General features: G+C 39.9%; 8 protein-coding genes and 1 long non-coding RNA gene across 14 annotated transcripts; 4 read left to right on the plus strand and 5 right to left on the minus strand.

Moving 5' to 3' along the window:
• Positions 1-14,507: 14,507 nt before the first annotated feature.
• Positions 14,508-15,112, plus strand: LOC111947421. Its single transcript, XR_002873257.1, has 3 exons — positions 14,508-14,549; positions 14,679-14,773; positions 14,931-15,112. It is a non-coding gene; the product is annotated as an uncharacterized LOC111947421 (long non-coding RNA).
• Positions 15,113-17,517: 2,405 nt separating this feature from the next.
• Positions 17,518-20,159, plus strand: ppcs (phosphopantothenoylcysteine synthetase). The gene is made up of 4 exons (XM_004068632.3): positions 17,518-17,650; positions 18,406-18,942; positions 19,024-19,127; positions 19,733-20,159. Exons 2-4 carry the CDS (start codon positions 18,408-18,410, stop codon positions 20,057-20,059), a joined length of 966 nt encoding a protein of 321 aa, XP_004068680.1. The 5' UTR covers positions 17,518-17,650; positions 18,406-18,407; the 3' UTR covers positions 20,060-20,159.
• Positions 20,160-20,231: 72 nt separating this feature from the next.
• Positions 20,232-28,656, minus strand: utp3 (UTP3, small subunit processome component). The gene is made up of 16 exons (XM_023954862.1): positions 28,500-28,656; positions 28,222-28,309; positions 27,697-27,753; positions 26,814-26,870; positions 26,641-26,740; positions 26,483-26,551; positions 26,267-26,388; positions 25,867-26,019; positions 25,702-25,773; positions 23,998-24,038; positions 23,825-23,921; positions 22,728-22,859; positions 22,232-22,368; positions 22,086-22,152; positions 20,544-20,651; positions 20,232-20,440 (listed from the first exon to the last, which is right to left on the minus strand). Exons 1-16 carry the CDS (start codon positions 28,514-28,516, stop codon positions 20,351-20,353), a joined length of 1,407 nt encoding a protein of 468 aa, XP_023810630.1. The 5' UTR covers positions 28,517-28,656; the 3' UTR covers positions 20,232-20,350.
• A 2,530-nt stretch (positions 28,657-31,186) lies between these two features.
• LOC101171904 (protein FAM83G) lies at positions 31,187-41,774 on the minus strand. Its single transcript, XM_004068633.4, has 8 exons — positions 40,171-41,774; positions 38,261-38,407; positions 36,151-36,275; positions 35,651-36,076; positions 35,317-35,367; positions 35,049-35,229; positions 34,798-34,968; positions 31,187-32,640 (listed from the first exon to the last, which is right to left on the minus strand). Exons 1-8 carry the CDS (start codon positions 40,675-40,677, stop codon positions 32,497-32,499), a joined length of 1,752 nt encoding a protein of 583 aa, XP_004068681.2. The 5' UTR covers positions 40,678-41,774; the 3' UTR covers positions 31,187-32,496.
• Positions 41,775-44,591: 2,817 nt separating this feature from the next.
• LOC101172154 (epithelial membrane protein 3) lies at positions 44,592-48,035 on the minus strand. Its single transcript, XM_004068634.4, has 5 exons — positions 47,825-48,035; positions 45,892-46,007; positions 45,598-45,700; positions 45,383-45,523; positions 44,592-44,806 (listed from the first exon to the last, which is right to left on the minus strand). The coding sequence occupies exons 2-5, from the start codon at positions 45,967-45,969 to the stop codon at positions 44,631-44,633; spliced, it is 498 nt and encodes a 165-aa protein (XP_004068682.1). The 5' UTR covers positions 45,970-46,007; positions 47,825-48,035; the 3' UTR covers positions 44,592-44,630.
• Positions 48,036-48,638: 603 nt separating this feature from the next.
• On the plus strand, positions 48,639-74,090 carry LOC101158599 (coiled-coil domain-containing protein 30-like). 4 transcript variants are annotated; one of them, XR_002873275.1, is made up of 19 exons: positions 48,642-48,933; positions 51,275-51,448; positions 56,417-56,537; positions 56,758-56,957; positions 57,180-57,272; positions 57,677-57,842; positions 60,614-60,685; positions 62,602-62,717; positions 62,812-62,886; positions 63,506-63,598; positions 64,292-64,365; positions 64,450-64,576; positions 65,222-65,304; positions 66,634-66,775; positions 71,796-71,929; positions 72,043-72,151; positions 72,221-72,351; positions 72,435-72,490; positions 72,574-72,628. XR_002873275.1 is itself a non-coding variant. In XM_023954864.1 (18 exons), exons 1-18 carry the CDS (start codon positions 48,919-48,921, stop codon positions 72,593-72,595), a joined length of 1,872 nt encoding a protein of 623 aa, XP_023810632.1. In that variant the 5' UTR covers positions 48,645-48,918; the 3' UTR covers positions 72,596-74,090. The 4 variants fall into 4 exon arrangements, 3 of the variants coding, with proteins under 3 accessions (XP_020558796.2, XP_023810633.1, XP_023810632.1); XM_023954864.1 differs by lacking the exon at positions 72,221-72,351 and having other exon boundaries at positions 48,645-48,933; positions 72,574-74,090; XM_023954865.1 differs by lacking the exons at positions 72,435-72,490; positions 72,574-72,628 and having other exon boundaries at positions 72,221-72,355.
• Positions 74,091-75,781: 1,691 nt separating this feature from the next.
• On the minus strand, positions 75,782-83,112 carry LOC101158846 (alpha-1,3-galactosyltransferase 2). 2 transcript variants are annotated; one of them, XM_004068751.4, is made up of 5 exons: positions 82,264-83,112; positions 78,906-78,995; positions 78,541-78,636; positions 77,848-77,985; positions 75,782-77,767 (listed from the first exon to the last, which is right to left on the minus strand). In XM_004068751.4, the coding sequence occupies exons 1-5, from the start codon at positions 82,278-82,280 to the stop codon at positions 77,083-77,085; spliced, it is 1,026 nt and encodes a 341-aa protein (XP_004068799.2). In that variant the 5' UTR covers positions 82,281-83,112; the 3' UTR covers positions 75,782-77,082. The 2 variants fall into 2 exon arrangements, with proteins under 2 accessions (XP_004068799.2, XP_020558799.1); XM_020703140.2 differs by lacking the exon at positions 82,264-83,112 and having other exon boundaries at positions 78,906-79,995.
• A 211-nt stretch (positions 83,113-83,323) lies between these two features.
• Positions 83,324-95,191, minus strand: LOC101172403 (zinc finger protein 362-like). 2 transcript variants are annotated; one of them, XM_011474818.3, is made up of 9 exons: positions 94,623-95,191; positions 91,780-91,843; positions 89,923-90,163; positions 89,688-89,813; positions 88,240-88,567; positions 87,811-88,035; positions 87,605-87,683; positions 84,632-84,790; positions 83,324-84,544 (listed from the first exon to the last, which is right to left on the minus strand). In XM_011474818.3, the coding sequence occupies exons 2-9, from the start codon at positions 91,840-91,842 to the stop codon at positions 84,425-84,427; spliced, it is 1,341 nt and encodes a 446-aa protein (XP_011473120.2). In that variant the 5' UTR covers position 91,843; positions 94,623-95,191; the 3' UTR covers positions 83,324-84,424. The 2 variants fall into 2 exon arrangements, with proteins under 2 accessions (XP_011473120.2, XP_023810634.1); XM_023954866.1 differs by having other exon boundaries at positions 89,923-90,130; positions 94,623-95,190.
• A 4,759-nt stretch (positions 95,192-99,950) lies between these two features.
• Positions 99,951-108,235, plus strand: LOC101159093. The gene is made up of 3 exons (XM_004068752.4): positions 99,951-100,022; positions 100,615-100,764; positions 106,202-108,235. Exons 1-3 carry the CDS (start codon positions 99,968-99,970, stop codon positions 107,266-107,268), a joined length of 1,272 nt encoding a protein of 423 aa, XP_004068800.2. The 5' UTR covers positions 99,951-99,967; the 3' UTR covers positions 107,269-108,235.
• The last annotated feature ends 2,993 nt before the right edge of the window (positions 108,236-111,228 follow it).

The raw sequence follows: 111,228 nt of genomic DNA on the forward strand, positions 1-111,228 counted from the left end.
TTCATTTAGCAGAAATCACACTGACCATGGTGCCTATTTGTTGCCTCACAGAATAGGAGGCCATTAAAGTTGATCTGTTGTTCTTTTTTGACTTGTCTTTGAAAGCTATTCGAAGTTGCACAAAGTATTTAAATAAGAACATTTTTGTTTTAAGCTTTCTTTAATTTCTTGAAGAGCATTTTAAAGAAACTGAGGAGTTTATTGGGAGTTTTTTTTAGTTTATTGCACTTTTTTTTATATTGACATAATTGTGTGTCAATTTTTTTGTCTATTTTTCTGTTAAACTTGAAAGTTCAAACATTTGAATTTATGTGTGGTCTTTTAAAACTGTGTGCAATAAAGATTACTTTGAAAAATATAGTTATTTGATATCGTTTTTAATATCGTTATCGCACAATATGAAAAAAACAATATCGTGATATGAAAAATCCAATATCGCCCAGCCCTAGTATAACCTATAAGGTTTCTCAACATTTCCTTAGGGATTACAGAGCGAATTGAACAACATAGCAACATATTGCTGTGCCAAAAATTAGTATTTGTAAATTAACAGTAATGCCCTTGAACATGTTACATACAGTAAAAATAGTGAGTCATGAGATGCACGTTCCTGTAATTTTCTTTTATGTATGTTATGTTCTTGGAGCAAAGAAAGTGACACCTTTCCTAGTTGGAGATCAAGTTCATCCCTATTTATAAAAAACAAAAACAAAAAAGGTACCAGAACCGTGTCCCAAAACCATTTTTCCCAACCTTAGAGATTGCAGGTTCACAGGAAGTCAATTGTCACAATATGCAGCTACTGTTCCCTCTGTGGCTTTTTCTCTCTCTGACTCAGACCTGTCCCTACTGTTCAACCCTTGTGGATCATCTGAAAACCATGGCCAAGACGTTTACACTTCTGTACTGATCTATGCATGTCATCACAGCAGGATGTAACAAAAACTAACGATATGAACAGATCTAATCTGCCTTACAAAATACCCCCCCCCCCTTAAGAAAGTAAATGGCTAATAATCACGACTTGTATTTAGTTGAACTTCACTTTTTAATGTTTGACCCATTAAATATGTTTTGTACAAATGACTGGTTGAGGGTTTTGCAAAGATCTTTGAAACACAGTCAAGTGCATTAGATTCTGTGAAATTCTGCACCACAATTCAGAGAAATTTAAAACTCCTCAAAAGATTTTAGGTGGCTGATGCAAAGTCACTGTTTTTGTGCAGGCACTGACAACTGGGAAGCAGATAGTGTGCCTGGGCATGTTGTCAATGCAATTGTGGTCAAAATAGACAACTATTTTAAATGCTTCTCTTTCAGTTAACAGGAGATGTCTGTGAGCCTGCCCAGAAAGCCTTTGCATCACACCCGGGACATCACGGTCTTTGGGGCCTGCATCTTGAAAGAAACAAAAAACATCAAAGTGAATTAACCAAAAAAAGGGAGAGAATAAATTAAGATTAAAATTGTTTCAATGACCTTCAAGAAGTTGTAGACATCAACACCTTGTCGCAGTCGGCTCAGTATTTCTGCCTTTATTGTTGTTACAGAAAACAACAGACATATAGGATTAGTCCATTTTAAAACCACAACCTAATTTAAAAATAATTAATATTTCTATGGATGCTTATTTGTGGAATAATTTTAAGGGGAATAAAATCATATAAAGCATGGTTTTGCTTGTCTGCTACAATTTTCTCTGCTCTGATTCACTCGTACCAGAATTCTGCCAGTCTGAATAGTGCAGGAGCATATTTTGTAAATTTGGCACAGCAATATGTTGCTATGTTGTTCAATTCCCTCTGTAACCCCAGGAAATGTTGAGAAACCTTATAGGTTATATATTAATGTACTTCCTGAAAAAAATATTAGATTAATCCAAGTGACAATTCACAGGCAATTATTCCCAGGCTTGACATGACACAGTCATAAAAAAACAAAACAAAAATCGACTTAGTTTAATCTATAAAAGTCATCAAATGAGGTGGAAACACCGCTAGCATTGAGCTGGCTAGCATGGCTAGCACAGGAGAACATTGTTTACAATGAATGGCGATAGTTGTTCTTGCAACATCTTACTTTCTAACATCTTTTTTCACTAGCAGCTACTAGCGGAGCTCATCTGACTATGCTGGCGTCCTCCGGTTACTTATAGTACATGTTTGACCGTTTAATATGGTAAAAGATTTGAAAAACATGTGAAAGACTCACCTTCTGAAACTGGTTTGTTGACGTGAGACTCAGAGTTATTCAGTAGCCAATGAGCTTCTGGATGTCAGGGATGTCCCGGCTCCCATCCGCTAAAATTAACGTGTCGCTGATTTTGCGTGTGCAGGTTTTAGAATCAAAACCGCAAGAAAATAAAAGCATGACGCAAAAAATAAAAGCGCGACTCAAAAAGACAATTTCAGAATCAAAGCGTAACTCAAAACGACGATTTTAGAATGGTGAAAAAACAAATCGGCAGCTGAGAAACATGATAGTGCTTTGGGTTATATATTTTGGTTGCAAATTGTGGGTTTTGGTTCTCAATTTATGCATATTGATTCGCGGATTTGGGGTTTTAATTAGCGGTTTTACGGTTTTGATGCGCAATACATTAGGCGCTGAATTGACACCATAAAACAGAGACATGAGAAGACGAACCCTAACCATGAGCTTTTATTTTGACACACTTAACATTGTACATTGCACAGGTCTCATCATCCTCTCCCCTTCCCACATTCAATGTAGCTCTCTTTTTTTGGAAGTCGAAGGCTCATCTTCTGTCTCCTGGCTGGACTTTTTCCCCTTGGCAAAGAACTTTCCAAAGACGTTTGTTTTTTTACACATTTTGCTAGCTCCTGGGTTTTATTTTAGCGGTAATCTATCACGTGACTGAGAAGAGCGCCTTGGCCTGCGTCAAGAGAGACAGACAGATGTAACAGAGAATCTACACTAATTTTTCAAAGTAAAACATCTTTCAGTTTCTGAAATAAATAAAACGGAAGTAGTGTAAGTTATTTATTCTTTCTCTGCGGCCCGGTACCTAATGACCCACGGACCGGTACCAGTCCACGGCCCGGGAGTTGGGGACCACTGTATTAATTGATCCCCCAACACTCAATTTCCAAATTGGGGGATCAATTAAAGTTCTATTCTCAATTATTAGGGGTTTCATGATACACCAAAATCTCAATTCGATTCAGAATTTCATAGGGCTCCATTTGGTACACATCGGTTCGGTACTGCTGTTTAACAAATCTGCCTGATATGAACTGCTATGTTATGAACTTTTATTGTTATTTATTGTGTGTGTTTTGCTGCCGGACACCTGTATTTCTCCCTTGGGAGATTAATAAAGTTTTTATCTATCTATCTATCTTTAGTATTTCTCGGTACAAAAAAGGCAGAAAAAAATTACTAGCAAAATGCATTTATTGGATTTACATAATAAATAAAATTGACCTATGTAGGTGATCTGCTTAATAAAATAAGAAAAACTATTAGCTGCCAGGAACCAAAAACATTTTATGCTTAACACTGGCCTGGAAAAAAAATTTTTTAACTTGCACAATTTTTTTCTTGTGGACCCGATTGTGACTGTCGGGTGATGCCGTTTTAAGTTCGTTGACAGATTGGATGTGTTACCTGTGGCATAGGCTGAGGGCGTGTGGATTATGGGGCAAGGACAGACAACGCAGCTAGTTAACTAGCAGCTCGGCTCTTGTTTCCCCACTACAGGTGACAAAGCAGCTGGGTCGTTACAATGCATATGCGGGGAAAAAAGAAAAAACGTACTGAAACGGTACAGAAGTGAACCGAACCGAAACTGCCGTACCAAAATGGTTCGGTTCAACTACGTGTATCGTTACACCCCTGTTAATTATATCTCAATTAGTAGTGTTGCCTTGTTTATTGCAGGGATGCGCAGTGAAAAATAAAAATAAAAAATAGAAAAACTAAATTTAAAAAAGATCATGCCAAATTGCACTGAAAATAATCTGCAAAACAGTGAGATCAAGTGAACACTAATACGTAGAAAATTAGTAACTGGTAAATTTTACACTCATCAGCCACTTTATTGGGCACATCTGTCCAACTGCTTATTAACAAACATTTTTAATCAGCCAATCACATGGTAGTAACTCAATGCATTTAGGCATGTAGACATGGTCAAGACGATCTGCTGCAGTTCAACCGAGCATCAGAATGAGGAAGAAAGGAGATTGAAGTGACTTTAAATGTGGCGTCGTTGTTGGTGCCAGACGGGCTGGTTTGAGTATTACAGAAACTGCTGATCTACTGGTATTTCACACACAACCATCTCTATAGTTTACAGTGAATGGTCCAAAAAAGGGGAAAATATCCATTGAGCGGCAGTTCTGGAGGCGGAAATGCCTTGGTAATACCAGAGGTCAGAGGAGAATGACCAGACTGATACAAAGGCAACAGTAACTCAAATAACCACTGGTTACAACCGAGGTCCACAAAAGAGCATCTCTGAATGCACAACATATCCAATCTTGAGGAAGATAGACTACAGCACCAGAGGACCACACCAGGTGCCACTACTGACAACAAAGAACAGATATACCCATCTTCTGATGGTTACTTCCAGCAGGATAAGGCGCCATGTCATAAAGCTGGAATCATCTCAGACTGGTTTCTTGAGCATGACAATGACTCCACTGGACTCAAATGGTGTCCACAGACACCAGATCTCAACCCAACAGAGCACCTTTGGGATGGAGTGGAACAGGATATTTGCATTGGGGATTTGCAGCCGACAAATCTGTAGCAACTGTATGATGCTTTCCTTTCCATATGAACCAAACTCTCTGAGGAATGTTTCCAGTATCTTGATGAGTCTATGCCACCAAGAATTAAGACAGTTCTAAAAGCAAAAGGGGGGGGGGGGGGGGAATAAAGTGGCCGGCGAGTCTAAATTCTAAAACTAACCAAAATAATGATGCTCAATTTGAATTTTTCCTTTTTGACTATCATCAGAACTCAATCCAACTCAGAGCAGACAAAGTACCACAGCTGGGACACTTAAGTGCAGTGTTATTTATTCTGAAAGGTAATTTACAATCAATATCAGCCCCTGGCTGTGAAAAAGGGACTCTCTCTTATTACTTAAAAATTAAATGTGATACTTGTTACAGCAGCTATTCAGATTATTCCAAGTTTAGCAACATTACTAGGCAAAACACTTTACAGTTAATAAGCAGCAATTTCCAAAAACATGTTAGAGCTCCCTTGCAAAAAAAGTGTTATGGGAATTTAACTTTGTGGAAAACAAAGACTACGTCAGGTACAAATCAGGGAAAATGCTGAAGAAAATATTAATACCTATTTAATTCGATTAATTATATATGGCATTGTGCTTTGTTATAAAGTCAAATCAATTTGATTTTTAATAAAGTAATTCCACAAGAGTTGTTGAGCTTGTAGAACATACCTTACCTTTTTGTCATCAATTACACAGAAATGTGCACAATCATGGCAAAGACTCATATTACACAGCAAGCGTCCCTTTTGCGCATGCTTTTTTACTGTAAAATTCAAATATATATATTTTTAAATTACTCAGCTCTTTCACCAGCTCACTTTTTTCTCAAAAGCATTAAATCATGGTGTGGGTAATAATAGCAGTCCATACAAAAAAGGGGGTTGTAATAACGGGACCTTGAAAAAATTTAAATGCTTTTTACATAAAAAAAACACATGTATAATGTTGTGTTTTACCAATGTTAAGGTATCTCAAGCTTCTGTAATTTCTTTTTAATAATGACCCTAAAACAAGCATAAAACATGTCGAGTTTCCTGAAAGGTCTGCTCAGCAGATATAGGAAAGGTTAAATGAGGAGAACTCGACAGTGTATTGATAGAGGAATAATAAACGACAGTCTAGTGCTTCAGGAAGGTCTTCCTTTTTTTTGTGTGATTAAGGTGGTAACTCTGCTACGTGTTGATAAACTTGGAGTTCAGACTCATCTGAAAATTGCACCAGTGCTGCTGCATTCCCTCATCTACCCCGCTTCCAACTAGGGGCTCTTTAAAAATTCATTAATTTACAACAAAAATAGATTAAAGCACCCAGCAGAGCAAAACTCAAAATTTGGCTCCTGAATAAAATTAATGATAGAATATCTCTCAAGCCCAAGGGTTTTGTCTGAAAGAAATGCCTCTTTTTTTTTTTTTTTTTGGCTTCTGCCACCTTACTGCTGCACCTTGGGCATAATGTATTTTCAGTCATTACTGAAACAAAGCAATTCTAGCTTTCATAATTTCTATTTCATTTAAAAACTTTATACCAAATTAAAAAGGCTGAGCAAAATATGCAAAAACTAATTAGAATCCATCTAAGGATATGCCATTCCAATGATGCCATGCCAATGCAATTGTATTCATCATTTGATATCTCAGCTAGAAAGAGTCAATGACAGCTGCTACAGGCTCCAAAAATCGTCTAGAACTGCAGTTACAGTAATTGGTCTGGCCAGCGCTAAATGAGGTTCACTTAAGCGCAATTATCCTTCTCTGATCTCTAACACAAAGAGACTTCTTTAACATGGGGAAGTGGTCTCTAACAATGTGACTCCAAACAAGATTTAAATTGGAATCAGGGAGGCATTTCCATCAGATGAATTGGTTTCATAGCTCATCGGCATTCTAGTGATGCACAGCAGTGCAAATGAAGACTGAGCCAGTCCTTTCTTCCCATTTCCATGAGAGCACAATTTCATACTGGACATATAAGTGCACTGAGAAGGAAAAAAATGTCAGTTTATTTTAAGCTGCCATATAGCCTATATATACACGTATACAGTAGGTTGCGTCTTTGTTAAACCCAAAAGAAGGAAACAGGACAACAGTTCATGAGGGTGACAAAGTAACTCACAAAAATGTCACATTTCAGAGGAAACAAAGAGATCTAAATAACTTTTGAATTTCAATTATAAATCATTACAAAAGTATTAAAAAAAAAAAAAACTGTCCTACCTCAACATTTCGTCCGCAATAAGAGAATGAATTAACCTTAATGTTTAGCTAAAGGCTATATTACTACTGAGTTACAAGTCTGACAACTACCAATCATGGATTTTTATTTGATCACCTAAAGAAGAGGTGGAAGTAAAAAAAATTCTCAGTGAGATTGGCCAAACATGATGCCCCCCATGCTGAATTACATGATGCCCCCCATGCTGAATTCTAAATAAAGAATGTGGATTTAGGCAGTAAAACAACCACAATAATTACATTTCTCTGTTTTTAGACGATTGTCATATATTTTAGTTATAATTTTGCAGACATGTGAATCTTCTCTTTCCAAATAAGTAATTGGAAACATTATTTTATCAGAAATCACTTTTCAAATAGTTAAATATTCACACAATCCATTGCAGTCATTTACGTAAGGATACTGACTTCAATTCATTGTGGACTTTATAGCCCGATCTCTGAACTAATATCAAATATTCATAAAACTTTATTTTGAAACCAAAACCTCTTAAAAATGTCATGTTTTTTGTAAATCTTGTAAAAATAGCTTATGCCTTCAGTTTTGCACATATTCACATCTCTATTCTACTCACTTAGATTTAGTTAAAATACATAAGAACAATACGCATTTATTTAGTATGAAGTGACTTCCAGTAACAAAAGCATTTGTCCAGGAGTTATAACATGTATGCTTGTCTAATTTCTTTTTTTAAATTGTGTTAATAAGGCCAGCACTAAACTTTGAAAACTATTTTTTTCCAGTTTTGTATGAAAATATCAGAATTTGAAAAAATATCTATATATATACTGCTACTAATACAAATGAATTACAAGATTTGCATAAAAATATTTGGGTGTGAAGAAATCGACAGTGTCTGTTTTGTTGTTGTTGTCGTTTTCTTTTGCAACCAAAAACCACAAGATTCTAAAACATGACAACTATTTGAAGAAAACATACAAATCCATTTTTGGAATTTGTGGGATGAAGCTAATTTTGCTGACCTTACCTCAAAGGATATGTATCAAAACTAAAACCCAATGTGTCCTCTATAGTTACATGCACAAATAGCCTCAATGCAGACAGCTCTGCAGGCCTGCTATTTAAAGGATGGGTGATTAAGAAGCAAACCAGTTCTGACCTTTGATTATGGGTGCTGACTAACATTGTGGGTATTTCGTTAGCTCAAATAAAGTTCATCAAAGTAGAAATGCCAGAGTTAAGTTGATATTAGTCATAAAATTCGCCCTTTGGTTGCTTGGTTTATTGCAAATTAAAAATCAAGCTTGATAGAGTCTGACGACTAACTAATAATCTAGTAGCTGATAATCCTTCTAATTAAAAACGAGCAGCAGAATATTGATCAGTAAATGACAGGAAATTACTGGTCTGAACAAAAAAAAAACAAAACACAAAAAAGAGTAAAAAATAAAAGGTTTTATAAAGGCGTTCTGGAGGAAAGTAATGAAAGCTGAGGTAGAAAAATCTAACACCTGTCCAGCTTAATGTGGCAACAAGTATAGGACATGAGCTCTATAATATAAGGGCTGAAAAGTGCTAATAAATCATGAATGCAAACAAAGCTACTACCTTGAACCGCGGATCAGACATAACACCAACCATGCCTCCTTAAGACATTCAACGAAGCTGCACCGCAGACATTCTCCAAATCAGAATCCATTGAATTGTTGTGCACTTGTTGACTGTTCAGCCAATGAACCCGCGACCAAAGGCGCAAAATTCCTCGTTTTTACAGAGAAGGGTGGGACATTTTCTGGAGGAATTCATTAGCCACAAGAGAAACAGACGACTGACAGACGAGAGAACAAACCGCAACAGCTGTGAGTCCGAGCACGAAAGAACGCTAAATGACACTGACTGGGCTCTCAAACACACTCCCCCCCACCTAATGCTGGACACAACGCCTGACATACCAAACAGCTAGCTAACGATAGCAGTGAGAGGTTCGGGATAGGTCGTTAAAATGCACCTCATGCTAGGAACGCACGCGCTACATTATAACTTAAGAAAGCGCCAAAACCGCACAGCTGAAGTCAACAGGCTACCCGGGCTGGCTAGCTAGCTGTCAAAGTTGCCCTGTCAGTTGTCACCGGTTGCACAGCGGTGCTAGCAGGCTAATGCCAGAGCTGTCAACTTGGGAGAGTTACAGCAGCGCGTCCAGAGTGTACAAACGCTGACCACGGTAAACGCTGGCTGGGTGGGAGGAAAAATGTCCCTGTACGCCCTGCAACACTGAACGGAAAACTGTCACCGTGGGCCTGTTCACTAGGCTCAAGCCCCAGAACTTCAGTGCAGTTCACTTCCCCGTAAAAGTCGTCCATTTCGTGGGCCTGAGTTCAACTTCCACGGCATGCCCGTGTAGTAGCTCACTTACTGGATGGAAGCTGTTGACGGTGTCTCTCCTTATTCCTCACTGTAGTTTCAGAGTAAGTGTCTCCAGCTCCTTTACTTTCCTCTTCTTGTGAAGCGTGTCCTCCAAGGAGTGTCCTGCTCTCTTGTCGTTGTTTTCCTATGCAAAGCGATTTGCCGTAGCCTCGCCGGTGTGCCTGCGGTGCGGTGGCGTACCTCCTCAGTTTTACTCCGCCTTCTCCCGTTCGCCTTTCTCTCGGCGGCTGAGCCAACATCCGGGAATCTCCCCAGTTTGGGTAAAGTGCCCGGAACTACTTTCAGATTTGAAGGTTCCCCTTCTCCCCACCCATGTCTTTCACCACGCCTGCCGCCACAGAAACTAGAGCGGTGAGATGCCTCGCCCGCAGGAGAAGCAGCGTCTTTACATCACAATGCTTTATTAAGAAAACTATCAATAATACTCGCTTTTTAAGATACGATTTTCCTTTGTAAGATAGTGTGATTAAAAAAATAAGAAGAACCAAAATTTTCGTTCTTGAAGAAAAATAGAAGTTAGGTTTTGACCAATAAAGCGTCACCTGTTGTAAATGCTTGGTTACTTCAAATATATTAATAACATAAATTCAAAAGCCAATAAGTAATTCAGTAAGGCTTTGCGCATGCTGATGTGACACAATTTGTTTTTCTTTGCATATTGTTTTGATGAATTTTATTTACATTTGTCAAACAGTAACCTTTGTGACAGCCAATAGTTTTTTTTTAAATATAAGTATAAGTAATCGTAAAATGAAATGAAGGTTTAAAAAAGCAAATTAAAAAAGATTTTCTTTAAGCATTATTTTTAACTCAATAAAATACATAGGTCTATCCATACTGTGAAATGTAGATTTTATATAAATTCTAAAAAATATATTATCACAAGAATTGGCCCAATGTATAGCCTAATCAAACATAAATAAATTAATAATAAAATACAACATCAAACAACTACATAATTGGTTAATATTTAGAATATCTTAATTGAGTCCCACAATTTATAGGCAAAGTCTTTACTGTCTACTTTAAGGTGATTTTTATCTATTTAAAAGGGCATTGCTTTAAGGACAATTTTTATACAACGATTTTTTTTATTTTTTTTTTGCTCGGTGATTGTCCATCATTAACATTACATCACATCCAGGATCTCCATGTCGTCCACAGAGTAGTGCAACAGCGCCTCTTGTGGTTTCATTCTTGCTACTGCCAGTCAGAAACCTAAAAATTGATAAGTGGATTTTTTGCTCCAAATTTACGGAAGATGTTTTGTTTTTACAGAATTTGTCAATTAGCACTGAAAAGCGTAAACAGAAATTTCTACATGGTAAATTGCCGACTTTTATGAATCCCCTTTTTGTATAATCAGAGTTGCAGTTATGTTGGTAACTGTTTAATCTCGTTTGCCTAACTAATATTTTTGTGGTCTTTTTTAGGCTTCTTTGAAAAATTTTAATAACATCCGCCTCCTTAAAATGCTTTGATGAAATTTGATCAAATTATAACAAAGTTATCGCAATTGTTAAGCCTTTACAAAATGAAAAGTCTTTTCACATTTCCCATTGTTGTCATTCTTTTTCTAATTTTTTCATTGAAGGTTTTTTTTAATTAAATTGGTACGCAGAAACCGTTGGAACAATATGAGAGAAGAATTAGTCTCAGAAACAGGTTTGGTGCTTCAAGTAGATCTATTCACAATAGACACCAGCTTTTAAAAACCTTCACAAACATTTCAGACATGTCAGAATTTCCATGAACACATTTACAGAAGGCACAACATGACATTTAAACAATTTAAAACCACTTTTCATTCTGTGACACAAACACATTGACATTGACACATTAACCTGACAAACAGTACAAAGCCTTAACTTAAAGCCTTTAAGAAACATGCACAGCTTTGCAATTTGTGTTAAATGCATTCTGGGTAGTCTTGGGATTTGTGTAGCTTTGGAAGTTGCATTGAATGAATATTGTGAGGCGGTGTTGTGGTACTTTCACGACAGGAATAAAAACAATCAAATAAAAATGAATCCACATTAATCTGTTCATGGAGTGTACACTTCATTTTCCTGAGTGTTCTCTGTGAATATTATTTTCATCTTTTCTTACATTGACTGCAGATTGGAAGGGTTGGCCATTTTCAAAGCTAGTTTTTCAAAGATATGTTGTCTAAATGGTAGTGTTTTACCCGTGTGATCTTAACACAATTGAATTGTTTTAATTCCTCGTTTTAAATTCAAATAATATGAGAGATGGGTAATAACAAGCATCCATGTGCAGCCAGCCCATCTAAAAGCCTTATCAATAGGGATATGAAGCATTACCAAACAGAAAGACTGAGACCATCTGTGCATAAATATGCTACTTAAAGACAGCAAGCAGCTGCCCAGTGTTGTGCCAAGTTTATAAGACAAATACAGGATTCTTAGAGGTGTTGTCGGTGCACTTTGTCTTCTCTGCACAGGGAAATGCAGTCAAGCAGGATGAACACCCAGCTCTGCAAGAAGCATCCAAGTTCCCAAGAGGACATTTTCTAGAATAAAGAAATAGAATACTGCATAGAGCTGCACGATATGAGGAAAACTCGCGATTAGTGATCAATATTGAAATAACTTGCGATAAATGAACAAATGGCAAAAACAACAAAAACATTTCCATTTCACTGCAAAAGTTTAATTTAAAGAAGAGTCAAAATACCTTAAATTATTCTCCAAATGACCTCGTCTAATTACCAGGGCAACATCTACCATAAAAGCTCCATCCGCTTGGTCAACAACGTGAGGGGCTCCATCTGATTGGTCAACTGGATAATGGGATTTATTCAATTAATTAAATAGTTCAAGTTGCCATAAGATTCTTTTAGCACATTTAAGATTCACCATTTATTGCGATTTTCGCTGACTTTTGCGATAAGGATATTGCACAGCCTGAAATCGCGATAACGATAAATTTGCGATTAATTTTGCAGGCCTAATACTGCAAAATGCATGTTTGCAGCAAAAATGCATTTAGCTTTTATAATTTATTTTCTATATTTTTGTCATGTCTGTGACTGACCCTGCAGAACGTTGGTGGCCTCTGTGCTCCTCAGCATCCTCCTCTACCAGCCACAATCTCTTTCACTTTATTATGAGACGATTGAAAGTTCATTGAAGAAAAAATAAATTAGAGCACACATCCACTTCAAACCAGTATGAAGCAATATTGAGAGCTGCAATTGCCAACAATCACTGTCACAGTAGCATGTAAACTCAGATTTCACTGCATGAAAACTAAATCAGAGAGGTTAGAAGGTCCAGTCCTTTATTTACAAAGAACACTGACCTCCAGCAGACAGACAGTGACCAGCTGTTTGCACCACATTCAACAACAACTTATATTAAACTCAGATACACATTTACCACTCAGTCAAACCAAAGTAGGTGGGATCTAATAAACTTCTAAAAAAAATAACCAACCAGACGGATCCAAACTTTGTTAGTGCTTGCATCTTCAAGCTTCCCGCTTAAGTTCAGTTTCTAAGAAGGTCCTTTCTGTTCTGTATTGTTCTTTGTGCAGGCACATGGTCTTCTACAATGCAAGGTTGCATTCTGCTTTGAAGGCTCATTTACTTCAAAGCTGTGGTTTCCAGAATGTTGGATCTCAGCTTTTGACCACAGTTTTCTTTGTGTTTACAGTCTTGAGCAGCATTTTCACCTGAAAGAACTGAAACGAGTCCGGCCCTGTGATGTCACAGAATATTGACTAGAGTTCATAATAGTAAATGCTCTCCAGAGTCAGGCAAAGGACTAATGCAGGATCCAGAGTGGCTCTCTAAATTGTGTGCCTGGAGCTAAGATGATGCCATGTGACAGCACTACCACCTTAAGACTGGATGGAAAAACTCGTTCTGAATTAATACCAGCTGATATGTAGCTCACCTGATAGGTAGTCTTGCCATAACATCACTGAGTCATGGACAGTGTGATGAAAAGAGAGGAAAGTCCAACTGCAGAATTGACTTTATCGGACTGCAACTGCTTTGCTACTGTTCCACAGCCAGAACCAGAACCACACTTCTGCTCCAACTGGTTTTAAAGGTTCAACCCCATGTTCTGGTCTCGTCTATAGGGGTGTGAACCATTGGCTATGATGGAGACTGCTTCTACGTCAGCTGTGGAAGAGGTGGCAGCTCTCAGGAGCTCAGTGAATAGACCTTTTTCGCAAAAACCGGAAGTACGTCATCAACGTGTAAACCTAGTTCCGGTTTGTGCTTCGCTGGCGGAGGAATGGCAGAGCCTAGAGTGTTTTCGAAGAGCCTGAGTTGTGTTCCGAAGTTCACCAGCACCGATGTGATGAAGAGTGTGAAGATGCAATCGTCCACTAAAGGAAACAAATTGGACATGGGATATAAATTCGTCCACGAAGAGTTTATCCACCATTACCAAGGTAAGCTTCAGCTAGCTTTAGCCATAGCCGCATCACCGGTAACTCTGTGTGTTTACGTCAACTGTAAATCCTGGTGTTATTAATTTGTAATATAAGGCATCGCAGTGAATATGTTGTGTGTATGTTTAAGTGAAAAGGCATGAGATTAACATAACACCCAAAAATTTGGTGAAGCTGTAAATAAGAAATGTTAAGTTGCCCGTATGCGTGTTCATTTTGCTGCGGTTGCGGCACTTTCTTCACTTACTAGTATTATTTTTCTGAAAGTATGGTGAGCAGAAGTCCTCTTTTCCTGGACATGTCCTCTCTTTTGATACTTATATAATAAAATAACATTGAACATAGATGAAATGTAATTATATTTGCTTCATGTATGCAGCTCTGAACACCAATTACTCTCGATGAAATATCTCACAAACTCACTTCACTCCTCTTTTTTACAAACTCAAATCTGGTCACCCTATTGACAGTTATAGTTTCATGTCATTCTGAACATTGATGTAGCAACATAAGTATGTCCTAATTTTAACCTATATAATTTATTGTGTCTAGATATCACTGGACGCAGAAAGTGCCAACCTGAAAGCTTTCGTCTGCAGTTGTGTGGCTGCTAAAGGATTTTGCAATCACATAGTTGCCATCCTGTTCCAGACCGCACATTATTCACAGCTGGGTCTGCAGGCTGCTCCACCCCCCTGGCCTGCACGAGTGGCTTGCAAAGATGGCACAGGTGGGTTTGTGATCATATTGTCATTATTTTTTAAGAACGTATGTGTATCCATAACAACTCTAAATTATTATAAAAACACCCCAAGTAGTTACTACAGACTTTAATTGCTTTCTGCCTTTTACTTATAAGGGAATCCATCCTGAACCGGTTAGTGAGCTGGTGGTGCAAAAACCCAAAACAGTTGGCAGGGACGGTCAGAGGTCCACACTGTAAAAGGCATACAGGTGATTAACTTTTTGTTGCTTTGTGAGCAAGTTAAGTTTTTTTTTTTTTTAATCTTATGACTAACCAAATTATGGTTACAGCAGATATAATGAATTAAATTGAAATGTAGTTATGCACTTATGTCTAACTTTTGTGTGTTGTGTTTCTCTTGTGTAGGACCACAGCCAGATCCATATGATGGCATCTGGAAGCAGATTATGCCAGGTGCAGCCCCACCCTCTCATGGTTGTGTTGGATGGGTTTCTGAGATGGAATGAAAGAGAACTTGGATATATATTGTGGCAAATGCATGAATGCATACCTTAAATTACACTTATCTTGTCTTTAACAATCAGTTCAGCCTTCTGTCTTACTGTTGATCTGTAATGTTATTTTTTATTGTAAATGTTTGATGTTATTTGCATACCAAAAAATTAAACGAGGCACAATTTTGACCAAAATTGTTTTATTTGTTCATCTAATTTTTTTGTGTAGTCAGTCACATTTCAACAGAAAAACATTACGAATATAACAATTATATTTAATTAGATTTTAAGAATATGTGGAAACACTAAATTTTTCCATACTATTTGCACATTATACATTATTTACATACCAAACATTAATTCACTCTTCAAAACAAAAAAGTCCATGATAATTTGCCAAAACACGGCGGTTAAGCCAGATCTGATTCACACTGCCCATCAGTGTGAGCGGCACAGAGAGTTCCTGATGTGAAAGGACTTTATCCTACTGATCACTCTTTCCACCATAATTCTGAGGCGGGCCATGGCTGCGGTTTGTTCTGTTTCCTCCTTGCTGAATTGAGTTGAAAGCTTAAAAGGTGGAATGATGATCTTAGATCCAATGTCAGTTAGGAGGTCTTGAACGAGGAACTTTTGTCCGCCATGACATCGTCTCCTGGCTCCAGCAAAGGAACTTGGCTTCTAAGTCATGGATGTAATCCAAAGCCTCATCCAGAGCACCTGTGAAGATAAAGAAATTAAAAATCAGTCTTAATATATTTATTCTACCTTTTAACACAACACAGTAATCATGTTTTGAAAAGTATGTTAAGTATTTAATTACAAATACATTTCATTTATTTTTGTTAAGGAAATTACAAAATGACAAAATGCTCAAAAGTGATTAAATACATGTAATTAAAATAGGTGAGAGCATGAACATCTTTTATTATAAATATTAATTTGTTCAGGTAGAAATGCATGTATCCAATAACGGTACACATAGTTGACTAACGTTAACCAAACACATTATGAACAACCTTACCTGCAGGTGGGTGTGTCACGTAGTCGTGATCCATCTTTACTGTCTTAGCTTAGCCACCATGTCGCTAGTATCTTCACAGCTTAGCTGCATAGCCTGACGTTTGAGGTTCTGTCATATTCTGACTCCCTTCTCAAAGGATCAGTAAAGTTGTTCCAAGGGAAAATACTCGGGGCAACACCACTCTTCAGGCGACGAACGACGCAGCCGCACCACAATCCCGGAGCGAAGTTAGTAAGTGCCGGCAGCAGAGGGTGCTACCTGTGTTTACATTAAAACTATGCCCTTCATCTCTTCGGATCGCCTATATCCATTTGGGTTTCAGGTTTGGATCCACAGGAAAATAATGAAATGAAAGGTAAGGCTGTTTTTGGTTGGAAGACGAACAGCCTGGAACGCAACAGAGACTGCAACTCTTCGACTCTGCCATTCTTCATATCTGCTGCTACGCTAACAGGAAGTTGTTTTACACGTCATTGACGTATTTCCGGTCGAAAAATGCGGAAGTGTGAAAAAGGTCTATTCCAGTGAATTCCAGTGAGAGGACGAACCTGTGGAACAAGTCCAGAATTATATAAGTTCAAAATGATGATGAAATAACAACAACAACAACAATAATAATAATAATAAAACAACGACTTTAACTCAGCTGGATGGTTTCAAAAATGAACCTGCTTTTAGATAATAACGGGTTAAAATAATAGACAAATAAAAATACTTTGATAAATTTACCCCAAGCAGGGACTGATCAGAAAACGGAGTGGGAGAGAGGGTTGCTTACATGAAGATAATTTATAGTTAAAAAATAACTGAGCATATTTTTGATTTCGTGTTGACTATTGTATTTTAGTAGTAAACATTTTAAATTATATTTCATGTGATTAAAAGTGTTTTTCCCCAGCTTTGTAGCGCCCCCTGGAGGCCACAGCGTCCTTTTGCACTTTCTCATGAAAGTAATCCATGGAGCAGCCGGCTCTGTTTGTCTATCCCGAGTTAATCCGGTGAAATTTATGATGGGTTTCAAAACTTTGATATGCCCTCCCTCCCCCTCTTTTTTTAAAAAAGAAAAAGAAAGTAACTGGGCATTGATAAGATGATAAGAAATACGTGTAAAAAATATTTTTAAAATGGTTCTAAACACAGAAATAACTAAGATTTTGGAGAAGAAAAGAAAATATTTCAAAGTGTAAAATGTATTTTATAATATTATCCCCCTATCTAATTAAGGCTGAACAATGTGGGTATATTTATTTATTTAGAATATTTTTATTATTATTATAAGTATTATTATTATTACTATTATTATTATTATGTCTGCTTATTTACCAGTTTATGACATTCTTAGAGCCACCTACTCTCTAATCACTGCTAAGATTTCTTTTACTTTTAAATTTTTTTACATTTTTCTTGTATTTGAATTGTTAATGGTGATGCTGGTTCAGAGCTAATTTAAAGCTAATGCAGTTCCTGTAGTACCACATACCACCACAGACGGCGCTGTCGCGTTGTGTCGTTTCAATAGAGACCGCAGAGTTCGGGCGCTCTTTACTTTCAGGAAGTTGCTGTCAGAGGGACTGCGTTATTAGGGAAAGCGCTCTGCAGCTTTGTCTGTAAGTATGATGACGGACCATATTTCAGTCTCTTTGTCTGGAATGGTATTACGGTGCCTCGTTTCTTGTCAAATACCAGACAATGTAACGTTTTTGCCTTTTGTTCACAGAGAAATAAATATTGCTACCTTCCTCAATCTAACCCGCCTCTCCTGCCAACTCAACCTTTAGCATAAAGAAATTTCGCATTTTCTGCAAAATATTAAGCTCGACAAAACTGCTCATTTGTATTTTTGCGACGTTTGAAGATAAACCAATTCCTGGTTAGCAGCTTCTGTTAGAAACATTTGCTGTTCTGGTGGATTTCAGCAGATAAACACTCATTTATGAGTATGGGATTTTCAAAATAAAAGGAACATCAACATTAAACCATATGTGAATTGTTCCACAAGCTTTTGATTTTTGTTTAGTTATTATTATTGATCTGTCTACTTATGTAGACTTGAAGCATGTAAATCTTTGGGGAACCATAAAGCCTGGTCAAAGCTAAATTCCAATCCTTTTAAGATTTTCTTAGAACTGGAAAAAGCTTTTCAAGCGCAGAAATGATCCTAATATCTAATCCATAATATTTATTATAAGGACACTAATTTTTGTTTTACAAAGATGAGAAAATAATAAAATTTTCCATAACATTTTAACCTTTTCCCCTACATAGTAGTTAATAAAATAAGTTTAGAGCTACCACATGCTGCATTACGTCTGTAAACACATGTACCTCGTACTCTTTTCTTGATCGTGTCCTCTCTCCTCAGAAATGGCTGAACCCAGAGGATCTTCCATAGATGGGAAGCTGGCGGAAGAATTTGCTGCTCCCTCCCATGTTGATGAGGTGAAGGAGAAGATGTCTGCCTTCGCCAGGCGTCACGCAGACGCAGGTCGGCGGGTGGTTCTCATCACATCAGGAGGCACCAAGGTTCCCCTCGAGTCGCGTACGGTGCGATTCCTGGATAACTTCAGCAGCGGCAGACGAGGAGCCTCATCGGCAGAGTACTTCATAGACTCCGGCTACGCTGTCATTTTCCTGCACAGGCATCGCTCTCTCTACCCCTACACACGAATGTTTCTACCCGTCAACCTGTTAGAGGCTCTGCAGTTCAGAGGTGGAGAAGGAGCCTCTGGAAACACCGGTGAAGTGGTGGTTAACCAGCAGCTGCTCCCAAACGTCGGCAAAGTACTGAAGAGGTATAATGAAGTGAAAGAAGGAGGACTCCTGCTGCCCATCGAGTTCAACACTCTGTCAGAGTACCTGCATTTGCTCAAAGCTGCAGCACAGGAGCTCAGCTCAATAGGTGCAGAACAGCAGCTGCCGGCTGAGCGTAGGTTGGTGTTTGATCCACAACGTCATCTGAAACTTTTCCCCTTCGTTTTAGGATCTTTGGCCATGTTCTACTTGGCTGCTGCTGTGTCTGATTTCTACATCCCTGCATCAGAGATGCCTGAGCACAAAATCCAGTCTTCCAACGGTCCTCTTCAGGTAAGTGAAATATGACGACTACCCAGAATGCCACAGTGAGGAATTGGGATTCTGAAGCCACAACAAAAAGTATCTTCATCACTGACTAAATATGAGAACTGGACAGAGCGAGTGCGACGTCACCCAGAGAAAATGGTTAACTTTAGGCTCCCACCAAATAAACTCTATTCAGTTGCCTTTTTTTTTTTTACTGTCAGTAAGCAGTGATTGGTCCAAAATCTGTCAAATGTTTTGAACATGCAACATGGAGGCCAACCGGCAGCGCCTACATTTATTGAGTCATTTGACCGGCCAGAAAAAATATCACGAAAAAAAAATTAGGATTAGCAAAAACTAAAAAAGGCACCAGAGCAAGAATGGTTAGTCTGAGCAATAGAATGACTGAATAATGGCTGTAGAAGTCAATAGGATTTTGGCTTCTTGGAACCAGCAGGTACTTCCTGTTTGGAACGCGATGGAGGAAGGGTCACTCGGTCCAGTCCTGCTAAAATAAACAAATAACCTAACGCACCAACACCTCATGACCCAATTCTCCTGCTGCTTGTCGGCAGATAAATGCTCTCATCTTTTTAAGTTAAAAACCAAATGTTTTCTGTCTCTTGCAGCTCAGCATGAAAATGGTCCCAAAGATTCTGTCCCCTCTGGTCAAGGACTGGGCCCCTAAAGCGTTTGTCATCTCCTTCAAGCTAGAGACTGATGCATCCATCCTGCTTGACAAGGCTCGACGGGCTCTGGACGCTTACAGGCACCAAGCAGTTGTGGCCAACATACTGGACTCCAGACGGGGTCACGTGGTGGTCGTGACCCCCGACACTCAGACCGAGCTGACCCTCAATGAAGAGGACGCCAAGAATGAGGTGGAAATCGAGGAGAAGATCGTCAGCAACCTGATATTTGCTCATACAAAGTTCATAAACCAACCAATCGGCTGACGGACGGGTTTAGTCTGTGCTGCTGATCGATCCTGCTTCAGTTTGTCCTTTATTTCTCTGATTCCAGAAGCTTTGCAATTAAACAAAATGCCTTCGTTTATCTGCTTTTCATTTATGTCTAGATTGTTTGAGAAATGATGTCATCTTTGCAAATAGACATCGTTTAAAATAATGGATTTGAAAACCTTTTATTCAAACTGGAAAAAGGTCAACAATTTACAAATGTGAAAATCAAAAGTCCTTTTTAATGTCATGGTAAGGAACGGTGGCAGACGAGCACGCAGCTCCTGGTTACTTGAGCTTGGTGCTCTTCTTGACACCGGCACGAATACCTGACATCTCGCCGCTGTAGCGCTGCTCCTCTCGTCGGACATCTCGGACCTGGCAAACACGAACAGCATCATGTCTCATTACACCAGGGACTTCTAAATACTTCTATAGAGTTTATGATGCATAAACACGGGTTTATTAATGGAGCCCGAACCTGGCCCTTTCTGCGGATCTTGGCCCGTCTGAACTTCTCTCTGTGCTTGACTCTGGGATTTCGGTCAATCTTCTTCCTCTTCGGCGTCAGCCCTTTGTTCTTTGCCATCTGAAAGTTTCAGTCCACATTCATGCTTTCAGTTACATGGAAACAGTTGAAGGATACACACTGAGATCTCTGTTAGATTTAAGTCTACGACCCTTGAGAAAACTTTGTAAATGTGCCGCATTCAATTTATGCCCAGCTAAGAACTACTTTGATGCACTGTGACTCTTGTTTTTGTTACACTCAAAAGGAAAGAGATTTGAAAAAAAGAATATTTAAGTCCTTAAATAAAAAGATACAGCCAGAGATTTTTCAATGACTGTTTAACAACTGAGAAACCGTAAAAAAATCTGTCACTTCTGCGAATCGAATCCTTGTACAACCACAGCAGATTTATAAGCTATCTGCGTTTACATTCTTTTATACCATGGTCCGGGTGAATGCTTGATTCTGATTGGCTGTTGGGTGTGGATTAAAAAATGATGATGCACACCTAAAAAAGAAGATCCGGTCACATAGCTTATATGTTCTATATCACTGCGCTGGCTTCTTTAAAACAAAACAAGCGGTAAGAGGTGAACTTTCCCTCTGAACTGATGCTTTATTTAACTTATCGTGACGATCAGCATATACATCGCTGATCGCTACTAAAAACTGTTTGAATGTTTATTTTCTTTTGTAAGTGGCGTGGTATAAGCGGGATGACGGCCGACTTTGAAGGCCATTATCCCACTAGTACCATAGTCACATACAAAATATATAAATATTCGACCAGTTTTTAGTACTTTATTCGTATTATTTTTTCGGTTTGGAACGCTTTTTTCACAAAAAGCGGACTATTTGTTACGTGGTGTGTGCGACTTTGCCGGCGCAGACCTCGAGGAAAGCGATATCTATGCTGATCGTTGTGAAAAATAAAGCATCAGTTCAGAGAGAAAGTTCACCTCTTACCGCTTGTTTATGTTCAGTTGATGAAGCTAAAGTTTGTTTTAAAGAAGCCGGTGCAGTGATACAAAACATTTAAGCTACGTGACCAGAACTTCTTTTTTAGGCGTGCGATTTTCACTGTGGTGTATCACGTTTTAATACACACACAGCAGCCAATCAGAATCGAGTATTCACCCGGACCATGGTATAATTTCTGACAATGCACACCATCATCCCGTACTTAACCACCGTAGCTCTTTAACCACTGAGGAAATTAACGTTATTCCAGTGGATTGTGAAGTGGGGGGGGAAGCGGCTTTGCGCTGATTTTCTCCATGTCAGAATCAGCCGCATCACAGTGAGCCCATAAACGGTCCAAGATTTACAGTCTGATTTATTGCTGGTGTCCTCTCTGGTGTTAAATGTACTGTTTTTGCTCCTACGAATACCTATTTTGTACCAATAAAAGTAATCTACGAGGCCTTCCAAACCCAATCTTTTGTTAGGAATCCTGAATGGATATTGATATATCCCCAAAGGGATGAAGACTTTGTAGTTGCTCCTCAGTACCTGGTAAGTGATTCCTCTCTTGTTGTCTGGATCCAGCTGCTCCTCATCGCTGTACTTCTCCTCAAACCTGCATTAAATATCCCATTTATTAGACGTCCGTTCATTCTGATAACAAGCCACACACCAAAGACTCCAGTCGTTCTTACTCTTCAGCTTCCGGACGACTGTTTTTTCTCTTCAATTTCGTACGTTTCTCCATTTCTCTATAGAAATTCAAAGCAGCCTCTTCATCCAGGTCGGAGTCGGAGTCGTCTTCAGCCTCAGGCACCGTTTCATCAGAGTCCTGCATCATCAGAAGATCATCAGCTGTCAAACACCAGCAACAGCCTCCACACATGTGAGGTTTCTCTGGGTCTGTCCGTGTATCCATCTTTCCATGATCAGTGAAAAAAACGGAATCTCAAGAAAGTAAAAAGACCCTCGTTTCAAGAAAAAAATGTCTTATTTTCCGTCTTTCAAGAAAAATAATCTTATCAAGAAAGTTTTTGAATGGAAAAATAATCTTGGTATTCGTTCTTTTTTTTCTATTGCCATATTTTATTGCTTATTTAAAGAAAATCTGCCAATAGGATAAGAATTTCTGACTTATTTCTTAGGGGTTCTGGCTTTTGCCGTGAACAGGTTATCTGTAGGGCTCCTTACCTTTTTTTCTTTATCAGGGACTTTGGTTTTCTTGTCTTCTGCTGGTCTGTTGGTGGTTTCCTGATCGCCAGACAGCAGTTTACGAAACTCAGGTGAGAGCCGCGCATCCACTGGGCGTAGATCATTGATGAGCTGCAGGCGTGGAGAGGCCAGAGAGAAGGAAAAGCTGTAGATGCTCATCATTGTAAGGTCTGATTATTTTCTGATTATTTATTATTGGATTACTATCCTTCTCTTAATACATCAATGTTAAAATAGCTTATTAATTCAATTCAATTCAATTTTATTTGTAGAGCCAAAAATCACAACAACAGTCGCCTCGATGGGCTTTGAAGTAAAACATGAACTCAAAAGGATCATGAATACAAAGAGTTCAATAGAAAAATACTAAAATGAACTAACAAACTGACTAAGCTATACTGGCATCCCTGCCCTTAGACCCCCCTTCGCGGTAAGGAAAAACTCCTAAAAAAACGGATTCGGGGAAAAAAACGAAGAAACCTCAGGGGTGCCCACATGAAGGTGGGATCCTCCCCCAGGACGGACAGGCGATTTACCAGAACTCGTAGAGAAGAATTAACTTATCAAACTCTACAACTACATATTTAAAGTTCAGCAGACAAGCTTCATCCAGCCGTGGTTGGGGGGACAGTCAGGGGCGCGAGTCGAGCCAGAGACAGGAACCACAGCCAGGTGTAGGAGCAGGAGCATTAAGCATTAAGCAATTTAAAAAACTAACTATGAGGGACAGTCACTGTAGCTGAAAAAAAAAGGTTTTCTGCTTCTAGACATGACGGTCTTTTTGCTCTGCTGTGGCTGCTATGGTGAATCACAGCATTACGACTTTACTGTGGATGTGCAGCACAAACAATTGTGTTAAAACAGTGAAATGTGCGGCTGTAAAAACCACTGACTGTAACGGATGATGGGCTTTCATGTCATAGATACAGTGTCATTGGGATCTCACCTACATTTATAAGTCCATCATTAGCTCCTTTCTTTATTCCTGTAACTACTTGCTTCTCAAACTCAGACTGAACTTGACATGACAAGTATGAATGATCAACGTTTGCCGCGTCAGCGCAGCGAGGGCTTACATTTCTGTAGGTGAGCAGACGTTCGATCACGGGGTGGTTGTGTGCAGGGATCCGCTTTGCCTTAAGCACCAGGTAGAAGCTGATGTTTGTGCAGTAACTGCATGGGAGACAGCAGGGATTCATTCACAGACTGAACGGCACCATTCTGTCATTTCAGTCAGATCACAACCTACTTGAGATAAAGCTGCTGTTTAGTCACAAGGTAGTCAGCACCCTACGGAAAACAAGATAAGAGGGTTTAGTTTCACACATTATCCAGATATATGGACGTATGGATCACAGCGACAGTCTCCTATAGGATGAATTACTAATAACAGTCGGAGAGTTTGTGTATTTAAGCTACAGGATACAATTTCTTACACATAGTCAGAGCAATGAATATCTGGTCTTGAAATTACATGGTTTAAATGTAGCCTTATTTATATTGACCCCAAAGATGACTGTTTTAAAACATTTACGTTCAAAGATATCAAATCAAATATGTTCAAATCAGCTGCATGAACCCATAAACTGTCAAACTCTGTTTCTCACTGACACAAATAAAACTTCCCACTCAGGAAAGCTGGGATCAGATTACAAATGCTCGGCTAGTTAGTTGGCATGTAGCCTTCGAATGTAAAGCGACTGCTAAAGAGTATGTTAATAAAAGACAAGTCCTGAATATTATCATTCCTATTCGACCCTAAACTACTATATCAGCTGGCTGTCTGTCTACAAGGCAGCCAGCTGCACGAATGCCCGCATGACAAGCAAAAGAGCTCTGCGGCGGAGCTAGGAGCAATGTGAATCGTATGGCAAAGCAGCAAACCTAGGTATCTTAAATCTTATGATATTTTTCTTACATTCATTGAGACAATAATAAATTGATCATTCTTGTTTTTCTATTTCCTTTCTTGAACGAATGTGGGTCACAGAAACACGGAAGTTACTGCTGAAAGCGGCTTTTGCGGCCTGACAGAGAGCATATCCGTGTTTATGAATGACTTATGACGTGAATAATTATTGCGTTTGCACAAATTAATTATTGCGTTCGCACAAATTAATGATTTCGAGGGAACAAAATAGTATCTCGAGGGAACGGAATATTATTTCGTGCGAACAATATAATTTGTGGGAACGAGATATATTTTAGTTTTTTAATGTCAGGACACGGGCTCCGTACGATAGATTTCAGGATATTATACCGGAGCACATTTACTTTTTTTTATTAAAAGTATGACTTGGAAAAAACTCTACCTGAATATTAATACGCCTTTCACTGTAATAAAATGTTAAAATTCATTTTATTTAATAATAATACTAGTAAGCACTGCAACTGGATCTCATATACAAGTTGCTTTTACTCAAGCAAATTCATAGTGCTTTTATTTTGGTAACTTCAAATATATTTGTTCTTAAAGGGAACAGTCAACATTGTCTGATTTCCACAACAAAATATTTCTAAGTGTAAGAAAAAAACTAGAATGAAAGTTCTCTGACCAAAAAGGTTCTAAAAGTTTGATTGAGGAAATAAAGCGACAGTATTTTATCTCGATACAAATGTCGCCAAATAAAATATCGCTAAATTAATTTTTTCCCCACACCCCTAGTGAACAGATGGATGCTGAATAGTAGGGGCAGGCTTACTCTGCACCAGCGGTCTCACCCACAACTCAGGTAAATTTCTAATGAACCACTGCTGCTCTGCAGAAACTATGTCCCAGAAAGACCACACCATTTCTTTATTTTGGCCAAAAACAGCATAATCATAAAATAAAATATCATTGGGAATGCTTTGAAAAAAGGTCAGATATGACTGGAGTGGGACTTTAAGCCTTGCAGGAGCTTGACTAATTCCTAAATAAGGGTGGATGTACAGTTTTTTCAGGCGTCCTCACCTTTCCTGCAGGGATTTTTCCTTTCTTGACCATCTGCACAAGAGGCTGCAGCTCACTTTTCAGCTCACTAAGCTGAACACACAGAAAACCAGGAAACACAGTTTAACACACCTATAGAGGATCTGCAGGAAACAGGGATTTGCTGCGGCGCTCAGCAGAGTTTACCTTCGCCTTAAAGTCTTGAATGAGTTCAAGTAACTCGGGCGATTCTTTCTTCAGCAGTTTCATTTTTTCTTTGTGGGACATCTGCTTCAGGTCTTTCTCAATCCTCTCCTGCTTTTCAACCGCCTCGGCTTTGTCCTCTTCCTCAGCAAACGCCTGTGTGTATGTAAGTAACAAAAAACACAGAAGACAAGTCATTAGGAATGGATGGATGGAAAAATGTTGTGAATAAGCTAAATACAAAACTCCGTGGGAAATATTAAAGCCTGAAAAGAGTGAAAAATAAAATTCTGATTGCTAAGAAGAAGAATATTTAAAATAATGACATTATTTTTTTAAAAATATTGCATTACGTTGTATCAAAATGTAACTTTCTATACCTAAGATGTGAGTTTAAAAGTACCTGAAAGAGGTTAAGGTCATAATCCTCCTCGCTCAGATTTGCTGCTAAACGTTTCTGGATGTTTATGGCCTCCTCCTCTTCCTCCTGCTCTTCCGCCTCCAACTCTTCATTAGTTTTTCCCTCTGCAATGATATTCAAGTGTTGCTCAAACCACAGTTTCTGATGCAAGTGTTGGGAGAAATAAAAACTAAAAAACGATGAGATGGTAAGTCTTACTGCTGACGACGTAATCCGAGTCGTAGAACATTTTCTTTTTGGTGCCCCACGCCAGTTCATTAGGAAGATCTGCACATGACAAAGTTAAGTGAGTTGAATAGGTGTGGCTAACAGTTAAATATATATATATATATATATAAATAAATAAAAAAACATGCCTTCATCCTTTTTCCCATCTAGATCACTCTCCATATCCGTCTCTTCTTCTTCCTCCTCCTCCTCTTCAGACTCTGAATCATCCAGGGGCATGACTTCCTCCTTCAGGATTCAAATGTCGGAATTCAGCCTGGAACTCCGTAATCTAAAGTGAAATCCAAACGAAGGCTCATACCTCATCATCCAGGTCGTCTTCGTCGCTCTCCATCTGGACGCCTCGGGCCAGAAGGTTCTGCAGCAAAATGTGGGAACAGGTTACATGACTGAGGCTCCGGGGCCACATGTGGCTCTTTTGACCCTCCACTGTGGCCCTCAGGTGAAAGAAAAATGAAAACGTAAGTAGTTAAGTGAATAACAGTAAACTAAGTAAAACTTTATTTAACCCAGTTGAATAAAGTTCAAGGACTGGTGCAACTAAAACATTTGGACAGGTTTCTGTCTGCCATGTACCACAGAAAATCAACTGACGGTCAGTAAGCACATCCATTCTTAAGGCACACCGGATTATAATGTTTTTTTTTCTCTATATTTGAACAACTTCAAGTATTTTACGTGTGCCATATGGGTCAAAAAAGTACATTCAGGGTAATTTAAATAGCTCTGATTTAATTTTTGCTTAGTTACATTTACACATTTCTAGCTGAGATTCATCACAAACAGTAAAATAAAGAGTTTTTATGGTATTTTTCCACTGCTGACATTACACTACTACATTTGCTGCATTCAGACGATCTTATGGGACACTGGGTTTCTTTCTTTTTTTCAAAGGAAGTCCTGTAAACCTCTGGCTAAAGTTATAAACTACTTCATATTTAAAAAAAAAAGCATTTATACATATATATATATATTTATTTATTTCCTTCTTCTTTATATTAAAAAAAAATTATTTTAATTTTAATCATCACAGTAACAATAGCATGAATACGAGTCTGTCTTCTTTTTCCCAAAGGGTGCTATAAGACTCTGTGGGCTGCTCTCAGGGGGAAAATCAACCCGTATGGCTTTGCTCTTTAAGTGTTAGAGTTAGAAATACAATCACCAAACTGAGGAGAACTTACGGCGATCTTCTCATCGTGGAATTCATCGATCTTGTCTTTTGTGAACTGGGACGACGTCTGTAAGACAAATCACACAACAGTTGTGTTTCTTTGTCCCCCCAGATGATGATTTAAATACACAGATGCTCCCATGACGGTAAAATTAGTCGTACTTAATATAAATACACGTAAAGTCCCTTATGAAAAATATGACAACTGGCTTTCATGCAACAAAGATATGCCTCTCGTCTTTCCCACTCTCACAACTAACTTTGAGGTTTTATTCACAGTTTTAGATGTAAAAAAAACATAATAAAGCGGATTAATTGGTCTTCTAAAAATAGGGTAAATATTGTACTCAAATAAAGGATATCATCATACATGATGTATGTATGTGTGATGAATATGTAATTCAGAAATCAGACAATGATCAGATGTTTTTGGAGTAAACAAAATCAGGCTGAGTGATGGGAGATACGTCATCAGATGCCCAGTGATAAACAAGCACATGCAAGATGATCTTAATGTAAAGAAATGCTGCTTTACCTTATCAGGCGCTGGCATATCACTGTATGCTCTGGGGTCATCTTCATCATACTGTTCGCTCTTCCTGGGCTTCCGCACTTTGATGTTACTACAAAATAAAATGCATTCATGTCTTTCTGTTGGATTTGCGTCCACTTTTAAAACGACATGTTTTGCTGAACCTATTTCAACTGATGCTTTTCTGACTCACAGATACTTTTGATGGTTGGGAAAACGAAGGAACAGACAGGGAAACACGCGAGCTACTAGCAAAGCCTACACCACGTAAACCAACTCACCGTTTTGCTCGCACCATGATGGTAAAGAAAACGACGAAAAAGATAAATACGAAAAGTTAGAGAAAAAAATATTCAGTTTCTTCCACTGAAAAACCACTGACCAACGCTGATCATGGTAACCATGTGTTTCAGAGACCAGTTCTGTAGGTCGAGTAAACTTGTTAGCGCCATCTAATGGACGGGAGGGTAATAGAATAGAATAGAATAGAATAGAATAGAATAGAATAGAATAGAATAGAATAGAATAGAATAGAATAGAATAGAATAGAATAGAATAGAATAAAATAGAGTTCAATTCAATTTTATTTGTATAGCCCAAATTCACAACAACAGTCGTCTCAATGGGCTTCGAATCGGTAATTAAAAAAGTTGAACATAAAATCAAAAGGTTCATGAATACATATTGAACTAACAAACTAAACTGGACATCCCTGCCCTTAGACCCCCCTTCGCGGTGAGGAAAACTCCTAAAAAAACGGATTCCAGGAAAAAACAAAGAAACTTCAGGGGTGTCCACATGAAGGAGGGATCCTCCCCCAGGACGGACAGGCGATTTACCAGAACTCTTGGAGAAGAATTAACTTATCTAACTCTACAACTGGGAGACAGTGAAGTGATCTCTTCTGCTAGTTCCTGCTAACAATGTAGCTGCTGCGTTCTGAACAAGCTGGAGACTTCTTAAGGAACTCTTAGGACAGGCTGCTAACAGAGTTACAGTAATCCAGCCTCGACGTAACAAATGCATGGATGAGTTTTTCAGCATCACTCTTAGAAAGTATATTTCTGATCTTAGCAATATTCCGCAGGTGAAAAAAAGGCAGTTCTACACGCCTGAGATATGTGAGCCTTAAATGATAAGTCCTGGTCAAATAAAACCCCAAGGTTTCTAACTGTGGAATAGGGGGCTAAACTTATGCCATCCAGGGAGACTATCTATCCAGGGAGACTATCTGAGCAGACGTCAGAGTTTCATCGTGGCTGGATACGAAATGAAGCGAGAGTCGTGGCGTGGCAGGAGTAATGCGTGGCAGCTCTTGGAGAGGATTGTTTCACACTCGTGGAAATGGACCATTAGGAGCAACAAACTGGTGATGAATACTGGGGCTGGATCTCCTTATGTGGGCTAGTAGTAGATGAGGTGAGTGTCCAAAACTGATTCCAATGATGAGGGCAGAGCAGAGCTGAGAGGGGAGGGGGAGGAGGGACTGCCAGAGGCACCATGACAAAGGCCCTGGAACCACCAACCTCTTTATCTTTTGTAAAAATCCCTTTTACAATAGAAATCACACTGTCCAATGCCGTCATTGTGTGAACACAAATGAGTATGCTTGAGTGAAGAAACAATACATCGTTCCCAATAGGCATTGCCTGATTTTGTGCTTTGTTCAGTGAGAATAATTTTTTAGGGAAAATGGTCAGCTGCTTAATCAAAATGGGATTCTGGAAGTTAAAAACTTAGAAAGTTCACTTCTTTCTCCCCTTTAACTTTCAGTAGATTTCATGAGGTTAATTTTGACGTCAGCATCATCTTTTGCAGTTTTAAGGCTTCTTTTAATGCTTTACTGTTTTTTAACTGCAGCCTAATTCTTTTGCCCTTTCATGTTCAGAAACATGGTGCATGAAGTAAAGGTTCTATTGTGTTTATTTCACGGTGTTCCAGAGGTGCAAACTCAGTTGACTGTTCTCCTTGAACCAGAAATGTCACACATCCAATTCTGTTGCAAGTTTCAAAAAGTTTCAAAAATGCAGATTGACTTCACAGACATATCACAGCAGGTGCATTTTGGAATGAAGCATCAGTGACAAATGCGTGATTGATTGTTAATTACTTAAGAACATCTACAAGATTGTGATCTGGCAATGCTGCATTACACAGAAACTTGTAAATGACATAACCTTCTCTAATGTCAGTAAAGCGGAATCACAATTCTTATCCACACAGCAGGTCATGGTTGACCTGCAGCAGGAAGAACTTGGAACTTCCAAACTTGAAACTCCACATTTTCCACAGAATGCTGACTCACTATAGTTCTTCTGAAAGCCACTGAGAGCACAGATGGTTAAAATGTTTGTTTTGCATTTAAGAGACATTTAGCTGATGCAGCTTTTAGCGCTGAAGCTCAAAGACAATAGCTTTAAAACAAAGTTTTACTATTTTTTGTTCTGTTTTTATATTTCTTGTAATTCTTTACTATAATATTAACTCTGACTCTGTCCAGGGTGTACACCGCATTTGCCCTACAGTCGCCGGGACAGGCTCCAGCAACCCCGGGACCCCGTGAGGGCCATAGTTGGTTAAGAAAATGGATGGAAGGTATAATTACAAAGTTAGATGCTGATAAATAACAGGCAATGTTACTTTTACGGCGTCACATTACAGACTCACAACTCAGGAAGTGTGATAAAACGTTGTATCTGTGGGTCAGTTTTTCTGATCTGGAGCTTAAATTTAAAAAAAGCAAAACAACCTGTATCTACTCTGAGATTACAGAGCCATCTTTGCACAACAAAAAAACTTAAAGATTTAAAAGTATTTAATCAAACAGGGCCTAAAACAGTTATGATTTATAGGACGATTCACTTCAGAAATTATGAAAAAAGTCTTAATTGGATTGTTGGTTTGTAATATTGTTTTGCTCATAAATAGAGCTCACATTTTCTCTTTAAAAACCAGGCAAACAAGCAGAAAGCAGCACAGCAATATTTGTTTTTATTTCTTTTCCATATATAAACGTTTCACATATAAATATAGAATAAAGTGTCACACAGTCAGTTTGATAGGAAAATGAATGCAGAGAGGCCAGTGTCTGTGTTTGGAGACTGGGACGGCGCCTTTCTTCTTACGCTCACTTTGTTCTTCAGTGAAAGAGTTCGTCTTAAACCAATGACATGCAAAAAATCTTAAAACTTTTGTTCAAATTAATAAGTGCTAAACAAGACTTTTACTTGTTTTTCTGATGTTTTCTTTTTCAACACATCTCGCTTTCTTCCAAAGTGCATCTATAATGTGTGAGATGGGTGAGAAAGTTGATAACAATTAAAATACATTGTTTTTAAGCTTTTAAGATGAGAGATGTCACATTTTTATCTTAAAATCATATATCCAGACACACGCAGGACAGGACTGGCCAGTTGAGTCGATTTGGATCTCAAGTCGGTCCCAAAATCAACCAAAAAAAGTCAGAGATCTTGACCTTGAATACTAGGTCACAGCCCCATCAAGGTAAATGACTAGGATTTACCACATCTTCACACCTGGGTAGCATCATCACGTCAGAAGGTGGAAGTAATAAGGACATACAGAACAGGATTAACAAAGCAAGGGTTACATTCATCAGCATGAACAACATTTGGACATCATCACAGCAAAACTGAAAAAACAAAAAAACAAGTAACAAAACTGAGACTCTGCAACAGCGGCGTTCTGTCAGTGTCACTGTATGGAGCAGAGTGCTGGAGAATGCCACTGCAAGACTTGACTAAACTCTCTAACTTCCACACAGGAATATTGAGAAGGATATTAAGAATTATGCTGGCCCCAAAAGATTTCCAATGAAGATCTATTCTCCTGCAGCAATCAAGAAAACAATCATACAATTATCTTCAAAAGACGCTGGACATGGATTGGACATGTACTCAGGAGTGAAGAAAACACGATCATAAAGACAGTGGACACCAGATGGAAAAAGATTTAAAAAGAGGACGGCCGAAGATCACCTGGCGCCGAACAGGAGAAGCCGAGCTGAAAGGATTTGGACACACCTGGGGAACCATCTACCTTGGCCCGCGACCATCAGAAATGGAAAGATTTTGTTGCTGCCTTAAGCGTCTCAAGGCGTAAAAGGCAGTAAGAAGAAGTGACATTTCTCTGCACACCATGCATTAGATTTTTTATCTTTTTAAAGTTTTGGTTTTATTTTGAAGTTTCAGTTTAAGCGTCCATCTGTGCTGTGAATGAGTCCTTTTGTCCTTCATTTTCAAATAAATTCGATAAACTTTACTCATCTCCATGCGGCATGTAAAAGTTTGTCCTGTCATCCGATGCTCTTCTCAAGTACGACACCTTTGACCTCATGGCTCTGGTCTCTGGGTTTCTTGTCTTAAAAAGTATTGATGCCGGTGTCATTTGATCCATAAGAAACTGTCACACAAGCAAAAAACAAACGGCAAAAGGTTTACATGGCATCCACAGTTCCTACTAAAAGTCTCAGTTTTGTTTGTTTTGAACATTCTTTGAATTTCTGTGTTAAGCAGAATTTGGATGTTGTCACTTATCTAAAACTTAGGTAAAAACATTATTAAATGTTTTTATGACATTGTTTTACTGCTTATAGTAATTTTGTTCAAAAACTGTGAAAATTGTTTTTTACTGTCAACAGTGGACACAAATCTTTCACCACAAGTTTTCTTTCTGTTCTGTCTCCTCCTCATCTGTACGGTGCTCCTAAAGTGCAAATCACACCAAACATATCAATGGAGGCAAAAAAATATCAAAGATCTCAACAACACTTAAAAAACAAAACAGTAAATAGAAAAAATTTACAGTTTAGAATTCCACAAACCCAAAACACATCCCAAAAAATGTTAAACGTAATAAAAATAAAATGTTTTGGAAAACAAAATCAATTTCTAGAATTAAAAATGAAACGTAAAAAAAAAACTAAAAAAATAACAAAATACGGAACCGGAAAAAGTTGGTACTCTGGGACATTGCTGATTGGATGAGCACTTCCAGTATCGCTTCGTGTCAAGTTTAAATGATGGACAAATGTCATCATCCAGTCAGTGATGTCCTATAGATATTACCTTTTTTGTTTCATTTTTTAACATTTAATATTGATTAAGCACTTACATTGTTTTTTTATCAGACACTGGGTTTGTTTTGTGTAAAACCTACCGACATGTTTCGGCGGAATGCCTTCCACCTTCGTCAGGGTCGTCATCAGATGGTGGCGTGTGACGTCTTTAAAAACAGCTGATTTGTGACTGAGGCGGAGTCACCTGTCAAACTTTGACAAGTGACTCCGCCCCTTGATGTCCGTCTTTCTCTGGAGGATGTTGCTCCAGGTGTGAGAGAGCAGGAAAGCCCCCTCATCCCGGTTCATGGAAGTGTGGGCTCGTTTTCTGATCTCCACCGCCTCCATGATCCATCTGCGGTGTCTGTTGTCTTCGGTGCGGAGGACTTTGGCCTTTTCCCAGTCCATGATATGGTTTTCTTGTTTGCAGTGATCCGTTATGGCTGATTTCATGTTTTCTTGAACTGCCTGTTGTCGTCTGGCTCTTGTTAGTATTTTGTTTGTTTCCTTTTCGCATTCTTTTTGATGTTCTGTTTTTCTTGTGATGAAGGAGCGTCCTGTTTCTCCGATGTATGTTTTATTGCAGGTGTGACATGGGATTTCATAAATGACATTGCATTTTTTATTTTGTTCAATCTTATCTTTTGGGTGAACCAGTAGTTGCCTGAGTTTTTTATACGGTTTCAGTGGGGTGCTGATGTGATGCTTTTTCATGGCTCTTTGGATGCGTTCTGTGATTCCTCTGATGTATGGCAATGTAACCATTCCTTTGTTTTCTGTTTTTTTTCCTCAGTTTTTCCTTCTCTACTTCCTTGCATTTCCTCTGCTCCACCTGTGTTTGTCCCTTTTTTATGGCCCATTGAGGATATTGACACCTGGTTAGTGCATTTTTTATGTGTTTCTTCTCCTCCGTTTTGTCCTCCCCGTCCGTTACCAGCTCTGCACGCTCAAACAAGGTTCTTACGACAGATATTTTGTGAGTGGTAGGATGTTCTGAGGTCCATAATAAATATTGGTCTGTGTGAGTTGGTTTCCTGTGTATTTTTATTTTTATGTCTTTGTTTTCACGCCACCATCTGATGACGACCCTGACGAAGGTGGAAGGCATTCCGCCGAAACATGTCGGTAGGTTTTACACAAAACAAACCCAGTGTCTGATAAAAAAGCAATTTAAGTGCTTAATAGAACTTATAGACACAATGAACTTCATTGAATCATTTAATATTGATTTTCGGAAATTAATTTTGTTTTCCGGAACGTTTATTTTTTGGGAATTATGTTTTGGTTACTGGATTTTTTTATTTCTAAAATGACAAGTCTTTTCTATTATTACTTGCTTTGCTTTTTTTTAAAAATGTTGTTGTGATATTTAAAAAAAAAATCACGTCAAGTGATTTTTTTGTTGTTCTTCGCACTTCAGGGCCACTGTACATTTGGGATAAAGAGTAGGACTTAAAGGAAGAGAGCGTTAAGATTTCTCAGTTAAACACAACAGCACTCACGCCTCCTTGAATCCCTGGCACCAGACCTCCAGTCCTCGTAGAAGTCATGTCTGACGACAGGGGGTCAGATTTCCTTCTTAACATTCTCTCAGTTCCCGTCATGATTGTCTTCAGAATGTCATTCGTATACCTGTGACATTCATATTTTGGTTCATCTAAGACTAAAGACCTCTGAATGGAAGGAAAAAATCCGTATCAGTTTCTCTGATTCTGTATATTCATTTTTTTGACCACAGTGATGAGTCACTTACTCTGGAAGATGTTTCGGTGGTATTTCTCTTTTCTAAAAATGTATACCTTCTTATGATCGGCCGTCTCTCCTTGTATGTTTCTGAAACTTCATCATCTGGTTCTGTAGATCCGTTGTGTAAATAATTGTGTTTCTCTTTGTTGGCTTGTCTGCAAAGAGCTTTTTCTATTTTGTGATCTAGTCTGCAGCACAAAGACATTCATATGTTTCAAATTCTATTATTAGAATTGTTAGATTCTGGGATACTCCTTTTTTTTCTTTTCTCTTACCTTTCTAACCTCTTTGCATCTACTGTCTGGGTGAAACTTGGTTCAATATTGCTATGAAAAGACAAAAATCACAATCTGTAAAGTTATACTGAAAAAAAAAAATCAACAAGCATAAAGACACTGCTGGCTGTGACGAGACTCAGAAATTGCACCAAAGACAGTCTTACTGTTGTCAGACTGTCTGCTAGATGTTTTTTGGTACTTTGTTAAAATTAAGCAGGTTAAAGTAGGTGTTTTTCCTCAATTAAAGGAACTTTTTGGGGGATTTCAGATCATTTAAATGCTTCAAAACTTATTCTGAATCGCTTTGCATAGCAACTTTTATTTGTCATACCTTATCTCGTCCTTAAAATGGTGTCCATGGTATGTAATTTTTTCAATATAGGACTTGTCTTTGTTGTCTTTGTGCTGTGATGTTTGCTTTGACAAACTTTCCTCATGGATATCAAGACTTTCTTGGCTGCTGTTGTTTTCGTGATAAAAGCCCATGTCTTTCCAGTCCAGGAGGATTTCTTTAGCTGGGGATGGAATGGTGGGAATCTCTTGCTCCACAGACAGACGTTTTTGAAACCGAGGATGGGTGGAGTTTTTAAGCTTGTCGGGTACTCGAAGAAGCACGTTTCCTGGGAGCATCAAGGAGTCAGGAGCCGGGAATGAATCAGCATAGAGAGTCCTAAACTCTGTGTCAAACCAGTCAACAGTTGATCCTGTCAGGACAGTGATCAGCTGTCGATGAAGGTGGGCGTCTGTCCAGGTGAGGCTGTGAAGGGAACATCGGCATGTCAGTCAAAAGCCATGCGGACCCAAAGGAGCTGCAGAGGGATGTCTGCTTACCTGTAGCTGCCAAGAATCACTGTCTTCAAATCCACCAATAGGAATTTCTCTTTTAGCTCTCCGACTATCTTTCTTCCAGTTCTTGAATAAAAGGTTTTTCCTCCAAGAACACGAACCCTCATGTTCTGTCAGACAAAACAAGGCAAAAAAAATCTCAACTTGCATTCAACTCAAACTTTTTTTTGAGTTCTGCATAAGGATATAAACTTGGTCCATTCGAAGAATTGGTAAATCTTTTGACCGTATTTTAGTTGTTTTTTTTATACTAAAAGGCCCATAAAGTTATCACCTAGAAGACATGACAAATCTGCATTCTGTATACAACAATTATCACCTTTTGCACAGAAATGAGTACTTTGTGGGCACAAATAAGCATTTTATGTGTTCAGATTAGCATGTTCTCACCACAAATAAGCATTTTATGTGTACAAATTAGTATTTTGTCAACAGAAATGAGAATTTTCTGTGCGCAAATTAGCCCTTTGTGGGAACAAATTAGCCTTTTTTGTGCCACCATTAGGTTTTTTGGACAGAAATTAGTACTTTGTGGGCCCAAATTAGGATTTTGTTGAAATGATTTAGCATTTTGTTTGAAATAATTCGCATTATGGGCAAAAAATAGCGTTTTGTTTGCACAATTTAGCATTTTGTAAAATTATGTGCGCATTTGTGCTACAAAAGAACATTTTGTTTAAACAAATAATCATTTTGGGCACAAAATAGTATTTAGTGGACACAAATTAGCATTCTGTTTTAACTAATTAGCATTTAGTGTTATGTTGGCACAATTTAGTATTTTATGTGCACAAATTGGGGTTTCAGGTCAGAAATGAGACCATAAATGAGAATTTTGGCACAATAGATCCCACAAAATGCTAAATTGTTGGCACAACTGAGCATTTGTTGCAACGAGCAATGCTCATCACAAATTAGCTTTTTGTTGACACAAATTAGCATTGTGGCCATATTTTAGCATTTTGTGTGCACACATTTGTTTTTTTGGCAGACATATAATATTAGGATTTGAAGATACTACTAATTTGTGTATATGCAATACTACTCTGTGGCCACAAATCATTACTTTGGAGAAACTTTCGATTTATTTATTTTTTGAATGTCATGTCCAGGGTTCTGTGCTTCGATGTCCCTTTTGTTTTGTTTTGGTAGAAGTTATTGTTTTTGTTTCTTCCTGTTTCAACAAAGTCTTTTTTTTTTTTCATTTAATAAAAAAAGTATTTTACTCTGATGCCATTAGTTCCTTAAAGTGTTTCTTGGGCATAACAGGTTTGATTCCTAAAAGTCAGTTAACTTCCTGGTTGTAAGTCTCAAAGACTGAAAGAAAGAAAAAGAAAAAATAAAGAACTTTGGTATTTTAAAGTTATTAAACTATCAGAAGCATGTTTATTAATTTTTGTATCTAAAAGCTCTAAACATAGCTAGGTAATGGAGCTTTGTCATAGTCTAAGGATTTTTGTGTGTGTGTGAATCTCTCTCAAGAATAATGACTTAGTATAAGCAACAAGGAAAATTCAACTAAAAGCTGAATGCTGAGCTGATACTGACATTGGCTGATAGAAAAATCCAAAAGAGTGCAGAAAAGCCTTAAACATGCATTAATTGCATTAAATTGTGCAGTAAATGCATTTTACCCAAAACCCTTCTGCACCTGCCAGTGAGGCGCCAGCTGTTTGATGATACAAAAATATGAAATTGATAAATAAAATAAACAATTTGTTAGTTTTTCTTACGCAAAAACAGTTAAGCATAGCCTTAAAGAAAAATGATGCAATAGTGGTGAACCGTGGCATGCGTTCATTAATTGTTTCACCTGAAAACATCCTGCTTCTGCTTTTTCTTCGTTGTCATCACTTGTGCAACAAGCAGCTGAATCTGAATGCTGGGAAACCAGTTTAGCTTAGTGAGGCAAAATTGACTCTTTACATTCTTGGCATGTAAAAGTTCAAAGATACCTTTTCAGCTGAAGAGATAACAATCTTGGAGAACATATGCAATGTGTTGAGGTGTTAATAACGCTGACGTACACCTGAATAAAAATGTTTGTCTTGTCTGACCAAAACTTGTAAAGGTGTGTGTTTGCCTGGTGGCTTACTGGATGTCGCAGTCTGCAGAGGGTGAAATTCTCCTGGGCAGACCTTTTGTTGAGAATAATGTAGACAGGGACTCCACCGGAGGCAGCCATGTGTAAATCATTGATAACAGTATTGTCTGTCAGACTGTCTGTCACTATGGCGATTACCTGCAAAGCAAAGTTTGTGAAAGATTCAATTCTATTAAAAAAAATGCTGTCAAATGCTGCCCGACAGACAGATGCTCACAGGTCACCCACAAGCGCACAAGACCCCCACCATAGGAACGGAGCGGGAGGTCACGCCCCCACAGGCCCCCGGCCGAGGGCCAAAGGGAACAAAGAGCATGCAGGGCAGGGGCCCCAAGCTGTGAAGGGACCTGCCCTTCCCCCCAGGTTTCCCAGGCCCAGACCCAACGCCCGACCACCCGAGACATAGACCGCCGCCCAGACGAGAGGCACGCCACCACCAAGTGGTCCTGAGTCCCCCACCCCCAGAAGTGAGCCAGAGCCACCCATGACCAGCCCACACAGCACCCCGCACAGCCCGCCTGTCAGCCCCACCAAGACTGACAGAGGTGCGTTTAAAATGGGTGGTTACGTTCATCAGTGGTCCCTATAAGTGTAAACCAGTTAAAATCTGGGAGAGACCTTTTTTAAATGTAATTTATTTAACCCTTATTTCCCTTTGAATCATTTTTTATTCATTTTAATTTATGTTGATTAAGTATTAGTTCATCTGCTACACATACAATTTCTTTTCATCCTTCCACTGCTCTAGTGTGATGTTAGTGTAAAGAGGAATAACAGCCCGTCTGAACCCCTTCCTCCAGCCCCTCTCTGAGCTGGCTGAGTGTGCAGCACAGCAGGGGCGCCATGGAACTCACCAGCCCTCATCTCCAGCCACCCAAATCCACGTGGCCGGGGAGGAACCCAGCCAGGGACGCCCCCCCCCCCCAGAATGTAGGACCCCAACCACCGACCACCAATCACCCCCCGCCCGGGAGGCCAATGACCCTGCCTGGGTCACAGGTAGGCCCCCCTAGGTGCTACAACCCCACCCCCAGAGCCCGAAGCAAAGGTGCAGCAAGCGCAATCCTCTGTATATTTTAAGTATTAAAAAAACTTTGCGTTTTACAAACACAAAAAGTATAGAATATTGATTGGACAAAATACAAAAACTCCATAACTGAAAATTATTTTTCACGAAACAAGAAAAATGTGTTTCAAATGTTCCAGTCAGTGGTGATTGGAGGCTTTTGTCCTGGGACCTTTCTGCCATTAAAAGGGCAGGATTTTCTTCCAGATTCACCTAAAATGTTTCTGCCATTTAATGTTGTTGTTCACCTTTCAGCATATCGCTTTAAGTGTCGCCATACCAAGTCAGCTTTCACCAGTTTTGGCAGAGATTTCTTGGGGTTGAGGTTACGCCAGATGCCCTACCTCCCACAACCCTGTATTTTATCCAGGCTAGGGACGGGCACGGGAGGAATTGGAGGGGAGGAGGTCCAGAATTGGGCCCACTTGTGGTTACATAGTTATAGGCAGCTGCCCGTTCTCACCATTCGCACACAGGAGGTTTTGTATTTTGGCCATATGATGCCGTTTCTTTTTCAATTGACGTTGAAAACAGAATTTCAATTTTGGACTTGCTACTTGTATGAAACATTCAATACTTTACAAACTTGCATTACAAATATCTAGAGGAAGCTGAAACCAAACATGGGCATAACCATTTCTGTTTAAATGATTTATCAATTGCAGAAAAAAAACTTAAATACATTAAACAAATTCTAATATTATTTGCATTATTATTATCTTATTTTGTAAAGACTATAACATACAAAAACAGAGGTAATAAAATCTGCTCCCTCTGGGATGTTTTGGTGTACCGTTTACCTAAAAATGAAATCAAACATTTTAGCATTTCTTACTTTTTTAGCTTCTTGCAAATGTGTTCTTATGATCTCCCTGACAGGCGGCTGTCCCTCAACAGGTGGGCTGCTGTAAACCATTAGGCTGTTCTTCCCGCATGGCTGGTCCTCCGGCCATCCCAGGTCCAGATTTGGGGCTGGAAAGTCAAAAGGCTCAGGAAAGTAAGTGGAGCAGTAGTCCTCCGTCAGTGTGTTCCTTTCCACTCCATTTTCCGCTTCTGGCTCAACCCTGTTCTGAACCCAGTTGGTCATCTGGCTGACCTCTTTAGGAGATAAAAAGCAGCCAAAACACTCTGGTCCAACGCTGCAGTAGAAGGCCTCAGGTCCTGCACTCAGGAGTTCCTCCACTGCTTCACGCTCCCGTTCACAGTGAAGGAACTCAGTGGAGGACTCGTCCACCGGCAGGAAAACAACGTTTTCGTCTAAGCTCAGTTCTTGTGAGTTCGACATATCTGCAGGTTTTGTTTGTTGTCTTTCAGAGTCTTGTCCAAAGAACTTCCAGGTCATCTGAGTCAGCAGCGGTTAAATCGTGGTGGTTCTTCGTCCAAACTCTAAAAAGGAACCCCCATGCTGTCAACAGCTGTCCAAAACACTGCTCAATGTCTGGAAGATCCTCTTGATGGGTTCACTCAAGCTCTTTGAGATCAAAACCGTGAACATATGTCCAGGTTAGCTGAAGTTTTGCCCCCCAAACTGAAAAACGCGGCGGAACTTTGAGGCACTGGGTCTGTCTGTCTTTGTTGTGTTTTTGAACCTGTGTCTCAGGTCTAAACGTCCCTCCTGAGCTCTCAGTAGCTACTTTGCACTTGTCTCCTCCCCTTCCCGAGTGTCACTACACTCCTCTTGCTTTCCACTCCTTGTTGCTGACATTCCACTCATTTAGTTGAGCTGACACACTGTTTTACTCCGTCATCACTCCATTTTGTTTTCTTAGACTTTCCAGACTCCATACTGATGAATGCATTGCCTTGTGTTCTCTTGTTTTAGTCCATTCTCCACCTGTGTGTGCGAGACCTGAATGATCTCCACATCTGTGCATTAGCCATTTACCTTATAGTTTGCTTTTTGGACTGGTTCAGCCTGACCATTGTGTTTACAAGCAACATTCAGACTTCCTGGACAAACACAAAAAATAAAAATCTGTTTCTTTTTCAGTTCTGCAGAAATTAATCTTCCATGTAACTTTGATGGCAATCTGCCAAGAGGCATCTTTCTGAGTAACTGCCATTGACAGGGCAGATTGCCGTTAATTGTGAATTCTGTGATGGACTGGCAACCTGCCCTCAGCTACTGCAGAATTCCAGCAAAACCCTGTCGGCCTAAGTAGCTGGAAGTGGGTGTCGAAAGTAGATTAATAGATAAAAGTGCTCCCATTCTGCAGAAAGATCAACTGAAAAAGAGGGAGCAGCTTCTTCATCAGCGCTTTGTGACGTCAGGAGATTACTCTGGCTCTTTATTTCACATGAAGTGCTTAACTCAGCATTGAAGAGGATGTGAGACGAGTTCAGCCCTTTTCTAAACACTGTAACTACTCAATGAAGCTGAGCAATAAGGTGTGTTCTGAAAGAAAAACAGGATCAAGTCATTTGAGTACTGCACAATAATCACAGTACACCAGCATTGGTTTCATTTGTTCATATTTAATTGTTTCTATTACTCATGATACACAATACTGGGATAGAAGTCCCAGCGGACTGTTGTCTTTTGTCTACTTGTGCTTGATGTTAGCAGATGGTTCAAATCATTTCAAGTAGTAACTTACTTTGAATGGTCATTTTTCTTTTTATTTATTTATTTAAAAGGGACAGGACAAAAAACGTAGTTACAATTTCTGATGTAACCAATGTCCACAGGCCGTCGAGCTCCTATAAGTACTTGGGTGTGCACCTTGACCACAAACTGGACTGGGCAGAGCAGGCTCAGGCTCAGGCTCTGAATAAGAAAAGACAGAGTTGGCTGTTCTTCCTGAGAAAGCTATGTCCTTTGATGTGTCTACCGACATGTTGCTCCTCTTTTATCAGTCGGTTGTGGCGAGTGCTGTCTTCTATGCTTCCGTGAGGTTGTATGCTGGGATGGCAGTATGACCACAAGGGATTGCAATGGGTTGGACAAACTGATAAAGAGGTGTGCATATGTCATCGGGAGGAGGGTGGACTCTGTGGGAACTGTGTTGCAGAAGAGGATGAGGGCCTTGACTCAAAGCATCCTGGACAATCCTAGACATCCCTTGCATGACACAATGTCTGCACAGAGGAGCACACGGAGTAATAGGCTCCTTTAACTACACTGCAGGACAGAATGCTTTAGGAAATCATTTGTCCCTTCAGCTACCAGGCTGTTTAATAAATGAACCTGCATGATATGAACTGCTATCTTATTTTATGGTAAATGGTAAATGGCGTATACTTATATAGCGCTTTCTACCTTCTTTCGAAGGCCCAAAGCGCTTTACAGTCACAGTCCAATTCACCCATGCACACACACAGTCACACACACATTCACACACTGATGGCGGCTCCGCTGCCGAACACTGGCGCCAACCTCCCACCAGAGGCAAGTTGGGGTTCAGTGTCTTGCCCAAGGACACTTCGACACATGGGCGTGCAAGGCGGGAATCGAACCTGCAATTTTACGATCATGGGTCGACCGCCCGCTGCACCACGGCCGCCAGTTTCTATCTATCTATCCATCTATCTATCTATCTATCTATCTATCTATCTATCTATCTATCTATCTATCTATCTATCTATCTATCTATCTATCTATCTATCTATCTATCTATCTATCTATCTATCTATCTATCTATCTATCTATCTATCTATCTATCTATCTATCTATCTATCTATCTGTCTATCTGTCTATCTGTCTATCTGTCTGTCTGTCTGTCTGTCTTTCTAATAGGTAATTTACAGACCAATTTCCTGCATTCGTTCACACTGACCTCAGCCAACACAAACACACAAGGAATTGTTTTTCCATTTCATTGTGACTCTTTGTTATAGCTAAGACTCAGAACTACAACACACTGATCTGTAAGAACACAAGTGCAACACGTTCTACATATTTTCAATGTATGCATGTTTTATTATCAAAGTAACTGTTTTATTGTTTGTCACTAGATTTAATCTTTATGGAAGCACATAACATTCAACTGAAAGAAAAGGTGGTCTTTTTTTACGTAATTTGAATGCAATACGCTTTCATAAAAAATGTTTATCTAAAAAAATCATTTAAAACATTTCTTAAAAACTGACCACACCGTGAGCGTCCTGCTTTGTGTCCAGTATTGTCATTTGGATTGACCGGTTGACAGTGAATTTGCATCCAGAGGCAATCTGTGGGTTTCGGCTGTAGTGAAAAGCACATTGAAACAGTTTGGGAAAAATCTAAGGACAACCAATTATTTACAAGCCACTGAGAGACGCTGACCATCTGCCTGTTCATTAGCTCTGCATCCTTATCTGTCCGGCCATGACAGTTCCTGCCCTCTCCTGTTTCTATTACTGTAGGTGCATTCCCTTTTGGTTCTGTTGCTCACCCTTTCCTTATTTCTCCTCCACAGGTGTCCAGAATGAGGCAGGGTATCCTGACAAACCTGCAACTCATCACCCCAGCAGCATTTAAGACTGGTTCCTCCAGCTTTTCCATGCCAGTCTGTCTGCTTACCTCAAGTGGTATTGAGTCCACATCTGAGTTTGCGTTCCTGACCTTTTACTCCTGGCCTAATTGGATCCTTTTATTTCTGTTCTGCTCTGACCTGGAACCAATCAGACTGTTCTGACCTCGCCCCTCCTTGACCTCCAACCTGCCTATAACTCTTTCCCCCCCTGGATTCCCTGCAGCTCTCCTTCAATAAATCTTTTGTTTTCAATCACCCATCACCTCTCTTCATCTGACCTTCATCTTCCTGAGACATCGATGACAGCGTCATCCGCTGTGGATCCTGTCTCTGGCTCGTCTCGCGCCTCCAGCCGTTCTCCAACTCCATCTGTATGAAGCCCATCTGCTGGACTATGTAAACCTGTAGCTAATTCTTCTCCAAGAGTTCTGGTACATCACCTGTCCGTTCTGGGAGAGGATCCTCCTTCATGTGGGCATCCCTGAGGTTTCTTCTTTTTTTTCCCGAAATCCGTTTTTATTTTTTAGGAGTTTTTCCTTACCAAGAAGGAGGGTCTAAGGGCAGGGATGCCCTGTTTAGCCTAGTCTGTTTGGTTTAGCTATTACCACTTGAATTCTTCATGTTCTTTATAATTTTATGTTTACTATATAATTACCATTATGAAGCCCATTGAGATGACTATTGTTGTAATATTGGGCTAAATAAATAAAATTGAATATTGCAGTTAAGAATTTTGGCCAAAAACCAAACTGTTTAAGACGTTCCTGCTGCTAACTGGACATGTTAAAAAAATGAACAGAGATTTTTCCCCTTTTATTTTATTTTATTTTATTTTCATGGGTCATTGCTTTTTGCGCAGATGAATATACAGGACTCCAGTAACAAGCAGGAGAGGAACACACAGCCATGCCAGAACAAAGCAGTAGCCAAAGCGTCCTCTGCTCAGATCTCTGGAAGCACTTAAGATTTCTTTTCTGTGGAAGGCGAAGATGAGGCAGGCTGCAAAATCTGTGAAACCTGCAAGTTATAAAGAAAAGATCAGGGAGCAGCAAGTGTCGTCGAAGTTCTTAATTTTGACAAGTGAAATGAAAACAATCTGAATTTTATTTTTAATTTAAAGGAAGTCATTTTTAGACTTGAATGACGGTTTCTTTGATAGTTTGTAGACTTTATGCTCTATTCCCTAAAAAAGAAATCAAAAATCCTGTCGTTTTCCAGAACATAATTTCTGCAGAGCGGTAGTAGTTCAGAGAAATTAACCTCTTCACAACCATTTGAATAAAGAAATACTCAGAAACGCAATTTTGAACTTAATTTTTTTACATATAGACATGTCCATCTTTAGAAATGCCAAAGGAACTTAATAAACATACCAAAAACAGGAGTTTCGTTGGAGTGTTTTTTTTTTTATATATTTACATTTCGTGCATCCCATCAACCGAAAGTCAAGGATGTTTGCTGGAAAATGTTCACTGATGGATCATGAATTACTGAGATTTATACATTTTAATGGACCATAGACATGCCTTTGTCATTACATCATCAAAACTGCTCCTTTCAAACCTTTTGAAGAAAAAAAAACTCTCATGTTACCTGCAAAAGCCTGACACAGAGCTGTGAAGTAGAAGAGGCTCCCTCTGGTCAAAGTGAACAACTGACCCAGAAAAACCAGGAGTGAGACGGAGGAGAAGACCACTGAGAGGACCATGAGGGCCTGAACAGACTGGAGCCAGTCTGGGAGGACAGAATCACACTAGTGTTGCCAGTTTATTTCACATTTTGGCAACCTGCAACGTCTGTTGAGTTACCACTTTCAGTCGTGGCAGCACACAACCAGGAGTCTGTGGTGTTGTCATGGAGACAGTTGTACCAGAGATCAGTGATTTCTGAATCTTCCCATATCCACCAGGACTGTACAAAAAAAGGAGAAAAAAAAGTGAAATAATTTTTCAAACATTGTGATCATTAGTGACTTTTAATAAAAAGACAGTGTACAAAGCAAGACGTGCAGGCTAGTGACAGATTGGAAGAATAAATGGTGTGAAACAGTGACATCTAGGGTAGAATTGAGGTGAACAGGATCAGCTGTATTTCTATCTCACCTTCTCCAGAGTGGCTATGAGGAGCATGGCCAGGCTGAGCAGATGGAGCACGATTATAAACACAAGAAGACAAACCATGGCTTCTTCACAGGGCAGAGCTTTTGTCCAGAACAACCCTGTGGTGTTTTTTCAAAGATAGCATGAAATTTACAATTCTTTATAGAATACATTTATGTGAATCAGTCACAGATGTCTACAGATTGTTCACTACTGCTTAAACAAAAGCACATTTCAGAAAGACCAGCAGGTCAGAGTAACCTGACCTCTTCAGTGTCAAAGCACTTCTGCTATCTATCTGTGCATCTCTTCAGGCAATCCATGAATGTTTATGTTACCACAAGCATGGCAGGGAGGATTAATGTATCTATTGACCATCTACTGAGGAGAATATCAGGACTGTCAAGTTCAGTCAATTTCTCAGCAATTGGGAGCATCTCCGCCCGAGCCAGGCATGCTCATGTCGAGAATAAACAAACACCTCACCTCATTCAACACTGAAAAATCTCTCACACCTGCATCTTTGTCTGGTCTGATTCCACTCCAGTTCCAGAAACCAAACCAAAGACACAGCCGGTATGGACTGATAATGAATTGACAAATTCTTTTCTGTTGAATGCTGATTATTGGTTCCAAGTCAAATTTAAGAGCATTTTGAAATGTGTTTGACATTTTAAGTTTATTGAAATGTTAAATTGAAATACTGATTTATGTTTTGTAAAGGTTTTAAACCTATCATTATGTTTATCATCTATCAAATAACTAACCTATTAAAATAAACAGAAAAGCAAAGCAAAGTAGATGAGTGATTGAGGTGATTTCATGCCCTTTGGAAAACAAGGTCTATTGAGTCGGACAGCAGCTGGAGACCAAAAGATTCGACGAGGACACCAGCAGCACCTTGTACCTGGCATGTAAGTAACAATGTTAAGCTTTTTTTGAACAGCAAATTGAAACTCTGAAAATTAGTAAATGCGTCAAAATTTGCCATAGTCGTTAAATTCCCAATCATATTCTACACACCTAATTTCACACCTAATGATTTGTAAGACCCACTCCAATGAAAAATATGTTTTTGGTGTTTTTAACACATTCTTGTGGCACTTTTCTAATAAAGGAGGACATACCTAAAGGAAATTCAGATTAAAATTGCATTTCTGATTATTTTCTTTATTCAAATTGTTGTGAATCAGGAGCAGACAAAAAAATGCTGTTAGAAAGAGCCTGTAGCTGTGACATGGGTGCAACAGTCAGCGGACCACAAGCTCTCCAATGCATTCACTTGTAGACGACTCCTTGTACATCTTTTCTTGCCTCGTCTAAGCTGACACCTGGGCCGCTGTAAGCTAATGGGAGAGCGTGTAAACAAAAGGATGATGGGAAGTCAGGGCAGGCTTACTCCACACCAACAGTCCCCCCCCCCCACACACACACACCATAACTCAAAAATTCAAAAATACATTTCTAAAGACCTGCTGTCCTAGAAAACAACGGTTCTTATTTATTTTAGCTTAAAATACATCATACTTAAAAGACCACTGGGAACGCTTGGATCAGGTGACTGGAGTGGGATTGTAAAGTCAGGTTTTGGTTTGCTTTTGGTTGTCAGATGCTAAAGTCGTGTAGCTTATTTCAGTGTCCGTATCAATTGCTTAATTCATCAGAGTTGCATTACATTCATTACGTTTGATTGATATTGATGTTTGACTTTTTTGTTTGCTAATTTTTTAGACACTGGTGCAATGAAAAGTCAGACGCATCATCTGCATAGTAAAACCTCAGAATACATCCTTACTTTTTGTGACGAGTGACACGACTTTGACTCCAACATCTGAATTCATCACAGTTGCATAACAGTTTGAGTCCTGGTACTGACTGACTGAGCAGACCGAACACAGATGTGAGCATGCAACAATGTTGTACGGGAAAGTCTTACCTGTGACTTTCAGAGGCTTAAAGTCTAAGCAAATTTTTAGAAATTCTAGTTTGTCTTTACTTTGTTGCCTTTTTTCTTCTTCTCTCTTCGTACCTCCTGACTTTTGAGCTCTAAAAGTTAAACATAAGGGTGCAGAAAAGGGCTGTACTCTACACCCATTTCCTCAAAAGTGCCCCTTCCCTCCCTTTCAAATCTGTGTTCTAGACCAGTTCAATGCCACAAACAGCATTCCTCTGGACCTACATAAACACAGCAGCTATTCTCAGTTGTTGAACATCAGACACATCTTTGAGCAAACAAAACAGAAAAAGAATTTGCACCCTGAAACACATTTTATTCAAAGCTGGATTTATAAGATGTTAGGGAGGTTTTTGGTGAGGGTAGTGTTAAAAACCTTGGCGCCAGTGCTGCACATGCCTTCTAGTGCAAGAAACTCCTCCCGCATGAGGCAATTGTTAGACAGGAAAAGGGTGATTACTGTCTTTGGTTGTAAATGTCCAGGAATTCCAATCTAACCAGAAAACAAGAATAAGGCACCACCCAAAGAGTTTGTCTCATAATTTCATACCAAAAATATGTAAATTTTCTTCTTTTGTGTTTTAATAATGCATTCAGAGCAGCAAATAAAGTATTTAGCTATTTTAATGTAAATAAAATCTATATTTTATTTAAATCATACAATCGTCCTAAATTACGCTTTTTGTGTGTTTTCACAAATTACTGATTTTGAATGTAACTGATGACACATTCAGGGAACATCGGAGACCACACACTGAAGCAGCAACCAATCAATTTAAATAAAAACCACAGAAAGAAAAGCCGAGTTGATACCTTCAAAATTATGTTTCACTACAGGTAAAACTTCTTTTTAACTTTCATTTAATATCTTTGCCCTTTCTTTCTTCAACAGAGTTTAGAAGAAAACGGTGGAGCAGTGAACGCTCCTCCACACTGCGTACTGATGACGCTCAGATAATCGGCAGAAAGCGTCCTCTGACTCAACGCTGGTTTGGGACGCAGATAACTTTAGTTTTCCCTCTGAAATGAATGCATCAACTTGAAAACCCGAAAACCCATGTTCTTGGCACGGAACCATGGCAGAAACAGAGGTACAAGAAACTGTTCCATTTGATTTATGACTGCACGAAAAGCGACGTAGCTATGTTGTAGTCCACCCGAGCCGAAGTCTTTCGTCTCAAATGTGTTAGTTTCTGACTTGTTAACATGCAGACCGTATTTCTTATTTTTAAAAAGATTTAAGTTTTGCTCAGCTTTTTAAAAACACGATTGCACCATGCTTTTACGCTGAAAGTTTTTTTATAGTCCGTGACCACATACGAAAAAAGCCTACGTGAAAACTTCAAAATAAAAGCACAGTTTGGAGAGTGCAGGCTTCTTTGCATTTTTTAAGTATAGCAACATTCTTAGCTGTCACAAATAAGGATAAATATATTGGAGCATCATGCAAAATTTTACTAACCCAAGAAATGTTTTTATTTCTGTCAATTTTAAATAGTTTTATTCGACTGTTCCAAAAATAATTAGAACAGCATCATAAATGTGACATAAAACACACAGACAGGATTCCAAAAAATATGGGTATTTAAAAAATAATAATACTGGCATACATTTTCATTTATTTTAGTTTTGATTTTAAAAACTGTGAAAATACTGTTAATGTACTGCTTTTTCAACCCACATTTTATTTACATCAATACAGAGTAAGGAAGCTTTCTCCTAAGTTTTTTGTTTTAGTCCTGGATTTAATCAATTTTGTATAACCCCCAAAAATATTCATACCTCCATAGCCCACTATAATGACGAATTATATATAATTAATTAAACTCTGATTACCATTTGTTAAGCAAAGCATTTCTCTTTATGTTAACATTTTATGGTTTATTCTGTGTTTTGGACGCACTTGTCTACATGTTTTGTAAATATGTTTATAGTGTATATAGTAAAAAAAAAAAGATAGGGGTACAGTATTTAACTTATAGTCAACCGATAGTAAACTGCCAAAACACACATAAGTAATTCTGTTGTATACAGGTAACATTTTTTTTTAGTTGGAAGGAAACAATCATGATTTTAGTTTCAAAAATTTTATATAAATTAAATCAGAAAAAAGTTTTAGATATAGTACTACAAAAATAACAGTATTTCAAAGCCTTTCAGCTGACAATACGCTGAAAACTTTTAAAAGTTCATTGTGTCTGGTAAATTACTTCTAAAAAGTAATTGATTACTTTACTTAGTTACTGGATCAAAATTGTAATTAAATTACTTTACTCCTTACCTATTGGAAAAAAGAATTCACAACTTGTTACTTTACTTTTTTCCTCTCATATACCAATTATCAAGGAAAAACAGCACAAACAAGATCCTATGGTCTTTCATATAACTTTATTTTTAAAGCAATGACGTCATGCAAAGTATGAACCTGGCTTTATTAGGATTTAGACAGCAGTGTGAAAAATAACACAAAAATAAGTTACAACACACTTCACTCTATGCCACTGCTGAATGTGAGATGAACCTGTTACGCCAATATTCATATCTATCACATCTGAAATGAACCCACTCCTTCAAAAACACAAAGCAATATTTCATGCCTCCATGCTCATTTTTGCTGACTTTAGCTTTTCCATTACAATGAGTTGCACCTGTGTCACCTTTTCTGTTTGTGCAAAGCTCTGCACTACAGCAAGACAACCCCCCCCTCACACACACACACACACACACTGTGGAGCACATTGACTGCAGACTCATATTGACCAGAGATGCAGTCACGTGCAGCTCAGAGAGATAGAATAAAGTAAGAGAGGGTGAATTACTATAGAAAACAACAACTCTGTGGAAAGGAATCAGCTCTTGTCTTTCACACCAAAGTTATTTCACTGGCAACCGACCTGGGGCCGGTTTCTCCTCTGCTGCTCCCCTGCTGCTCCTCGAGGATGAGAAGACTCCTTGCAGCATCTCTTTTCGTCTCATCTTTGAGCCAGTTTGGAAAGCAATGTGACTGCAGCGATGAGGGAATGTCTTTACTTTGACCAATCCCGAAATCTGCGCTTGAATGCGTGCGTGCATGTTTCAGCAAATCATGTCTTATAAATTAATCTCCGTTTTGTTTCATTTAACTGACAGAAAATATCAAAGCCTGTGAAACCTATGTAATGAAGAAATGAGGGTTTCTTTAGTAGTCATGGTAATCAATTAGCCAAATTTGAACTGTAATTCCTTACGTTCCACCGTTACTGACCAAAGTAATTAAATCATAGTAATTTGTTACTTTGTAATCCGTTACCACCAACACTGGTTTAGACAAAGATTTTGAGGTAAATCATCTCATTAGAGATGAGTCCTAATGGCCTAAATGTTTAGAGAAGGTCAAATGAAGGACAACTGTGATGGTTGTTGTCGTGATGGTAATTGCATTGTCATCTTCAGGAACTGCAGCAGATTTCCATGTGGTTCAGTGAAGAAGGACTTTCTCCTGATGCGTCTTCAGAGGCTCAGCTGTGTTTCTTGTGGCGTTCTTTCCAGCGGACAACCAGTCACCTGAGCGCCGTGTCTAAAGATCTGGAAGCACACCGCTCACAGCACTCAGCAGAGCTGGCTGAAGTAAGCTTTCCCTTCTGAGCTATAGTGGAGTTGGGGCCTGACATGATGAACAGCAGGGATGTGGGTGTCTCTGTTTACATACAGTCTCTGTCCGCTGAGGATTCTCTTCAATTTTATGCATCTTAAGTCATTATTTATTTGTCTACATTTGTTTTCAATTTTGTTGATATCTTTAAAAGTCTTTAATTTTCATTTTTGTTCTTTTGCCGGGATTGGATTCGTTTTGCGTTGTTGGATTTAATTATTTCATGGTTCTTAGTCTGTGCAGCCCTTTGGTCGTCTAGGGTCGTGTTTTAATATTCCATATACATATTGTTTACAGAAAGGCAAAATGACATCTGAGATGCTTCAGTAGGACAGCTGCAGATCCTTAAAAAGTTTAACATTTTTTTAAATGTATTTGAATAAGGCCTTAAAAAATGAAATTGTCTTAAAGACCCACTCCAATGAAAATCACGTTTTGGTGTTTTTAACCTGTTCTTGTAGCACTTTTCTCATAATGGAGTGCATTTATAGAAGAAAAAAGAAAATTAAAAATGCATTTCTGAGTATTTCTTTACTCAAATCGTTATGAATCAGGAGCAGATGAACAAAATGACATTTGAAAAAGCTTGTAGCAGTTGCGTAAACTCTACTATCGTCAGTCCACAGGCTCCCTGCTCTGCTCCATTCTACGTCTTTGGTTTCCTCGTCCGAGCTGGAATCTGGATGAAAACTGTACGGCTTGAAAGCTCCAATATTTCTCGCCATTTTTGTTGCACCTGTAATGTTTCGTAGGGGATGTGAACGGGGGTAAGCTAGCTGGAGAGTGGAAACAAAAACGGCAAAATCATAATTAAAGGACCACTGGGAAGGCTTTTACAATTAATCCAAAAAAAGAACAGAGGAGGACTTTCTGGTAGTCTTCAATTATTTCTTCTTAATGTGATGTGACTTCCTTCAAAAAAAAAAACATTTCCATGATGTGCCATGTCATAAGACCTTGAACTGTTTGTAAATTGTTTAATCTCTATACTCATTAGTAAGGGGGCTGCACGGGGGTGCAGTGGTTAGTGCTCTGGCCTCACAGCTAGAAGGCCCTGGTTTGAATTGGTTTCCACCAGCAAGTGCAAAACACGGCAGCAAAAAATGGAGAAAAAATGAACGAAAGCGAGCAGCTGCTAACGGAAAGGGGATATCCTTAATAGCGGACGTGGCGCAAAAACTTTACCTTGCATTAGCTTGCAAAATTACGATGTTGTAATTTTTATTGTAGTAATACAATAAAAAAAAAAGCTTTTGGACAGTTTCATGTATTTATAATGTCCACACAAAGAAAACATTAATAAATAACTTTAAAAAATCATACACGATAGGTTTTATATTACGTCCCTTTCTGTTAGAAGCCGTGTCTGACCTTTCATTGGTCAAATATGGTCTGACCAATGAACGTGACATGGCCGAAACAGAGGTACAGGAAACTTTTCTATTTGATCTACGACTGCATGAAAAGCGACGTAGCGCTGTAGTACATCCGAGCCCATGGCTTTCGTCTCAAATGTGTTAGTTTCTGACTTTTAAACATGCAGACTGTATTTAATATTTTTTAAAAGTTCCTGTGAGGGTTGGTTTGCGTCAGGGATGCGTGATGTCTCCGTGGTTGTTTAACGTGTATGTGGATGGTGTGGTAAAAGAGGTGAATGAAAGGGTGTTAGGTACGGGTGTGAGCATGATAAATACTGACGGCAGCGAATGGAGTGTGAATCAGTTGCTGTTTGCAGATGATACTGCACTAGTGGCTGACTCAGAAGAGAGCTTGGCACGTCTGGTTGAGGAGTTTGAAAGGGTGTGCGACAAAAGGAAGTTGAGAGTGAATGTGGAAAAGAGTAAGGTGATGAGGTGTACGAGGTTAAAGGGTGAACGCAGATTGAATGTGGCATTAAATGGGGAGTTGTTGGAAGAGGTAGAGTGTTTTCAGTATTTGGGGTCGTGCGTCTGTGTGGATGGTAGAATAGGGGGTGAGGTAGAGTTTAGAATGAACGAAGTACAAAAGATATTGGGGGGGGGGGGGGGGGGATGAATAGAGTGTTTGAATGTAGGTCACTGGGAAAGGATGCGAAAAAGGAGATTGTATGAGGGTGTGGTGGTGCCTGCAGCGTTATATGGGGCTGAAACATGGAGTCTGAAAGTGGTGGAAAAGAGGAAGCTGAATGTAGTTGAGATGAGATGTTTGAGGAGTATGTGTGGTGTGACGCGTATGGATCGTGTGAGAAATGAAGGAATCCGAGAGAACTGGTGTGATGTGAGAGTTGGCTTATAGAGCAGAGCAAAAGGCACTGGGATGGTTTGGACATGTTGAAAGAATGGAAAGGGAGCGATTGGTGAAAAAGGTATATGAATCTGATGTGAGTGGAGTGAGAATGAGAGGAAGACCGCGAATGGGATGGACAGAGGGTGTAAAAAGAGCGTTAAATGCAAGAGGGATGACTGTGGTGCAGGGGAGAGAGGCTGCTCAGGACAGGGATGGGTGGAGAGAGTTTGTGTATGAATGAATGGAGGGGTGTGGTAGAGGTCTGGTCTTGGTATGAAGCGGCAAGGGGAAACCAGCCTTGGCTGAGGCCCTGCAGTGGAGGTGCCCACACTGGGCTGTGCAGCTGACCCTGGTGCAGTGTGGTGTGGCTTAGACCAGTCACATACACACATACACTCACACACACGCACACACTGAAGGAGGAGGGTTATGTAATGTGTGCCCTGTCTAGGACACAGCCTGGGTATATAGATAGAAAAAGTTTAAATTGTTGCTCAGCTGTTTAAAAACACGATTGCGCACCATGCTTTTACGTTAAAAAGTTTTTATAGTCCGTGACCACACAAAAAAAAGCCTACGCGAAAAATAATCATGTCATATGGTCAGACCTCCCCTCCGGACGTCTGACCATAACCTGGTTCACCTCATCCCGAACTATGTCCCTTTTGCCCTGCGGGAACGTGAGCACAAAAAGTCTGTGGAGGTGGACCCCAGAAACGCAGACGGCCCTGCAGGACTGTCTGGGGTCCACAGACTGGGATGCTCTTTGCACGCCTCATGGGGAGGACATTGACGCCATGACAGACTGCATTATGGAATATATTAAGTTCTGTGAGGAGTCTGTTGTGCCTACTCGAACTATTCTATGCTTCCCCAACAACAAACCCTGGATCAGCAGTGACCTGTAGAACCTCCTGAACAGGAAAAAGAGAGCCTTCAGGTCTGGAGATCGGGAGGAGCTTCTCTGGACCCCCTGCAGTTTGCCTACCGGCCGCGCCCGGGGGTGGATTATGCCGTCATCCATCTGCTGCAGCTCACTCACTCACACCTGGATGGTGGTGGAGGAATGGTGAGAATCACCTTCTTTGAATTCTCCAGTGCCTTTAACACCATCCAGCCTTCTTTACTGGGTGAAAAGCTGCGGCTGATGGGTGCTGGTGCGTCCACTGTCTCCTGGATCACTGACTACCTGACAGGCCACAGTTTGTCCGACTGGGCGGCGTCCTGTCTGATGTGGTGCTGATTGGTGTGGGAGCCCCACAGGGCACTGTGCTCTCTCTGTTCCTGTTCACTTTGTACACCTCAGATTTTCAGCACAACTTGGAGTCATGTTACTTGTAGAAATTCTCTGACTCTGTGGTTGTGGGGTGTATAAGCGGTGGATGGAAGGAAGAGTACAGGAGGCTGGTGGATGGATTTGTGGAGTGGGCTGGAGAGAATCACCTGCTGCTCAACATGGACAAGGACAGGGAGATGGTGATTGACTTCTGAAAAAAGGGGACAGTCTTGCAGCCTCTCTGCATCCTGGGCAGGGATGTGGAGGTGGTGGAGGAGTACAAATACCTGGGAGTGACTATTGATAGCAGACTGAGCTGGAGGAGCCACAGTACTGCTGTGTACAAAAAGGCCTGCAGCAGACTCTACTTCCTAAGGAAGCTGAGGTCTTTTAACGTGTGCAGCAAGATCCTGGGGATCTTCTACCAGTCTGTGGTGGCCAGCACCTTGTTCCCCTCTCTGTGGTCTGCTGGGGAAGCAGCATTTCAGTCAGTGACGCCAACAGACCGAACAAGCTAATCAGAACGGCGGGTTCTTTCATTGGCTGCAAACTGGAAACGTTTGAAGCAGTGATGGAGAGGAAGTCACTGAACAAGATCTTATCCATTATGGACAACCCAGAGGATCCTCTCCACCCTGTTCTGGACAAACAGCGGAGCTCCTTCTAAGAGGCTCAGACGGCTCCGCTCCAAAACTGGCCGGTACCGGAAATCCTTCCTACCCAACACAATTACACTGTACAATAACTCACAATGCAACAGATAACCGTTGCACATTTTTATTTATGTATTCATTTATTTGCACATCTTTTTACCTGCACTGCCTGTAAATAGCTTTTTTAATATACCACCTCATTGTTTATATTTGTTACATTTTTTTTGTTTTTATATTATTATTATTCTTTTTTTCTCTCTTATGTTTACAATGCTGTCATTTGCTTTGGTGACGAACAAATTTCCCACGTGTGGGATCAGTAAAGCAATTCTGATTCTGATTTGGTCATTTGCATCGGATTTGCTTTTGTGTTTCAGGACTTTGTAATTTGTTCCGGGGTTTGTTGTGTCTCAGTATTTGTTCATTTGTTCTGGGATTTGTCGTTTGTTGTGTCTTAAATGGAAGCTTGTCTTGCACCTCTCGGCTAAAAAACTGTTGACTTGTCAAAACGTAAAATTAATGTTTTGACTAAAATTGGATTTTCTCGTTCAGTTTAGTCTGTAACTCCTCTGTCTCAGTATTGGTTGACAGCTTGATAACATGAAGCACAAAACCCACTTTGGTACAGAATGTCTTAATTTCATTAAAAAACTAAAAAACAAAAGAATCTAATCAAAGTATTAATGATGCTTGTTTTTATTAATTACAGTATAGCATTTACCACTGACCTTGGACTGTCTTTCTGAAAGGTGCGGAAGTCGCTGGAGCAGATCCGGATTTTTACCGAGCAAAAAAAAGAGTTGGCTCAAGAAATACAAGACGAGAACGATGAGCTCAGGGAGCAGCTGCAGCTTTTCATGTCCCACCAAGGTGTTTATTCGGATCTCTCTGTTACAAATGAACTAATATGTTCAGGCTTTTGATGACTTTCTGCATATATGCATTTATGCTGATGACATTAGTGTTTTTTTGATCAGTAACATGTTAGTTCCATCCTGGGGCAGCTCCATGTAGATTCCACTTTGGTCTTCATAGTAAAGCATCACCAAAATGCTTTTTTTTCTTGCGCTTTCCTCTCTTTTTCAAACAGATGCTCAAATGAGCGAAGTGGCCAAAATGCTTTACAATGAGGGGCTCACAGAGCTGATTCCCAGCAGCCCCAGTGAGCAGTTGGCGTACCTCTTGGTGGAAAGGGCTTCCCTGCTTGGGAAAAGTGAGGATCCCGACAAGCTGACAGTTGATGGAAAGCCAAGCAATTCAGTTGAGGCAGAAGCATTAAGGGTTTGCCAGGTTTGTGGAAAAAACATCAAACCTTTTTTCTATATTTTGTAGTTTTTGAACTTCTACCAGTGTGTTTGATCAATCGTAAATACATTTTTTGCATTGCATTTGTTAAACATTTGTAATCTTAAAAAATGACTTGGTTAGGATTTTTTTTTTTGGTTTGGTTTTTGATTGTCCTGTTTTCTTTTTTTTTTTTTTTTGGCTGTGAAATTCTTTCTCTGTTTGCAGTCTAACCACAAGAGGGCACCTCATCATTTGCAGAACAAGTGGAAGAAGATATTTGGATTCCAGAAGGGTCCACAGAGCAAACATATTATTTCTGTGTGTATTTGAGCTTGTATATAGTGCATCCCTTAAATACTAACCACATTTTGAAACAATCCTCAGGTTAGTTGGATCTGAAGCTTGCTAACTTGTGTTCCTGTGTAACAAACAAAAGAAAACACCTGTTTGCATGTGTTCAGCAGCATCCTCACTAAGTTGACGTTCTGTCTTTCACTGTTTTATTTCGGTTTTCAGCACAAGTAGGTAACTTTGCATGACAGAAGAACTTCAGGTTCCTGCACCACTGATGCATCTTGCTCAGGTGAACATCTCCAGGTGTTCTTTCTAATCTTGCATGTAATTCTCAACATTAACACTCATGACGTTCCCGGGCCTGATAAATAACTTTTTGGACACCGTTGTTTTGTTGTTGTTGAGCTTTTGTGTTTGTGTCTGTGAAGGAGGAGAACAGACCATTGACTGGTCAGGACAGCAGTTTGGAGAAGGAGTGTTGCCGCCTGGAGCGGGACCTGGAGGAGGGTTCTCGCAGGCTGGCCATGGCCCACAATGAGATCAGGCGTTTGACTGACCAGCTGGAGTCGGCCCATTTTACTCAAAGACTGTATGGTGAGGAATTGCCACATTCATTGGTAATGTACTCTCAGACACATCCGTGAATCAGCCCCCAGTCCCCCAGGACAGTTTGCTACCACCTTGTTTCAGTTTTTCACGTGGTAGAATAGAATAAAATATCTTTATTTAAATAGCACTTTTCCCAGAAAGATTTACAAAGTCCTTTACTAAAGGAGCATGAAATCAAATCAAAACCTAGAGGTAATAAAATACAATAATAATAAAACAAAACACAGTAAAATGTAGTAAAGCAATGATTAAAATCAACTAAAGGCTCTCTTGAATAAAAACGTATTTACCTGAGATTTTTTTTTTTTTTTTCCAACTTGTCCTGTCCAACAGCTGGGCAGGCAGATGAGAGCTGAGGGCCTCTTGTGTTGGACATATTTTACTTTAACAATAGGGGTTATTAATCTTCAGACAAACCAGAGGTATGTCTGAATAAACCCCTTTTGTAATTGAGGCCAAACTTTATTAATTTCAATCATGTTTGAAAATTTTGGGTGTTGGACCGGATGGAAAAGGAAAGAAGGGAAGAAAAGGGAGGGATGTTAGAGAGGGGGGGGGGGGGTAGGAGGGTGATAATAGGAGGGGAGGGGGAATAAGACCATGAAGCAGCATAAAGCAACAAGTTTACTGGTTGTTTATCGTTACGGTAAGGTTCAAATGTAGTACAAAAAGGGCGGGGCCTGTCCACACATACACTGGAATGTTATCAACACACCTGTTAGCTGCAAAAATGTCCACATGTCGACATGCACACAAAACAGATAGTGTTCACACGCATACTTATGCCTTAAAACCAACTAGTGTGAAATATTTCAGTCATTCAATCATGCAAACTGTTAGTGCAAAGGTGAGCTAACACCTGTGCTCAGGTGAGTGTTTATGTTCTTCTAAAATGGATGGTGGAACGTGAAAAGAAGGAGGGAGAGTGCCCAGCCATCCCCACCCCAAGACCCCCGCCGCAGCAGCAGCGGCAGCCGGAATCCCCCCAACGCCACACTGGAACAGGCAGGGAACAACCGCCCCCCGGGCGACCAAGACCGCCACCCAGGCCAGGGCCAGCAGGACCGCCGCAAGGCCCCCAGAGCCAGAGAGCAGGGAGGCGCGGAGGGAAAGAGAGCGCCGCCCCAGCCCAACCAGGAGAGCAGCCCCCCCGCCCCGCCGGGAGAGCCCAACGCAGGGCCCCACCGGAGAAGGACGCCCACAGCCCCAGACGAGCACCCCATCACCACCCAAGAGTTCCGGGCATCCCCCCGCCCCAACCCCAGGTACGAGCCAGGACCCCCCAAGGGAGACCTGCTCCGCACTCCAGGCAGCCACCCACCCGGCCCACGGTTGGTACAGGGAGGAGCAAGGCAGGGGCCCGCCGCCCCCGCCCAGAGGGGGGGAACCCCGGGGAAAAAAGGGGGCCCACAAGGGGTGTTGTAAATATGGCCCGACCAGGCTCGGCCACAGTTGGAAATTTGGCGGGGCCCAGCGCTCAGGGGCAAGGACCAGGACCCACCCCCCAGGGACACGAACATCCCCGGCCCAGGTGTAACGTGAACCCCCCCACCGCGCGGAGAGAGCACCGCCGGGCCCAGGAAGCCGGCACCCAGGGGACACGGCCGCCTTCGCCAAGGGGCCCGCACCCCCCACCAGGGAAGGTGTAGGGGACAGATGGTCCTAGGTCCCACCTTCCTTGCAAAATGTGTGTGCGTGTATGTGTGTTTGAGAGGGTGTGTGTGTGTGTGTGTTTGAGAGGGTGTGTGTGTGTGTGTGTTTATGTTGGAATGTATATATTGAAGGGGGAGGGGTGTGTGTACTAAGGGGGGTGCAGTTAAAATTGGCGGGTAGGCCACTAAGGGGACATCTCCTGATTACTCACAGTGATGTCCCCTCACCCTATTTACCTGAGATTTAAACCACTCAAAGATGTCAATCTGACGCAATGAAAATAGGAGGGAGCTCCAAAGACGAGGAGCAAAGCTTGAAAAGCGAGATCTCCTCTAGTCTTAAAGCAGGTTTTTGGAACGCTTAAAAGATTTTGGTTGGAAAGACCTCAAAGATTGGGCCGAAGAGTATGGGGTTAAAAGGTCAGATAAGTACGTCGGAGCTTGACCATGCAAGGCTCTAAAAACTAAAAGTAGAAGTTTAAAATCAATCTGAAATTTGACTGGTAACCAATGTAAAGCAGACAACAGAGGAGTGATGCGTGTCTGTTTACTGGTTCCTGTTAAAGGCCTTAAGACGGTTAAAAAAAGAGAATTGCAGTAATCTGAACAAGAAGAAATAAAAGCGTGGATAGTTGTTTCCTGTTCAGATCGAGACAAAACATTTTTTCATTTTGCCACGTTCCTTAGATAATAAAAACAGTTTTATGTTATCTGTTTTGAGTGACCTTTCCAGGGACATAGACCTGTCAAACAACACCCCAAGATTTCTGAGGGTTGACTGGATAGAAGGGCTCAGGGACCTGAGGTGTTATCTGATGGAAGGAGTCGTTTCACCCTAAAATTGCCAAAAATGGATATTAGAACTTTAAAAAAGCAGCATTAAAACAACTGAAACTGCTTCAGCATCAGAGAGGAAAGCGCAGCCCCGCAGCGATAAGCATATAAGCTCCGACTCCCTGCTCTGCTGTTTCAAAGTGTCCACAGCTGCATGGCAGCAGCAGCAATCGTATGTTCGCTCGTTCGTTCCATTCACCTTCTGCACAGTGCACTCTGCAGCTCCTGTAAATGAACAGATTTGCTCACTGGAACTTCTGTTTTGTATAGAACCTGAACTGGAGTCGGCACAGAAGGAGGTGGAGCAGCTCAGATATGAGGTGGAAAAACTGAAAAAATATGGTACATTTTGATTTTCTTTCTTCTTTCCTCAACTGCTTTTTTTTGTCTTTTTAAAGGGGAGATATCATGTTTTTCTTAAGCCTTTCAGAATAACTATTTCCATATACAGTACTGACCAAAAGTTTGGACACACCTTCTCATTCACAGAGTTTTCTTTATTTTCATGACTATGAAAGAGTCACACTGAAGGCATCAAAACTGTGAATTAACACATGTGGAATTATATACATGACAAAAAGTGTGAAACAACTGAAAATGTCATATTGTGTTCTTCATAGTAGCCACCTTTTGATTTAAAATGAGAATATTTGCGGTCTCAAACTTAGACATATGAGAGTTCACGAAGTACAATAAATTAAGATGGAAAAGCATTTAATTGAATTGGAGTAACATGACATTTAGTTAGATAAACATGTAAATTTGAGTTGTATAAACAATTATTGAGATTGATAGACATAAAATATTAGCTTGAATACATTTAACTCAATTACTTGTTTTGTCCGTTCTTTTTCTCCAAGCAGAAACTCTTTCTTTTGCTGATCCGTCTGTATTTCTTTTTTGATGGACATATAATCTTCATACGCTGTCATTAAAATCTCCGACTCCGTCTCACTGAAGTATAGCGCTCTCCTTTTTTCTCCACATGTTTCCATGGTGACTCCGGAAATCGGCGATCCATTGAGAATGTCTTTATGTACATGCTGTGCACGTGCATTAACCCAGGTTTACCAAGTTGAGTGTAATTACGCCAACTCATGTCCGGTCTTTTGGAACCGACATACCCAGAGTAAGCAAGTTCAGGCGGATTTCAGTCAGAGTTCAGGGTTAAAGTCAGGGTAGTTTAAACATGCGTCCTGGAATACCCCCCAGGTCTTACCTTTGTTGTTTTTCTGGAGAATTATCGTTTATTCCAGTCTGACGTTGAACCTGCTTGGTGGCTTCATGTGATAAAAAAGGTTGGTGGTACTTCCAGTTTTTGAAGGAACACGCCTGAAGGCGTGCAAATTGCGTTGCAAATTGTGCAGATTTCTGCAACATTAACAAATCTGCATTACAGTACTCTGTTTTTTATCAGATTCTAAATAACTAATACCTCCACTCAGAGGCCGAAATTTAATTTTTGAGTCCCCGGACAAGTTGGTTGGAAGATGAAAAGAAATCTACTCCCCACATGTTTTACCGGCCTGATTATAACACTATTTTACACAGAAATACCTCTACCTTCTGAATTTTTCAGAACGAACAAAATCCAAACTTTTGCAAATATGGATGTGCACATTCTGCATATAAAATGAAAGTGTTTTGCCGATCACTGTTACCTTGGCGGAGAAATTGGGTGAGTGTTAGCCTGTGGGCGGTGCTGGCAGCGCAGTCTTTCTGGAAGCGGCGGTTCTCACTTATCAATGTCGCTATGTGAGAACCCACTCCTTTTTGCCTGGAGTGCAGGTTTTTAAGAGAAATTCTCAGAAATGCATGAATGGATCAAAATACCCCTAGGGGGTTGTTTTAAGTGAGGAATGAACATTATAATGCACATAAAACTCAAGAAGTTGATTTTGCATAATACATAATACATTCACTCAAAACAAAAAAACTCCAATGTATCGTGCTAAGGGTGCAGCATGTCAGTGATGCTCACAGTTTTTTTAAGAGCTAGATTGTGCCATAGGAAGTTTGTATATTTAAAAGACTGTAAAATCTGAGATTAAGAACTGTGCATTTACCGGTAGTTGTTTGTTCTTTTTTTTATTTTTAGAAAATGTAGTAAAAAAAACAAAGTTACAAGGATTGATTATTGTTTTATGCTGTATTTTACTGTAGCCATAAAATCTGAACAGGTTTTTTTTTCTATCACGTTACCAATATGATTGTAGGTAATTCTAAATACATTCATTTATTACCCGTGTTTTGTGAAGAAATGGTGGAACTGCGTAAGGCAAAAGAGCTTAATGACCGCCTGGACCTTGAGATCAGGACCTTGAGGAACAGGGTCCGCTCTCTAGATGCTGAAAAACGCTCTCTGCAGCAGACTGTGAGATACCTCCTGATTTACAAACAATAATTAATATCATATTTCAATTTTTAGAAGATCAGAACAGAACTCAAACATTTTTTTTGGTTGTCAGGTTGCATCTTTGCAAGGAGAGTTGAGAAGAGATGAAAATTCCCTGCAGGACCAGGAGGACACAGAAATGCTTGAAGTAAGTCTATTTATAAAATTGTATTGATTCTTTGTATAGGGGCTGAAATGTAGTCAAAATAATATAAAGACTTAAACAAGTAAATGCAAAAGAAATATGTTTTTAAATGAAAGTAGCTAGCTTTTTGAGAATATAAAAATCAGTTAGTTAACATGTATTTTGATGAAGTTAGTTGAAAAATTGACACAAAAAAATAAGACATTTCATCGATTGTCTTTTGTGTATTTTGATTTTACTTGCTTGTATTTTATAGCTGAGTTACAGATTCAACCTAAAGAAATATCCTAAAAAACATTTAAACAAATAGGATCATTTGTGCTTTCAGACATTGCAGGGTTAGAATTGGCTAAGAGCTCCTCCAGGTAATCATGTCTCCGCATTTTTCTTGGTAATTCATGTGTAAATATTTAAACACCATACGTGTACAGTGTTGAAGAGCACATTTAAAGAAAAGAACAGTGTGTTTTTCTAAGGTGGGAGTTTTAGGGAGGAGTACATAACTCAGAAAGAATGTAAAGATTTTCCTGGAAGTGTTTACGTCTAAATCTTCTGTAAAAATGTCCTACATGCTGGGGCCTGTTTTGTGAGATGCTTCGTGGTTTTCTGTCTTTTCTCCCAGATTGAAAGATTGGAACCGGCAAAATGTGGCAGAATATTCACTAGAGACAAACCAACAGGCCCAACACAGCAGCTGATGGACAAGGAGAAAACTGTGAGTGGACGAAAAGAGACATTAAGAACTGGATCATGGTTCTGATGAGGCCACACCTTAGTCACAACTGCCCTCACGGGTGGATACTGGCTGTCTGATAAAATGGGCAAAGCTGTATGGGGCACAGAGGAAATATTACGGTCATAGAGCACTCGGTGAGCTTTCTTAGTAAAAATGTTTATGCAGATTTTTTTGTAACTAGCACATATGGATAAGTAACAGTGAAGTAGGTAAAGAGCACCCATTAATAAGTCACATGCACCTGTACAGGTGCATGTGACTAAGTCACAGACATGACAGATTCTCCTGATGCTGTTACCAAATATTTTAGTGCTTTTTTTGAAACAATGTTTAGTTTTTTTGAATATGATTTCATAAACTTTGTTGAAAAGTTACGTCATTACCTGTAAGTAGTACTGCAACAGTGTAATAAACCTGCAGATGTACACAAGAATAAAATGAATCCAGGTAAACCTAACTGTTCAGACCAAAGTTTCATTAACTATTGACATTAAAAAAGCAGTGTGTTTAATTTTTGGTAGAAATGAAGTTGTCTATTAATAAAATTAACCAATGATGTGAAAAAAGAACACTGGGGTTATTTGTTCTTTCTTGAAGAAACTACATGATGTTTGTCGTTTTTATTTTTTTAATAGTAGAGTACATGTTGTTTAACTCTTGCTTTGTCTTCAGCCTGTGGATAAAGGCAACCTGGCTCTTATTTTGGCTAAAATCTGCTCTAAAGAAAGCCACCTCCAGCATCAAAGGTTTGGAAACTGCACTAAGAGCACGCCATCATTCAATTGAGAGGAAAATTTTATGTAAATGATTTTGAATTAACTCGTTCAAAGGCACCTTCAGGAAAAAAGGCAAGTTTCACATCCAGATAAAAGCGTCATGATTCAAGAAGACACTACCTCAAAGACAGAGAATAAAGAAGTCCAGACAGATCTGTGCCAAGAGAACGCTCAATCCAAGGTAATTCTGCGTGTACCGTCATACTGTTTGGCTACATTATCAAACCACTGATGCTACATTCACATCAAGCTTATGATGCACATTTAAAAATGCACGATCGGCATATTGTGTTCATACTGGACTGTTCCCACCCTATACTAGCCCATGTACTCACAGTTGGAAGAGACTTAATGCAAAATGTCAAAGCGGTGCAAATCTCGTGAATCTTGCTCCAGCCTTTTTCTGTCACAGCTCTATTCCGATATAAGATAAAGGCATATAGTAAACCGCAACTATTAATTTCTCTTTAATGATCACTTGACAGGTCGGCCTTCCGTGTATTAAAAAGGACGGCGTCCATATGTCACGATCAAATCCCTGATTAGTCAAAGTTGAACTTGTCAAACTTTCAACACGTGTTCAGTGGCCGCACGTTTTGTTCACAGAGCCCAAAAACGAACCTAAAAACGTGTGTAGCGACAAGTGAACACGAGAGTTTTGAACGCGGAAACCTGAAAGACACACATGCGTGCGTTTCCACAGACTTTTCATTGAAAGGGGTCACTTGAATGCTCGTTTCTGAGCCCGGTGTGAACGTAGCATAAAGGGGCAGCCAGTCTGTTTAATGTGTTAAATATATTGCCTTGTTTTAACGACTATCTATAGGTGTGTCCTAACTGTCAAGTTGAGTGTGAAACCCTGAAGAAGGAGATTTGTGAAACTCTTCAGTGCCTTGATAAACAGAGGAGGTACCAAGTCATTCTATACTAGAATTATGTGATTATTGACATATTTTTTTAAGCACCATAGGGAAGCACATTTTCAAATCTAGGTCTACATGGTGGCGCAGTGGTTAGAAACTGTCACCTCACAGTGAGAAGGCTCTGGTTCAAGAGTGAACTTCGCTTTCACCTGACAGCAGCTGGATAGGCTCCAGGAACCCCATGACCCCTTATGGCAAGGGTTCTCAAAGCTTTTGTAGCGGAGGGCCAAATTAAGAACTCGATGTTAGAATGGGGGGCCAATTTTGGTGAAAAAAAAGGATAAACAGAAAAAGTTGTTTTCAATAACTTTAAGGACCAAGTGTCAGTTGTACAGTTAACCAGGCCCTCCAGATGTTTTCCCAGTTGCGGTCGGAGGTTGACGCCTTGATCTTCTACTCGTCTAATAATTGTATCATTTGACAGACTTAATTCTTCAAACTTTTTCTTTTGCTCTGGACAAACGATGTCAGCTACTTTCAGCATACATTCTTTTTACAAACTCCCTGTCACTTAAAGCCTTGCTATGGCGGGCCATTTCCAAAGCCACAACGTAGCTACTAGCTTCTGCCACAGCTTCACTGAATTCAGCCATTTTTGTAAACATCGGGTGTGCAGCATAGCCTCGTTGTAGTTGTTGAAGCTTATTGTTGCCCTCCTCGCCGGTAAATTTGTCATAGTTTTTATGATTTGTAACATAGTAATGATTTATATTGAATTCTTTGAGCATTGCATTTACCTACCTGGAAATAAAGCACATGACTTTATCCAGCCCATGAGGTACGACAAATTAAGCATTTGTTCACTTAGCTTGAAAGCTTCTTTTCTCCTCACCAACGCAACATTTTTCCTTAAAGGAACCTGCTCTGGCTCTCTTTTATTGAAGGCCACAAAAAAATCTTCCCACGGGCCGCCATTGGCCCCCGAGCCGCACTTTGAGAACCCCTGCCTAATGCGAAAAAACGAGTTTAGAAAAAAGTTATGAATTTCTTCATCTAAAATCACCCTGAATAAATGAACATATTAAGCCAGGGGTCCCCAAATCCAGGCCTTAAGGGCTGGTGTTCTACATGTTTTCCAACCAAGCTGTGATTGAAGCTCCTTATTGGCTAAACACACCTGATCTAGGTAATCAGCAGCAAATAAGGCAGGATTTCTGGATAACCAGCAGGGCACCGGCCCTCAAGGCCTGGATTTGTGGACCCCTGTACTAAGACTTTATAGAGAAATATAGTAGTGCCATTTAAATGATGCATATATTTGACTTTGTTTGCATGAAGAGGGGGCATTTAACTACATTTTTTTGTGGCCTTTCAGTAAATACCACACCGCCAGAGAAAAACATAAAGAGAGGCTACGTCTCGCCAAACAGGTTTTTGATGACGAAACCAAGTGGCGTGATGAAAGGATAAAGAGTCTGGAGCACGACTTATCATTATGCAGCCACTCACTAGCAAAGGTAAACATGCTGCTGTATTTACACAAGCCAAATCCCCAATTTTTGTTAATTTTTCTGGGAACTACAGTATATATATATATATCTTAGTGGAACTTGTCAGATTGGTTTTGGATTATTATGTGTACTCAATTACCTGACTTTATGTCTTTTTTATATGTATGTATATATGTATACAGTGAGGTCAATAAGTATTTGATCACCCTGTGAATTAGCAAGTTCTCCCACTTAGAAAACATGGAGGGGTCTAAAATTTTCATCATAGGTGCATTTCCATAGTGAGAGACAGAATCTGAAGAAACATTCAGAAATACCATTGTACGATTTTTTAAAACAATTTGTTTGAATATTACTGTGACAAATAAGTATTTGATCACTTGGGTTAAACAACTTTATTATTTGGTACAGAAGCCTTTGTTAACAATTACAGAGGTCAAACGGTTCCTGTAGTTCTTCACTAGGTTTCTACACACTGCAGCAGGGATTTTGGCCCACTCCATACAGATCTTCTCTAGATCTGTCAGGGTTCAGGGCTGTCGCTGAGCAACACAGAGTTTCAGCTCCCTCCAAAGATTCTCTTTTGGATTTAGGTCTGGAGACTGGCTAGGCCACTCCAGAACCTTGATGTTTCTTACGGAGCCACTCCTTGGTTTTCTTGGATGTGTGCTTCGGGGTCATTGTCATGCTGAAAGACCCAGCCACGACCCATCTTCAACGCTCTGACAGAGGTAAGGAGGTTTTTGGCCAATATCTCACAATACAGAGCCCCGTTCATCCTCTCCTTAATACAGTGCAGTCGTCCTGTCGTCCAGAGCATGATGCTTCCGCCCCCGTGCTTCACTATGGTGTTCTTGGGATAATGCTCCTCCTTTTTCCTCCTCCAAACACGCCGAATGGAGTTAAGACCAAAAAGTTCTATTTTGGTCTCATCTGACCACAAGACTTTCTCCCATGACTCCTCTGGATCATCAAGATGGTCATTGGCAAACTTCAGACGGGCCTTGACATGGGCTGACTTCAGCAGGGGAACCTTCCGTGCGATGCATGATTTTAAACCATGACGTTTTAATGTATTACTTATAGTAGGTAGCCATGGAAACGGTTGTCCCAGCTCTTCTCAGATCATTGACCAGCTCCTCCTGTGTAGTCCTGGGCTGATTCTGCACCTTCTTTAGTATCATGGATACCCCACGAGGTGAGATCTTGCGAGGGGCCCCAGTCCGAGGGACATTGACAGTCATCATTAGCCTCTTCCATTTTCTGACAATTGTTCCAACAGTTGTTCTTTTCTCACCAAGCTGCTTGGCAATTGCCCCGTAGCCACTTCCAGCTTTGTGAAGGTCTACAATTTTGTCTCTTGTGTCTTTTGACAGCTCCTTGGTTTTGCCCATGTTGGTAGTTAGACTTCTGACTGATTGTGGGGTGCACAGGTGCCTTTATGCAAGCTAACCACCTCAAACAGGTGCCACTAATTTAGAATCATGAGCAGAGTGGAGTTGGACTATTTAAAAGCAGAACAGCAGGTCTTTGCTGGTCGGAAATAGAGATAGACATAGAGATAGAGATATTCTTTATTGATCCCACATTGGGGAAATTCAATTGCTACAGCAGTTCAAAAAGCAGAGAAGAATGACAGCAATGTGCAAAAGAATGAAGGGTGCTCAAAATGTGCAAAAATACAAAATGTGCAAAAATAGAAAAAGTAATAACTTATGTACACTATTACGACATAACGTATGTTATGCGTAATAATAAAATTAAATAAATAAAGTAGAAAAAAACACAGAATATACAGATGGGCTATGGATGTATGATAACCGGTTTGTACCTGCATATTTAAACTGTGGAATTGTACAATCTTATAGCTGTTGGGATGAATGACTTGCAGAACCGTTCTTTCCTGCATGGGGGGTGTAGAAGTCTGCAGCTGAAGGAGCTGCTCAGCGCCTCCACTGTCTGATGTAGTGCGTGAGAGGTGTTGTCCATGATGGATTGTAGCTTTGCCAACATCCTCCTTTCACCCACTTCCTCCACAAAGTCCAGTGGACAGCCCAGGACAGAACTGGCCCTCCTGACCAGCTTGTTAGGTCTCTTCCTGTCCCGGTCTGTACTGCCTGCTCCCCAACAGGCCACGGCGTAGTGCAGAGGTGGGCACTGAGGGCCGCATTCCTGCATGTTTTCCAGCATAGCCTGCTCTGGCATGTTCTAATTGGCTGGACACACCTGAACCAGGTAATCAGCCATGAGTAGGGCAAGACTATCTGGAAATCATGCAGACACACCGGCCCCTCGAGGCCTGGAATTGCCCACCCCTGGCGCAGTGGATAACAGAGGCTACCACAGAGTCATAGAAAGTCCTTAAGAGAGGCCTGCACACTCCAAAAAACCTCTGTCTTCTCAGAAGGTGGAGGCGACTTTGGTCCTTCTTATACAGGGCATCGGTGTTGTGAGTCCAGTCCAGTTTTTTGTTGAGGTTAACACCCAGATACTTAAAACTGTCCACTACCTCAATGTCCACCGCTGAGCATGTCACACCGGTGAGCATCCCTGGATGGTCACCGGTGGGAATTGTGGTGTTCTTCTCTGGAAGTCAATCACCATCTCCTTTGTCTTACTGGTGTTCAAGCACAGGTGATTACGCTCACACCAGTCCACAGAGTCCTTGATGACTGACCTGTACTCCAGCTCGTTCCCCCCCCGACACACAGCCAACAATGGCCGAGTCGTCAGAGAACTTCTGGAGGTGGCAACTGCCGGTGTTGTAGGTAAAGTCTGATGTATAAAGGGTGAAGAGGAATGGTGAGAGCACCGTCCCGTCCGTGTAGCCTCACATACTGTTGTCTGTTGGTGAGGTAGTCGATCGTCCATGCAGCCAGTCGTCCGTCCACTCCAGCCCCTTCCAACTTCTCTCTGAGCAGAGCTGGCCGTATGGTGTTGAAGGCGCTGGATAATCTATCTGATATCTGATAATCAAGTGATTAAATACTTACTTATCACAGTAATATACAAATAAATTGTTTTAAAAAAAACGTACAACGTGATTTCTGAATGTTTCTTCAGATTCTGTCTCTCACTGTGGAAATGCACCTATGATGAAAATTTTAGACCCCTCCATGTTTTCTAAGTGGAAGAACTTGCTAAATCACAGGGTGATAAAATATTTATTGACCTCACTGTATATATGTATATGTATATGTGTATATGTATATGTGTATATGTATATACAGTGGTGGACAAAATTGTTGGTACCGCTCAGTTAAATAAAGTCCACATTGCTCAAGAAATGACTTGAAACGTTCAAAAGTAACAATAAATTAAAATGTATTGAAATTATTCATTCATTCATCTTCTTAACCGTTTATTCCCTTTCGGGGTTACGGGGTTGCCGGAGCCTATCCCAGCCACTTGGGCGTAGGCAAGGGATGCCCTGGACTGGTCGCCAGTCTGTCGCAGGGTGGAATATCCTCAATCACACATCCACTCACTCTCACACACCTATGGACAATTTAGAGTTGCCAATCAACCTATGTAGCATGTTTTTGGATGGCGGGAGGAAGCCGGAGACCCCGGAGAAAACCCACGCATGCACGGGGAGAACATGCAAACTCCACACAGAAAGGTCCCCCATTGATGTTGTGTTTTTCATGTCCCCCAGCCGGGACTTGAACCGGGGGCCTTCTTGCTGTGAGGCAAGAGCGCTAACCACTGCGCCACCGTGCAGCCGCATTGAAAATTAAATAATCAAAATCAGCCATAACTTTTGAGCTGTTGATTAACATAATTATTAAAAAAAAACAACTAATGAAATAGGGCTGGACAAAAATAATGGTACCTCCACAAAAGACTGAGAACTAATTGCCCAGGGGGTCATGATGAACTCAGGTATGTCCTTTAGTGACATCACAGCTGTTTTCAACGTTTAACTCTTGAACGTTTCAAGTCATTTGAGTGAGCATTGTGGACTTTCTTTCTTTAACTGAGGGGTACCTACAATTTTGTCCACCGCTGTATATTGAACATGCACCCACCGGCCACTTTATTAGATATAACTTGCTAGGTATATCTAATAGACTTTTAAAGTATAGACTTTTAACCAGGTTGGACCCCCTTTTGCCTACAGAACTGTTTAGTCCTTGGTACTAATTCTCTGTAAACTATACAGATGGTTGTGGGTGAAAATCCCACAACTGGACAGGTGCGCCTACTAAAGTGACCAGTGCATATCACCTCAAAGTACCGGCTTCAGATTAGATTTGAGTTTATCATAGCTCATAAGAAGAAAGAAATTTAATAGATTATTGTTTAGTTTTTTTTTTTTTTGCGTATAAGTAAATGCTAACCAAAGTATTTTTAAAAATCTGTTAAAGGAACACAGATCATAAATGTGAAAGAAATAGTTTTATTATTAACATTGGTTAAATGTATGTTTAAATGTTAACTCAGATTGACCTTTTTACCTTTTTAGAAACAGTTCTATGTTTGTTCATCTGTTTCTCATCCCCATCGAGGATGAGGGGGTTTTACGACACACTGTCCTGAGCTGATAAGGAATACTGGTCGAACTAAGAATCCTCCCAAATGGTTCATTATTTGACCCCCCCCCCCTAATGAACTTTTCTCTTTGTTTGGAAATTGTAACCTCCTACTTGAATTCTTAATAAAAGGAGCACTGGGAGAAGCAGACCTTTGAGAAGGGAAGGGTGGTGGACTTCTTCCGTCACACTTGCTTTCCTCTCTTGTGCATAAGAAACTTGATTCTTGCTGTGGTTTGTTGTTTCTAATTTTGTTTTTCTTTAATGTCTAGATGCATTTATCTGACAATAAAAAAAAAACATAGCAAACTGTTCTTATTTGTCAGTTGTTTGACTAGTTTGACTGCAGTGCATTTTCAGCCGACAAATTAATCATTGATAGTGTAGTTAAAGAATGACCACTCTCTGCTTGTATTTCTAAAAGGAAATGTCTGTACTTGCAAATTGGATGTGAGGTGTGGATGGTAATTATCTTTTTTTTTAACCTCTAGGAGAGAGAATTTGTTTTGTGCATCAGTTTGCAAAACGAGAAGCTGCTTGTTGAAAAGAGGGAACTGTTGGAAGAGCTCACTGAAGAGGAACACAAGAAAAACACTAAACTAACAGCTGCTTTGTCCAAAAGCAGGTACCAAATAAATAACGGAAGCTATTTGTGAATGATTTCTGGGCATTGTCATCATCGTCTTCCTCTTCCTGGTTCTTTCCTACATTCCTGTGTTTGCCATTTTTTCTCTCAAGGGTGGATTTTTTAGAAATGGAAAACAAAGAAATGGGGCACAGAATTGCGCACCCGTCCAATCACCTGGAACGCAGCCTGCAGACCTCGCAGCCTCTGCACCCCACAGGGGTACAGGTCATTTCGAAATCCACTTCATTGTCATGCCTGCTTTGATGTATTGCTTTTGTCATGTTTCAGAGTGGATGTAAACAACAGGAATGGGCTTTGCTGTTTATTATGATATATGTGGATCATAGTTGAACAACGCTGTCAAAGTTAGCTATACCATAATTCCTTTCAATGTCATTTATTAAAAATCCCAGTGAAAAGTGAGCCACTCTTTCATTTATATTTTTAAACTTTGTGTGACAGAAAAGTTCATTGTACAAATCTACTATATTTTTTTGAAAAGGAACCACGTAAAACAAGCCAACAGATTCCCGCATCCCTTCCGGAGTTCGCATTAAGGTATGTCTGAACCGTGTTCTCAGCTGCATCGCTGTTTTGGTTGCATACAAATACTGTCATGTCGGCACTGTCTGTGATTCCAGGGTGATGCCATCTGAAGTCTGAGAATCAAGACTTATCAGACAGCACACAGGCTACTACCGCCAAGCAGACAGACACGACTGCATCTTCTCACCGTCCTACTGCGGAGCTTAGCTACCTGAATGTGACAATCATGCAGAGATTTTCTGACCTCCCCAATCCCCCCTAAGGACCGTTCACACTGCCCTCAGGAACGCGCGTTCAAGCTACCTCTTCTAATGAAAAGTGTATGTAATCGTGTGTAAATGCCCATTTTGGGCTTCCACATACAAAATTCTTGCGTTTAAAACTCGCTGCTCAAGTTTCTGTGACGGTTTTCAGGTTGTACGTACAAAACACACAGCCATTGAACACACGTTGAAAGTTAAGCCAGGTGAACTTTGACCATCCGGGACTTTGATCTGGCAGTGACATATGATCTGTTTGAAAACTGATCATGGAGGAAAAATGAATAATTGTGGTTTGAGTCCGGCTGCAGTTGTATGACACCAAGCCCTTCATATATCAGAATAGAGCTGTAAAAGAAAAAACCTGGAGGAAGATTCACGAGATTTGCACCACTTGGACATTTCACACCAAGTGCGCTATGAGCGCAGCATATAAATGTTGTGTGTTATTGCACAGAGACCCGGTTATTGCACAGAAGTCAGTTATTGCACATATATGTAATAGTCAGTAATTTAGCATTGTAAAAAGTCAGAGTGAGGTTAAGTTGGTGGAAGTGTGCGTGTTCCGTATGGTAATTGCCTGTGTGAAAAAGCTGTTCCTTAGTCTGTTTGTCCTGGTTCTGATGGACCTGTACCTCCTTCCAGAGGGCAGCAGGTCGAATAGAGGGAAAGCAGGATGGGTGGAGTCAGTGATGATGTTAGTCACCCTGCTGAGGCAGCGGGACTGGTAGATGTCCTTCAGTGAGGGGAGAGGACAGCCGATGATCCTCTACACTGTCTTTACCACTCTCTGGAGGCTCTGCGGTTCTGCTTCAGTGCAGTGGGAGAACCACACTGTGATGCAGTAGTACAGGATGCTCTCGATGGTTGAGCAGTAGAAGGTTACCAGCATCACATCCCCGGTGTGAACGTAGCATGAGGCAACTGGGAAATTGGGCTTTTTTCATCTGCCATGAGAATAGATTACAACGTTTTTTTTCAACTTCCTCCGCCTGCATGCTACATGTTTTCTGCAGGACGGTGAGCTGATTATGGTGTTTTAGAAAGGTACCACGAAAAAACATGCAGGCTGCTTAGCTTAGAATTCCACTGTTCTGCTCTGTACAGATTATATGAACTGTTTTAATCAATAATTGTAAAAACAAAAAAATAAACAGGTAAAAATAAACATTTTATTTATTGAAGAAAACTGTTAAAATGAGCTAAGAGTAATGGTTGACTCATTTTCATTGAAATGGAATGGGCATGGTAAAAAAAATTCACACTTTGGTGTTGAACAGATGTTGTGTTTACCTGCTTGTAAAAAAAGTGTTCTTTGTTAGGAATAAAAATTAATCAATTCTTACCAATATTTAATGAAGTGTATGCCTCTTGAAACATTTTTTATACACACCAGCCAGTCTATGAAACACCAGCCAGTCTATCAAACACATTAAAACAAATTAACTACAACTAAAAATCTTAAAGGACCCATACCATGCTGTCCTTTTTATAGTACACAATATCCATTTATATAATACTATATTACCTTTGACACACAAAAGAACACATTTTTATTAAATGTTATTTTCCAGAGGTTTTTCCAACCCAGTAGTAAGACTACTTGATCTCTGTGGCACCGGCTTTCGCTCCTCATGGGTGCCGCCCATTTCATGACGTCAACCTAGAGTCGGCCTCGTCAGCGTGTCTGTGTTTCGCCCCAAAAAACAAATGACAACTAAACTTTTGCAAAGATGGACGTGCATATAAAAGAAGAAACTGGGTGTTTGTTTTAGCCCGGGGGCGGTGCTTGCAGCGCAAACTCTTCCTGAAAGGGGCGGTTCCTCACTGGTCTACTTCACAATGTAAGAACCCCCTTGTTTGATGGGTTGGTGCTCAGAGACCAGGTTTTAAGAAGAATACTTAGAAATGCGTGAACGGATCAAAATACCACTTTGGGGGGTCTTCTCATGAGGAATGAACATTATAAAACACTTAAAGGCTCAAAACATTGATTTTGCTTGGGATAGGCCCTTTAAGAGAGAGATTAAAAGTTAGAGCCCTGCTCCCAGTCCAACCCTCATTCTAGAAACAAAGCAGGGAGGGGTTAGGTCTTTGATACAAAGGTTCATTGATGCCAAAAGATACAAATTTATCAGGAATTTTTTGTGCTGTCAGTTCGACCAAGGTTTATTTAACCCTTGTGCTATCTTAGATGACCCCACCCTTACATTGACGTGTTCTCCCTACCATGACAAAGGTGGATAAAGGTGGAAAGATTTCATGTAATCCATGGACACCAGTGAAGATCACAAATCATTGAAGAAAAAAGGTTCAGAGCACTGTCTAGTGGGTCTAGATGACCCAACTCCCAATGGTAAAGTGCCTAGGATAGCAAAAGGGTTACAATCCCACTCTGATCATCTTTTGATCTGTTTTTAAAGCTTTCCCAGTGGTCTTTTATTTATGATTATGCCGTTTCTAGACTAAAAAACCTGTGTCGTTTTTTAAGACATAGGTTCTGCAGAGTGGCAGTTCATAATAAAAGTTGCCCCTGATTTGTAGGTGGAACTGTTGACACGGAGTAAGCCTGTTCCTACTTCCCATCCTCCATCTGTTAGCACTCTCTCCCACTAGCTTACAGCCCCTCGCGACCCCAACCTAATATTACCACTGCCACAAAAATGGCGAGCAACAGTGGCGCTTTCCAGCCATACAGTTCTGAGCCAGATACCAGCTCAGACGAGCAAAACAAAGACGCACATGGACCTAGTCATCTACATTGTTGAGAATTACAGTTACTAGTTACTACATCAGCCAAAAAGTAGTTGAGTTTGTAACTCAGTTACCGCATCTTAAAAGTAATTAGTTACTCAGCAGAGTAACTCTGGTCACTTTGCCAGTTAAAATACTGCAATGATTTTGATATTTTTCCTCTGCTGCCTGCAAATGTAACGTATAACTTAATGGCAACAATTTAATAAAAGTGACATTTCTAGTGTTCTGCTGTAGTTCTACCAATAAAAGTTGTTGTTTGATTATAGAAAGAGAGGAATGAAGTGGAGACATTTGAAAATGTATTTATCAGATTCATCACAACAAAAAACTACAAAAATTTACATATAAAAATCAATAACATTAACTTCATACACAAAAAAAACAAAGCTTTGAAGTATTAACATCTTTTAGTCATTCCAATTTTAGTCTAATTAAACAACAATAGTTTCAAGCACATTGACAGACAATGGAAATGCAAAACCATCAACAAGAAAAATGTAAATATTAACAATACATGCAGGAGAAAACAAAGTTTGCATAATAAATGTAAAGGTTTCAAGTATCCCATTAAATGATGTGTTTAGCTGCGTATTTATTTTCGTCATCAATGTAAGCTACTTTATGAAAGTTAACAGCACGGAGGGGAAAGTTCTGCTCTGCTGGGGTTATGGAATGACTCTGACTCAGGAGTGGACAGCCGGAGCATGTCTGCCACAACATACTTATGGAGTGGGGAGTTATTGGGCTGTAAAATCCAGTTCGTCTTATTTTAAGCAAAGAGACGGCATAAGCACACTCACAAACACTCAGTGTGTGTTTCAAAAATGCAGCAGGAGCACATCTGAGTTAGTTTTAATTTATTTTTTCAGTCATAAAACAGCATCTAAAAATCCACCAATCCACAGAGTTGATAGCTGCAGTTTAAACAGGGCTTCAGCCATTTTGAAAACGATGTTGTGGGGACCTGGTACTTATCCCCGCCCATGGCCACTAATACTCATGGGATGTGTTGATTTCCACACCATATAAGTTAGGAGCTTTGAAGACAAGTGACCGTCATGTTACGGTTTGTGTTCAAAGCATATGGATTGTACTGCTGTGAACGCATATGAGCAATCTATTCGTCTGCTCACTCCTCCCCCATATGGTGTAGAAATCAACACTTCCCATGAGTCTTAGTGGCCATGGGTGGGGCTCCCGCCCATGGCCACATGGTGTTATTTCCACACCATATGAGTTAGGGAGCTGTGAAGAGAAGTGACCATCATGTTGTTACGGTTTGTGTTGAAATCATATGGATTTTATACTGTAAACACGTATGAGCAATCTATTCCTCTGCTCACTCCTCCCCCTTACTAAAGTGTTAGGGTTGCGACATCTGCGGGACACAGATAACTGACAATTCTAGCCAGTTAAATGGCAGCTCCACTCTCACCACCGCGCAAGGAGTGACGCTCCAGCCTTCTTCTTCGCACACAACTACACATAAGGTGCACAGTCTCATAGGGCGCCCCCTACAGTTTGGAGAAAATTAAAGACTTTTAAGTGCGCCCTGTAGCCGTGAAAATACTGTAGAAGACAGAAAACCTAAGAAATGCGCAGCTTGTTATAATACTTTGGTGCCCACATCAGTCTGCGGACCCGAATGTCGCTTCTGCTTCCGAGGTTGGCGTCCCAGCAGTACTCTGGAGACAAGATCCTGCTGGGTTTGTGAAGCCAGAAGTACTTGTTTAAATGGCTTTCATCATGCCACAAAGCCTCCACGTTATTTTGTTTATCCTCCATAATGCTTCTGTGGCAAGCATCAGCCAAGGCTTTTACGCTTCTCCAGGAGCCTCCAAAAACTGCAGCATGGTAGTAAAAATCCCCCATTTCTAAGTATGCATTGGACTTTGGGTTCTGATCGTAAGTGAAAAGCCACCTTGGCAGGCGGTAGTAGTGAGCATGGAGCAGAGCCACAGAGTCTCCCAGAGCCTCAGAGCCGAATCTCCCAGTAAATAGCTGATCGACATCAAAACAGAAGACGTGTGTTGAGTGGTTGCGAATATCTGACTCTATTAGCTGTGATATAGACTTCATTCGCATCATAGAGATGTCTTGCCACCTTTTGTGCCTTTCTACTTTGATTATTTTTAGGCTTCGCTGAGGGTTCAGCTTGATGTTTGGCACCTTCTCCGGAGTGTCCGTAAAGACGTAGTATGTCACAGGTAAGCCCAACATGAAGTGCTGCTCTGATGAGTATAAGAAGTCTTTGAGGTAGACATCCAAGTACCTAAAGAGGTGAGCAGACAGGATTTTAGGATGTTTTTTGACTGAATTTCTACTGCAACCAACCCTGTTGGACAAACAAACCTTCCAACAGCAAACACAGTCAGAGCAACAGAAGATCCTTGTGATTTGTGCTCTTGATCGTATTCATTAGGGTCAAACATTCCCTGCCAGATGATGGGAGCTTTCCAAGACGTGCATGTCTGCACATCCTGTCTTGACCTAGAAAAAAGAAAAGTTTTCTTGTTATTCTGCTCAAATGATTTCCCCTAAATGAATTGATAAACTTAGTGCCACTCTCTGACTTAAAGGTCAGCAAGATTATTTGTCAAAAAAGTATTTTTATTTCTAGAACAATCTGATGGAGACATTTTCCACCTTGTGATTCCTGCTTTTTTGCACATATTTTAAATCTAAATCCTTCTCTGAAGTGCATTTCATTCCCAGTGCAGTGGTTAAAGTCTGTCAAATACAGAAGTAAGGCATCTTTGGGGCATTAATATAGAGTATTACAAGAAAGTCTCTGAAAGCACAACCCTGACATGTTCAGTTTATTTCAGGTACATGGAAAACACCTGAGAGGAGCTTAAATAGTTTAATGAAACTGTTATGCAGTATTTAATGAACCATTACAGGGCTTTACAAAAAAGGGATTATCTATTTAGGCATAAATTCCTTATCCTTGAAGAAGGACTTCTTGTTTGTTTTCTGTGCAAAACACTTAACATAAATCAATGAAAGTTTAAGGTTCTGCAGAAATAAGCCAAATTAACTTACAAAAGATCCAGTTTAGCATCAATTCTGTTGTCCAAGTTCAGCATCATTGAACTTTTCAAAGAACACTTTTCCATTGGTAGGAAACTGCAGAAAAATCTGACATAAAAAATGGTTAATCCCGTTAATACCAACAATAAAGCAGTTTAAAACAACAGTTTTTAAAGCTTTAAAATGCGCTGCTAGTTCTACGTCCCTGACATGAATGTCCAAACCACAGGAAAGACCACAATGCTGAATCTATGGGTTTCTTGTGAGTTCTCTACAAAACTGAAACTTGTCAATTGTTGCATCTCTTTGTCAAAGGCCATGTATGAGCCGTACAAATAAAAGTTATTGGATTAAAGATTCTTGCTTTTTATACTCACTTTAATGTTGGAATGCTGAAATAGAAAATGCAGAGGGCACTCGTAGAGTAAAGAGCACAGATCCAATGACTCCATGTCTTGGGGATCTTCCTGCATGAACAAACAAGGGAAAAGCACTTAGACATTATGTATCAATGCATTCCTGAATTCCAAAAACCAAGTAAAAATGTTGTAAGTGTAAACATTAAAGCTAAAAGCTTAAATAATGCAGTTAGTCCAAGGGCCAGACTCTCTACCACAGTGACAGAGATTCTGTTTCAGTCAAACTTCTCTTTTCTGTCCTAACATGTTACAGAACTGCTTGGGCGTGGTTTCAACGCAGCAAAGATTATAGGGACAAGTGAAAAAATTACGACACTTAGTGTCTGCTTTTATTATGCAGGATTCTCACATTCACAGCAAAAAAAAAAAGTTTTGAGATTTTTGTGACCTTGTGAATAGTATTTTTTTCCTATTTTAGTTCCATTTCCTACCTAAAACATCTGTGCCTACCTCATATAAAAAAGACTGTGAAATTATTTTAAAAAATACATATATATATATGTATATATAAATATATTACATCATTTGGTGGGCATTGTTACTAAATAGACAAAGATCAGGTGGTTGGTTTTATAATTACTCTGTTTTGTGGCAAAATTGATTCTGTAGGAAAATAGGAGAACATCTGACTAAAGATTTTTAAAACTCAGATTTTTAAAACTTTTCATTGATTTTCCTACTGCCTCTGTAAGTCTATAGTTGGTGGTGCTATTTATATACTTCACAGACAAGGTGATCTATTTCATGGGAAACTGTTAACTTGAACTGTTCTTTAAAAAAAAAAAAAAGATTAACTATGGCTTTCACCATAAATGACAGGGTATAGAGAGACCTTTAAAACACTGTTAATAACCATATATGAAAATACAAATTAAATATTTACATTAAAAAAAACCTAGTCAAGAAAAAATAAAATAAAATGTACCGTATTGCAACTTAAAAACTTAGCACTAAAAAATCTCTACTATTAGAACACAACACATTCTTAAAGTCCCACTCTAATGAAAACCAGGAGAGCGTACTAACAAAGAGATGATGGGAAGTGGGGGAAGGATCACGCAGCGCCAACAGTCCCACCCACAACTCAGTTGTTAATTTCTAATAAACTCCTGCTACTCTGCAGAAAATATGTCCTAGAAAACAACACAGTTTTTTTATTATTTCACCTAAAAATCGCACTATCATACTTATAAGACCACTAGTACAGCTTTTGCAATAGAGCAAACGATGAACGAGGTTGCAAAATCCAAACCCCACTCAAGCAGCCACAAGTATCTTGAAAAAAACACACCGTAAGACCTTTGTACAGGTATCTTCCACAGCCCTTCCGGAAAGATTCCCTGCCAAGAAAACACCCTGATGTCAACAAGCGAGGGGAAGTTCATAACTTTGACACATCAAAGAGTATATTTTTCTTTCTATGTTTCCAAGTTCCTCATTTGGGGAATTTCCAGGACAACAGCTTATTTTCTTGCCATCCCTCACAGGATGGAGAAACCAGCACAAAGGGAAATACTAACTCAGTCCCATTCACCCACTTGTCAGAAGCGACTGGATCCCTCACAAAAGCTTGAAAATGTTTGGGCAAGGAAAGATGGACGTCTCCCACAAGCTTCTTCAGTATTCTAACCAAGTGTATTGGTGTCAACGCAGCGAGCTAGAGAAGAGGCGTTATCAAGAGGGTACAAACCACAAAGACTTTAACATTCATTTGCACAGCAAGTTGTATTATTTGCAAACTGAAGTTGAAGATAATGATAAATGTAACACCTGTCACGATATGCAGATATGGCACAAGATCTTAAGCCAGTGCAACTATGAGGATATAAGGTTGCAAAATGTGGTAAATGGGATGACTATCAAGGGCAGAACAGATAAGCCTGACTGCGAATGTGAGGTGTGTATTCAGGGGAAATTTACACAAACACAAAATAGGAATCCTTATCAAAGAGCAACAGCCCCCCTGCAGATGGGACACACAGAATTAGAACCAATGGCAAATGAGTATACTGATGGGTACAAATATGTGCAGTCATTCACTGATGACTACTCCATCACAGTATTGGTATATTTTTTAAAAGCATATAGTGATGCACTTCATGCATCAGAGAAGTTTTCAGCCGTTATTGCTCGTTTTGAGAACGGGAAGTGCATCTGATCTGATGACGGTGCAGAGTTAACATGCAGAGACTTTCAAACTTTGTTGAGGAAAAATGGTATTAAGCATGAGACATCAGCACCACATTCACCTCATCAGAACGGCACGGCTGAGAGAGGCTGGTGTACTCTCTTTGGGATGGGCAGGTGTGTGCTTGTTGAAAGTCAGTTACAAAACAGTCAAAAGTCTGTTAAAGTCAGTTCCATGTGGAACTATGCTGTTCAAACAGTAGCCATTGTGCGGAACGAATGTTTTGACAAGCGAATAGGAAAGACTCCTTTCCAAATGCTAACAAGAAGAAAGCCAGGCCTGTCAGAACTGTGAACATTTGGATCTGCCTGTTAAACAAACAAACAGGACAGAGAAACGCTTGATCCAAAGTGTGACCGAGGATTCTTTGCTGGTTATGACAAAAACAGTCCAGCCTATTTGGTTTATAATCCAGAGACAAAAAAAGTCCAGAAATATCGACTTGTCAAATTTGTGAGCAAGATGAGCGCAGTGGGCAAACACAGACACAGGGGAAGTTGGACCTAATGATTATGACATAGTAAATCTACCTATTCCTGACAGTAACACATACAACGTCGACAGAGACATCAAGCAGCGGAAAGCCGGCTACACAAATAATGGTTTTGAGTCGCCAGGAGGTTCCGAATTCGTTTTTGTTTTTTTAACAAAACGCTCTTACATATTCGATCAAACCACCAAGAGACGGACAACTTCGGAGTTTTTACTCTCCCAAACTCTCACCCACTCTGTCCTTAGCAAAAAGTACTACACATACTTAAGTATACTTGAGAATAAGTATAGCAAATATAATATATAGCCATGCACATGTTGCAAGTTTACAATACATAGATAGTATATAAAAAGTAAGCTTATGCTGTACAAAAACGTACACGTTAAGACTACTTTATGCTAAGGTGTCCATGCCACCGCCACCAAACTCTGAGCATGAGAAAGCTTTAATTGATCCCACTATGGTGAAATTGATAAAACCAACAGAGAATAGCAGAAAATAAGTAGCACTAAAATACAATGAATAACACAATGACATGTCCAGTGTCTATGTATAGTTTCAAAAAATAAATTATGATGCAGTAATGGTAAGAATCTTTATGAAATTTGATGCAATAAATAGACAGAGACAGATACCTGCAAGTTCCCATCATGGGGAAAAATCCTCATGTGGACTCTCAGGTTGGATATGAGGTGTGGCGTGGGTTTCAAAAGTAATATAGTATAAATGTGAGCTGAAAGGAGTGGCACATCTCAGGACTGAGTCGCTATTTGCATCAGCATTGCACCAGCCTCTTTGGAAACAAAGTTACCCAGCCGACCTGGCTGCCTGCCTTTGATCAAATAAATCTCATCTACACATCTGTCACAATAACTCACAATAAATATCACAATACACTCACCTTGGAAAATCAGAACACGAAATGATTCTGGATTTGTTAAAAGTTTAAAAAATATTTAAAAAAAAAAGCTAATGTTTTATTTATTTTTTTGTGGTCATGGATAGTTATGAACCATTTGCACAATATAGATATTGGAAATGCTTGGGTCACTGTTGTTTTTATACCTCACAATTTCTTGTCATGTTTCTGAGACAGAGCATTAAAGACTTTCAAATTCCTCCAAACCCAGAACTCTGATCCACGTCTGGTTTATTATAATACGTTTCTTTTTAAAAGTGGCACTGCATTTTATAGGCTGCATGTCCATCCTCGTCATATTTTCCATTCTAAGTTTTTCTCAGTGCCAGTTTATTAACCGTACAACACTAATTCTTTCACCACTGAATTGCACCCTTTTTCTTTTTTGCTGTCACTCTTTTGTCACCAATCACACCTGAAATTTTCCTTTACCTGCTCCAACCTGCTTTGTCCAATGGACAGTCATCATCCCCACTTTCTCCATTGCTTTGAAATGTAAAACTGGGTGCCTACAATTCTTTAAAAAAAAAAAGTATATAAATGCTCAAAAATATAAATAACAATTGTTTTTTTTCATCCATTTAGAAAATGTAAAATGAGAAAAATACCCCCCCACACACACACATATTAGGTATTAAGTATTTAGTTAGTATACTTCCTACACTTCACATATATGGCTTATAGTATAATTGCTATACTTACACTCAAGTATACTTCATATGATAAATTTCAAGTGTACTTTAAGTCTAGCTTCAAGTAAAGCTTTTAATTCCATCTGTTGGCCAGACATGAAATGTTTATTTGGCAAAAATGATCTTTTTCAATCTAGAAATTTTAAAAGTAGCAAAAAAAAAACGTCTGTGAAAAAAAACCTAATGTATTTCCTTTTGTAATGTTGGGTCTGTGGTTTAAATAAATGTATAGTTGTTTTCATCTTGTTTTAAGAAATAAAAAAGGAGACAAAAACAAACGTTTGATGCAGATTTTTTCTCTCCATTATGATCATTAGCAACAATATATAAAAAATATTTTTATCAAGTACAATTTGATTTACACAAAAGAAATCTGTACATGTTTCTCCACTATATTGACCTCTTACACTCATCAAACATCATCCATGTGTACCAAAGCACTCATCAACTGTGCGAGTGCGTACATCTGTCTGTGTGTTTGTTTTTTGGCCATATGTTTTTTTTGGCCATAGTGTTGTCTTTAATTGGATGTTTTTATAATCTTATCCCAGTATTATAGGTAGTCTTAGAATATTTCGACTAAAATATCTCCAATAATTAACACCAGGTTTGTACTTTTACAAATTTGTTTAAAAAAGGTTTTTCAAAATGTCAAAAATTGGCAACATCTTCAACATTTCTGACATAAATGTTTCAACACCATCAGTACTTTGAGTATTATTGCAGCATATCTGATAAAACCTTGCAAACTCTCAAATGGCATGACACGCAAAAAAAAAAAACAAACACAAATCTATATGTTAAGTTGTCCACTTAGTAAATGGAAGACTATTTTTTGATGTATCGTTTTTGCAAAGACTTAATGGGAAAAAATGCATAAAGAACCAAACAAAAAGTTAAGCAGTAAAAATAAGTTCATCCGTCATTTCCGTGGAGCTGCCTCCAGCTAATTTTCTTTCTCTCGAAAGTAACACGGGTAGATATTTACGGCCTTCAGCGTGAAGCCTAAAAGTGCTGAGAAATCATCTTTGGATGTCCCCAATGATACTGTCTGGTCAGCAAGAATAGGAAAGCGAGATAGATCCATCAAAGGAGATCCTCTTCTCAAAACACTGACAGTCTATTGAAGCCCATTTTTGGCGTTCCATGGTTGTTTGGCGGGGGAAGCCCAAGAGTTTATGGACCTTAGATGATGGAGATTCGTATAGGAATGGAAGGAGAGTCTGTCCTGTGTAGAGGTGAATGATGGGACATCACATGTTCCACCATCCCATGTTTAGACATGTGCTTCATCAGGTATGTCTCCTGGAAAGAGTAAGAGGGAGAGAAAAAATGAGATCAAATGGATGTTTATCCAGATTTAAAAAGAGGTAACTTAAGGGTCCAGCTCACTGAGGTGTATGCTCTGCCACACATGCTGCAGCAGAAAGCCTTGGCGTTTTTGATGGCGTGCGCAGACAGATGGATCTGCAGGGAGCCAGAGTCTGAATAGGCACGGTAACAGTTGGAGCATTTGAAGGGCTTGTCTTTGTTATGCTGTCTCTGATGAGACTTCAGAAGAGAAAAGAGAAGCAGGACAGGGTGTGGGTCATAGAGCTTGTCTAACAAATTGAAGAGGTTACAACCAAACAAACGGTCAAAAAACGAATAAAGTTCCTGTCATCAAGACTTTACAACATCCGTGCATCTATCTGTAGAACCTGTTCCATCCCTTTTGGGGTTGTGGGGTTGTTGAAGCCAACCCAGCTAAAGTTGGGTGATCGTATGGTACACCTTGGGAATGTTGAAGGGCCACAAAGACACACCTGAGGGGCGTTTTGGAGTCACCAATTAACCTATTATGCATGTTTTTCAACTGTGGGAGGAAACTGGAGAGAACTCAAGCCGGCATGGGGAGAGCGTGCAGGCTCCATGCAGGGTGGGACCCTGCTTGGATTTGAGCTAGCGCCTTCATGCTGTAAAGCGAGGGTGCACACTACGCACCTAACAGTTTGTTATAAATAAATGTTAAATTTGTCAAATGGAAAAAAGAAGGAATGAATAGCTATGAGAAAAATGTCTGCTCTGGTCACTAATAGCTATTTCAAACACTTTAAAGCAACAGAACTCTAAAAAATTGTAATGTATGTGGGCTACAATACCGAAGTAAGACTTCATGGTAATGCTAACATATTTAAGTTTCCACTACAATTAGAGACTTCCTGCTGGTGTCGCACCTTTTTTTTTTTTGCACTAATCTGGTTTTCCTAAAACACATAGATCTATTCCCTTAAATGGTAGCTTTCTCAAATCATCTTTGCAGCAAAACGTTTTAAATTAGGTAAATCTTTTAAACAACTACCCCAAAAAACTAATTGCATAAGAATTAAATTATAAAGAAATATCCAAGGTATACACATACAAGCATAGTTATGACTTTAAAGTCCCACTCCAATCATCTTTTGATCCATTTAAAAAAGCGCCTGCCAGTGGTCTTTTAAAAAAAATAGGATTATGTCGTTTTTAGCCCAAATCAAAAAACTTTCAACAGAAAAATACATCAGAAATTCCCCAATAAGTTTGGGGCGGGCCCTCATTTCCCATCATCCCTCTGTTTACACATTCTCCCGCTAACTCACAGCCCCTTACAACTCTAATCTAACAATACCAGTGCAAAAAAAAATGATAAATATTGGAATCATCCAGCTTTGTTTTGAGCCAGATCCCAGTTCGGACGAGGAAAACAAAGACGTACAAGGATCTAATCTGTAAGTTGATGCATCAGAATAAAGCAGAGCAGACGCTTGTTTTCCACCCAGTGTATTTTCTATGTAACAAATACAATCTTTTTATAATGACATATTTGCGTCTGCTCCTGAAACACAGCGATTTAAATAAAGAAATACTAATGCAATTTTAAGCATCATTTTTTTCATATATGTCCTGTATGTATCATGAGAAAATACTACAAGACCACGGTAAAAACACCAAAAACACTATTTTAATTGTACGATTTTAACAGTTTAACATGTTTATAATTCTGCTGTTAATTTACAGAATAACGAACAGAAGTAAAAAAATAATGACAATCATCATTATATTTAATGGATTCAGGATGTCTGGTACTGTATGTATCAGTGGAAAATTGTCTGTCATTATGAGTAATTATAATGCCATCATCTACACGTGGGTATATCCAGATAATATGTGCATTTCCATCCATTTTCTAAAACCCACTGTATTTCTTTTAGGGGGACTGGGCTGGAGAATCATGTAGCAGCAGCTGTTGGGTGAAGTTAACCCTGGACCAACAACCACACAATCACACACACCTACAGACAATCTAAAGTCACCAGTTAACCTATGATACATGGTTTTAGGCTGTGGGAGGAAGCTGCAGTCGCTGGAAAAAACCCACATATACATAAAGAGAACATACAAACTCCACACAGAAAGCACTAACTCCACTTACTTCACTAACCAGTGCATATATGTGCATGTATTTATCTTATTTTATTTTCTTCATTTTCAAATCAATATTTAAATATCCTAACCACATTTGAAAAATCAATGTTTATATTTTTTGTTTTTTACTGCTTGAAATAAAAAAGAAAACAACCAAAGTGAATAAAAATACATCTCTGTTGTGCTTAAAAAAAGAAATATTGCCATCTAGTGGGCAAATGTAAATACTACCAATCATGCCAACTTCACTGTAAGAATCTTAAAATGATTTATTTTGTGAATGCATTTGTGCAAATATAAGTGCACTGTCTACAGTATTACATCCACAATGATACTTGTTAGTTATCCTGCATTGTGGAGGGAATATTAGCAGAATGGACTTTAGTTAGGAGGTAAAATGGTTTTGAGGATGAGCCCACAGAAATGTGACGAGTGTGTGGAGAAAAGATAGTCCTAAAATAGTTGGCTGTGCATCATACTTTATTTGTGACTAGTGTCTGCCTGTTTGTATGTAACTTTGAATTTGTGTGTGCATAATAATTTATTTGTGTATGTTTAAAAAAGTCTAAAAACCTCTCTGGCACTTGTAACTTTGATCTGAGTGTAAATGTGCTTTTGTGTGTGTGTATCAGGCGATTGGTGCGTTCTGTTATGATTTGTATGTGTAGGAGCTGTTTTAAATTCATAGTAAGTTTTAAGCTAGTGCACTTTCAATTTGTGCATGCATGAATTGTGTTATGTATTCATACGTTTTTGATATTAAAGTGTACACATTTGCAAGTACACACGAAATCTCTTCTATGAGTTACAAATCAAGTTTTACGCACACAAAAATCCAAAGTTACACTCAAACAGGCAGATGCAAGGTACAAATGAGTGTTACGCCCACACAAATATTATGTGACTGTTTTCTCTCTGTACCTGCAGATTAGACAGTTGGGTGAAAGCTTTTTCACATCCTGGATGGGCACACTTGTAAGGCCGGTCACCCGTGTGGATTCTGGAACAATGACAAAAAGAATCTGCTTGGAGGCTGGAAACAAGATCAGTAACTGTTCAACTTTAGGGCAGGAAGTTCGATACGTATAGAGGTGGGGCCGGTGAAGGAAGGAAAAGAAACCACAAACCTGGTATGCTGTTGCAAGTGAGAGAGCTGGCGAAAACATTTCTCGCAGTAGGAGCAGCGGTAAGGTTTGGTGCCCAGGTGTATGCGCAGATGCTGAGCTAGGTAGGATGCGTTTGCAAAGGTCTTGGTGCAGTGAGGACACCTGTGAGCTTTGGCCTCTGTGTGGGTTTTGGAGTGAATCTGCATGTCTGACTTGGAAAAGAAGGTCAGCGGACAAATTTTACACCTGTAAAAAAAACGATAAATGCTGAGTCACATTTTCAAAGCCTCTATGTTTTGTTTGCTGATTTTTTTTATCTGTGTATCATGTTAGAGGTCCTATGACAGATTTGATGCACGCTCTGCTCACGGCACTGAACTAAAAACACAACCTGTGGGTTTGCAGGTTTTCTCTGCCGTAGATATAATTAATGAAGAAAGGTGATCCTGCCTGTAAGTTTTCCCCTCTTTTGCAGAGATGCCGACGCAGGGCTGGTCATTCCCTGAAGCGAGGATTGGGTAGGGTACCACCAAGAGAGAAGACCCGTTCTCCGCCTTGATCTTTTTGCGCCCTCGCTCCAGCTTTGGAGGAGGGCCAAGAAGTCCCAAAAGGCCTCCGTTGCTCTTCCCGCCCTCAATCCCGCGGCCAGCAGCCAACCCTGAGATGAAGTGAGGGGTGGAAGACCCGCACAGCCGGCTTTGACTGCTCGAAGTGGGAGTTGTGGGAGTGAGGATCTCAGAGGTGCTGAGGTTGCCGGTTCTGGAAGCCAGTGCCACACCTGAGGAGCAGCGATGATTCAGCATTACATCAAGGAAAACTGCCATATTCAGGTACACACAGATGACATAACCAGATCTCAGCAACTCTGATAAATTGGGCTGTTCTTGTTGATCTGAGTTAACTGTCTGCAAACATCATTTACAGAGAACTTGCCTCAGCCTCAGTTTCTTGTTTTTGAATTGTCATCGTTAGATGTGGGAGGTTGGGTCTTAAAGTCACTTTAAAGCAGCAACACAAACTAAACAAAGCTGCGGTTTCCTGTAGGGAACATCCTAACTCTGCGAGAAGATGTAAATGTTAACAAATTCAACAAATACATTTAATTAATCCTTGTGTTGATTCCCTGTAAACTGAATACTTTAGCTTCGTATCAGCTGTCTAGAGATTATGTGTTTACAGAGGGCACTATGTGGAGCTCAGCACCAGTCAAACCGTGTAAAAGGCATTTACTTCACTAAATTACACCTTCCTCACACAACGTTTACGTCACTCATTTATTCCAGGCAGTTTATCCCTTGTGCTATCCTAGGCACTTTAACGTTGGGAGTTGGGTCATCTAGACCCACTAGACAGTGCTCTGAACCTTTTTTCTTCAATGATTTGTGATCTTCACTGGTGTCCATGGATTGCATGAAATCTTTCCACCTTTATCCACCTTTGTCATGGTAGGAAGAACACGTCAATGTAAGGGTGGGGTCATAGGATAGCACAAGGGTTAAGGAGACACAACAGGGCCACTCATCGTGAGAGGACAAAGAGAACAAAATGGATTTGATTCAAGGAAATATTCTAACTAGGATTTACAGAACTGTCTGTAATCTTATTTCATTTCACTTCTTTTTAGGTGTCATTCAGTCGTGACCCAGCAGAGCCGGTGTGGATCTAATCAAAGACATGTTGTGTTCTTGTAGTTCGTTTTGGAAAAAAAAGGCTTTGACACAGTTAGAAACCTTTCACCATTTAATTAAATTCAAACTTTTTTGCTGTTTTTTTGCACTCTCTTGAAATGAGTGCAGGTCTTTTGAAGAAATAAAGATTTTATTCTGAAGTGACATTTAACTAGACTCAGTAAGTGACTTCCACTGAAGAGAGTTCCAGGTCATAGAAAAGCGACTCACCTGAGACGTGGTTTGTTCTGGAAGGATGGTCAATGAGATGACGCAGATGCCAGTCTTCCCACAATCCTCTTGCTTTAATAGCCGCCTTGTCGTCCAAATTCAAGTTAACATCACCCAAAATGCGACCTGTTGGAAAAAAAAAAAGACTTTCTCTTTTTATTTGTTTGAATATGAGGACCCTCGCTGTAAAATGGGAACAACCCTCTTAGAGCTGGCATGCTGGAGGTGAGGATACCTGTGACGGAGCTGGAGGCAGGACGGGCGTGCAGAGCGATGTCAGGCTGAGAGGGGCTCTGACTGTAGAGGGCCGGCATCTGCTGCTGAGCCTTGGAGGATCCGTGCTGGCTGCCGTCAGCCTGACTGGGAGTCAGTAAAGGCTGCTGGGAAGCCGATGAAGCAGCGGGCAGATGGGGTTGTCGGATCTTCTCCGCCATCAGCTGCTCCTTGATTTTATTGATCAATACTAGGTTATCCAGCTGACAGCCAGAAAACAGCATTAGAGTCAGGCCGTCATTTGTTCTGAGACTTTACATGGAAATGACTCCCTCTAACGGTTGGTTCCTTGACTTACAGTTTAATGTTTTATTTGTTAAATAGATTGTAATCAGAAAAGTATTTTTCCTTTGTTTGTTTGTCCTTTAGTTTTATTTTATTTTTTCCTTAGAATGCCAGACACAAACCAAAAAAAGCATTTTGTGAAGTTTTAAAGTCAGTAAACTCTACTTCATTTGTTATCCTTTGAGTACAATAGAACAAACAGGTGGATTTGTTTCCCACATTTTGCTATTTCCCTTGATTCTTAGAAACTAGAAAATGTTTCAGAATCCTGAAATTTATTTATGTTTTTGGTCATTTGAATATTTTTACAACAGTTTAATCTCAGTAAATATGAAATGGAACACTTGATTTTCCATTTCATGACTAAATAAAGTATTTAGTGCATCTCGGGGCAATATGTTATAATCAAGGTGAAACACAGTTTTATGCGGTTTGATTGCTTTAGATCAACAGAGTTCTGTTTCTGAATAATACAGATGCACAAAAAACTGCATGCAGTCCAGACCTAATAAAAGGTGTAGCAGATGATAAACTTTCTTCATAACAAGAATCTGTCATTATTGGAATGTCACTTGGCCATGAAGTTATAAAACAGGTGACCAAACAGAGTTTTAAACATGTACATCTGCATTGCAACAGTAGCTATCAATATTCATTTTAAAATTGCGGTTGAATAAAATGAATACTTTTTTCTCTACTCTCAGTTGACAATGAATTCACTGCAACCTCTCTTTCCAAAGGACTAAGATGCATCTTTTGAGTGTTCAGAGTCTTTCAGCTAAGCTAAAAATTGAATGGTCCATAGAAATCTGTCGTTTCGGTCCAAAATTTCTTATCTTTATCTACCGTATACCTGTACATACAGTGGAGGAAAAAATATTTGTCAGTAACCAATTCTGCAAGTTATCCAACTTTGAAAAACAGGAAAGGTCTGTAATGTTCATCATAATTACACTTCAACTGCTAGAGACTGCGTTAAAAAAGAATGTTACCGGTATAAATGTCACCTGTTTGAACTGGTTATCTGTCTAAAAAACACTTCAGACTGCTATGTCCCCACTACGACCAAGACCAAAGAGCTGTCTAAGAACACCAAGGACAAGACTGTAGACTTGAACAAGACTGAGATGAATCAATCTACAATAAAAAGCAGCTTGATGAGAAGAAACTGTTGGAGCAGTTAAAGATTACTGACAAATATCACTGCACTGCAAAATCTAAAATCTTAAGAAAGTAAAAAGACCCTAGTTCCATAAAAGAATTGTTTCATTTTCTGTCTAGTAAGACAAATAATCTTAACAAGAAAGTTTAGCAAAAATAATCCTACTTTTAGAAAATTTATCTTTTGCACTAAAATGTGATTATTTTTTCCCCTACTGTATTGTTGTTAGGGTTCTAAAACTTTGATTATGTTAAGCAAACAGACTGCTGGGTAAAATACAAAAATGTCTCCTTTTAACTCTTAATATCTTAACAAGTTAAGACTGCTGTAATGATGTAAACTGAAGTTAAGATGAACATCAGATGATCTCACCTGCCCAGGCATGGCTGGAGGAGGAGGCCAGAAATACGGGCTGTTGAAGCGAGGTTCAGCCATTCTGGAAGAAATACACAGAAGAAAAATGTTTTGGATATTCCCTCCGAGACCTACCGCTTCATCCCTACGGAGAAGAGGATGGACCCGAGCTTTCAGTCAGAGAACTAACATTTTGTGAATAATTCATGATTACAAGCAGTTGAGGCATTAGTAGTTAAAGTCATGAGGGAATACAGCGGGATAGTCCCTGCCTCTTCTTCAGGGAAATGAACAGGAAATGAAGACAAATGTATAGACTCAAAGCAAACTGTACCCTTGTTTCAAGGTGAATGTATTTTTTTCAAAAGCAAAATGAAAACATAAATGCTTTAAAATACGTGTTAACTTCCTGCTTTCTCAACATATTTTTCAACAAAGTAACAAACAAAAAAGCTGCTAATTTACAGCAGATCTTTACTTTTTAATTGTAATCTGCAGGCTTTTCTCTCCGCTAACATTTTTTGCCCTGCAAAAAGTATTTTTTTATAAAGAAAAGAAGCTTTCTTTGGCACACTGCACCATTCCTAAGTCTGTCTGGCTCAGTAGAAGCATATCACAGTCCACGGTTCCTAGCCAAGAGAAACAAAACTGATATGTCTAGAAGGCTGGGTGTATAATGCGCTTTAAAAATATATTTCAGTGGGTTTCACCTCCAGGAGGTTCAGGAAGGAACAGATTTTTAGTTTTCTCACACAAGTTCATACATCTTAGTTCCACTTTCTGAAACCACAGTGCTGTCGTGAAAATCTTTATATAGCTTAACTGTGTTGTTACTGCGACCTGGGTTTTTTTTTTCCCCCTTGCGGACCAACTGGAATGAGCTATAAAGCTTTATTAATACTGATTTCCAGCAGGAGAAAAAAAGTGCACATCCAAGTGATGCAGAAACTTTTCAGAGGCGGTCAGGGTTTTTTTCTTTTTCTTTCTTGTCAACAAATTAAACATGCACTTACATTTATAGCTGTAAATGTCAGAAATGTTCATTGTCTGGCTAATCGATTACACATTAGTGAATACATTTGTTGAAAACAAAAGTTACAAAGGGGGTGACAGGGAAAAATAAGCTGAGGCCACCTGAATTCATTCCGGATTTTACCAGAAAACATAATAACATCAATGGGCTACTTCAAGACCCACGCATCTTTTGATCTTTTGTAATAGTGCCTTTTAATTATGATTTTGCTGTTTTAGGTCAAAATCAATAAAAGCTGCATCATTTTTTTAGGTCATAGTTTTTGCAGAGCAGCAGGAGTTCATTAGAAATTCACCTCTGAGTTGTGGGTGGGGCTGTTTGCCCAGAGCAAGCCCGTCCCCACTTCCCGTCATACATGTTTTCCTGCTGGCTTACTGCCCCTCACACCCCGGACCTAACATTAGTGGTGCAAACAACAATGGTGAGCAATATTGGAGCTATCCAGCCGTACAGTTTTGAGCCAAATACCAGCTCAGATGCGGATGCATCAGAATGGAGCGGAGCAGGGAGCCTGTGGCCTCTTCAGCGAATTTTCTACATCACAAATACAATCTTTGTCAAATGACATTTTTTCAGCTGCTCCTGATTCACAACAATTTGAATAAAGAAATACTCAGAAATTGAATCTGGAGCCTATTTTTCTTTGTATATGTCTTCCATCATCAGAAAAATGCCACAAGAGCCTGGTGAAAACACCACAAATACAACATTTATCATAGCGGGTCTTTAAATTATTTAGTAAATGGTTTTATTCTTTTAATGTTTATCTGTTTGGCAGCAAGTTAAGATATTGGATGTTTAACAGTTCATTATCATTTTTTGATACAGGAAACTTTCAAATGTCCGACAAAAGAGAGCAGGACTTCTTTTTTACATATGAAAAAAGTATTTTAAAAAAAGTTTAAATCAATCTGGATGCTTTAGAGTCTAACTTAAAACATATACACAAAAACTGTTAAAGTCTGGCCTATAACATACCTTGAGCAGGCTAGTAAACAATTTTCATAAAAATGGTAGAAACATATTCTGATTGAGGAGCTTGAATCCTAAAATGTTCATTTCCATGAATAAGTCTAAGTTCATTTTTTCTCATGCTATCATGCAATACTAACGGATCTTTGTGAGTCGTTTTATTATAAAAAAAAGTCTCATATTTTTATTTTTGTAATTGTGCAGAAAAAAAACTATTTTATAAAAAAAAATAAAGAAAAATCTCTCAAATAAAAAGTTTCACTTCCGTAAATTAATATCCTACAAGCAGCATTCGTTTCATTTTGACCCCACAGAAACAACCCGTCGCATCTCCAACATCCTCAGACAGTTTATTAAAAAAAAAAAATCAGACAAAAGAAAAACAAAAATGGCAGCCCCGTTTTATTTTTATAAGCAAGGGACGCCATATTCTGCAGATCGGAATGTAATAAGGTAACTGTGTGGATGCCATGGAGGAGGTTTCAGAAACAGCAGCATGCAGCATTTTCTTTGCGTTAGGCGTTCGGGATGATTGTTGTTTACTTTGATTTGGAGGTTTGAATTGCCCGGCTTGAAGAGAGAGAAAAAACCCGACACTTCCTTCAACAATCAGCTGCGCAGCTGCTGAGCCATAATAAATCCGACGATCAACGCGGATCATGACGCTTTATGAAAGCTTTTACTGCACAGCTGCTGATGGGGGCCAAATCGATCAAACTGCGAACGATCCTTTTTTTTTTTTTCTCGTTCCAAGTTTGGCGTGAGCTGAACAGTGACGGAGCGACGCGGGGCTCATGCAGGGAAAGAAGAGGAAGAAAGAGGCCGAGGCGGCTTTTGCGCGGAGGAGCGAACATACCTGCGCCACAGACCGAAGAAATGTTTTATTAGGACTCGGACTCCTTTTGCTGCTCGCTCTGCCTCGGACTCCAAACCTTCCGGGTCGCCTGCTGTTCACTTCTGGGTGCTGCAGGCAACTAAACGCTCTGCGCGAAAAACTCCTTTTTTAGCCCCATTTTTCTCTCGGGCGAAGTGATGCGCGCATTTGCGCCGCTTTAAACTGCGCGCACGCATCGCAAGCTTCATCAAGGCGTTCCTCCTGACTCCGTTCTAGCTGCAGGAAAAAGCGGTTACTTTAAATTATGTCATCAAAGAAATATGTATGAAAGGAACTCGTTTGGGGGCTCAAATTAAAAACGGGCAGCAGATTTATAGAGGGACGGGAGGGGTGGACGGATGCGGGTGTAATCTGGTTGATGTTCTCCACAAATCCTGCGTGTCTGTGTCCGATCAGTGCGGTAAATATGAAGTGTAATCCTCTGAGCTGCAGCAGCAGAAACAGACTGCTAATATGCTCCGTGCTTAGCTCAGCAGGAGATGGCAGTGCTGCCACAGAGGAGAGCTTCAACCCAGCATCCTGCTGCTGCTGCTGCTGCTGCACAAAACAGAACACGCGCTTCACATACAGACTCCAACATCCTCTCCCTGTACACAAACTGGACATTTTTCATTTGCAAAGATGCAAAAAAATAAAAAGCCATAAGTGTGTTTTTGTGTTAATGAAGTTTGTTGCCATGTTGGAACCTTTATTATAACAAAAAAAACTGAAGAATTTCACACAAAAAACAATTCAGAATACAAGCAACGAGTTATAGTGACTTTTTGAAACAAAAGTAATTGTTAGAGTTAGGTTTTACTGAACTGCACTTAAGAAGCTGTTAGTTACTAGGTTAAATAACGATTCTGCTATTAGTTTGATTCATATTTTAATTTGTAGTTTCTGATACAATTCATAGTTTTATTGATTTCGAACAATCCTATATTCAGTGACCTATAATCGATCCATGACATCTTTAGCCAAAATTTCTACCGTGACTCAGAGATAAATACCTGAGTACTGAAAAGTGCAGGTGAAGTTTTCCAGATTTTTTGTATTACTTGCAAGATTATCAAATGTAAATTAATTTTTGTTTATCTGTACAAACAGACAAGAGAACAAGAATTACTGCATTCACATTTTAGGTTTATAAAGTTCAGCCCACTGTAGTTTTTCCACATCAAAATAATACAAACTGAACATTATTAGAACATTCTGGCACACTGTTGGACATAACACTTTGCAAAATTCAAAGTTTTTCCACACATTGGACTGAAATGATGGACTGATCATTTTTTGTTGACATCACGTGTGCGTTGTCTGCTGTGATGCACTTGGTTGTTTTTAAGTTATAGTAAAATAAACCCACCATTTCTCAATCCAAATGGTGTTTTCCAAGATTATAATAATAATAATAATACATTTTATTTATAAGGCGCCTTTCTGGGCACTCAAGGTCGCCGCACAGCATGTATACAGTATAAAACACAATAAACACTTAAAACAACAACAACAATTTAAATAAATGCAAAATTAAATAAAAAATATATAAAAAGGTGAAAAAGTTAATGTTAAAGTGAATAGGCCATTTGGAAAAGATGAGTTTTTAGCTTTGATTTGAAATGTGGGAGTGTGTCAGTGTTGCGGAGGTCAGGGGGGAGTGAGTTCCAAAGCCGGGGAGCAGAGCAACTGAATGCCCGGCTCCCCATGGTGACAAGACGGGCAGAAGGGACAGAAAACTGGATAGAAGAAGAGGAGCGAAGGGAGCGAGCAGGAATGGAGATATGAAGGAGGTCAGAGAGATACGGAGGTGCAAGGTTGTGAAAGGCTTTGAATGTGTAGAGCAAGATTTTGTATTGAATGCGGAATGGGATGGGTGGCCAGTGAAGCTGTTGAAGGATAGGTATGGTATGGTTGATGGAGGGAGTGCGTGTGATGATACGAGCAGCTGAATTCTGAACCATTTGAAGTTTCTGGAGGGTTTTTTGTGGGAAACCAAATAGAAGAGAGTTACAATAGTCCAGGCGGGAAGTAACAAGACTATGTACCAGTACAGCAGTGGACCGATTTACAGAGTGGATCGATTTATTTCATTTTAAAAATATTTTATTATGGTGTAGGTCAATTCGATGAACAACTTGCTTCACATAGATCAGTCTGGTTGGATTGTAGGAAAATAAATAAATGAATCAATTAAGTTGAATAATCGTTACACCCCAATAGTTGAACATTAGGCTCCATCAGTCTTAGGATTTTGTCACAGTAAAAGCCTCAGTTTTGCCCCTCCCCCCCAAAAAGCATAAAAACAAAGATTCACTAATTTCTACTATTCACAGTTTTATTCCATTTGAAACAATCTGAATTTGCTTATTGAGTTTTAGTTTGTATATGTCTGTTGTTAATGTGTTTATGTATTAAAAACAAATAGAAAGACTATAATTTGCCTTGGTGCAGAGGTAGAGTGGCTGGCCTCTGCTCAGAAGATCGCAGGTTTAGTTACTGCTTTGCCTGCTCGTGTGTCAAAGTGTCCTTAGGCAAGACATTGCATCACTGGGGGTTCTAGGTTGGCGCCAGTGTTAAGCAGTGGAGCTGCCATCAGTGTGTGCGTGTGCATGAGTGAATGGGACTGTGATCACAAAGCGCTTTGGGCCTTCAAGAAGGTAGTAAAGTGCTGTATAAGTACACACCGTTTACTTTTTTGCCAATTTTATTTTGAAGTAATGCAACACTGTCAAGTTTTGTTAAACTAGATCACAAAACAACAAATGATACCTAGAAATGTTTATACTCAGTAAACAAAAAAAATATATCTAAAATTCAACTTTTACATCTAAAACTCTCAGCTATGTCATAAAACTACAGATAGCCTTATAGAAAAAAAAAATTTTAGTAAACAAAAATACCAAACAACTGCACAATTATTTTGTTGTTCTTTTTTGAGTTTCTTTTGTGTTGTCTCACCTTCTTATATTTTAATCTCTGTAAGATAAGACCGTAAACTCTTTGAGGCTTAACAAAAATGTGCAGAGTGTATCTCAAACAAAAGCCTCCGAAACAGTCAACAGATTTTACCCACTGTTTGTGCAAGTGAGGAGTTTAAAGCGGATAAGGAATAATAACCCATCATTTCAGGTGCTTCATCTGACAGGGTTAAACAAAGTCATTCAAATGTCAGAGATAACCAAGAACATTTGTTTTTCTGACATGAATTATTCTTCTGCAGTGTTTAACAATACTTTTAGGTGTCAGCACATATATATGGCTGTGTACTCATACACCTATTCAACTGAATGTTTAAGTTTGCATTTTCCCAAAAGGTAAACTTGGACTCTGCAGGACACTGAGCAGAAAAAAAGCACTTAAGTGAGACGGATAAAGAGCTTAATACTTCCCTGTAAAGCTCCGATCACACCGCCCTCGGCAATCAAGCAACTACTTTCAATGAAAAGTCTATGTAAACGCATGTAGATGCGCTTTTTGGGCTTTCATGGTCAGGACTCTTGCATTCCCGTGTAACTGCGCACATTTTTAAGACCGTTTTGGGCCCCACTTAGAAAATGCCCAGCTATCAAACGGGCATTGAAAATTAAACCAGGTTGAACTTTGACCAATCAGGGAAACAGATTTGGTGACAAATGGATGACGTCTTTTTTGATTCATGCCAACCATTTAAAACATTGATCACGGAGGAAAAAATTAATATTCGTGGTTTGTTCCTGGTTGGAATTATATGGCACATCTTTCATATATCTGAATACAGCTGTGAAAGAAAAAACTGGAGCAAAATATATATATTTTTTTGGTCAAAAAAGTTACCCAATCCTTCAAAAAAGATTCTTCTTTTTTTTGGAGAAAAAAAGGAGAATCCTCCTCTCTCCGTGTCCAGTGTGAACAGGCGCCACATGCCTGGAATGAACCTAGCATAACACTCACTGTGTTCCATCTAACTGCTACAGACATGTAAAGAATACAGTTCAGATCACAGCTGGACATACATATGAATGTAAACACACCTAAAAACCTGCTTATATACAATAAAATGAGTATTAGAAATTGATTGGTTAACGTGTGCTGACACACGGCTGACAGCTATCTTTGCAGAAGACACAACCCAAATGGCTATTTTCCATTCTTCCATTTTCTAAAACTTCCAAAGTCCTTTTGGGATAACAGGGTTTTCTAGCTGGAGCTTATCTCTGTTGGGTGAAACCAACAGAGCAAAAAAAAAAAAAAAACAAACAAAATGAAACTGCCTCCTAGGGGAATGATGATGAAATACAGGGCAGAAAATGTGAACAAAGTTATTTAAGGAATTAAATCGATCACACTAATGAGATGGGGGAGGGTTTCAGAAATGTGTGCATCAAATATGAATGGCTTCATGGGCGTTCATGTCTTCATCTATGGTGATACCCCTTTTAGGGGGCGGTTTGAGCCACTCTGCTTCTCTCCGACCCCCTCTGCCCTCTGCTGCACCTCTTTAAAGCAGATCTTTAACCCTTGTGCTATCCTAGGCATTTTAACATTGGGAGTTGGGTCATCTAGACCCACTAGACAGTGCTCTGAACCTTTTTTCTTCAATGATATGTGATCTTCACTGGTGTCCATGGATTACATGAAATCTTTCCACCTTTATCCACCTTTGTCATGGTAGGGAGAACACATCAATGTAAGGGTGGGGTCATCTAAGATAGCACAAGGGTTAAAAATCAACAGGCTTTAGGGTGTGAAGGTGAACAAGTCAAAAACAGGGAGGGTTCCCAAGGCATTATCTGGAGTGTGCACTGTTCCTATTATATTTTTTGTACATCATTTTTTTTACATCTGCAAACAAAGTGCCACAGCGGTCTGGTGTTGGAGTTTTAGCTGTCACATCAGACATCCAGTTGCATGTGCTGGTCATTGTGCATTTCCACATAAAGAAGCTACCAAAAACAATTCTTTGAATAGAAAAGGACAAAATCTTGTTTTGTTTAATCTTACAGCACCCAGTGTGTGTTTACCCAACGTATGAACAAACCCAGACTGAGTGGAAAACATTATTTTCAGCGTTATCAGTGAATTGACCCATTCACCTCTGGTGTTATGGGCTCCATCTCATCACAGATGCAGACTCTGAGTATCTGTCTTCACCGAACGTGTTAGTTGTTTGACTGGTTTTCCTGTTGCACACAAACATTACCACACCTCTTCAAGATGCACAAGCTCTCTCATCTCCAACTAGCCAGGTGCAGTGAGGTAGGGAGGGAGGGAGGGAGGTTGGAACGAGGAGGGGTCATTATCCCTGTGAGGGCGGAGCAAAGGGGGAGGTGGAAAAAATAAAGCAGATGAAGCATTTGAAGCTGACACTGACATGCTGCTCAGCAGGCTCCTGCAACACAGGTAGGAACTAATGAAGTATGACACATATTTGAAATAAAACTTTTTTTTAATTTATTTTTTTCTTGTGGTAACTTTTATTGTATGTCACAAAAAAATGACCCAATGCTTCTTCAGATCCAACTAGTCTGCATGAGCGGTGTCAAGTTCAGGTGGATTACTTAAGTCTGTGAAGGATATGCACTCATGCCACTCCTGTAATCCTGTTTCTTTGTTTTGTTTTTTCCTCATTTGCTGCTGGTGGTATTGTTGATCAATCACCAGAACAGGTTGATCCAGGCAAACAGCTAAAGTTATTCCAGATATTCCTTTTTTTAAGGAGTGAATAACAAACCTGGTCCAGGGTTCATTACCAGTGTACACAAAGAATAATCGATCCACCACGTACAAACACTCACTCAAACTTTGACCTTTCTGTTTAATTATTCCAAACACCTCAAATGAAAATGTTCTGAAGTTTGTGCTTTTGCTGGGGTGTGTGTTTGTGTCGGGGGGGTGCAGAGTGTCTGGCATTCCTGAGCTCTTTCACCCTTAGGCGAAAATGAAAAACCCGTTTTTTTTAAAACACTGACCTGTGTGTGTTGTTTTGTTGCAGCCATGGATGGTGCGTTGGAGGGAGCGCTGGTGTTGTGTGCATGTAAACTGTCTTGCAGCCTTTTATTCCTGCCCTCCCTGTCTGCGTCCTACAGCCCTGTCAGCTTCTGCTGTTGCTGCCTCTTGATCTTCACAGACTTCCTGGTCACAGGTGAGGTCATGCAGGTGTGCTGCTCAGCACAGACCTGTAATCTTAAGTTTTTTCCATGTGCCTTTTTGCTGACAAATAACACAAACACAGCTATGTAATGCGAGACATGCAAATGATATGCTAAAGCCATGAAAATACATACAAAAATGCTTAACACGCCCAGGGAACAAGTGTTTTGCTGACCTCTTGTGGATTTGTTTCTCTTGGATTGAGAGGTGTAAACTACCACCTTGTAAAGGCAACACACAGCCTCTATGACCACATCTCCCTGAGAGATTAATGACCCACTCTGATGAAAATTTTGTTTTTAGTGTTTTTAACATGTTTCATTTTTCTCATGATGGAGTACATAGATAATGAAAATTAAGAATAAAATTGCTTTTCTGAGTATTTCTTTATTCAAATCGTTGTGAATCAGGAGCCTGTAAGTGTGACGTAGAAGCTACAACGGCAAGCCACAAGCTCTCTCTCAGCTGCATTTTGATGCTTCCTCTTGTAGATCACTATATCCATGTACGCCTTTGTTTTCCTTGTCTGAGCTGGTTGTTGGCTCAAAACTGTACCGCTGCATAGTTGTGATATTGCTTACCATTTTTGTTACACCGCAAAGTACGGTAATGTAAGCTAGCAGGAGAGCATGTTAAGAAAGGGATGATGGGAAGTAGGGGCAGGCTTACTCAGTGGCAACCGGGAGATGTTGCTGCAAAAGCGGCAGAACTGAGCGAATTTCTGATAAACTCCTGCTGCTAATCAGAAACTATGTCCTACAAAACAGCACAGTTTTTTGTTTTGGGCTAAAAATATTAACAATTTAAGGGTCTATATCCTCAGAGTCAACTATATCCATATATGTGAAAATCTATTTCCTTTGGCACACTAAAGAAAAAATTATTTTATAAAATATCATTTTCCTACTCGGAAACAAGACAACTCAATCCCATGGGCACCGGCTTTCAGTCTTTTGTGGGTGTCGCCCATTTCATAATGTCAATCCAGATCTGCCCTTAGCAGAGTATCTGCGTTTCACCCACAAAAACAAAGAACATCCAAACTTTTGAAAAGATGGAAGTGTATATTGTGCATGTAAGAATGAAAGCGTTCTTGCTGATCACTGCTAGCTCAGTGAAGAAGGTGGGCCTTAGACAAGGGGCTGCGCTGGCAGCACAGAGACTTACTGGAAGGGGCTGTTCTTAATTTTCATATTTTATTGACCCAACCGGGGACATCCCATTGCCCTTTAGTGGGGAAGCAAAAGCCAAGCTGCTTTTAATATGGCTTCATTGGAGAGCCATCTGTGTCCCAATACATCACTAAACCCCAGACAGTCTGAAGAAGTAATAAACAAGTAAAGAGGCAAAATTTCCTTTGGAGAATTAAGCCCGTTTATCAAAGAATACAGAAACAGCCCAAACAGCATGCATCTGACTTCAATTCACAACCCTCTCACTCAAGGTTTCACCCCAAAACTCCCCACTTCCCATGAGCCTTAGGGGCTGAAGGCGGGGCTAACCCCCACGTCGCTACAACATATATGAAGGTTAGAACCTGTTTTTGTGGATTGGAAGGAGCTGGTGCTCAGAAAGGCAGGTATTTAGAGGAAATGAGTGACTGGATCAAAATACAGCTTTGGGGTTGTTTTTGTGAGGAATTAACATTAAAAGGCAACTGAAAAGGCTCAAAAAGTTGATTTTAGTATGCCCTTTAACATGTTCTTGTAGCATTTTTCTCATGATGGAGGACATATACACAGAAAATTAAGATTACAATTGCATTTCTGAGTATTATTCAAATTACTGTGAATCTGGAGTAGACAAAAAAAGATGCTGTTTGAAAAAGATTGTATTTGTGATGTAGGAAGGTTCTTTGGTCTTGGCCATATTGGAGTTTGGAGTGGGACTGTTTGAGGTTGTGGACAGGTGTCTTTTAGATAGATAACCAGTCCAAACAGGTTCCAGTATTAGAGGTAATGCGTGGAGGACAGAGGATCCTCTTACAGAAGAAGCAACAGGTTTCTGAGAAACAGAAATTGTATTTGTTTGTAGGTGACCAAATACTTATTTTCCACCATAATTTGCAAATACGTTGTTTAAAAATCAGACAATGTGATTTTCTAGATTTTTTGCCCCCTTATTTTGTTGCTCATGGTTGAGGTAAACCTAAGATGGAAATTAAAGGCCTCACATCTTTTTAAGTGGGAGAACTTGCATAATTGGTGGCTGACTTAATACTTTTTGCCCCACTAAATTTGGATAAAGATGTAAAGGATAACAGTAACTACAAGTACTTGTACTTTTTTGCGCCACTGTATCTCCAAGGTTGCTTTTTTTTTTGCTGCACTGCTATGTTAGTTTAGAGCTGTGAGGGGCTGTAAGCTAGCATTTTAACAAAGACACAATGAGAAGTGGAGGCAGGCTTACTCAAGGGACAACCCCCCCATACTCCATACAACCACCCGCCCACCTCCCGGGAGTTCCCAGGAGAGAGCAAGGCAAGGGGCCACCCACTCCTGCCCAGGAGGAGGATGCCCAAAAGAGTTGTGAACATGGCCCGACCAGGCTCATCCACTGCTGGAATTTTGGAGAGGCGCAGCGCTCGAGGGCAAGGACCAGAACCTGCACTACAGGGACAGGGACACCCCCAGGCTCAGCTGTGATGTGATCCCCAACTCATGGTCTTGCCAGAGAACTCAGGGATTCTTCTCCCTGCATGGAGAGAGGGCTGCCGGGCCCAGGAAGCCAGCACCTAAGGGACATGACCATTGTTGCCGAGGGTTGGGGTGGGGGACACAAGATCAGAAGTCCCACCTTCCTTGTGTAATGTTTGTGTGTGTGTTGGAGCGCATATTGTTGTGACACAAAAGGGTGTGTGTAATAAAGGGTACAGTTAAAACTGGCAAGTAGGGCACTGAGATGAGATCTCCTGATTGCTGGCAGTGATGGCCCATGCCCCCCCCCAAGGGTCCTTCATGTCTAAGGTGCAATTGAAACCGAGAAGGGAGGGGCCCAAATTCATGCAGCAATCATGGGAGGGGGACCACAGCTTCTCTCCCGAGGTGCATTGTAGGTTGACCCCCTCCCTCACCCTAGGAAGAAAAACATGATTTAATGGAAGCATAGTAGATAGCCATGAGCTCTACCAATGATCCGATATAATCATATGATACTGCCCAATGATAAAGTACAACACTGAACTAAAATGAAAAGCATCTGGCAGGGGATGTACAGTTTGGTATCTGCCTGAAAATGATATGAGAGTTCATGCAGGAAGATCATTCAGTCCATTGAGATCAACAATAACATTTTGATGGCATCACTACACCCTGAAGCAACAGTGTGGCGTGATGTAAAGAGATGAATAGACAATCATTCTACTGCAGTTCTGCTTTAGGGCTAAAGGGCAAAAAGCTGTTGAGACCAAACTGAGATGGAGGAAGGAAACTTTGTAAGAGAACCTGATATGATTAGGTTCACTTATATAGTACTTAGGAAAAAAACAAAAAAACAAAAGAGGTGATGTCTGGGTTTTCCATTATCTCTTCTATTTCTGGCTTTTGTTTAACATTTCTCAAAACAATCCTTTCTTGTTAACCCCTTCCTACCTGAATTTATTTCTAATTACGCAAAAAAAAAAAATCTGTGTTTTTTCTGTTCAAGGTGATGCTTAGTTAAGTCCTGGATTCAATTGTACATTGCGAGTTAGCGACATAAGCCGTAAAGGAATTAAAGGAATCAAAAGCAGCTCTAAGGGTGGGCGAAACTGGGATTTGGATATCAATCTGATGCCAAGTAATTACAGGGCTAGTATCACCAACATCAATACTGATACTTTCCTTGAAATGTTTGATTATCGAAAAATTATGGAAATGCAGTTTTGTTTTTTGTTGATTAAGTGTATAATAACCCAGGACGGAGACTTTCGGCAAATTAAAATGTTTTTAACAACAATCTGAACTGAATATGCATCAAATATAGAACATTATTAGTAATGTATATTAGTAATGGCAAGATACAATAATAAAAAAAGGAAAATAGTGCAAAATTTTGTAATGTGAAGAAAATAAAAGAAAACTGCACCACAAACATATATATTTAAAATAAAGGCAGTAATACAATAACAATGTCACTATTAAAAGAAAAAAAAGTTAACAAAAGCAATAATAATAAAGTTAAGTCAAAGTCGCAATAAGTTCTAACACATTTGACCCCTCCTTTGGGGGGGCAGTGAGCTGCAGACACAGCAGCTCAGGAACCATTTGGTGGTTTAAAAACCAGTAAATACAAAACTTGTAAAGAACACAGCAAACAATTCTGCCATTGTGCAAATGTGTGTCTCTTTTAATGAATCTGTCTGCTGTCGATGAAGCAGGGAGGGAGGGGCGAGGTTTAAGGAGCAACGGGGAATGGGGGGGGGTTCATTCTGTTCACGCAGACAGTGTTGCCAGATTTAACAGTGTTTTTGTTCAAATCTGGAAGGGTTTTGATCAAATTGAGCTGTTTTTTGGGTAATCTGGCAACTCTGCAGAGTATCAATGCCATCAGTCTAGCATCAATACTTTACATTGGTATGGATACTATCAATACTCAGATCTGCCTACCCCTATAGCTCTAGTCTCAAAAAGCTTTTTCTGTCAAATAAGTTGGTGCTAAAGTAGGTTTACTGAAACAGAAATTCAAGCAAAGCACTTTTGAAATATTAATGTTGATATTCATGTCTTTCTGGACCTACCTACCTACCTATTCCAATCGAATCCAATCCAATGGAGGCTCTCAGGTTGTTGCTTGTGTTGAAAGACACCCTAAAGGCAAACAATCATGTGATCAAATTTTTGTTTGAGTTTTTAAGATGCATATATTTTTGTTTGAGCACTTTTGGGGTTGGCACAGTGGGACCAAGACTACTAGTTGTGGCTACAAAGTTAGGCAGTAGCATGAATGGTCTTGTCCAAGGACCCACACTGGATTAAGCTCATCACACCCCTAGGAATGGAACCCTGGTTTCTCATGCGTCTTACATGCAGCCAACTGAGCTATCTAGTCTCATTTTAACCCTTGTGCTATCCTAAACACTTAAACATTGGGTGTTGGGTCATCTAGACCCACTAGACAGTGCTCTGAACCTTTTTTCTTCAATGATTTGTGATCTTCACTGGTGTCCATGGATTACATGAAATCTTTCCACCTTTATCCACCTTTGTCATGGTAGGGAGAACACGTCAATGTAAGGGTGGGGTCATCTAAGATAGCACAAAGGTTAAATTATACTACACCACACTTTTTGATTTCTTGGTTTCTTCTAATTTTAGTTATCAACCAAAAGAAACTGTCACAGCTCATGTAGATGTCAAATTAACCTTTACTCTGATGACAAATGATGACAAATGGGTTGCAGTTCTGACAGATTTTCTTAGATTTCATGGTCCTTCTCTTTTTTCCCACAGTTTTTCTGACTTCCCTTTGCGTCCTGGAGACCTGGCCATTTGATCTGAACCCCCCAGGTGATGTCATCGCGCTGCGCTCCCTGCTCTTTCTCAGCCATACATATAGCTCTGTGCTGCTTTTCATCACGTTTCTGATTGCCATTGAGACTCTGATCAGGCTTCAGAGGCCTCACGTTGTTGTCCTTCCTGGCACCGAGGGTCAAGCTGTCAGCTGGGATCAACGGCAATGGTATGTCAGGAGGGCAAAGGGTCACCAGGAGAAAAAAAGCAGCACCCTTGAAGACGGGAGCTACTCTCACGTTGTGGGTTTCCTCTGTTGCCTGTCAGTTTGGGTCATTGTCGCTCTGACTGTCAGGTGGAACTGGGAGCTGGAAGAAGTGTGGACCACCGCCTGTCTCTACTCGACAGACTCCCTTGTGAGTTGTCTGCCCAGCCTATTCAGTCACATTCCCAGCTCCATGAATCCTTGCTGGTGCACTGCCTTCCTCTGCTTCCTCCTGATTCTGCTGGCCATCAGCACCACCCTGCAGACACAGCAGCAGACTCATGCACTTGGAAACTGTTACTGCAGCTGGCAGGACCCTGTTATGACGTTGTCAGCACCCTTCAAGTTTACTCACCCTGGGATGTCAGCGTGTGATGACCCAGAAAAAACAAAGAGCAGCTGCTTGTTCAGCACAGCTCTTTGGTGGAACAGTATGCAGATGTTGGAGCGTCACCAAGGAAACTTTGTTTTTGCCTCCCCTGGTTGTTTGCATGAAGACAGGGGAGGACAGAAGCGCCAGACAAAGAGAGGTATCGCTTTGACGTTTATCACACAGAAGCAGGTGGACTGTCAAAGCAGCAGCCAGTGTGGGGGGTGGCCACGCTGGGGTTTTCCAGGCCTGGAGGTGAGTGTGATGATGCTGGCCGTGCTCTCCTTTTTCACACTGCCGTTCAACCTCAGTGTGAATATTCTCCTGATCAGGACTATAGATGCCACGCTGGAGTGGTCTTTCACAGCTTTACTTTCACCTGCAGCGAGCAGCAAAGATTTAACACCGCCTTACAGCGTGACACAAGTTTGACCAACCGGACACTGACCACTTTCCAAGACAGTCAGCATTAACTGTGCTAGTGCAGCATTCCTCTCTTTGCATTGACAGTAAGCAGGTATTCACATGTTGAAAGTAAAGTTTTGAAATTGTTGATGGATTCTGATTCACAGGTTGAGGCGTGCTTTGTATGAGGAGACTTCAAACCAGGAGATTGCTGGATTCCTTAACCCTTGTGCTATCTTAGATGACCCCACCCTTACATTGACGAGTTCTGGTGGATAAAGGTGGAAAGATTTCATGTAATCCATGGACACCAGTGAAGATCACAAATCATTGAAGAAAAAAAGTTCAGAGCACTGTCTATTGGGTCTAGATGACCCAACTCCCAATGTTAAAGTGCCTTGGATAGCACAAGGGTTACCATCATCTAAGATAGCACAAGGGTTAAGCTGTTCAGAGCTTCAGTTTCTTCTGCTATCAGTATTTAAACAACATGCAGCAATACAAGCCTCTGCAGCTCACAGAGACTCATCCAGGGGGCAGACAAGGTTTTGAATTTCGTAATATTAAGTCCGCCGGTGTTGTATAACCCTGAGCCTGCATAAAACAGTGCATAATAAATAAGAATTGACTTGAGGAAACCTAAGATTTCTGCTGGGTTTTCTTTAAAGCCGTAATTGTGATCTTAAATAAATCAACGTCAAATGATTACAGACTTACTGAAATGTGAAAGAAACCACACTGACTGAAGTGCTGAACCTTTTAAAGATTGGGTTTTTGTTATGTTTTATGAACTGAAGGTCATGTCAGGAAGACCTGAAGGCAAAGCCTGATGCTTCATCATCACACGCAAACACAGAAAGGCTAAGACAAGAAGTGAAGTTTTAATGCAGAATATGAAAATAACTAAAACATGTCTGACAAATATAACCTAACCTTTCTCTCTTTGGAGAACTTTTATATTTCTTTCTTTCTTACAATAAATAACCTAAAGTAGGATCTGTTTGACCCAGTTATTTCCTTCAATCAAACAATTGATTTATGTTACTTAACAACTAAATAAATAAAGATGAGCTCAGATCAATCCTTCTTAGGAGCAATTAAGGTGTAAAAATGATTATTTACTCATGGGATTCAGGAAAACTCTCAAAAATAGTTTATCTCCTCACAAAAGAATTAACTTGCTGAAAAACCCCCAGATCTTAACAAAAATGGTGAAATGTCCCTAAAAAAACCCTAACAGCCGAAAGGGAGAGACTGATGTTACATGTAACTGCATAGGGATGAAAGGGTAACACCAAAGGAGGAATATGCACAAAAAGAGATGGAAACAAATCTAATAGACCTTTAAAAACGAAACCTTTCTGTTTGGGGACTCTTACTCAACATCTGGCCTGTGGGTCTGAGTGCACTTGCACTAATTCTTTCAGTTTACCCTGGAGTCAGTCAATGGATCAGAACTTGAATTAATGTGAGTCAGACTGGAAGTGATGTTGTCAAAGGTTTACCTTCTCTAAGTGGTGCTTCCACGTCAGCTGTAAAGAGCTGAAAATCTTTATATTCTACAAAGCATGAAAGTTTATTCAGATGCTGACACCCCGGCAGAGGGTGTCAGCATCTGCAGAGTACATTATTTTTGATGGTTCTCATGTCTCATTTGATTTCTCTCGTAAAAAAAAATGTATTTTTTTTAAAATCAAAATCACTAAAGACATTTATAACAAGACAGTTGAATTTAGTGTTGGAGAAAAACGGATTTATGTCATCAACAAACAAAATAGGTAATAACTCTTTGGATATTTGACATACTTGATTGATTAGTTTGCTGTAATAAAAGTTCAGCTAAACATTGCAGCTTTATTTGCAGACATTTCTAATATTACACAGACCTATAATGCAGCATGTAGCTTAAAAATGTAGATTTTAATACGTTTTCTCAACCTCAGTCTTTTTCATCATCAATAAAAGGCAAGAATGTCCTTCTTTTTGTGCCTCAATGTTTCCATGGTAACTAGTGTTCAGACCTGGGGTTTGGTGCAAACTATTAGTTGAATGCTACACCAGTCTGTGTGTCACGTGGGTTTAACACAATGGTTGGGAATAAATGAAATGTGCAGCAGGGAAATGGTACGCCTTCATCAAGACTGTTTTGCCATAATGATCGCTCAGATGTGATAGCGGAGTGGACAGTGAGCGTAACTGGACACCAGAGGGCACTGTTCCACAGGAAAGGCCTGAGAAACTCCTCAAGCTCTGCAGGTAACATGAGAGGAATGTGAGCGACTTGCAACAAAGGAGGCTGCATGCAGGCTGCATCGCCTTCACCTGAACAAAAGTCGCCTTCAGAGCCAAATGATCTGGTCCCGTAAAAATGTTTGTGAAGGATCTTATCATAAAGATAAAAAAAGCTTTGAGTTTTGTACACATTGCACATTATTGTGAAAACACTCAAATGATCATTCTGTCAAAGCAAAACGATGTAGAGCAGTTATTTGATCTGAGGCTGCAGCATTGTTTCCCCCGTTTCTGTTTGTGTCAGTGAACGGAGCTGATGATGGATCTTATTACTGACGAGCTCCGGTGCCCTCCACATCTCAGTGTGATTGACATGCTGATGCAGATGTGGATCAGATGCATAGTGATGAGTGCTCCCTGCATGGTTCATGTTGCAAATCATGCCGAGCTTCACTATTCATTTTGTACGACGCAATCTGGGGCCTTTTGTCTGCTTGAAGGATGTTTCCCCTTTGAGAAATTAAATCCTCAAACTTCAGACGGCAATCCAAAAAGATATTTGTCTAATGGCTTTAGTCATCCACCTTTGCTCAGTTCAAGTTGGTGTGCAGAGAGAACACGTCACAGCAGGTTTTCTTTTAAACAGTTTAAATTGATTAAATGAATGAGGCACTAACTACCTGCAAGGCAGATTACTAATCCTGTGATTCACCTGCTTTTTATTCCAAAAGTTTTTGGAATATTTTTAATGCATCCAGCAAACATCTCAATAATTCACAAGTGTAGTTTATTTTTTTGCTGAAAAGACAGAACCAATGACATTTTAAGTTTTATATATACATTTTGTCTTCATTTGCTTTCTGAAAAGCTGTTTAATTTGTCAAATACATTACAGTTTAAATCAATAACTGTCCCAGATCAGATTAAAATATAACAAAAAATGTGAATGAGGGTATAAACCTTGTTAATATAAAGCCTCTGAGTTTCAGCCCAGGCAGACTGGAATCTGAACCAGGCCTCTCAAAGGACAGCTCACTGACTCTTTAATGGACTCTTCCCCCTCGAGTATAAAATGTCTATTTTAGGATGGCCACCTTCTCCTCCGATAAAATCTTTGAACCGAGCAGAGAATTCATCCAGACTAAAAGCGTGACAGGTTTAAAATGTGCAGTTTGTTGTGGAACAGCTTTGATGGTGATGCAATCACATTTCATTGGTCTGGAGTGTGAAATAATAGGGCAACAGGACACAGCTGCACACACCTGCACTTGTTTCAAAGAGCACACTATGCAGAGTCACAAGGCTCAGATGTTAACTTTCCCCCTCATGGTTGGAACATTTCTCCTCAGCCGGTTGACAACTATTCAGCCGGATGGAAAATGAGCAGGACCTGCAGGAGGCCGAGCCTTACCTGAAAAGACGGAGCTCCAGCAGGGACTGTTTTCATTCGCCACGTCACACGCCCCGAACACTAATCCATGCAAAAATGTGGAGGAGAAATGAAAATGACTGCAGAGCTTCACAAATCGCTGCTGGACAGCAGAGCGGCACAGGGAGTTTGCTGTTTCCGAGCAGAAATATGTGGCATTACAGTAAATGAGCTGGAGAAGGAATCAACAAGAAGAAAGAGCACCCAGACTGTGAAGCAACGAAATTGGGTCTGTTTCTATTCAGGTTTTATTTTAGAACCAACAATCAGGTTTTTTCCAATAAAGTGACTCGATAGGATCATTTTAAACATCGACTGTTCTTGTA

The sequence above is a fragment of the Oryzias latipes genome, chromosome 5 (assembly GCF_002234675.1).
Source record: "Oryzias latipes chromosome 5, ASM223467v1".
Taxonomy (NCBI): domain Eukaryota; kingdom Metazoa; phylum Chordata; class Actinopteri; order Beloniformes; family Adrianichthyidae; genus Oryzias; species Oryzias latipes.

What these genes read in the sequence shown, in the direction of transcription:
- LOC101172403 (XM_011474818.3), bottom strand. Translation starts at nt 91,842, where the DNA reads ATGGCTGAACCTCGCTTCAACAGCCCGTATTTCTGGCCTCCTCCTCCA. An exon ending in CTCCAGCCATGCCTGGGCAG is followed by an intron (nt 90,164 to 91,779) that starts GTGAGATCATCT and finishes TCTGGCTGTCAG; the next exon opens with CTGGATAACCTAGTATTGAT. An exon ending in CAGAACAAACCACGTCTCAG is followed by an intron (nt 88,568 to 89,687) that starts GTGAGTCGCTTT and finishes GCTGCTCCTCAG; the next exon opens with GTGTGGCACTGGCTTCCAGA.
- LOC101158599 (XM_023954864.1), top strand. An exon ending in AGCCTCTGCACCCCACAGGG is followed by an intron (nt 72,152 to 72,434) that starts GTACAGGTCATT and finishes TTTTTTGAAAAG; the next exon opens with GAACCACGTAAAACAAGCCA. An exon ending in CTTCCGGAGTTCGCATTAAG is followed by an intron (nt 72,491 to 72,573) that starts GTATGTCTGAAC and finishes CTGTGATTCCAG; the next exon opens with GGTGATGCCATCTGAAGTCT.
- LOC101171904 (XM_004068633.4), bottom strand. Translation starts at nt 40,677, where the DNA reads ATGACCTGGAAGTTCTTTGGACAAGACTCTGAAAGACAACAAACAAAA. An exon ending in CATTTTAAGGACGAGATAAG is followed by an intron (nt 35,368 to 35,650) that starts GTATGACAAATA and finishes GTCTTTTCATAG; the next exon opens with CAATATTGAACCAAGTTTCA. An exon ending in TGCCAGGGATTCAAGGAGGC is followed by an intron (nt 32,641 to 34,797) that starts GTGAGTGCTGTT and finishes CTTGTGTGACAG; the next exon opens with TTTCTTATGGATCAAATGAC.
- LOC101158846 (XM_020703140.2), bottom strand. Translation starts at nt 79,030, where the DNA reads ATGTCTAAGTGCTTTTCCCTTGTTTGTTCATGCAGGAAGATCCCCAAG. An exon ending in TTCAGCATTCCAACATTAAA is followed by an intron (nt 78,637 to 78,905) that starts GTGAGTATAAAA and finishes TTTTTATGTCAG; the next exon opens with ATTTTTCTGCAGTTTCCTAC. An exon ending in GATGCTAAACTGGATCTTTT is followed by an intron (nt 77,986 to 78,540) that starts GTAAGTTAATTT and finishes TCTTTTTTCTAG; the next exon opens with GTCAAGACAGGATGTGCAGA.
- ppcs (XM_004068632.3), top strand. Translation starts at nt 18,408, where the DNA reads ATGGCTGAACCCAGAGGATCTTCCATAGATGGGAAGCTGGCGGAAGAA. An exon ending in ACAGGAGCTCAGCTCAATAG is followed by an intron (nt 18,943 to 19,023) that starts GTGCAGAACAGC and finishes CCTTCGTTTTAG; the next exon opens with GATCTTTGGCCATGTTCTAC. An exon ending in CTTCCAACGGTCCTCTTCAG is followed by an intron (nt 19,128 to 19,732) that starts GTAAGTGAAATA and finishes TGTCTCTTGCAG; the next exon opens with CTCAGCATGAAAATGGTCCC.
- LOC101159093 (XM_004068752.4), top strand. Translation starts at nt 99,968, where the DNA reads ATGAAGCATTTGAAGCTGACACTGACATGCTGCTCAGCAGGCTCCTGC. An exon ending in AGCAGGCTCCTGCAACACAG is followed by an intron (nt 100,023 to 100,614) that starts GTAGGAACTAAT and finishes GTTTTGTTGCAG; the next exon opens with CCATGGATGGTGCGTTGGAG. An exon ending in CACAGACTTCCTGGTCACAG is followed by an intron (nt 100,765 to 106,201) that starts GTGAGGTCATGC and finishes TTTTTCCCACAG; the next exon opens with TTTTTCTGACTTCCCTTTGC.
- utp3 (XM_023954862.1), bottom strand. An exon ending in ATGACCTTAACCTCTTTCAG is followed by an intron (nt 26,020 to 26,266) that starts GTACTTTTAAAC and finishes ACATACACACAG; the next exon opens with GCGTTTGCTGAGGAAGAGGA. An exon ending in TTCAAGACTTTAAGGCGAAG is followed by an intron (nt 25,774 to 25,866) that starts GTAAACTCTGCT and finishes CTGTGTGTTCAG; the next exon opens with CTTAGTGAGCTGAAAAGTGA.
- LOC101172154 (XM_004068634.4), bottom strand. Translation starts at nt 45,969, where the DNA reads ATGGTTTGTCTTCTTGTGTTTATAATCGTGCTCCATCTGCTCAGCCTG. An exon ending in TGCTGCCACGACTGAAAGTG is followed by an intron (nt 45,524 to 45,597) that starts GTAACTCAACAG and finishes CTGTCCTCCCAG; the next exon opens with ACTGGCTCCAGTCTGTTCAG. An exon ending in TCTGTGTCAGGCTTTTGCAG is followed by an intron (nt 44,807 to 45,382) that starts GTAACATGAGAG and finishes TATAACTTGCAG; the next exon opens with GTTTCACAGATTTTGCAGCC.